The sequence below is a fragment of the Musca autumnalis genome, unplaced genomic scaffold (genome assembly GCF_047663935.1).
Source record: "Musca autumnalis isolate F117 unplaced genomic scaffold, ASM4766393v1 scaffold_1, whole genome shotgun sequence".
Classification (NCBI taxonomy): Eukaryota; Metazoa; Arthropoda; class Insecta; order Diptera; family Muscidae; genus Musca; species Musca autumnalis.
In genome coordinates this window covers 304,781,237-304,925,415 of record NW_027411644.1, presented here as the reverse complement: position 1 = coordinate 304,925,415, position 144,179 = coordinate 304,781,237, and the positions used below count along the sequence as shown (strand labels likewise).

At 36.9% G+C, this 144,179-nt stretch overlaps 3 protein-coding genes across 9 annotated transcripts; 2 read left to right on the top strand and 1 right to left on the bottom strand.

Annotated features, from left to right (window-relative positions):
- The first annotated feature begins 1,037 nt into the window (after positions 1–1,037).
- On the top strand, positions 1,038–7,133 carry LOC141391403 (uncharacterized). 3 transcript variants are annotated; one of them, XR_012409636.1, is made up of 3 exons: positions 1,038–1,064; positions 6,679–6,859; positions 6,962–7,133. XR_012409636.1 is itself a non-coding variant. In XM_073964305.1 (3 exons), exons 1-2 carry the CDS (start codon positions 1,267–1,269, stop codon positions 6,822–6,824), a joined length of 471 nt encoding a protein of 156 aa, XP_073820406.1. In that variant the 5' UTR covers positions 1,043–1,266; the 3' UTR covers positions 6,825–6,859; positions 6,962–7,133. The 3 variants fall into 3 exon arrangements, 1 of the variants encoding a protein (XP_073820406.1); XR_012409635.1 differs by having other exon boundaries at positions 1,043–1,179; XM_073964305.1 differs by having other exon boundaries at positions 1,043–1,591.
- An 8,427-nt stretch (positions 7,134–15,560) lies between these two features.
- Positions 15,561–17,910, top strand: Srlp (Spliceosome-ribosome linker protein). Of its 2 annotated transcripts, none has more exons than XM_073962036.1 (3): positions 15,561–16,127; positions 16,192–16,956; positions 17,652–17,910. In XM_073962036.1, exons 1-3 carry the CDS (start codon positions 16,025–16,027, stop codon positions 17,873–17,875), a joined length of 1,092 nt encoding a protein of 363 aa, XP_073818137.1. In that variant the 5' UTR covers positions 15,561–16,024; the 3' UTR covers positions 17,876–17,910. The 2 variants fall into 2 exon arrangements, 1 of the variants encoding a protein (XP_073818137.1); XR_012409189.1 differs by having other exon boundaries at positions 15,922–16,127; positions 16,192–17,449; positions 17,522–17,910.
- An 8,513-nt stretch (positions 17,911–26,423) lies between these two features.
- Positions 26,424–130,939, bottom strand: LOC141389860 (acyl-CoA Delta-9 desaturase-like). Of its 4 annotated transcripts, XM_073962038.1 has the most exons (6): positions 130,512–130,939; positions 130,352–130,452; positions 36,597–36,901; positions 31,002–31,338; positions 26,904–27,089; positions 26,424–26,840 (listed from the first exon to the last, which is right to left on the bottom strand). In XM_073962038.1, exons 3-6 carry the CDS (start codon positions 36,895–36,897, stop codon positions 26,522–26,524), a joined length of 1,143 nt encoding a protein of 380 aa, XP_073818139.1. In that variant the 5' UTR covers positions 36,898–36,901; positions 130,352–130,452; positions 130,512–130,939; the 3' UTR covers positions 26,424–26,521. The 4 variants fall into 4 exon arrangements, with proteins under 4 accessions (XP_073818139.1, XP_073818138.1, XP_073818141.1 ...); XM_073962037.1 differs by lacking the exons at positions 130,352–130,452; positions 130,512–130,939 and adding an exon at positions 66,802–67,217; XM_073962040.1 differs by lacking the exons at positions 130,352–130,452; positions 130,512–130,939 and adding an exon at positions 37,249–37,398.
- Between the last annotated feature and the right edge of the window lie 13,240 nt (positions 130,940–144,179).

Below are 144,179 nucleotides of genomic sequence, written 5' to 3'. Positions count from 1 at the left end.
TTCTTGTGCAAAATATTGCTTTTTGGACGTCGATAAATGCCCGCTTTTCATCAGATTTCTCAGGAAGTTAATAGATTCCGCGGAATTCTTGGTGCAAATTACATATAGAAGGCCTTGAATTGCCTTGTAATATGGTCTGATACAATCCTCTGACATCAATTGAATCAGAAATGTGAAATATTCTGTTACAAACCTGTTCCCGAAGCTTCCAAAGCATCAAAATGTAAGCACTACCAAAAAAGCATGAAATTTGTACTGTGATCAACGTCGTTTTCGTATTATGATCATTACCGTCACTATAGGGACGAAAAGTTTCGTATAATTGTACATTTCTGAGTTAATTGATGCCAGAGGATTGTATCAGACCATATTACAAGGCAATTCAAGGCCTTCTATATGTAATTTGCACCAAGAATTCCGAGGAATCTATTAACTTCCTGAGAAATCTGATGAAAAGCGGGCATTTATCGACGTCCAAGAATTTATATTTTGCACAAGAACAACTCCAAAGCTTTCTAGGGTCTCACATTTTGTAATCTGACACTAATTTTGTGGTTTTTTTAAAGTGCATTACCTAAAAACGCAAAGAATAAAGCAAGGTCAGCTTTAACAAGCTATACAAGAAGTTTGACCTTAAATAACGGCATTTGACCTCCAAAAATTATTTTCTTTTCTCTAAAATATATCTCAGACACCCAGAAGCATTCGCCAAAACAATAAAATGTATAAATTTTGCTGTTAATTCCATAAATTGCACGGCAATACGCACATTTCCTTGGGGTGTATGTAAACTTTTGTCCCCATAATTTTTAGGTTTTTGTAAAATTTACCGTTATTTGTATTATGGAATATATTTTTGTTCTATTAAATATTGTTTATTAGTCAGACGAAATAAAACTGCATACTTGGAATTTCATTAAAAATCACTACTAACCCTAATACCCGGGATTTAGGGGGTGTATGTAAACTTTTGTCCCTGACTGTATGTATGTATATAATTTTTTTATTTCATATATCATATACACATTCCTGGTTGAGCATTTGAAGAGAGCGGTCATAAGAGTGTAAGTGAAGCGACAAAGAATAAGTGAAGCGAAAAAGAAGAAGTGAAGCAGCTATAAAATTGGTGTCTGCCTTTGTCTTTTGTGGCAATTGGTTGTGAAGCAAAATTATTTAGTGGTAATTTTATTTTACCATTGTAAGAATTCATCATAAAGTTTTGGAAAAGTGGTGTGGCTGTTCATTAGTTGATTGATTGTGGAATCGATGAAAGAAGGAGTTGAGGTTATGGACGCAATGGCGTCTGTACCTCACACAGACGGCCAAAATGGTGATGTAGAAATGCGTGATGGTGTGAGAAAGAAATTAATACGAAGAAAGGATGGTTTGCGCGACAAATTTTGTGCAGCAACAAGTGTGAATGTTGGTGGCAGCACAACTACAGACAATGGAGATGGTGCAGGTGTGAAAAGGGTAATCGAAGAAAATGGTGGACATGACAATGCTACAAATGGTGGCGGAGAAGTTACTGCTGATCTAAAGAAGAGGCGTTTCAATGACGAGGTTGTGTTGTACACAACGGAGTATAAGGGTAAGTTCATGGTTTTAGTAGATACGAGTGAGGTGGAAAATATTAAGAACAAGCGCGTTAGAAACGGCTTGTATTTCGTTGAAAAAATCAAAGATATTAAATCCAAAGATTTGGATAAGATGGTCCGGGTCGAGGCCATTGGTGTCACCCTGTATAAAATAACGTTTGAGGACATGGAGTCAGCAAATGACTTTGTTAAAAATGAGGAAATTAAAAAGAAGAAGATGCGTGCTTTCATCCCGAGGAATTTCGTGGAGACTTATGGGGTAATTAGAAATGTACCGGTTTCGTTCTCTGAGGAGGACCTTCTAGAGGGCATTGTCTCGGACAGAAAGGTTGCCTCTGTGAGGAGGTTTGTAAGAAAATCAGAAGATGGGGCTGAGCCCAGACCTACGGAGACCATCAAAGTCGGTTTTTATGGAGATGATCATCCCTCATGGGTGGTGTTCAATCACACAGTTCTGGTAGTCAACACATACTATCCTGCTATTCGTCAGTGCTACAATTGTGGAAGGCTGGGACATACCAAAATGGGTTGCCGATCGGATCCCAGGTGCCTCAAATGCGGTGACAATAACTGTAAAGGGGATTGCAATGTTAAAATATGCATTTTATGCACTTGCGAAGACAGTAAAAAGTGTCCGAAGTGGGAAAAAGAGGTATCAACAAACAAAATTATGACGCACAAAAAGCTCTCCAAAAAGGAGGTCCTTGACATGTACCACAACCAAAATCGTTTTGACATCCTTTGGGATGATTCTAATTTCCCTTCTCTTCCTGCAAGTAGGAAAGAAAATCGTGGCGCATCGAAACAACACACTGAAAAGAGCATTGATGAGGAGATCAATGAGATGATGACACCTTTCACATATAGTTCGGTGTCGAAAAAACCAAAAAAGCCCTATATTCATAAACCTGGGGTGCAGATGCAGAACAGAATGTTTGGAGAATCAGTTCCATCAGCTCCGGTCTTCGTGAGGGAAGATCAAAAAACAACAGAATTGGAAAAAATCACCAGGGAACTCTTGAAATTCATGACGGATTTCTTCATAAAATCCGAAAATCAGGTAGCTGTGGAGGCTATGGGCCATTTTCACAAACGTATTCAAAAATGTGGCATCACACTAGATGAAGGGGAGAGAGGAGTATTGGATAACAATCATGATTGAGTTGCTAAAAGTATTTCAGTTTAATATCCAATCCTTTAAAAGGAATAAAAATTTTGTCGAATTCTTTATAAACAAACATAATTACGATGTGGTCATTCTGTCTGAAATTTTTTCAGAGGACAGAAGACACAACAATAAACTAATTAACTTCAACTTAGTACAAAAGTTTAGGTCTGATGGCTATGGGGGAGTAGCCATTGGTCTAAGAAAACACATAAAGTTCACCAGAATTGTATATGATACGGAATATGACGTTATAATTATAAAAACAACAAACCTGCAACGAAATTTCACGTTTGTATCAGCATATTTCCCACCTTCTATAGCGTTTCAAGTGTTCAAGGAAGAAGTTTCTCGGCTTTTCAATGTGCTGGAAAACTTGGAAAATGTTATTGTATGCGGAGATTTCAACGCCAGAAACCAGAACTGGGGAGACCACATGACCTCAAGAAAAGGAAAAGAGATCGAAATGATTGCCATGGAAACTGGATTATTATGTATTAACAATGGAAGAGAAACCTTCAGGAGGAGTTTGGATTCCCAAGGCTCTGTTCCTGATCTATCCTTTGTTGGCAGCGGGATTGCTGCGAAATGGAATGTCATTGAGGGCAACTTTGGAGGAAGTCATCATCTTCCAGTGTCCATTGAAATAGAAACCGATTCGAGAAGAAGGGGTAAATTCCTTCACAAGAAAAAACTGATGAAGGCTCTAGGGGACTTGAGTTTGGAGCCGGATCTTAACATGATTGAGGAGGCAATGAAAGAGGAAGTTGAAGCGGCGACCAGTGTTCCAAGGGCTGACAGGGTGCCGAAATATTGGTGGAAGGACGAGTTGACGACGGCGCACAGGAGACAGCTAGCTGCGGTGAAAAAAGCCAGAAAGTATCCCAGCTATATAAACCTGGAAAATGCAAGATTAGAAGTTGAGGCATGGAAGAAGATGGTGGAAGCAGCGAAAGCTGAGAGCTTCCAAAAGAAAATTGAAGAGATAAACAGAAATGCGAACACAAGGGAGGCATGGAGATTTTTAAACAACATTCGGAACAGAGAATCGGGTGTTGTAAGCAATTGGAACAATGACAACAACATGGCTTACCTGCAGTTTTTAAAAGATCAGGTGCCTACTGGTGGGGCCCAGAATTGTGTGGAATTTGAAGTTGTGCATTGTGAAGAAAGAATCTCATTTGATTTTGAGCACTTTGAGAAAGTACTGGAAGGTAAAAAGAAAGGCTCTGCAGCAGGAGAGGACAGGATTACGTACGAAATGCTCAGAGCGCTGCCAGGGTTGTCTAAACGGGCAGTTCTGACGGCAATGTATGATGCTTTTATAGACAACAACATCAAAGATCTCCAGCTATCATCAAAATTGTTCCTATACCAAAGCCGAACAAAGATCTGAATGAAATCTCAAACTACAGGCCGATATCTCTAATCTCCGTGTTTATTAAATGTATTAACCTCATGCTAAAGGACAAAATTAATGATTTTTTGGATGAAAATAATATCATTCCTGTAAGAAGTTTCGCATATCGCAAACATTTGTCGACAGCTACATGCTTAAACGAGTTTCTACACAGGGTTGCCTTACTAAAGGCTAATAATTATAAAGTGTTGGTTTTATCTCTTGACATAAGCAATGCATACAACTGTGTGGAAGTTGATATTCTAGCAAAGATTCTAAATGAATATAGATTCAATCCACAAATTTCAAGGTGGATTATAAACTTTTTGTCCAAAAGATTCCTACGAATTGGTTCTGATGAAGTTGAGGTAACAAATGGCATCCCGCAGGGTAGCTGCCTGTCCCCTATACTATTCAATTTGTACACTGCTAAACTTCATACGTTGGAAGATAGTAAGACGATGTTATTCCAATATGCAGATGATTTTCTAATAATGGTCTTTGACCTAGCCAAAGATCACTTGCAAGCGAAGGTTGGCGCTTTTAAAAGAATGTGTGGGCATTTAAACCTATCATTTAATCCATCAAAATCAAACTCGGTCTATTTCGCTAAAAACAGCATCAAGCAAATCTCGTTATGTATAGATGGACATCAGGTAGAACAAGTTAAGAAGCTGAAATTCTTGGGAAGAATTGTAACTAACTCCCTGGTAGTTAGAGACCATTATGAGTACATTAGCGAGGAAGTGAAGAACAGAATCAATCTTTTAAAATGTCTCTCATCTATAAAAGGGGGTTTGCATCCTAAAATATCTCTCAACACTTTCAAAAGTTTTGTAAGATCAAAGGTGGAATATGCCAGAACTACAACGGCTAATGCACCAGAGTATGTGAACAAGAAGATTGAAAGAATACAAAATGAGATGTTGAGAAAGAGTCTTGGAGTCCCAAAATCCACTCCCATCCATTCAAGGTATGTCCTTGCAGGAGAATTGCCCCCCAAATATAGGGCCAAAATGCTGACGGCCAAGGAAATTATGAAAATTGCTGTGAACAATGAAAGACTTTATGATATAATTTCAGATAATCCGAGAGTAAAATCTAGCTACAGTGTGATCTTTCACGAATTTGCAGACATCTTTGAGAAGGTTAAAGTGCTCCCCCGTGCCAGAACTGATAATCTGAAGATCAGAACTAATATCTTGCCATGCACTAAGAAAAATGTGTCCACTGATATGGTTTTGGCTACTGTCAATTATGAACTTAATCACTACAGGCGGCACAATTTCGTTGTGTTTGCGACAGATGCGTCAGTTGGGCAAATGGCCACAGGATGTGGTGTATTCAACATTACTAAAGATCAACGATTTCTCCACAAACTAAATGTTAAATCTTCGTCTACATTCGGCGAACTTTATGCGATTAAAAAGGCGCTAGATATTGCGGCCGAAGATGGTTATGACAAATGTGTCATTTTCACAGACAGCCTTGCGGCCTGTAAGGCTTTGGGCTCTGTGGAGAGTGACAACTTTCTCGTTGCTGAATGTCATGATATTGTAAGGAAATCGTGTTTGGAGATATGTCATGTGGTCTGGACCCCAGGTCACAGTGGCGTCAAATTCAATGAATATGTTGACTACCTGGCAAAGCAAGCAGTAGAGGTGGGAGCCCCGGTGGACTTTAGCCTCTCCCCTACTGTAGCCCTTAACCAGATTGAAATAAGAATCAAGAGCTGTTGGAATGCTGAATTTGCACAACTGTCCCAGGATAAGGGGCGTTTTTTCTATGAAATCGTTAATAACGTGTATGAGAAGCCCTGGTTTAAGAAGATTATCCTAAGTCCCAGTGATACCAAACTTTTCAACAGGCTGTTAGTTGGTCACACCTACAACAAAGCATATCTGCATCGCATTGGTGCCTGCGGAAGCAATGCATGTGAGGTATGCAACGTACCTGAAAGTGCTGAACACTTGATCTTTAATTGCAGCAGATTCGCAACGCTGAGAAACAAATATCCCCAACTTTTCACGAAACATTGTAGCTTGAATACCCTTTTAAAAACTAAGGATGCTGGCCTAATAAAAGCCATCATTGATTTCATCAGGGAAGCTAACCTGAACCTATGAACCACCACATCTTTTCCTATACTGTGATACCCACTCTGTGATATTTACTCTTTATTATCTAAACCTTAACCCTACACCCTAATATACATATACTCTAATACCCTCACCCCTACGTTCATACATCTTAACACCCTCACCTCATAACCTACACCTTAAAATCAAACACTAAACCTATACCTCAAAACCTACATCCCAACATTATACACCACAACCTAAACCTACACACCTTTAACCTACATCCTAAAAAGCATCACCTGAATACTACATAAAATCACTTTACACTGTGATATTAGTTGCTAAGTTTTCTACCTAAACTGACGTGGAACTATACTTATGATAATTTCCGATCCCACACCTTCTTTTGGCCATTTTTTTATATCTTTTCAACAGCCTTTTTGAAGAATCATACAAATACATGGACTGCTGTCCTTTCGATTTTGGATACGTTGTTTGGAATGCTGATGTCAATATCAACAATTTGCTCACTAATTTGTCTGCTATTCACGCCTCAAGCTGGAGTTCAAGTTTTGAACTAGTTACACTTGGTTATCTCTGTCTCAACCAGGTTTTCGTGAGTTGTCTTAATATCTTTAAACGATTAAATTATTCTCAAATTAAATGTTCACTTATTGTGATATCGCAACTAAAGTACCCTTTGCACTTTTCTTCTTAGTTTGGTTCCTGTTACCTGGAGTAGCAGTCGATTTTTTGGAGTTAATTATCGGATCACTATATACTACTTGTGGAATACAACCTAAATTTGGAATATAACCTGGCTATTGCATCCAAGGATCGCCAATCTTTATTTGCTGCCTTGCAAGGAGGCGCTCGAAACCACACACACACACACATATATCATATAAATTAAAAATGGTTTTACGGGACCTTTTTCATTCATTTGTGCAACAGGAAATATTTTTTTTAAAAGTAGTTTGCTTGCGTCCGTTTTTAAAACTTAAATAGAATAAACTTTATTTTAGTCGTTAATAGGCAAAAGTTCATTAATTCTTGCTACATTAAAAAATTTTTAGAGAAAAAAGGTAAAAAGTCATAACCTTAATATGCACCATGGTGGCACCCAAGCATTATATATCCTTATCCATACTTATATTAACGTACATGCAATATTTTTTACTGAATACCAACCTTTATATATTTATTTCGAACAACAGAAGCTACACAATAGAAAATCAAGTATTCGATGACATTTTCGTCGACGATTCGTTAACGAAAATTCTGAAATTGTCTTGTACGACAATATGCATGACCTTGTCTTAAAAATGTTCAAAAAAGCGTGCTATGAAATGATTGTTGACATATTGATTCAATTTTCATTTTGAAATAAATGTAAGATGATATAAGGTGTGTTCGTTTACTCAATAATTTGTACAAATTCGTACAAGTCCAGTAACTTCTTGCAATCGACTAAGCTCTTTTGCATCATACTGTAGAGTAAACGAACAACATCCAGTAACAATTTGTACAAATTTTGAGTAAACGAACACACATATAATCATGCTTTGACCAAACAGCGGTAAGTCAAAATAATAATGTAGGTAGTGAAGTTATGGGGGATTCCGAAACTTCCAGGGGTTTTTAAAGATGCGGCTGTGGCATATGGTAAGATTATAGATTATATTAGCAGTTATTGTACAACATCCATACATAATATTTTCTTTTTACATAATCCATAAATAAAGGAGGTCGCCCCCTCTATACGTTGTGATGAGAAAATGAGGAGCGGATAAGTTCAAAGGAGTATATTCAGGAACGAATTATTATTAATGTAAGATAAAATTTATAAAATTATATGTATATTTTTATAATATAATAAATATAAAAATTTGACACACGACAAGAAAATGAAATTGTCTTTAGTAGGGTCGTTAATTACAAATAGCAAGACAGTGTCTGTAAAGCTGTCGTCAACAAAATAACGGGTTTTTTGTTTTCGAAGTCGTCGTCGACGACTGCTTCGCTTACCTTGTCGCCCATATTGTCGTGCATGAATACTGGGACACTTGTGTGAAAAAGTCGTCAACGATACAAAAGGGCTGTCTGCAAAGAGTCGTGGACGAATTGGAAATGTCGTGTACGACTTATCAATGTTGTCTTAAAGACATTTTCTATTGGGTACATACATACATGTTTAATAAACATTCACATGCCAGAGAAGGGTATTCCAATCCTTCGTTCGTTTTTTTGTTTAATACGGTTTATATTTGCTCTGTTCCAGAACCTGCAAGAAGCTACTATTTTTTACAACGATAACATTTTTTCTTTATGTTATCGGGAAAAGTAGTAAAAATTAGTAGATTCTTGCAGTTCTGGAACAGACCAATATATTCAAAGACATAAAATGTGTTCCTTTACGTTAAAGTTTCATAAAGTTTTACCACTTTTACCATTTTTAACTCGGAAAGCTATAAATACAGGGTTTAAAATGCTAACGCCATATTGGCAAAAGCACCTATTTCTCCGAAATATGTTTAGCAACAATGAACAACGGCAACACGTACATAGCAACAAATTTCACAAAAATATTGCTAGCTATGCTGATGCTATTTGATATTAGGTGTGTCTTTTTACTTACTAAATGTTGCTGAAACATTTTTTTCAGCAACTTTTCCTTTATACAACTGTCAAAATCTGAAACATTAGTAATAATTTTACAAATTATCACGTAAAAAGACACACCCATTGTTGCAATAATAAAAAAGCATCGCACACGCATACTTATATTTTGCAGCACACATGATCAACACATATCAGAATCGAGAATAATACCCCGGTTACACTATTGAAGGTTAACCCACTGGGTTTAATAGATCCAGTGGGTTAATCTTTGCTGGTTACACTTAGCTTTTCGAGGATATAAACTGTCAGCTGATGTTTGTTTACGTATACATACAAAATAACTAATAAAGTCGTGTTTAACACTTTTCAATTTCTCGCATGAGATATCGCCCCTCTTTGCTCATATTGGTATATTTTACACACAGGGATACATTTTTGTATCAAGGTATCAAGCGTACTTTTTGTTAAAAAAGTGTCTAATAGAAAAAAAAAATAAATAATTTTATGATTTTCAAATAACTTTATACGGCGTTTATATTATAGTTTTTTGCAGGGTTAACCTTCTTTATGAGGATTTGTTTGAAGTATATACAATGGAAATGACATTTGAAACCCAGACCCACTGGGTTAACCTTGTTATATATAAACGGCCTATAAGATTTGTTAACTCCATAAAATCTCATGCGACTAATCGTAAACGTGTAAAACACGACAAACTCTGTTGCAAAAACAGTTGCAACTTTTGGTACTTTTTGAGTAGAGTTGGATTTTTTTGCACAAATACCGAATACAACACTGTATTTTTGGTGGATTTATGCCGGATTTAAAATAAACCCAGTCGTGAGAGGATTTAATTTTTGTATGGCAAATCTGGTCAGATTTGACCAGATTAAGCAATAAATCCTCATAAAGTGGGTTAACCCGGCAAAAAACTGTAGTGTAACCGCACTATAAACAACAAAGTTTCAACGGCTTAGCCATGTTTTCAGCAAACAATTGTTTCTGAGATCATGGTTACCAGTGTAATGCATTAAACTCACGATATAATTAATTCCACTTTTTCATTCAAAGAACATGTGAATTTTTGGTGAAGCCGTTCAAAATATATTTTTTATTTTTAAACAATAATAATTAGTATTCTTTAGGTTCTACCATATGATGGGGGCATTTTGACATTAAATAACACCTTTTTTATTACTGCGTTGGCAACCCTAATCACTAAAAACACCCTCTGTGGCTAATAGCCCATTTAGATATGACTTCATTAGACGGATTTAGCACATTATCAGGTTTTATTTGCTAAATCCAGCCAAAATCTACCAGATTTCCCATAAAAAAATAAATCCTCGTAATGAGTGGATTTGTTTTAAATATGGCATAAATCCTCATATACAACTCTGTTTTTTGCAACATGTCGCTAGAAAATACAAAAAGTTGCAAGCTGACACAAGAAACAAGGTAGATGCATCGGTGAATTGCTACACTAAAAATAATTTAAAAAGTAAAAATTTGTAAACAAGACGGAAAAATTAAATTTGTTTTGATGTACAAAGTTGATTTTAATCAACCAAGACTAATATTAACGATGTCTAAACGATAAAATAATTCGATTATTTATTTTAGATGGGCAAACTGCGATAAAATAATTCTTTATTTGCTCTTTAGTTAGAATAATGTACTAATATTTTCAGTATTAAACAATAAATTTGTAATTTGACGTATGTTTTTAGAGACGAATTCAATTTACAAAAAATTCTTTTGACGTTTCAAATTCGATCAGATGGGCTGATGCATCTACCTTGGTAATTGTGCTATGAAGAAAAATCAGCTGACTGTCATTTAAATCCTCCAAAATGTATATCTAAATGCAATGAGATTTGTACTGGATTTATTAAATCCAGTCGAGGATTTATGGCTAGTCTAAATGAGCTATAATTCGCTGCGACGAATGGTCAGCCGACTGCTAAATATGTAGCGTGGTTGTCGATTATGCCTAACGAAAAAACGATTAGGCGTAAAAAACGAAATAAGCAAAAATGTACAAAAATAAATATGCGTTCGGTTGCTTATTTAGCCGTGTGTGTGAATATTGTGTAGCAGTTGAAGTGTACAGCTAATGCTAATGTTTTTAGATGCTGGCTTTTAAACCCTGTATAAATAGCTTTGCTCCTTTACGTTAAAGTTTCATAAAGTTTTACCACTATTACCATTTTTAACTCGAAAAGCGTTCCTTAACCCCAAAAAGTAGTAAAACTTGAAGCAACATTTAAGAGAGAGCATCCCAAAATGGCTTTCTCCTTTACTAATTTCTGCTCGACTGTCAAACTGCTGATTTGACATTTATTTGACAATTCAGGCAAAAGAAAAACAGAAAACAACTCGCAAAGCAAAATAAAATGAAATAAATATAAATTACACTGTGCCACAAATTGGAACTCAAGGTCTGTGCGGTGGAAAATTCCTTTTGGAGATGAAAGCCCTTAGTGAGTATATTAAGAACCCAAAAGGAAATTTTCCCCATAGGTCAAGTTTCTGAGATATCGCGTGATGAATTTTTTGAATTTTAGCCTATGATGCTTGAGAAAATAGCTTTATATCTCAGTTTGCCGTTATTGTAGCTTCGTTTTGAGATTACATGTCTTCAGTCAAATCGAATGGCGAATCTTTTTGTAGAACATTTCATTCTTCTAACTCAATTCCTTTCATGTCGTTTTCGTCCTTTCTTTCTTGAACCGTAGTAATAGTACCACAAGATGAGATTTTACAGCATCCAAATATTCCACAAAAATGTTGCTCAGAGAATTTTAGGTACGGTTCTCATTGACAACTAATCGATATTGTCACGTTTTCATTGTCTTTCTTGACATTTACCCGGTCTTTGTTCAGAAAAAACCTATGTTTTGTTTTTCTGTATATTCGTTATTTGTTATGTATTGGTAGGTGGACATACCCATTGGTTATCGCTTATATTAACATCTGGGATGCATCTGAAATATTTACCATATATAGCTCCCGACATGCTGAACACGTTATTGACAAATTTTCTTGGAAAATAGATCCGGTTATCTAATATTTTGAACCGGATATAGCGATATAAAACCCGGATTTTGTACCGAATTTAAGTAACCGATTAAGCTTATATGTATACCATTAGAAAGCTAATAAAATTGCCAATCAGGGAAAATAAATTTTTTGACAGCATCTTACCTGAGTTCGGTGCTAAAACAAAAAACCCGTATTTTTGAACCGTTTTTAAGGAAAAATATCACTGCGCGTAAATATGAAGATAAATGCTTGGTGGGTGAAATATTCTATTTGCCGATGAAAGTCGATGAAGTTAATATTATGAACCCGGAAGGACAGTTATGCTATAGGTCAAACTTCTGAGTTATGGCGTGATGCATACATTCTTGATGAACTTTAAGAGCATGACAATAAACCCGTAACATAAATTCCATTTCGCTATAACTCAGAAGATTGACCTATGGCATAACTGTCCTTCCGGGTTCATAATATTAACTTCATCGACTTTCAAATATTTCAGACACATCCCAGACGTCAATATAAACGGTAACCAATGGGTATGTCTACCTACCAATACATAACAAATAAAGAATATACAGAAAAACAACACATAGGTTTTTTCTGAACATTAACCGGGTAAATGTCAAAAAGGACAATGAAAACGTGACAATATCGATTAGTTGTCAATGAGAACCGTACCTAAAATTCTCTGAGCAACATTTTTGTGGAATATTTGGATGCTGTAAAATGTCATCTTGTGGTACTTTTACTACGGTTCAAGAAAGAAAGGACGAAAACGACATAAAAGGAATTGAGTTAGAAGAATGAAATGTTCTACAAAAAGATTCGCCATTCGATTTGACTGAAGACATGTAATCTCAAAACGAAGCTACAATAACGGCAAACTGAGATATAAAGCTATTTTCTCAAGCATCATAGGCTAAAATTCAAAAAATTCATCACGCGATATCTCAGAAGCTGGACCTATGGGGAAAATTACCTTTTGGGTTCTTAATATACTCACTAAGGGCTTTCATATCTAAAAGGAATTTTCCACCGCACAGAAACCTTGTTGCACAGTGTTATTAAATAATAACAAAATATGGACCTATGTTGACAGTTTTTCGTGGAGAACTTTTGTGGCGTCTAAAAATCTCAAATGTGAAATTACAGCTAGTGCGGTTGACGAATGTTGATGGAGAACTTTTGTCGCCACCGAGAACCTCAGATGTAAAATTACAAGTAGTTCGGTAAAAAATTTTAGCTTAAACCCTCAAAATACCGAAAATCGTTAGGTACCGTTATATTTGGGCTATACCTAATTTTTTTTTTGGCGAAGAAGTGTTGTGGCCTCTAAGAACCTCAAATGTCAAATTACAGCTGTTATAGTACGTTTATACATAACCGGATTTAACAAACCCACTGGGTTTCAAACGTCAATTCCATTCCTTATATTTCAAATAAATCCTCATAAAGAAGGTTAACCGTACAAAGGGCTATAATATAAACATAGCCTTATGGTTATTGGAGCTAAATTCCTCAAAATACCGAAAATCGGGAGGTACCGTTACAAACAAACGTATTTCCTCATTAAGGGTTGTTTACACCATCTATCAATGTCGTATGAGATGTCAAATTTTCTACCTGCGAATGTTGTACACATAGTGTGACCACTATGAAAATTTTCATCTATCAAAATGATTTGGCAACTCATATGTAAATTTTTCATTTAGGGAGCGCTCTATTTGATACGGCATTCTCGTATGTAAACATAAATTTATCAGCTGTTTTCTGGCATTCTCAAAAAAAAAAAAAATTGAAAAACAATATCTTTTAAAAAAGAAAATGGAAAGTTATGTATATTTAAGTATTTAGAAAAGTAAATAAAGGGTGTTTATAATGTTATTTTTAGATCGATTGGTCGAAAGGAGCAGTGTTGGAAATTATTGCTTTGTGGCAAAACATGAATGCCTCTATAACCCCAAAAACCTATTCTACCACAACAAACATGTTAGATATTAATTTTCCTTCAACCAAAATTAAAAATTTGCGCAAATTTGTAACTCAACAATAAATGTAAACAATGACAAAAACAGCTGTTTTTATATTTATAGGTTATGTCATACGAAAATAACACTTGTAGGTATGAACGCACAAATTGAAAGTTGTATGGATGACGTCAATTTTGAGAAACATAGAGAATGTCGAATGGGTGAAAGAAATGACAGCTCATATGACATTGATAGATGGTGTAAACAGCCCTTTAATAGATATTATACATTTGATATTTTGTACCCTAATCTCTCTTCCACTACTACAATTATGTGCTGTTTATATTAGAACTTTTTGCAGGGTTAACCTTCTTTGAGAGGATTTATTTGAAATATAAGCAAAAGAATTGACATTTAAAACCCAGTCGGTTTGTTAAATCCGGTTATATATAAACGGGGTATTAGGATTAGGTCAAATAAATATACATTCACCCTTATTACGGTTGGCGTTGTCGTATCCAAAATTGCAAGCTGACGTGTCGTAACGTCTAATTGGTATTATGTATGTTTTTGAACAAAAAAGCAAAAATTTCAATTTTTAAAGAATTCTTTTGGTAACAAACATAATTAGAATTATTAGTAGATCATTTTTAAACTTTTAATTCAGAAGAAAAACTAACCCTATAGTTTTTACAATCAAAATAAGTGTTTGGCGTAGACGTTTTTGTGGTCGTTGGCGTAGTCGTTGTCGTAGGGATATTTTTTGGTACCACGTAACATTTACGACAACGACAATTTTTTTCTCATACAAAATTTAAAAAATATATATTTTTTAATTGTAAAACAATTCGTTTGAAATCATCTTTTGAGCAAGAACTAAGAAATTTACATTGCATCAATCGTTATATGAGTACTCTAACAAATTTTCAATAGAAAGTTTGTCATCTGATAAAGACACGAAATTTATCTTACGCAAATGAATCAAAGTAGAAAAATTTGTATTTATTATAGTTATTTTCCAATATATTTTAACAATCATTGCCAAAAAATTCTTTTAAAATTAATTTGTTTTTATTTTTATATGCTGTCGTTTACAAAATCGGTCACGACTCTTTCCTCGTATTTCAACGCCATACGTAATACCAATTTGTCGTGTTACGCCATACGTAATACCGATTTGTCGTATCAAAAAAAATAAATGTTGTATTTAAACCAAGAAATGCGTTCTGGAAATTACAAATGTATTTCTTTCGATTTTTTAAGGACATAAAATGCTATAAAAGACAAAAAATGTCGTTGTATATAATTTTTCATCATATAAAAATGTATCTTACGACTACGCCAACGTCTACGTCTACGTCACTTGAACGTCTACGACTACGCCAACCGTAATAAGGGTGATTAACTTAAATTTAAATACGAATTAACGGCATCCATTTCTGTAAATCACTATAGAATGATATCCTGTACCCTTATTGCGTTTACCAACACTAACAATTGAGAGCAAAAAATTGTACTAATTTTAATTCACTATAAAAAAATAAAAATATAATTTTTTTTCAAAATTTCACAAAAAAATTACTATAAAGAAGGAAAAAAAAAAGCAATGGGAAAAAGAAAACATATATTTTTACGAATGAGAGAAGTGGAGGATAGTGAAACTTGTTTAGAATAAGAATAGGACAGTGAATCATTTTTCTGATAATAGCAAATATTTCTTCTCTGACGTTTAATTTTATTTTGTTTTATTTGTTTTTGAGAGAGGTCTTTTGGTTTGTTTTTGCCGTCAAGTTGACGGCGGCAAATTTTTGCCGATACGGCGACGAGACTCGTAATATCCATCGTTGCCAGTTCTTTTCAGCCTCATTGTGTCCACAATTTTTCAAAAAGTCCAAAAAATCAAAAAAATTTCGCCATTGCGAATAGTAAACATCTATGGAAGTGCAAGTAGGAAATATACCAATTCGCTTTGAACCAATTTCATTATTACTTAAAAAATAATTTCCCACAAACCCCCTATTTTTTCCGATTTCCCCCAAGTTGGGGAAAAATCCCAAAAACCGGCAACGCTGGCTCATCGGCAGAGTTCTTATTGCAAAAAAAGACGGAAAGTATTTCCAAATAATTACACATTAAAATAACAAATGTTGCGGCAATTGACCAAACAATTATGCCGGTCAGGCGATTTCCAAAAAGCTATTGTACAGCGGACCATTTCCACAACCAATTGTCTACGCGATGGTGACGGTAAGTTTGTGTGGTCTCACTTTCAATTTGGCATGACATAATTTCACTGAATTAATTTCCAAAGGCCAAACAGAGGAGAAAACTGTGATTGTGGACAAGGAGAAAAACATAACCATGATTGGTATAAATCGGCCACAACAACGGAATGCAATTAATGCATCCACAGCGGCGAAATTGTGTGAAGCTTTCAGTGCCTTTGAAGCAGATGATACCTCACCAATTGCTGTGTTGTATGGCGTGGGTGGAAGTTTTTGTTCTGGTTTTGATATTCTAGAAATGGCTGCAAATGACGAGGGCAAGGTATCAATGGAAATGCTTATGATGCCTGAAGGATCTGTTGGTCCAACACGTCGCCATTTACACAAACCTGTAGTGTGTGGCATTAATGGTTATTGTGTAGCTAATGGTTTGGAATTGGCTCTAATGTGTGACCTGCGTGTTATGGAAGAAACAGCTGTATTGGGATTCTTTAATCGTCGTTTTGGTGTTCCCGTTATTGATGGTGGCACTGCCCGTCTGCCGGCCATGATTGGTTTTGCAAGAGCTCTTGATTTGATATTAACCGGACGACAAGTAAATGCTGAAGAGGCACATGCTATCGGGCTAGTCAATCGTATTGTACCAACTGGAAATGCCCTCATCAAGGCCTTAGAGTTGGCTCATGCTTTGGCTAAATTTCCACAAAGTGCTTTGAATCATGACCGAAATTCTTTGTATTCGTCTGTCTTCGAAGCAGCCAATTTCCATCAAGCTATACAGAATGAAATAATGTATACTTCAAAGGAAATTATTGAAGAAATGAAGGATGGTATCAAGTGGTTCAATCAAAGTGAGTACCCATAGCCATTAAAAGTTATATACAGGGAAATCATGAATATTTTCCTGGGAATTTTTCGCCGGAAAATAATTTTAAAAAGTGAAATTCATTTAAAATCAATAGAATCACTTAACTATGGTATATTCTCGCTTAATCGACAAAAATATTTCCATTTTGGTTATAAATATGGAAATAAGAAAATGTGAAATTGGGGAAAGAGAAGAAATTCCGTACGGAATTTTTATTCACGATTGCCCAGATAGAGAGATGTATAAATCCTATAAACGAATACTTATACATAGTAGAAATCTTATCTTTTATCTATAGAAGATTTGGGAAAGGTATTTTATATATAGAAGACCTGGGGATGGTATTCTATGTATAGAAAACTTGTGGAAGGTCTTCCATCTATACAGGTATTGATGAAAGTGTTCTACCTTAAAAGATGGTGTTATTCTATAGAAGACCTGGGAATGGATTATACCTATAAAAGAGCGAGGGAGGTGTTATATTTACATTCCAGGGGAAGGTCCTCTTTAGGCAGAATACCTGTTATATTTTTAATATATTTAACAAGTCTCTTATCTATAAAAGTCCTTCGGCAGGTCTTCTATAGATGGAATACCTTTCTGAGAAAGTACATCTTCATTGAAATTTTTTGTATGTCCCAAAAAGTTTGTTCAACAAAATCTAATTTTTCTTTACAGCCTTTAAGGAGGACAATCGTGATTCATGGCTGAAACGTGACAAATCCATGGCCGATTGGGATGATCAATTAGTGGCCGAAGCTGCTGCCCAAAAGGAAGCCGAAAAACAAGCCCAAGAAAGGGCACGAATTGAAGAAGAAAAACGTTTAAAAGAAGAAAAAGAAAAGAAAAAAGCTGACAAAAAGAAAAAATCTGATGAAACTGAAAATACGCCAAAAGAATAAAGAACAATTTAATAGTTGTTGTAATATAAATGTTATTAATGTCGCATAGTTTATTCATAATTTATTTTTTATAAGAAGAAGAGATTAAATAGCGTCTAACCAAAAATAAAAATAAGTCATATTCAAAGTACAAACGTTCCACAAGTGTTCTGACAGAACAAGGAAGCCAAACAAGGATGTTGTCAGCTGGAATAAACGTTTGTGTCCAGTCGGGTGCGAGCGGGCCAAGTATATGTATGTCGGTTCTAAAACTAGTTTTTCGTTGATGTACATTTTACACCCTCAGTCTTATGCCTGGATATGAGCTAAGATAGATCACATCAAAATAATTCAGTCTTATCCGTCATTCTGCATGGCTGGAACGCACATAACTCTCGAACGGAGTAACCGATTTGGTCCAAACTTTCCACAGCCTAATATTTCCTCCAAACCTTATAAAAATATATCGCTGTAATCAGAATCACAAGAACGTTTGTTAAGAGGAGTTGTCCGATATAGTACATCTTGATGTGACAAGGTTGGAACAATGTCAGCCACTTCTTTCGGAGCCAGCCGCCACTTTAGTTAGACACCGTAGAATTTTTATCGCTGTAAACAGGAGCAGAGCTCCGAAGACTCGCTCTAATTCCACTCGCGAGTGAAACTCTTCTTGAATTCGATCAATGGGGGCATATTGCCCCCTTCCCCACCCAAACAAAAACTTACCCAATATCAAAAAATGTGCCCCACCTCCACCAAAAAAATTGCACCCATAAAAACTTACAACCTCCCCCCAAATTTTCACTCGCGAGTAAACCGGAGTTCTGAACAGGAGTACTTACTGTAAAAAATGCAAAACAATCCTCGAACAGCACTTATGCCTAATTTTTGAACTTTTGTGATTGATGTGGTCTCCCTGCGCAACCGTATCAATGTGAATGCTATCCAAAAGCATGTGTGATAGGGTCGTTGAGCTAGAGTTTTGTACCTCTGGAATTCTCTTTAGATCATGATATCTCCTGGTGTGTGTCGGTGGGTGAAGCTTGTTTTGCATGTTTCTGAATTCTACAAACGACCCGGCATCCACACCTATAGTTGATTATTCAACGTTTCAAACACAGTTGAAGAGAAGACTTGTCTATATCCTCGAATAGCTTGGCATGGCTGACAGTAGCGAACACATTCGATATGTCAAAAGCCACCATAACTATTCGGTCACATGGCCTGTTTTGGGTCCGACCTCGACTTGTGTTCCGGAATCCATGTTAATGTTGGGTAGTTGGGAAACTACTTCTCGTCGTGGGGAGGACAGAATGAAAATAGGCCTGCAAGACCCACCTCTGCTGGCTTCTGTAGCAGGACCTCCCTGCCAATTTTCCAGGCTTCTGGTAGAACCTTGTCAAATACTCAACACCGAGGTCATCCAGTTGCTGTAGCATTTCCATTGAGATTTCATGTGGTCCCAACGCTTTGGATCATTCCGAGTTTCGGATGATGATTTCGAGTTTCGCTTTCTAGATGGCTCATCGAAAATTGTGATGCTACCGCCTCGGTTGGGAGGGCTCTTATACGGCGTAAAACACTCCTCATCACTCTCGGCGTCTATAATTGTCCGGTTGAAGTAACACGCGCACCTTTTCGGATCTATTACTGTCACGCCTTTGAAACTAACAGCAGTTCTTTCGGCCTTCTTTCCCGAATTCGAGAGTGATTTAAACGTTGCCCACAATTTTTCGTACGACGAAGCTCATCACGATCATTTGCTAATCCCGTCGCCTGTGCATGGAAATTCTGTATGTAAGTGAGTTTTGTCTCACTTAAAAACTCCCCGTGAGTTTTCTCACTCTCTCCTATATGTTGAAACGGCAGAGAGAAAAACTCACGGGGAGTTTTCATTCAGAATAAACCCCAAAGTGATGTGTGAGAAAACTCACGCGGAGTTTAAGTTCAAAATAACGCCCATAATATCGGATATTCAGGTATGTAGCGAGCGAATTGCCGCTGTGTTGCTGCCCCGGGAAATTCTCGCACCTACCCGAGGATCTGAGGGAATAGTCAGCTTTCTGAATTGGTGATTGGTAAATTCTCTGGGCCCTTGGTAATCATCTTTTCCATGGTGCTGAGGTCAGAGGTTATGAAGTCGGGTAGTGTATTAAAGTGGTGTTTACACTAGCCACCAATGTCATATGACACGAAATAAAAACATTTCAAATCTACCCACAACGACAGGGTGGAGACGTAATTTCATTGCATTTTTGCTGGTGTGGACTCAAAAAGTAAATGGCGTAAGGAAAATCCCCAATATTGCACACAATAGCGATGGAACATTTCATGTCATTATGTGTGTTCGTTTTCTCAAAATTTGTACAAATTGTTACTGGAGGTTGTTCGTTTACTCTACAGTACAATGCAAAAGACCTTAGCCGATTACAAGAAGTTACTGGACTGGTACAAATTGTTGAGTAAACGAACATACCTAATGATAGATAGTGTAAACTACCTCTAGCGGAGACAATAGCAGGGAGGTGGTCGGAGCTAATTGAAATTACGTTATCAGGGCACGGCATTTTTCTGAACGGTTGCCACAATGGTGATATTTCCTCTTATCCTCATAGGAGCGTCTTCGTTAGTCCCCTAGCACGTTTGTTGCCTTCCAAAAGAGGATTATGTGGGTTATTACGAATGATAATTCCCGTGAGTTTTTTCACTTTCTCCCTCAAGTTGAAACGGCGGAAAGAAAAAAACTCAGGGGGGGGGGTTTGTTCAAAATAACCCCCTAAATGTTTTTTAAATGAAAACTCCCCGTGGGATTTGTCTCTCTGTCGTTTCAACTTAACGGAGAGAGTGAGAAAACTCACGGGAGGCTTTCATTCAGAATAACTCTCTATGTGTTTGTGTGTTCACACCAGGGACCTCACACCATTTCACTATAAAAAGTACCGAAGTACCCCCGTGGCCAATTCAGTACCACTTCACATACTCTAGTCTAGAAAAAATGTATGTATGTGGAACTAAAAATGCAAAATTCAAGATAAAAATTGCTAGAAATTTAAAAAATCTGGGTGTATGTATGTATAAACCGATATTGATCATTTTCTTCGTGGATCTCTTCCACCCTTTGAGAATCCGAAATATCAAGTTACAATCACTACGGTAGACTAATTATTTAAAAGACTTCACATCGAGCGGTATCGAAGTACATTCCAATATGAGAACCTGCAATACCTCTTTTATGGGGGCTTTATTAGTCCTGGCAAACTATCGATAGTCTGACTATTGTTTTGATTACTGACGAAAAATAAAGTTTACATCGGCCACCAAAACACTTTTTGGACTATCTGTCACGAATTATTTAAAAAATAATTTGTTCAGAGTTCAATATAAACAAGCCTTTACGACAGCTATCAAAACGATAGTCGGACTATCGACAGTTTGTCAGTTCTAGGCTATTTAAAATGTACATTTACCCCCAGTTTTTGTAAAAATTCAGGTATGTGATGAATTCCGAATCGATTTGGGATAAAAACGATTTGCCCAAAACGAGTGAATCGTATTTAGATGTGACGGAAACCGCATCGAATTTCAATTCCACGTTGTTTCAATTTCATTAAATTCCCCCAAACAAAAAACAGACTAGTGACCCCAAATCCTCAGATGAAAGCGGCATACAATTTAATTTTTTTGTTGTGGCGAAAGCAAAAACCGAAATAAATTGACTGAAAAATAAGATAAATGTGTGTTCTTATTTAAATGGGCATATATGGAAGCTTAGTGAAGGAATTCTTGTGCTATTACATGATGAATCTACTAACAGTGCATAACAACATATTAAGCGGGTGCATTCACCAATTTGGAGAAAACACAGATGTTAAAAGTACATTTTTTGTTCTATGCTTTTTTTATCAAAATATCAAAAATGTTCTCAACAAAATATGCCAAAAGTAGGGAAAATAAATCGAAATTTATCTATTCTCTAAGCGAGCTTACATTTCAATCCTTTTCTCCTAAAAATCTCTCAAAATTCATTACATCGTTTATAAATCGACCAGAAAAATATGACCGTTTTCAAAACGAGAAAAACAAACGATTATCGGATTGCATCACACCCTTTTTTGATCAAATTTCCATAGAACACAATGGAATATGAAACCGATATCGAAAACAATTCGAGATCGAAAAATGTACATGCATCACACCTACAATCGTTTTCGACTCGTTTTGAAATCGAAATCGATTTTCATCACATACCTGATTGTTATTCTTCTCACACGAATTGTCAAATTTTTAGATCGATTTACTCGCTTTAGCGCAAATGTAGTGCGCTGATTTTTAAATGAGGAATCCTTAACGATATATGGAACGGGTATACGAAAAATTAGATGTGTATGTCATCTGGGGTCTGAGCTATGAATGCCTAAATTATTACGAATGTAGACGAACGAACAAAAATAAGTTACAAAAACAGGGGGTTATACCCACATTCTCCATAGGAATGTTTTATACACATATCGGATACAAAGCATGTAATTTCAGTAATTTCGATGGGAAAATGAGGCTAAACTTTTAAAATACCGTTCTATGGGGGCTATATCAGAACGTGGACCCGCACTGACAAATTCCGGGGGGACAGTTTGTAGCCCCAACGAAGACTAAATACCAAATTTCAACAATTTTGATATGATAATGCGGCTCAAACCTTCAAAATACCGAAAATCGGGAGGTACCGTTGTATTGGAGCTATATCAAAACGTGAACCGATAGAGCCCATTTTCAATACCAAACTTCCTAGGAGTAACAGAAGCTTCTGTACCATATAAAACAGCTCCATATTAAATATTGAGAGCTGTATCATGAATTCAACAGACGGACGGACTGGTACTAGGTCTCCGACGAATATTTCGATGTGTTACAAACGGTATGAAAAAGTTAATTATACCCTCCAGTAAGGTATAAGGGGTCGATTATGGATAGCAACCCAACTCCAGTTGCGTTGCCGACAACAAATATAATAATAAAAATTTCCATTTCCTCATTAAAATTCATACTTTTTACAATTAAATTAAAGGGGTCGATTATGAATAGCAACCCAACTCCAGTTGCGTTGCCGGAAGCAAATTTTATAATAGAAATTTTCATTTCCGCATTGAAATTCATCGGGCATGTTCTGTCATTCACCTCTTCACCTCACGTGTATCGAATACACCTAAAGCTGTTCTGCAACACACTTTACACCTAATTGGGGTGTATTCCTCACACTGTAATTTTGATGGCGAGAGCTGAGTGAATCCTTATTTTTTAAAGAAACTAATTGCAAATTCCTACAAAAAACTGCCTAGGACTAAAATTTAATGTGTTTTCTATGAGTATTTAAAAAAAATATTTAATTTTCTTAACACAATATGATTTAAAAATGTATTTTTCTTAAAGTACCAAATTCAACATGTACGCGCTCTTGTAGAATTTCGTTTCTTTGTTTACCCTGTTTCGTAAACAATCAAACGAACAAAGCGTACATACCCACACACGCATGTGTATTCGTTGATGCGCCAACGCAGACTGATATGTTTTTCATTGTAAATTATAAAGTTTGAAAGCTGTAATAAAGCTTTCCAAAGTTCTTTCGTGAAATATGAAAGCTCTTTTCACGTGAAACACAGAACATCAATTGCTTTCACAGGTGAAGTGCATGTGTGATGTGAAATGGATACACCGTGAATTCCGGAACATGCCCGCATACTTTTTTACAATTAAATTAATAGCTGAAGGTTCAAAACACTGATATGGAATAGATTTAACAAAAATTTCTGTCGTTTCCGTTATTTTAATTGTATGATTTTCTCATCTGGCAACGCAACTACAGTTGAGTTGCTATCCATAATCGACCCCAAAATCTAAAGGTTCAAAACCCTAATATTGAATGAATTTGACAAAAATATCTGTCGTTTCACTTGTTTTGATTGTATGATTTTCTCTTCTGGCAACGCAATTACAGTTGAGTTGCTATCTATAATCGACCGAGACATGTCCACTCAAGAGAAAGCTATTGACATTTTTGGAGGTACCAGAAGAAGTGGACTGATATAGTCCATATTCAAACTTGAAGTGCGATTCTCAAACTAATTTTTCGAGTTAAGGACAAAAATTAACGTAATTAACGATATTTTTCGGTAAGTTAGCGGAAAATGAAAAGTAATCGTAAAGTTCTACCGATAGCAACAGTGTTGTCAACTTTTACTTGAATTTTTCATTTTAATGGTGCCTATTTTTGTCGGTAACACAAAAATGAGTTAGAGTATAGTAGTACTTATCCTATTATATTTGGAATATATGTGGCTGTTTTCTGAAACTTCAGTTGCTCTGTAAATGTCTTAAGCACCATATTCCATATCGCAGTGATACAGAATTAATGCGAAGTATTGCACTCCAAAAGGCAAAAACGTAGTCAGAAAGTTCTGCCGGTGGCAAAGCGCTGTCAACTTTTATTTGAACTTTTCACCCATAATTTTGCGTTTCACTGATCAACAAATGGTGAACAGTGAGACACCTGAGTAAGTTTATGTTATAGCTAACCACAAAGATCTGAGTTTTTTTTAGAATTATGCCTATACCCAGCAAACAAACTCATTACAAGGGCAACTCATTCAGGCCAATCATGAATATGTGTGTTGTTTCACTTTCTCTTTTAATATGCAACGACAGAAAGAAAAAACTCACGGGGAGTTTACATTCATTATCGGGCTGATTTTTTTTTGGGCCACTAAAATTCGACGAATACTCGTAAGTAGTAAAATAAGTAGTCACGGCTTGTAGTAACCAGAGAATAACTACTTATTTGTCGACTTTTAAGTGGCCAAAAAATAACTACTGGATTTTTGTGACATGCCTTTGTTAAAATAATGAGTTAGTAGGTAGATGTGTAATGAGCTTTTTGCTGGGTATCCTGTTTGTAATAAAAACACATTATTTTCTTTTTGTTGTTGTTTTTTACTTTTCTTTTCTTTCAAGAGTTCTAACAAATTTGTTATCCAATAGGTTGGTTATTTTAATTTCGGTTTTATTTGTTGTTGCCGTTGTTTTTAATTTTTATTTAATTTTGATAGAATGTTTGTATGTACGACAGCAGGTATACAATTGTTGTGTATTAATTATATAGAATGAATGTTAGTTTATTTTTTGTTTGTTTAATGCAGGTCTCGTCATCATCTCTTGACACTTCTTTTCATGTTGTTGAATCGCTTACAAAAATTCATAAAAGATCTCATGTGACATTCATACATACAAAAACTACACATATTAAACATTTATGTATTATTATTTTGTTTTTATTTATTTTTCATCTTCTTTTTATATATATAGAGATAATAACAACAAATTTTGCGTTAATTAAAAAGATGTTCATTTTTTTGGTTGCATCACAAATCTCATCTCAGACGCGATGGAGATTTTTGAATAGGGAAAGGGCTGGAAGGAAAGGAATGATGATAGATAGGAAAGGAAATGGTACATTATGATAACAAGTTATTTATATATATATAATAATATTAATTATAATTATAATAATACGAAAATATTTGTAATAGTTTTTTATGTTTTGCTTTTCACTTAAAGTTTTTGTTTTTTCTCCAACATTTATAAAAAATTAAAAAAAAAAAAAATTGTATGAAGGAAAAAAGAGAATTCAAATTCAAAAAGGTTTACAGGTTGTTGTGGTTGTTTGTTTTAAAGCTCGGCCTATTGGTTGTGCAAATTTTGAAAACTTGGGAGTTTTGGTGCACATTATCTTAGCTAGTTGTTGTTGTTTGGTTGCCTAAGTTTGTTTTTGGTTTATCTATGCTGCTGCTAAGATGCCTTTGGCTGTTGTGATTCAAGTTTTCTTTTGACCACATATCCGGATATTGTAAGGGCGTAGTTGGGGTTCCTTAATTCTAAACACGTTTAGGTTGATCTTTTGCTAAGCGTGCCCTTGTGTTGTGTGTTTGTTAGTACTTCCTTTTTATCTTGTTTGTTGGTTTTCATGTATATTTTAGGTTTTACAATTACACAATAATAAAAAGTTGTTGTTGTTGTTAGTAATAATAATGTTTTTGGTTTATACAAGAAGTTCATTCAATTTTCATTCACTTATGAACTTGGAGTTAGGGGAATGGATGTGTTGTTGTTGATGAATGAATGATGGGGTAGCTAGTAATTGGGTTATTAGTTATTCATGTGCCAGACATAATTGTTGCTGTTACTTTTTTTCTTTGACTAAAACAAAAGGATAAATGTGCATGCTTTTGATTTGCCATAAAATATAGACGATTGCTTTGTTATTTCTGCGCTGTTTTTAGCTTGGTGGTGTTATTGTTGTTGTTAAATTAGGTGGTGAGAAATATCAGTGCATGCAAGCATTTGTTTTTCTTGATATTCACTGCTTAGAGAGATATTTTTCTTTTATTATTTTCTTATATTCTCTTTAAGGACATTGTGTTGTTGTTGTGTTTTTTTGATTTTGTAATTTTAAGAAATTATTTTAAAAATTAGTTTTTGGTTTTGTTCATTCATTCTTCTAGTTCTCATAGCTTTTCAGTTTTTCTTCGTTTTGTTCAGTTTAGGAGTTGCACATTTTTTCCTTTCGTTTTTCCCTGATTTCTGTGTGTATGTGAATGTGGACGTCTAACAATTTATTCATTCATCTTTCTTATTGATAATAATAGCATTATCAATTTCATCCTTGGGCTGATCTTTGTCACCCCAACCCCATGTGGCATGGGAACCATCGCCGGTACGCTTGACACGCTTCTTAATGATATCAGCCGAGACGGTTTTCAAATCATAGGCCCAACCAATTTTGGCAAAGAAATCAATGAATCCAGTGGTCATGTTCATGGAATAATTGCCAAATTCAGCGGTCTTGTAATCCCAGGGGAAGACATGATGGTAGTTATGCCAACCTTCACCGAAAGCCAAAATGGCAACTGAGGGATTTTCTGCGGGGTTGATGTATCTGAAGGGAGAACCAAAATGTTTTAGTGGTTTATATTTTCCAATTTGCTATTCAAACTCTTACTTATCATAGGGTTTGCCACCGAATTTGTGAGCAGCACTGTTCACCAACCAGGTAATGTTGAGAATGAAACACCAACGGAACATGGTGGCAACAAACCATGAGTTCACGAAACTCTCATTCCAGCCGTACATGGGTATCATTGTGGGCAAAATGAAGCAAAGCAAAGGCATCAAGATCATGTAGTATCTGAAAGAAGGAGAAGAACGGGAATTAAATGAGAAAAGGATAAATAATAATAAAAAAGGTATATAGTTCGGCTGGGTGGAACTCAAGACTGTAGAAACAATGAAGAAAGGTCGACTTCCGTATTGTCAGTTGCTTTGTATTCGTGCATGAAACTAGGGGTTTTTAAATCGATTTCCCAACTACTGCAATTTCATAAAATTACTCTAGTATGGAACTCGATTTAAGAACCCCTAGTTTCATGCACGAATACAAAGCAACTGACAATACGGAAGTCAGCCGAATTTGCATACTATCCAAAATTACTAGAGCATGTTGATTTTGGATTTTATTGCATCGCAAAACGCCTATTGGTGCCCGATCGAACAACGTCCTTGATGTTTTCTCCATAGCTTCTTAAGTCATTGCCGATTCTAAGTCTAAGTGTCGGATCTTCCATTGCAATGTTGTGTGAGAATTTTATTAAATGTTGCACCTCTCTTTCCAGATTATGAAGATCCCTCCAGACATGCCTGGGTGGGGAAGTGTTTCCTAGCCACCATTTGGTGATTAGGATGGTTCTCATGGCTGTACTGGAGAAATCTTTGTCTCCTCATTTAAATGGTCCACTGAAGACATGAGGAGACACCCACTAGCAGATATCAGGGCGGCATTCTGACAAGTTTGAATATTTTCCCATCGCGTTGCACTTATATACGAGGACCACACTAGCGCGGTTTAGCTTACCACAGACCGATCTATCGTGTTATATTGGGCCAACAAGATTACTTTATCTGCACCCCGAGTGCTGCGGCTAAGGACTTGAGGACCTCGTTTCTACTTTTCAGTTTGTCTCAGGTAGCTGTGGCATGCGGGGACGAAATGAACATGCTCTGTAGAATGTGATCCCTAGAATTTTGGTGTAGTTTGTGGTCGAAATTTTGCTACCATCAACCATGAAATTCAACACGGTTCTCACCCGTGCCGTCCATGTGGTGAACAGAGTGGCGGATATTTGAATATTCCTCTCTCGGAAAAAGGTGGTAAGATCGGTCAAATAGGAGTTCAGCCTTTCACAAATAACATCAGGAAAGGTACCCACACCATCCTTGCCTAGCTTCAAACGCTGTCTGAAGGCGTGGACTATAGGCGATGTAGAGGTTAAAAAGTATCGGAGATATCACTCCACCTAGGGGAACTTCTGTTTCACTATACGGGCTTGGACTTCTTTTTCCTGAATTCCACGTACGACTGGCGTCCACACATATGATTGATTATCGATCGTTTCAAACTTGGCCTAAGGGTTGTCTGCTCGATGTCCTCAAACAGCGTGGAGTGCTTGACAGTATCAACGGCTTTTGATAACTCAAACACCACCATCACTGTTCTATCGCACGGCTTCCTCTGGATGAGTGCTCGACTAATATGTGTGGAGATGGCGTGTAGCGCTGTTGTCGTGATGTGCTGCTTACGGAATCCATGCTAACGATCGGCAACTGGACACCTATTTCTAACCATGGGGAGGAATAAAGCCCAAATGGTCTGTGCTTCGGGAGACAAAACCGAAATCGGTCTATACGATTCACCTTTGCTTAAGATCCTTGCCTAGCTTCAGTAGCACGACCACCCTGCCCATATTCCAGACTTCAGGAACGATGTGTGTGGCTAGCGACAGGTTGAGAACTTTAGTGGAATACCCGACCGACTCCCGGCATATCCAGCTGTTTCAGCATTACCATGGAGATTCCACTAGGGTTCAACGCTATGGATGATTAAGCGTTTCTGGTGAAATTCGCAACATCATCCATTGTAAATTGTGGTGGTTCATCCGCGGCAGGAAGAAATCTAATGCGAAGTATTACTCCTCTCTTCGGCCTGTTACTCCCGAGGTGCTCGACAAATTGTCGATTGAAATAAACTGCGCATCACTTCGGATCAGTCAGCGTAACACGTCGCCATACGTGACTGAGGTCCTGTCTTCCTTCTTTCTAGTCCTGTATTCCTTCGCAACATCATCCATTGTAAATTGTGGTAGTTCATCCTCGGCAGGAAGAGATCTAATGCGACGTAGTATTCTTTTCTTCGGCCTTTCACTCCTGAGGTGCTGGACAAATTGTCGATTGAAATAACCTGCGCACCTCTTCGGATCAGTCAGCGTAACACGTCGCCATACATGACTGAGGTCCTGTCTTCCTTCTTTCTAGGATTCGAGAGTGACTTAACTGTTGCCAACAGTTAACTTATTCCGGCTCCAATGTTGCAAATCTTCAGATGATTTAACCATTTGTTCCGATTTTGCTCAGCGACCAACCTATTAACTTTCAGTGTCAGTAGTGCTATTCTCCAACTCATTTTTTGAGTTATCGACAACAAATCGGGAACATTAAAGGTCAGAATTATAAATGGAAAGTTCAAATAAAAGTTGACAACATTGTTGCTGTCGGTAGAACTTTGCGACTAATTTTAATTGGTCGCTAACTCAAAAAATGAGTTAGAGAATCACACTCCTGGTCTCTTACTCTGGGGTCACTGGGGTTGGCACGGCGAAGCTCATCACGATCATTTACTAATCCCGTCGCCTGTGCCTGGAAGTTAGGTCTCACTTCGGTTATTCGACCAGCAGGTATATGGCGAGCGGCTGCAGCAGTGATGATGATTCGGAACGTCCGCTCTACTACCCTAACATCAGAAGCGTTGGACAGATATCTGAAGCGGTGATTAGTGAACTTTCTGAACCACGGCTTTTAGCTTTCCCATGAAAGACAAAAGTTCGGCATTCAGAGGTGATGAAATCGGGCGGTCTGCTGATGGAGACAATTAATCCAACAGAAACGACAAGTTGCCAGGTTACGTCATTTGTCAGACCACACGATGGTTATGTCTGGCGAACTTTGACACTCTTCGCTAATTCTGGTAGGGGCGTCCTCATTAACGGTGCAAAACGAAGAGCAGTCAACCTCCTCAGCCAGCACTGTACCCCTCTGGTCGTTTCCAAGGACCGAATGCCACAACTCATGATGAACATTAAAGTCCCCCAAGACCAGACGATTATGACCTTCCAAAAGCCGGCTAATGTTGGTTCTATAGTCTGGAGTACAGCTATTTCTCGGCCGGATGTATACTTACAGCAATTCTATCTCGACAGTTCTACACTTGACTGATAGGGGTCATTACAACAAGGATCAAGCGAGATAGTGCTCCAAACTCCTTCAGTACGTTGTAACCGTTACAACGCTGTAAGCTGCAGTTGTTGCTGAGCGTGGTTTCATGAACAACAGCGACCATTATATTCTTCCGACCTCAAAGTCTACCGATTTTCCCTCACATGGAGGAGTCCAGAGGAGTAAGATTAGCTTCTTCTGGCATCTTCGGCTAGCGATAGATTGATGACACCTGTTAGATACTCGACTTGGGGTTTCCCAGTTGCTAAATTATTATCATTGTGACTTCGGGTAGGATCAACGCTTTGGAATATTTCACGTTTCTGTTGACATCTGAAAAAAAATCGTCTATCGTAAATTCTGTTGGTATCACCTCGGGAGAACTCTTGTATATCACACTCATCTTTGCCGAGTCACTGTCTATGCTGCAGCAGTATTGATCTACTACAAAGTTTTCTCAGATACCCGATGATTTGAGAGACAGGGCAGACCTCTGAAGTTGTAAATGATATCTTTTCAATCAGTTTTCCCGTGGTTCAGAGGATATCAAGCGCGATAGGTAGAGAGTCTGTCATAATTATAGCGAGGACATTCTGGTTCACCGTTCAGCCATGCAAAACAACTGATGTTGCACTATGAACAACACGTCCACTGGGGGCTGTTCGATTAGAAGAATGTCTCCTAACATTAAAAAATCGTGATGTACACTTTGATATTTTCCCAGATTTGTCCAAAATGAAATATGAAATCTATTGTTTTCTTTGCTTATACTTACTTCTTTTGGAACATAACAATGGGATCAGCTCTCAAATCGGATAGATCAACACCCTTGCCCTTGGCCTTAACTTCAGGATGTTTCTTGCACAACAGCCAGCCAATGTGCGAGAAGAAGAAACCTCGTGTGGCATTGTGGGGATCAGCATCAGTTTCCGAATACTTGTGATGGACACGATGATCACGAGCCCAATGATATGCAGCATCTTGGAATGCAATCGTATTGAAAATCATCAAAATCAAACGTAATGGCCATTTAGCTTTGTACGATCGATGAGCCCATAAACGATGAGCACCGGCCGTAATACCCAGACCGGATACAACATATAAAGCAAAAGCTAAAATGAGAAGAACAAAAAAATAAATTAATATTAATACCTTTTGTAAAAATTAGCATTGTAAATAAAGAATTAATGCATATTCACTCAAGTCAACATAATTGACTTATAGCTGTTTTCGCTGAATAATTCAATAAACAAGTAAGAAAGTATAAGTTAGCTGTAACGATAGACATATACCCTCAGCCTTGGATCATGATACAATAAGAAGGTAGCAGCAACTGCCGTTTTTGGTAACATAAGATGTCAAAATTTGACATAAATTCAATGCAATTGACACATTATGTTACCATCAGTTGGGCTGATAAAGCTACCTTCTTATTGTATCATGCCTTGGATCTAAAGAAAAGTAATAAACACAATAGGTATCGGAAGAAGTTGAGCGATATGACCTATCATATATGTGTGTGGTTGTAAAGCATGTGTTCAATTATATTATACACAAATGTATATTAAATTGTCAAAAAATGTAAACAACAATTTTAAAATCATTGTGTGCGCGAGGATTTGTTATCGATTCACCTTATATGTACGATTTTAACTACTCTTAAATAATATCTTATCAAATGTGAGGTTGTAAAAAAGTCATCAGCTTAGTAGCCACGCTGCGAAATCAACACGTGTAGTGATTGGGAGTTGTATAGATTGACATTTGTCTGGTGAGTGGTTATTTTGTTTTTGAAACGCTTCCAAAGCCTAATCTCCAATATTGGTCATAGCTATCCACATGTTTTTGCTAACAAATGAAGTGAGAAATAGTTTGCTATTGCGTTTATGTGTTGTCGGAAAGGGTTTAACTTTCGCTTCATTTTAAAAAATGTTCAACAACCACGTATTTATTGTTCTTCATAATAAATATTTTAATTGTCACAATTATCATATAAATGAGAATATTTATTGGGTGTCTTCAATATTCAATAAGAATACATATAACGCACGCCAGCAATAAATAACCTAAAAAAAAAAAAACAAAAATTAATTATTCAATTTGTTTGTTTTTTTTTAATAGTTTCGAATGCAATAAACGACCAAGGGTAATTATTACAGGCTATTTTTTGTTAGTGGTAACCTTCTTGTGGCACATTAAGATCGGCCGATGTCTTTAACATTATGAGAAGATCTGAAATCAAGACCTGTATGATCTTGTTTTTGACAAATTTGGAGGTAGTAAAAAGATAAGATATATGTAAGATGATCCTCCTTTTAAATTAAAGATCAATATTAATGGAAATAGATTGAGACACCTTCAAACTAAAGCGAATGTAATTTTATATTTAGGGTTCTCAGGGTGTGTATGATTGATTAATTGGATGACAATGTACCGGTATCCGCAATACGAGTTTCAACGGCTAGAGTTTGTAAATGCCTAATTTAAATCCAGTCCTCTCTATAAAGAATTTTCTCTATAACGTCGGTTTCGAAGTGCTACGTTATAGAGAAGTTCGACTGTAATTGCTGTTATAGGTTCATTTGGGTGACAATGTAACGGTATCCACAATACAAGTTTCAACGACTAGAGTTTGTAAATGCCAAATTTAAATCCAGTCCGCTCTATAAAGAATTTTCTCTATAACGTCGGCCCAAAATGCTACGTTATAGAGAAGTTCGTCTGTAATTGCCGTAATAGGTTCATTTGCGTCACACAGCGCAATAGATAATAGAAATTGTTGAAATGCTATTACAATAATAATTTTACTTTTGCCTACATAAAGTATTTTTTTTAATTAAAAGTCAATAAACTATCGAATAGTGTAAATGCTTATCTAAACAGAATTATTGTTCAGTCGGTATTTGCACGATAAGGTTAACGCCTTCAAACAGCAGCAATATCTGTATCATTTTTTTTTTAAATAGAACGCAATCGTTAGTACAAACAATAGATTTTGAATTTGTTTGTGGTCATAAAATTAAAAGGAAGGTCACATTTTGGAAAAGTCAAGTTTAAGGTCTGATCGCGGTTCAACTTGTGATTATGTTGCCGTTGTTGTTGCAGCAGCATAAAAGTCTACGTAGAAGCGTAGGTTTGATGCTGGGTTGGCAGGTAGATATGTCAAAGAGATCAAACACCAACATCTGCATAATTTTTTGTTTAATAAAACGTAATCGAACAATAGATTTTGAAGGAACAAGACGGGAATACACGCGCACAACCGATTTTTTTGAAATTTTTACCACAGGTAGGTCTCGTTGTCCTGAACACAAAAATATATATACAATCACTGGGAAGTCCATAATTCCCGAGAAATAGGCCATATGACATTGGTTTTGTGTCATCAGGACCGAATCGGCTGTCCCGTTCGGAAGTTATCTTGCGTTCCAGCCACTACACATGGTGCCGTAGGGATTTTTTTACTGCTTTCCGGACATTTTCGCCTTCGAGAGTTATCGTGCGCACAATTTTAGCAAAAAGTTTAGAAAGTTTGTGGGGGAGGTACCTGAATGAGTGGACCGATATGGTCCATCTTCGAACTTAAACTAAGTTTGGTCAAAGCAACAATTTGACCCAATCGGTTGATCTGTTTGAGAGTTATGGTGAGCGCAAGCAAGGCAGAAATACGGGCAGAAACGATGAGCTGAATAACCCACCAGCGAAACGATCGTAGCATAATGGTGGGGTGTGTGGGACTTCGCTAAAATTCACTTTTTCAACACAAACTGATAAGGTTATGTTAGCTCGATTAATTCACTGAATTAAAAACTTCGTCCTAATAAGAAAACAATAAATAAAAATGCACAGCAGAACCCGGCCGAGGTTTGAACCTGTGTCCTCTACAACAAACAGACAATGTTGCCGAGGTCTTAGCGTTGTAAGCCACTGCCAATATATAAAACTTCCGAACTGGAAGGTATTACAATACAAATCATGATAATATATGTATTGAGAAATGATTCCTAGACAAGACACTAGGTGGTGGACTTGATAGAAAAGGCTTAAAAAAAGCTTCATATCTGCAAATTTGCAATAAAGTGTGTATAAATGGAAGTTTTCAAACTCCGCCTTTGTCTTCTAGTCATCCACATCCGATATGTCTGATTAGCTGAATTAACAACCAGCGAAACGATCGTAGCATATTGGTGGGGGTGTGTGGGACTTCGCTGGAATTCACTCTTTCAATACAAACTCATGACCTAAGGACATGTTTAATTTAATTAAACGCTTTCATAAATAATGAATGGCCTTCGTCCTAATAAGAAACGAATTTCGTCCAAACCCTAAGTATGTCTTAAACCACTATTTCAATCAGGCACATTGTTGTACCCTCAGCATTTATGCTAACGAGGGTATATACTCTTTCATACGGGCAAAATGTGCCTCATCGAAATAATGGTTTTAGACCCCAAGTATGTTTGGACGACATGTGTTTCAGACAATTTGGAGTTGATTTAGCCATGTCCTTACGTCTGTATGTCTGGAGCGCACGATTACTCTCGAATGGATCAACTTATTCGGTCCGAAATTTGTCTTTCGTAATATTTTGACCAAACTTAGTTTAAGTTCGAAGATGGGTTATATCGATCTACTCCTTCCGTTACCTCCCCCACAAAAGTTCGGAAAATTTGTGCGCACGAATACTCTTGAAGGAGTTAACCGATTTAGTCCATACTTTGCACATCGTGAAATTTATACCAGACTTAGATGATGTTCCAATATGGACTCAATCGGCCCACTCCTTCGGGTACCTCCCACACAAAAGTTCGGAAAAATTCAGTTTAGCACCTGCTCTCGAATCGCTTTGATTTTAACTGTAGCAACCTATATTTACTGCCTCCCATACGCCGGTAAAAGTTTCATCAGGTGCAAGTCCATACTTCCTTAGAAAATAGCCTGAAAGGTACAAAATTGTGCGCAAGATAACTCGCAGTGACCGATGTAATTCATACTTTACACATCCTAATATATCTACCAGATATAGATCACGTTCGAATATGGACTATATTTGTCCACTCCTGCGGGATAGATTCACTTTAAGACCTTCTCTCGGATCACTTTAGTTTTTGTTGAAGCAATTTGCATTCGCTGCCTCAATTACGACAGTAAAAGTTTTTTCAGGGGCAAGTCCATACTTCTTGAGAAAACAACCCGAAAGTTGCAAAAAAAACCCTAAGGCACCATATGTAGTGGCTGGAGAGCTCGAACCGAATATAGCTATATTATGATTTTCCATAAGGTTGTTTATAGGTACCTTTCTAAAAATTTTACCATACGTAGCCCATGGGACCCTGAACATAACGATATATAATTTTCCGGAGGAAGTCTATACGTCCTGAGATATGGTTTTTGACGTTTACAATTCTAACGTGGGGAATATGGATATCGTTTTAAAGCTTGTGGAGAGTATTTTTGTACACGCGACCTATTTTTAAAACTGTTTATAGGAGAATGTATTAAATACCTGATCGAAGACGGCTACTTAGGAAACTTTCTTTTAAATTGTGAGTGTTTTTAAGTAGACAGCCTTTAGCCGGGATTTAGGACTTTGTCCTATGGACAGGATCAAGAGGGGGATACGCGATCAAAACAAATTTTTTTGTTAGCCCAGATATGGCCAATGTTATATATATAGAACACGCACAATTCTTGTTTTCATGACATGCCAGCTTTATTAAAGTACCGTTTTTATTGCTGACCTCAACGATATAGATAGAAATACATCTCGACGCCATTTCGGAGGGGTCCAGTACACAACATTTTAATTTTTCTGAGAAAAATATAGAAAAAAATTAAAAAAAAAATGATCATGATCATTATCAAGCCTTGGGTGCAAAAGTTGGCTACGCCATCAAAACTTTCTTTTAAATTGAAAGTTTCCTAAATAGCCGACTTCGACCAGGTATTTAATACATTCTCCTATAAACATGTGTAAAAATGGGTCGCGAGTACAAAAGTACTCGCTATAAGCTTTAAAACGATACCCATATTGTCCACGTTAGAAATGTAAAATGTCAAGACCCATATCTCGGGAAATCTACATGCCCGGAAAGCTACATATCGTTGTATTCAGGGTGCCAAGGGCTATAAACTGTAAAAATATCAGCCCGACCCGAGAGGTGCCCACAAACAACCTAATGGTATTAAAGTACGAAATTTCCGAAATGTCAAGACCCATATCTCGGGAAGTATTGACTTTCCCCATGGAAAATTATGTATCGTTGTATTCAGGGTGCCAAGGGCTGTCTACTGTAAAAATTTCAGCCCGATCCGAGATATGCCCCTAAACGACAATTAAGCCTTTAATTTAGTTGCTTTCCACACTTACCTAAAATAATGGTCTGCCATTTGGCTGATGTAAACATTAGATAGGCCCCATATAATGCAGCCAAATGTAGATAACCAAAGGCAATAATATTACGCCACACCAATTTAAGTTTACGTTTTTCGGCCTTTTTCAATTTTTCAATATCCTTAACTAATCCACCATCAATGGTTTCGGCATCCTGTTCAAAGAGAACACCAGTTGTGGCCTCATGTAAAACTTTTGGATTAGCTCCATCAATATTGGCATTGGCCAAAAGTGATTCTGTTAATGCTGGAGTGGGGGGAGCGGCGTTTGGCGGCATATTGCTAAAAATAAAAAAATAAACAGAATTAAAACGAGTTGAAAACGTGACAATTATTAGCAATTAAACAAAAAACGTTTCTTCTTATTTGATATTCAATAAAAATATTCAATTTAGGTGCGAAGAAATACATTAATTAACCAAAACGTTCTGTTGCTAATGTACGGTTAAGTAATACAGTTGCCGCATTTTTGCATACAGCAAGAATCTGTTCAATTTTTTTCACACAGGTAAATTTTTTTTACTTTGCTGTGATTACTTAGGTGATTCACCACCGAAAGGATACTAAACTTTAAATCGAAACAATCGTTTTATTATTAGATATTGGGCGTTGAAATATAAAATGAATACCTTTCGCTTTTTTAGTTCTTCAAATTATGAATAAAACACAAAAAACCAACAAAATTTTCCACTAATTTTTCATGCACACACAACCACGACACATCAGCAGTAACAGTAGCTGTATATTATTGACAACCAGCGTGACCGCTGGAAATTTTCAAAAAGTGTCACAAAAAGTATCATTTCTAGAAAAAAGTGGCACATGTGTTTCGAAAAAGTAGCACAAAAAGTGGCACACATTTTTCTTGTTATTAAAAACGGAAAACAATTGTTCTATTCCAGAACTTGCAAGAAGCTACAATTTTTTACTAAGATAAAATTATTTTCTTTATGTTTTTGGAAAAAAATAGTAAAACAAAGTAGATTCTTGCAGTTCTGGAACAGACCTTAACAGCAACAATTAGTATATAAATATAAATAGTAAGTCCCAATCCACATTAAGCAAGTTTACTTGCGGCAAGTCTCTGTTTGTAGGAGGAGGGGATATGAAAAGGAAAAAATGACCGTACTGGCAATTATCAGGATATTTTTTTATATTTTTCGTTATTTACATTGTTTGCCGGAACATAATTGCTTGTATAAGAAGCAAGTTTAAAAGGAAACGAGTAAAATGCCGCAAGAAAAATTGCCTAATGTAAATCGAGACTAATTAATATACAATATATTAAATACATTCTTAAAAACATTCTTTGAACTGCTAAGGACTCCTAACCCAAAAATAATATTGAATCACAGTTATTTTATAATTACTTGCAAAATATTGGTTATTTTCCCTCTAATAAGGAATCCACACAACTTTTTTTCTTATTGTACTGAATGAATTATCCGTAGAAATTCCCACAAAATTATTCCACGGAAGGTAATGACACTATAATGTAGATAGGATAACATTGCAAATATCTTCACTTGATAAGAAGTGTCTTGAGTGCGGATCAAACTGCCTGACTACCATTACCAAACATTTTTGTTTGCCGCATGTTGCTTCAACTCCCTAATTTCAAATCGTTTAGTTCGACGCTTTTTCTACACTCCCTTGTGATTAAACTTGAGATTACATTACAATATATCTAATTTAAAAAAGAGTGGCGCAAGGTATGAAAAAGTGTCACAAATTTTCAAAAAGTGGCACATTTGGTATCAACGTAAAAAAGTGGCACAGAAGTATCAATGCCGAAAAAAAGTGTCAAAATTGATACTTTAGTGGCACAACGGTCACACTGTTGACAACAACAGGAATACAGGAGAGGTACAGGTACAGGTCAACTTTGTGTAGCAATCCTGCAAAGTTTTTAGTTTGTTGTATTTGTTTTACGCTGCTGCTTTTGCTATATTTGTATATGTATGTATACTCATATGAGTTTTCTTTTATCCACGTCCAGCTTGGATGGCTGGTTGGTTGACTGCCTGGCAATCTATGCGAGTGGCGTGCTGCTCAAAAACTAAAAGCAAAAAATCCGTTGTCTATATGAAATCATACGATGCAACTATAAACAATTCTTTCTTGTTCAAATGACGTTAGCCCCCAAGAAGAAGAGTAGTACGTCAGCAGTGTTGCCGTTTTGGGCATTTCGGCCCAAATTTGGGCCGAATAAAATAAAATTTTTAATTTTGGGCCGATGGGCGGCCCAAATCCATTTTGGGCCGTTTTCATGCTAATAATTTTAAACAATATTTTAAAAAATATCAAATATTAGTCTTTGGGCTATTATTACATGTTTACTTTTACTATCATTTTTAACTTCTAGTTACCCGGGTTTTAAAAAATAAATAAAAAAGAGCATAAATATATTGACATTGACTACAAAAATAAATCGTACCAGCTCGAAACTTCATAAATATTTGTAGGCACCAAAGCAGACAATTACATTTATGCACTCTTACTTAACAGAAAATGAAAAGTTTGAAATAAAATTTGCTGTTTTGGAGTTCTATATTAAATCACTAGATCAAAATAATAAGAGAATAGACTATAAAAGCGACCCAAATACTTAAAGTTGAAAGTAATGATTAAAATTGAAGGATGACCTTCTTTGTATTAACGTTTATGGGCCAAATACATAGGTCCGTTGTGCAACGCGTTGCGCGTTGAAAACAACAACCACATAAAAAATGTGTAACTGATACCAAGTTTGTTCTTGAAGTTTTCATGTGGTTGTTGTAACGCAACGCTCAACGCGCCGTATGTGCCGCGGCCTTTAGTGTGAAAATTACACTTTTAATGCATTCAAATTGTTTTTTTTTTTTGCCTTTTCAAATCCATCCAATAGTAAAAGAAAGGATGTAATAATGGCCCTTAAACTACTAAATACAATAACTCCATATAAGGTAACCTCAAACGAAGTTTTGCCTATTATGAACCAGGTACAGTTGAACCTCGATTAACCGTGAATCAATTATCCGGGAACCTCCATTATCTGTGATAGAAAAGCAATGTTGGACTTTTTTGCATTTATTCTATTTTTCGTTATAAACTTCATTACCAGCTGGAAATTCTCCCGTATTTACGGTATCACAAAAACCATGGGACAAACTCAATTCAGATGAATCTGATGATGATGATATTATGTATCCTTCTAAAATATGGTGGATTACCGTAACAAATTTATTAAAATTTGCAGATTTTCATATTGTTGTGCAACATTATGCCATTTTTATCTAAAAATATGTTCAAAAACTACAAAAAAGCATTGCCTCCATTATCCGGGAAAATCGATTATCCGTAGTGCCTCCGGTCCCGACCATCACGGATAATCGAGGTCCGACTGTATTACATTTTCCCAGACTTGTAGAATTTGACACCGATTTAATAGTAACAAATTGGAATTTGCTAAGACTCGGTGAAACTATACTTTCTTTCATCTCAAAGAACACATCTTATAATACCTTTGGAATTTTTGTTGTTGAAAAATAGTGCATATTCTTGAGGTAAATGGCTATCTGCGAAACCATATTTTTGTAAAAGCGTTTTGCGGTGCCAACGATAGCTCGAAAACGGATGGGCCGATCATAGTATATTTTTGTAAGCATTTTAGGAACCTAATAAAACAGAATTTAAAAAAATATTTTTAAAAAAAATTTGAGCTGTCAAAGTTAAAATTTCGATTTTAACGAAAAAAATTAAATTAACTGTTTTTGTCAAAAAATTGGGCAAAATCATTTTTTTAATCTGTCTCACATGAATAATAAAATAAGGTCATAGGAAGATCGGTCAATTCGTTTTAGAGCTATCGTTGGCACCGACTTCAAAAACGCCGTTTCGAGAAACACGCCCTTAAAGTTTATATGGTAAATTTCAAATTTCCTTTACAATTCCATCGAAGAAAAATTAAAAAAATTTTGTACAAGCACATTCACGATTTTTGGTACATGGGTTAAGAAAAAAATCGTGGTTTCAAATCTGTTCGCGTTCACAAAATCGGATGCTGCGCCCAAAAGTTAGGGGGGATTTTATTCCCTTATAAAGAAAACATTTTTAAAAATTCCCTTTGTGTTGTAATAAGAAAATTTATATATAAAGCGTTAACAGCATTTAATATCTATCCGTAGATGCCTAAATATATACTAAATGTATTTCTATTTTCGCGGAAAATCAAGAAATATTGAAAAAATCTTGGAGTAAATTTAATTTATTCTAATTTAGAGTCCAAATAAAACTCGAAAAAATAAATTAAAAATACGTACAGATTCTGGACAACGCGTAGAAAAATATGAGACCAACATTTTAAAGATAGGATTTATAACTGCCATATTACAGCAACAACAAAAGACGAAAACTTATTGTTAGAATATTATTTCAAAAATATATTTTTTGTTCAATACGAAAAATAGAAAAAAACATTTTTGGGAGTTATTCTACTACTTCGCTAAATTTCGATGCAAGGGCTGACGGACCTTGCTGAAACTTCTTCAGGGAAAATGCGATGATAAACCCGAAAGTGTATTTGCTTACTTTGATAAACAATAGGATTATGAAATAGAAAGTAATATTGAAATTACGTCCAAAGAAAAAACATAAAAGTTAAAAAACGTATAATTCGCTAATTCGTTAAAATCAGTTAAGGCGCATGCGCTTTTCAGATACTGCTAGTGCATCTCTATCAATATGTAGAGATTTTTCCACTTTTCAACCAGCGGCCAAAGTGTGCTGTCAGCTGCATCTTACTGTTCAAAAAACCATAATGTGGGTAAAAATTGCGCGATCTACATAAGATTATAAGGCGCATCCGATTTCAGTGACCGCCTATAAAAAATACGTCATTATAACAAATTTTAAACAAATTCTTCAAGAACCGCGGATGTGCTACCAAATCCTATTTTATATGAAATACGAATATTACTCCAGAATCTCGGTAATTTATGCCACACGGTTTTGAAAAATAATATCATCGCGGATAAAAGGTTCCATTTATGTAAAAATAACCAAAGAAAATCGCGGTTCAATGCGCGGAATCATCAATATATAATTTTGCAGAATTTCCTACTTTCAAGGTATCTATAACCGCCGTTTTAGTGGATGGATTTGAAAGCGGAAGGGTTCATTAGATCCGGCGCGTAAAAAAACTAAAATCACGCGGGGTTCAAGGGTACCTAAGTCACAGTTGTAAATTTTGAAACCAAAAAATAGGTTTTTAATGAAAATTTACGCACCAAAATCTCGACTTTGGACTTCTATTACTAGGAAGCTGTATGAAGCACATTCATGAGATATACATTAAACGACGTGGAATCACGAGTTCTACAATCCAGTAAATAGTTTGGGTAATTATCTGGTTGCGCCCTCCAATTATAAGAAAAATTCAAAAAACCCAGATTTCAAAACTTCAAAATGTCAGCATCGATTTTAGGGGGATGCAGTGTATATATCGAAAAGTCATACATTAGAACCGTGTTGCCCAAGGGGTATTCTTCAATTCTTTCTTTAAGCTCAGGTCTAAATTTTCCGTGGTTTGACCAGAAATCAAGAAAGAACACAAAAAAACTTGTAAACTTCAACACATTTTTACCCATTTTTTAATATTACCACCAACACAGCTTCCACATAAATTATTTTTTATGTTTCATTTTATGCGACCCCGGCTAAAACACTTTAATTAATATAAATATATTCATATTGTATAAATTATATTGACAGTTCGCGACTTATTAAATGGTGAACCTCAACTTCAACGATTGTAAAACATTTTTGAATATTACCATATGCTACATTCAAATCACAATAAATTGTTGCCTCCCAATCATTATATCTCAGACAATTTTTTTGCGACATACTACCTTTACGTAAAAATAGACAATATTTTTTTCGATTTTTCTAAAAGTAATAAAAGGTATATATGAGAAATATATATTTTTGTTTTAATTTTTAATGTTGGGCCGTTTTAGGTCGTTTTGGGCCGTTTTTAGGAAAATTTTGGGCCGAAAAAAATTTTTCGAACGGCAACACTGTACGTCAGTAAAATATTGTGTGGAGACAAAAACAAAACACGGAGAAATTCTATAGAGAGAACAAGACTTCTCTAGTGGCGTGTTGTTTCCATTTCTCATATGTTTTACATTAGTGCGTATGTATGTGCATAATATATACAGAGAATTGGCATTAATTTTGTTCAAAACAAATTCTCACTGGAAAACAATACAAAAAAGAGAGCTTTACTCCAGTTAGATTTGCTGACAGTTGTGTGAGAGCTCAAAACATAAAGAAATTGACGATGTTGCTTGAAAAGGAGGAATCTTGTTGGTGGCAGCAAAACAAAGGTGGCCTGATATACTACCTATGATGCCAGCTGATGACTTTTTGCAAAGAAGAAATACCGGTAAGTACCTATGTGGGCATATGTTCGTATGTACGTCATATTTACTTTTGTACAGTATGTATAATGTATACAGTGGTGTGAAAAATAATAAGGACAGTGACATTTACAACTTTTGGTCGCTCCTAAAATGTGTAAAATGGAAGAATTTGCGATGGAAATTTGTTTTTGAAAATGTACATGTATTGCAATAAGAAATCCCGTTACGATTTTGTTTTCTTTCTGTTTAGTTTTTATACAAAACAAATATTTTTCGTAAAATCCGTGATTTCTGCTGTGAAAAATAATAAGGACAGTTTTTCGTTTTAGTAAAAATAAATTGATATTATTTTTTTGTGATTCTTTCCTGTAAGTAAAAGTTTAAAATGAATTAATTTCTATTCATTAAATGTTAAATTCACCGGTATTTGTTAGTTTTTCTTTGCAAATATGGGTAAAAATACGCATTGTTACCACGCTACTCGAGAAATCATTAAATGTTTACATAAAGAAGGAAATTCATACAAAAAAATTACAGAAAAAGCTTAGAATCTTTAAAAACAAAGGTGGAGGATGCAGCTAAGTGAACTTCAAAGGTAAAAGTCGTAGCAGAAATCCAAAAAGTGCACCTGTAATAATAAATGCGTTATTCGATGATTAAAAAAGATCCTTTTACCACATCTTTACAAAGAAAAAACTATTTAAATATTAATTTTGACGCATCAACAAGTCCTAAAACACTCTGTGGTGGCCATATTAGAGCTCACAGTGTCAGAAAAGTATCATTTTAATCGAAAAATTATACACTTCCCACGTAGTGGTGTAGGGTATAAAAATATTCAGCAAATAATACAGGTTGCTAGAAATCACATCGCTTGGTCTAAGAAAAATTGCGTACCATTCTTTGGTCTGATGAAACTAAATATATTTTTTTGTTCTGATAGAGGAGTTTATCATGGTTGAAGACCTAAAAATCAATAATATAACCCAAAATATACTCTGAAGGCGGCTAAATATGGCAGAGGTAACAGCAAGGTGTGGGGCTCATTTTCTTACAATGCTGTGGGGTCTCTATACCTTATTCAAAGTGTTTTTGAAATCACCAGATTAGATTGAAATTTTGAAAAATATAATTCTTCCGTATGCTGTAGGGGGTGTGCCTCTCAAATGAGTCTTCAGCAAGGTTAATGACCCAAAAATGACGGCAAAATGAAAAAAGGTGTTCCAGGATAATTAAGTTAAGTTGTTAGAATGGCCCATACAATCCCTTGATTTGAACCCGATTGAAAAATGTTGTGGAATGAAGTTAAAAAATCAAGCAGGGAAAGTGTCCATCAAATTATGGCGACCTTTGGCAACTTATACAGGTTGCGTAGGAAGTGATACCAGTAGAGAAGTGCCAAAATTTGGTCGACTCGATGCCCAGACGATGCGCTTCCGTTTTAGAAAACAAAGGATCGCCTACAAAGTATTAATGACACTGAAACACTTTATCTACCATTATTTAGTAAAAACCTGCATTAATTTCTTTCAAGTTTGGTCCTTATTAAAAGATTTCATGAAGTGTCCTTATTATTTTTCACACACCAAACTACGACAATTCGCATAAAATATAAAAGATAAACAAAATATGGTTGCAAGCAATCAAAATGTTTTTATAATACTTTTCTTAACATTTTAAGAAAACAATAAATTTTATAAACTAATGTAATTTTCACTTTTTTAGTCAGTTTTCAATGTAATCTTGGTTATGGATTGAAGTGTCCTTATTATTTTTCACACCACTGTATGTACCTAATAGTGGTGCGTATGTTTTGCTTCCAAACATCTGGCTTAAATCCAATGTTATAGAAATGTAAATATTACCAATGCAAGTGGATGATAAGTATAATATTCACAATAAAAAATTATTAATAACTCTGTGCCACAATGTGTAGGCCATCTAATGCCCCAAAAGGACAAAATGGACTTATTAAGCAAGAAAGGAGTGTGGCCTATCGAATTGTTTGCCTTAATTCATGGATTGTATATACACAGATGATTAGTGAGGGAAATTGGGTAATCTATACCTCTACACAATTCCGCTCACCCGGAAGGAAGACTGTCTTGATTTACACAAGGCAACGTGCTAATCGGACGCAATTCTATAATTGGTCCCAATTTACATTAGGCGAGTTTACTTGCGGCAAGTCTCTGTTTGTAGGAGGCAAGTTTAAAAGGGAACGAGAAAAATTGCCGCAAGTAAACTCGCCTAATGTAAATTGGGACTTACAGCGGGAAAGACTAAGATAGCTAGTTTCACATCCTCACCATTCTCATACACAAAATAAGGATTGAAATAATTTTATGCATCTAATTTCAAAAAGGATTTTTTCCTACAGTGAACAATTAACAAGAAACACTGACATTTACATGGAGGTAAGAAAAATAGATTAGTATGGTATATATTAGAATTGTATAAAATTTACTACTCGGATAATTACAGGTCATTTGGAACCAACTGAATAAAAGGAATTCGATGTTTCATGCTAAGAACTGAATTTCACGCTCTCACCATAAGCACAACGTAGTGACGCTACTGGTAACAATATGGTAGGTATTATGGAATATCCAGAAGATTGAAAATCTGGCATCAACTCAAATCTAAAGTTCCAACAATTGACTTACCAAAAAATCGTATAATGCATTGCATTCAAACGGGTCAGAATACATAAGTTCCCTTACACATCCCCGAGGGGATGCGGGAGATTTCTCACATATCAGTGAGCTCAATGATACGGAACCTACTTTTTATCCCTGAGTCCGAACGGTATGTCTTACGACACCACTTATAGAGAAGTTTTACATGGCTGGGATAATAAGGAAATGTCGCCTACATTTGCCACCGTTGGAAAGTATGATGTTTTTGTCCGGTCTGGGAATCGAACCCGGGCATACAGAATGCAAGGCGGACGTGTTTATCATTATATTAAAACTGTTTTCGGAAATTGGGTGCCAATCACACCCGCCTTTCACGTCGAATGCCCGTGTTCGTTTCCCTGGCCAGGCAACATCACATTTTTCAACGCGACAGTAGATCCCATCGAGCTAAAATGAAACGGGATGCACTCATTGATATGAGAGAAGACTCCCTTGTCTCGTCTGGTAAGTTTGTGGAATAATTACATTATTATAAAATTATTTCCCGCGAATATGTGACAAATGATATGTTTGGGTACTAACAAGTAAGAAAGTATCAGTCAGCTGTGCCGAGAGAGATATACCCTCTGCCTTGGACCTAAAAAAAAGAAGAGGTTTTTGATTTTTTGGTCCAATTTTGCAGGAAGTAAGGGTTTGCCCCCCGAAAAAAATTGTACCGTTTTAACTAGAGCCGCATACAAAACATGGTGCCAAAAATTTAAAAACGATCCCCGACGATTCCTTAAACTGCAATCTTTCTAAACTTTGTGTGGACGTCCGATGTAGTCGATATTCGGACATAATTAGAGCCTGTATGAAGTAATACGATGTACAAAGTTTGGACCAAATCGGTTTCTCCCTTCGATGTTTTTCTTACGTACAACAAATTTAGTTGGTACCGGCAAGTTTTTTTTTTGCGATTTTGGGTCATTATTTCAGCAAAATTTCCGAAAAAATTGCACAAGAAGAACTTTTTGGGAAAAATTTCAAAACCATCCGAGATGAGCTGTTAGACTGCACTTTTCTTAAATTTTGGGAGGTACCCGAAGGGAGGTAACCTGATGCATGACTAGATTTAATAATACGATGTGCAAAGTTTGGACAATTAACAAATTCCATGCAAGAGTTATCTTGCGGATTTGCCATTTTAGTTGGAGCCGTCAGGAAGTATTGAGTTGCCCCCGAACAAGTATAAAAAAGTATCAGTCGGCTTTGCCGACAGAGATATACCTTCAGCCTGTGTATATTTAAACAATTTTTTCCCAAATTACGTATGTATTTAGGGGGTTTTCAAAATGTTGGGCGTTTGAACCGACAAAAATGTTGATTAGGATTAAAGATCAAAAGTTTTGCGGAGGAGATACTAAAAGGAATGGATCGACATTGACCGTTATGGAAGTGGATCTCCAGCCACAACATATGGTGCCATAGGGGTTTTTACAGTCTTCGGGCTGTTTGTTCAAGAAGTATGGACTTGCCCCTAAAAAAACTTTTACCATCGTTAATTGAGGCAGTGAATGCAAGTTGCTTCAACAAAAATTAAAGTGATTCGAGAGCATGTCTTAAAGTGAACTTATCCGAAATTTTGTGTGGGAGGTACCGGATGGTTTGGACAAATGTAGTCCATATTTGAACCTGATCTATATCTGGTAGATATATTAGGATGTGTAAAGTATAGACCAATTCGGCCACTCCCTTCCAGAGTTACCGTACGAACAATTTTTCCGAACATTTTTGATTTTTTGTGGGGGAGGTACCTGAAGGAGTGGACCGATAAGCCATCTTCAAACTTAAACTATATTTGGACAAAATATTACTAAGGCCATATTTTGGACCGAATCGGCAGATCCGTTCGAGAGTTATCTTGCGCTCCAACCGCCTCACACGGTGTCATAGGGGATTTTTGCAACTTTTATGCTATTTTCTCAGGAAGTATGGACTTGCCCCTGATGAAACTTGTACCGTCGTATGGAGGGCAGTGAATACAAGTTGCTAAAACAAAAATCAAATCGATTCGAGAGATGGTCCTAAACTGAACTTTTCCGAAATTTAGTGTGGGAGGTACCCGAAAGAGTGGACTTATTGAGACCATATTGGAACGTCATATTACTTTGGTAGAAAGTTTACGCTATACAAAGTATGGACCAAATCGGTCACTCCCTTCAAGAGTTATCGTGCTCACAAACTTTCCGAACATTTTCGAACTTTTGTGGGGGAGGTACCGGAAGGAGTGGACCGATGTAGCTCATCTTCGAACTAAAACTAAGTTTGGGCAAAATATTACGAAAGCCAAAATTTGAACCGAATCGGTTCATCCGTTCGAGAGTTATCGTGCGCTCAAGCCAGCAGGACAGACAGACAGACGGACGGACATGGCTAGATCGACTCCAAATTGTCTGAAACACATTTCGTCCAAACATACTTGGGGCCTAAAACCATTATTTCGATGAGGCACATTTTCATCGTATCAAAGGCTAAAGGCTGAGGGTATAAAAAAAATGTAACGTCGTAAAGGGTGCCGCAAGGACAATTCCAAATTTTGCGTGGCAGGTACCTGAAGGAGTGGACCGATATAGTCCCTATTCGAACCCGATCTATACCTGAAAATAATATTACCATATTCAAAGTTATGAACAATTCGGTCAAGCGAAAATGTTTGAACTTTTGTGTGGGAGTGCACCGTTATGGCCAATCTTCGCCCTTAAACTACGTTTGGACAAAATATTACGAATGTTAAATTTTGGACCCCATCGGTTGCTTCGTTAGAGTTATCGTCCGCACCAGGCAGCCAGCAGACGGATGGACATTGCTCAATCGACTCCAAATTGTCCGATACAGAATTCGTCCAAACATACTTGGAGTCTAAACCCATTACATCGAAGAGGTACATTTTTGATCGTAACAAAGTGTATATACCTTCTTTTGCCTGAGGCTGAGTTGCTTCTGTTACAACTGTAGGCTACTTACTCGTACAACAACAGCAACTTAAAAATCAGGATTGTCGTATAGAAAGTTTTGAAGAGAAGAACACCCTGTATTCAGTAGCGACGCATTTTCAGCTCCTTGTATAAAAACTGTAAGTTACAACAACAACTTAAAAATCAGGAGTGTCGTTAGGAACGTTTTGAAGAGAAGAACACCCTGTATTCAGTAGCGACGAATTTTCCTTCAGTGAACTATCCAAAAAAAGGAGAGAGGAGAAACGTATGTTCAGAACAATAATTTTTAATTGTCAGCAGCTCAAGCTGCCCGCTAGCAATGAGGGAACTGTTTCTGTACTTCAGGTTTTATCACCAATAGCAATGACTTGTTCCGACGACTAAAATAAGATTAAGCAACCCTCAGATGAAGGAACTGCAATAAATAAGTCATGTAGGAAATTTTGCAGGTCAATTTTAGTTGGTCGCCGTGGGGTTTCTACAGAAAGAAAATGTATATTGCTGTAAGTCAGTAATTAGAGGTAGTTTACACTAGCCATCAATGTCATATGACCTGAAATTTTCCATCGTTATACAGTAGCTAATGTGTGCAATATTGGGGATTTTCCTTACGCCATTTACTTTTTGCGTCGACACTAGCAAAAATAAGGTGAAATTAGGTCTCCACATTGTCTGTGTGAGTAGCTATGGAATGTTTTTATTTCGGGTCATATGACATTGATGGATAGTGTAAACACCACTTTACATTAGGCAATTTTGTCTGCGGCAATTGTCAGTTTGTTGGTGAGAGAGGGTGTTGAGAGGAAAAAAAGGATGCCCATATGCCTCACCCCTTCCTATGAAATTGGCGATTGCCGCAAGGAAAATTGCCTAATGTAAATAAGGAATTACTACCCAATGTACAAAACTAACAGAGTTCAGCATTTAAACTGTTCTTAAGCTCAAAAGACTTTAAACTTTTATGCATTCGTCTAGAATGAATTGTTGGCCATTAAAGCATCAATGAAGAAGCACACTTTTAACATATTGTGCTTGTTCGAAATGCAGTGGTTTTTAAGGGAGGAGCTTGAGAAAGTTGGCCGCCAACCATTAATACTATGTTTACATATACGAAATCCACTCGATTTCAATTGTCAATTCCTTTGTGTATACGTCAAATGATAACTCATCTGAAATTGATTCGATTTCATTTGACGTTTGAGCAATGGAATTGGCAGTTGAAATCGAGTGGATTTCGTAAATGTAAACATACCTAGTATAAGTTGTATTAATTTCCGATTCCGAGTTTTCGATTCTTTATAACATCTTTATAACATAACATCTTTAGAATATTTTTGAAAACATTTAACCTCTTTTGCTTTCACCAAAAAATCTAAAAGTTGACCCTAATCATGACCCAATAGAAGAAGATGAAAATTGGCATGAATATTAAATACAAATAATTATACACATTCGTTCAAATTCCCATTATAGGTTCATTTAGCGTTTTGATGTCTTTTTCACTATGTTTTGTATACTTATCTTATCACACCACTTCTATTCCATCTCTTGGGCCATTATTATTATTATATTTCCGCACAATATTCACTTTGCCTTAGGCAGATGACGACGATAGATATTTGTAGAGGTGGTGGTGGTGGTACCATACCCACAACCAATCGAATCTCAAATCATATGTTCCATCATTTGTGGGAACCCTCTCCAAAGAGTGGAGGAAGAGGAAGGAGGGAATGACTGACAACCACATGTGTCATATGTAGAACGGGGGTGAAATGTAGAGGGGGAATACAAAAACACGCCATGTGCGAATGAAAAATAATAGCGGGCACAGAGATAATCTTGAACTTGATTTTGTGCGAAATTATATGCTATGGGGACGCGGCGAGAAGGTTTTTTTCTGTCCGTTTTGTTTGTTTTATTTTTGTGTTACATATGCAGCAGCAGCAGTAGCAGTTTAGAAGTGGACGCAAAACAAAAACAGCACTCAGACTGAATGACAGTCAGGCAGTCAGTCAATGAATTTGAGTGTTTTTTATTTTTTTTTTTTGTTTTCTTGGCAAAGTATATTGAACTACCGGCAAAACAATAACAAATAATAAAAAGGTTTTTGTGCTGTATAATTAATTTTATATAAAAGAAGAATATTTTTATTGTTTTATAAATAATTGTTGTTCAATGTTATTATGTTTGGATACAGAGTTCGTGGCCAATAGAACTTGTGTTTGCAAATTATTTTTCAATGCCAAGTCCTCTATTGTTAAAGTTTGGATTTTACGAACATATTTATTGTGTTCCGAATAACTTTGCGTTTTGAAATCCATCCAATAGTAAACAAAATATAATAATGGCCCATAGACTAATAATTGCTCTGTTCCAGAACCTGCAAGAAGCTGCTATTTTTTACTACGATAACATTTTTTCCTTTATGTTATCGGAAAAAATAGTAAAAATTAGGAGATTCTTGCAGTTCTGGAACAGACCAAATATTTATATTATACCTATATTTATAAATATATTTATATTTTTTTATTTATGGACTAATTATATTCCTAGAGAAATGAAACTAATTATTCAATTATAGCTTAGTACTCTTCATGGTGGAGGGTATAATAAGTTTGACCCGACCGAACTTTTCTCGATCTAATTACAATACTACTAATGGTTTAATTTGTTGTGTGCTAAAATCATCCCACAAAGTTGCGCGTTCCTTTTTTGCAAATTAATTAAAAAAATGCAATTCAAATTAAGTGGATTTTCCTCAGTTGTTTTTTTATTGTGAAATACAAACAAATGAATTGAATTATTTATGACAATTTATATATAAAAAAGAAAAGTAATAATTTTGTTGTTGCCTAGGCCATCATTTTACCTTGACTGCTAAGGTTCTCACAATACGTATTTCGGCGTATATTTTTTTCTATTGATGTCTCTGAATTGCATATGGAATTGAAAATGAATTGTATTGCAAATGGTTGTATGAGTCGTCTAGCTCATCAAAATAGTAACTGCTTACTGTAGCCAAAAGCTTATTTTTTAATGAAATGAAATTAAAATGATTGGAAAACAGAAGATTCCAAATTTGTATTTAAATTATGCTGAAAATACGTTGCATTGAAAAACTGAAAAATTTTTCGCAGTTTAAAGTGTACTGCGCTTGGATCGTACGAGAAGTTGAGGCGGTGAACTTGCAATCCTATTGAACCACGCCATCCAATACAAATCTATCTCGCTTCAGCATAAATCTAGTGACCGATTTTTGGAGAGTATATGGGTAGCGTCAAGTGTGAAATCGCCAAAACAGATCTGCTGAATGTGTATATCTCGATGATTAACACTTGTGTCCCGACTTGTAACCGACTGATGCTAGGAGATTTTATTGCACATCATGAGCAATGGCATTCAATCCTAGGAATTGACCAGAGAGGAATAGTGTTGGCTGAACAGATGGATAGATGTTGCACCGTGAATGAGTACGCTCCCTACCAGGATTAGAGGAGACTGTCATAGTTCACCTCACATATCCATTGTGTCAACTGGTCTGACCCTTGGATCGGACCATCCCCTATCCCCCATCTCCATCAGTAAACTTTCACAACGTCTAAACGCCGTACATTCCTTAACAATGGGGAAATCAAGATGAGCGTGTAAAGCTTACCGTACGAACCTTAGAGTCCCAGAGTCAGAAAGCAAACATTGCAAGTCAATAGGTTAGCCGGTGAACTTGAACGGAAAAAGTGGCTAAAGCATCTAAAATGCTACAATATTGGAACCTGTAGTAGTAAATTTTAGACAATTATTAAGGCCATACCGAACCCTGGTAAAAGTATGATCCAATTTCTGGCATGTTTAAAGACATGGTTGTGACAGGCAATTCGAACAATTTATTGAGTACCCCGTTTGCGACTGGATGAAGAGAAGTCTTTTGCATTGTTTACGATCTGACCTGACGGCATTTCTAGGGTCAGGCTAAAAGCTGGACGAACCAAGAGTCGAGTATCTGAGCAAAGCCCTCAACTTAGCTATCCTGACAGTTTGGAAGCCTGGAAATAGACAGGGGTGTCCAGTTACAGAAGCCAGGCAATAATGCCAGCATCGTACAGGCCGATCTTACTTTGGTCAGCAGTACCGTACACTCTTAAGGCGTTACTCCTCCCCAATATCAGAGCTTGCTATCCAGTTGTGGATCATCTAAACGGGGTTAGAAAGCAGCACAGTACCAGACCAGCAGGCACTGCTCGCCATTTCCACACATATTAACCGAGGTCTCAATCAGAGCAGGCCGTGACACAGAATAGCATTGGTAGCATTGGACCTGAGTAAAGCCTTGGATACGGGCAGTCCAGACGGAATTTCAATGTTTATGCTAAAGCAGCTGGATAAACGTGGTGTGGAGTATCTGAGCAAAGCCCGCAAACATAACGTTAGCTAAACTGACAGTTCCCGAAGCCTGGAAAATAGGCAGGGTTATTCAGCTACAAAAGCCTGCTAAGAATGACAGCAAAGGTGAATCGCACAGACAGTACTGTAGATTCCTGAGGCGTTATTCCAGTATCAAAGCGTGCTATCCATTTTCAGATCATCTAAACGGTGTTCTGAAACAGCACAGTAGCACAACAGCACTGTCCGTAATTTCCCCACATATTAGCCGAGGTCTCAATCAGAGCAGGACGTGACACTGAATAGCAATGGTAGCATTACTCCTGACTAAAACCATAGATACGGTCATTTTTTCCGGTGGGGGTCCTTTTTTTTGGTGGGAGTTCAAGCATATAAGGATTCAGAGTTACAGAGAGTTATTCAAAATCTTTAGCGTAGAACAATAGACTGCTGAGCTAATTACCGGCCCATAAGTAAAGAATAAATGAGCAGAGGTTACTAAAGTTTTTATTGGTTTCAGAATAAACACAAGAAGATCTAGGCACTAGAATTTCACCGGCATATGTTTGGGATCTGGTTAAACTTCATAAAAGTGATCCCTATTTTCATCCGTAAAAAGACTCTTGAGGCTTTTTTCCTCTGCACAGCTTCAGAAATAGCTATGCATGCAGTTGCCGATCATCAGCCTGAGGCTGTCCTTGAGTGTAGAACGACTTTGGAAACACTAACAAATAGTTTCACCTATGCTGTGTACCAGGACACTGAGATTTTTGGCTTCTGATTCAATTGCAATCGAAACATATGACATATGCAAAATGCATAAATTTTTGCATATGCAAAATTTATGTGTTTTACATATTTTCTTATGCCACAAATATTTCAGTAATAGGTACAAAAATGTATGTAAAATTTTTCTGTTTAAAATTCTTTTCAGACAAGTCAATAAAATAGAGAAATGTATAACCACAGCCTCAACCTTATACCCTCAAAACTTATACCAAATTTTTAGCCATTTTGGAGGGATATTGAGGCCACAAACTTCAAAATACCAGAAATCCGGAGGTACCGTTCTATGGGGGCTATATGAAGAAGTGCACCCATATCGAGAAATTTCAGGTGGAATGTTTTATACCCCCAAGGAAGACTTAATACCAAATTTCAGCCATTTCGGAGGGATATTGAGGCCGCAACCTTCAAAATACCAGAAATCCGGAAGTACCGTTTTATGGGGGCTATATGAAGACGTGCACCCATATCGAGAAATTTCAGGTGGAATGTTTTATACCCCCAAGGAAGACCTAATACCAAATTTCAGCCATTTTGCAGGGATATTGAGGCCACAAACTTCAAAATACCAGAAATCCGGAGGTACCGTTCTATGGGGGCTATATGAAGGCGTGCACCCATATCGAGAAATTTCAGGTGGAATGTTTTATACCCCCAAGGAAGACTTAATACCAAATTTCAGCCATTTCGCAGGGATATTGAGGCCACAACCTTCAAAATACCAGAAATCCGGAGGTACCGTTTTATGGGAGCTAATGGTATGCACGCCCGCCTTGCACGCAGAAGGTCGGGGGTTCTATTCCCCGGCCAGGCAACATCAAACATTTTTCAACGGTGGCAAAATACCCCTCAGTAATGTTGGCGACATTTCCTGAGTATTTCAGCCTTGAAAAACTTCTCCATAAGTGGTGTCTTAAGACACGCCGTTCGGACTCGGCGATAAACAGTAGGTCCCATATCATTGAGCTAAATATGAATCGGGGTGCACTCATTGATATGAGAGAAGTCTCCCTTGTCCCGTATGGGATGTTGTGGAACAATGTTTTGTTATATGAAGACGTGAACCTATACCGAGAAATTTCAGGTGGAAAGTTTTATACCCTCAACGAAGACTAAATACCAAACTTCAGTCATTTCGGTGGGATATTGAGGCTACAACTTTCAAAATACCGAAAATCGGGAGGTATCGTTCTATGGGGGCTATATGAAGACGTGGACCTAAACCGACAAATTTCAGGTGGAAAGTTTTATACTCCCAACGAAGACTTTATACAAAATGTAAGCCATTTAAGTGTGATGTTGAGGCCACAACCTTCAAAATATCGGAAGTCGGGAGGTACCGTTCTATGGGGGCTATATGAAGACGTGGACCCATGCGGCCAAATTTCAGGTGTAAAGTTTCATACCCCTAAAGAAGACTTTATATCACATTTCAGCCATTTCGTTGGGATTTTTAGACCACAAATCCTTTTATATATTTTTGCATATGCTCATTTTATGCAAATATGTTAAAATATGCAAACATTTCCGGGTCTAATTCGTTTTATTTTGTGATAAAACGAGTTTCTGTCCTTGTTAGCCTAAAAGCTGAGGGTATACAACAATAATGAGGGTATCATCTAACTACCCACGGTGCTCTTGGATCAAATTTAAATGGAAGGTGCTTACACCTGGGAAGTTTTTGCGGATTCTGAAACTACAATGTTCATAGATGAGAAAAATCAAAAAACAAAAAAAAATCGCCGGAGCGCTTTTTAAATAAATCACGATTCAAGTTGACATTTTTAGGGGTTGTTTAGGTTTTTACGATTTTGCTTAGAAACCGCAAGTCCTATCAAAATGAGACTGAAGAAAATGTTGTAGTTATGAAAATTCTCTACAAGATTGACCTTTACGGTATTTTCGTAGGTTTTACTATTTTTGAGATATTGAAGTTCAAATTGGGACAATGCACTGACTGTATCGCCCCCTTATAAAACAATGTCATGAAGGGTGCGACTGAACTAACTTTTAATGAAAACCGCTTTCATAGGGGAAGTTTTTGTGAATTCTGAAACAGCAATGTTCATAGATGAGAAAAATCCAAAAACAAGAAAAAATCGCTGTAGGGATTTTTTAAATAAATCGCGGTCAAAATTTACATTTTAGGTGTTTTTTAGGTTTTAACGATTTTGCTTGGAAACCGCAAGTCCAATAGAAATGGAGCTAAAGAAAATGTTGTAGCTGTGAAAATTCTCTACAGGATTGACGTTTATGATTTGTTCTCAGGCTGTATCATTTTTGAGATAAAGAAGCCCAGTTTACATTTTTAGGTTTTTTTGTTAGGGTTTCGCGATTTTGCTTGAATGCGGTAAGTCTTATCGATATGGGACCTGAGAAAATCTTAAAGCTGTGAAAATTCTCTACAAGACTGGCTTATGTAATTTTTCCTAGGTTGTACCCTTTGTTTAGATATATAAGTTTAAGTTGGAAAATTGCAGTCATGACATTGTTTTATAAGGAGACGATACAGAATTGAATTGAATTTGAATTGTCCCAATTTCAACTTCTATATCTCACAAGTTGTAAAACCTACGAAAATATCATTAAGGTCAATGTTGTAGAGAATGTTGATAGCTACAACATTTTCTTTATTCCCATTTTGATATGACTTGCGGTTTCCAAGCAAAATCACAAAAACCTAAACAACCCCTAAAAATGTGAACTTGAATCGCGATTTATTTATAAAGCGCTCCGGCGATTTTTTGTTTGTTTTTTGATTTTTCTCATCTATGAACATTGTAGTTTCAGAATCCGCAAAAACTTCTCAGGTGCAAGCACCTTCCATGATTCAAGAGCACCGTGTACCTTGTTTAAAGTGCAAATAGTGATATATTATCAATTAATGTGAAATTTATTAATAAAATTTTCTAGTCTTTTATACAACTAATAACTGCTTTAATACATTAGACCTTTACACCTATGTATGTTAATAGCTCTCTCAAATTAAGTACATAGATAGATATAATTATAAAGAGAAATCTACTAAATCATGAGACAATGTAGCAATTCAAATGTGCTTCTAGCATCTAGCATCTAAGCGTAATTAGATATAATTACAACAATATTGTGCGGTGGCTTTGGGGGGTATTGAAACAGAGTGATGTGTCATTTAATAACATTTTATAATTTTAGTTGCGATGATGATGACGACTCAACAATAAGTGTGGGTTTTTGACAATTTTACAACCTATTAAAAACCTATTAAAATAAGATACCTATGGAATATGAACTCTTTGCTTTTGCTGCTTTAAACATATTTCAAAGTTCAAAGTTGATTTTTGATTTATGCCCTAATGTCCATAAACAAACAGCAAAAGTCAATATCAACACAAACAGCAGTACAGAACTTCAGATAACACAACGACGTTATAAAATCAAAAGCAATATACAGCTTGCTTGCTGCCACCGATTCTAGCCAGTCTTTCCCACGTTAATCAGGCAGGTATTATCTACAAAAGCAGGCGCGTACCATCAATTTTTAATCGAACTCTTTTGGAAATTTCTTAATTAGTAAAATATAAACACATTTTTTGTTTTTGTTTTTCTTCAATATTAATTAAAAAAATTGTAATTTTCCACATAATTTATTTCAACAAGTTTCTTATCAGAGAAGGGTTTTTACTATTATTACAAACAAATGCTGAAACCTTGAACTTGGCCGATAGGACGTTTCACGTGATACGAGGCAAACAATAAAAACAAATGCAAACTAGAATAAAATACAATTTTTTTTGGCATATAAGGATACACCTGTATTGCCCTCCAAAATTGTTGGCACTTTTAAAAGAAGGCCCGATTGCAGGAAAACTATACGATTTAGAGAAAAAAGTTATTTATTAAAAAACTGCTTAAAAAGTCTCAAAAATATAATTTTCAATTTTAAGATTTCTCGCAAAAAAAAAATTCTCGGCGCTAAGTGGGTTAATAAAGATGTTTGGTTACTAAAAATATTTGGTATATGTCAATGATTTGGTATATCCCCACATTACGGTACCTACAGATTTTAAAGCAAAAAAAAAAAAAAAAATAAATAAATAAATAAAAAAGACAGAAACAGAACATAAAACATTTGCATGCTTAATTCGCCTCTATGTCTTCACTACCGTGGCGCGGCAATTCGATGTTGTTGTTAATTCGACATTGTAAAAAATTTCCATATATAATTATCATTTGTTTAGAATTAAAAACATTTTGAACTTAGCTGACATACATAGATTTTTATTTTTGCAGATTCTTCTTTTTTTCAATTTTTGGTTAGCACCGGTGACTGGATCCGGTGACTGGATGGACGGACGCGAACACTCAAGGTTAGATAGACACATTCGAAATTTGAACAGGTTTTTTTTCTGTAAATTCTTTTTTTGGGTTTGTTGAAGTCAAAGAGCCAATCATTTGACCAATTAAAACTGTTTTGTGTGTTTACACTTTTGAGTACTAGGGTGTAACGAAGAAAAATTAACGAATATAAATGTTTTAAAGGCCCAAATATTGCCTTTAACCAAAGTCCAGTACATAGAAAAAACGAAGAAGAAGAAAAGCAAATAAAATGGGCCGGGTCGAACATTTTATACCCTCCACCTTGAAAATAATTGAAATCAGATTTCAGCAATTTCAGTTGAATGGTGTGCGGCTGAAACTTAAAAATTCTCAAAGTTGGGAATTTCCATTTTGTCGGGGCTATATGAAGGTAGACCCATGATGACAAATTTCAGGTGGAAAGTTTTTACCCCACCAACTAAGACTAAATACCAAATTTCAGCCATTTCAGTGGCTTCCAAATACAGAACATCGGGGTTACAGTTCTAAAGGGGTTATATGAAGACGTGAAGCTATACTGAGAAGTACCAAATTTCAACAATTTCGGTGATATATTGAGGCCACTACCTTCAAATACCGAAATTCGGGAGTTAAAGTTCTATAGGGGTTATATGAAAACGTGGACCTATACTGAGAAATTTCAGGTGGATAATTTTATACACTCAACCAAGTCTTAGTACCAAATTTCAACAATTTCGGGAAGTAGCGTTCTATAGGTGCTATATGAAGAAAACGTGGACTTATACTGATTATTAGGTGGAGCCACCGATATAGCTGAAGTGACAAATTTCAGCCATTTCGGTGTGATAATTAGGCTAAAACCTTCAAAATACCGAAAAGCGGGAGGTACCGCTCTTTGGGGCTATATCAAAACGTGGGCCGATATACCCCATTTTCAATACCAAACATCCTAGCAGTAAAAGAAAGTTATATGTCAAATTATAAAACTGTATCTTAAAAATTGCGAGCTGCATCTTGATTTCAACAGACAGACGGACATGGTTATATCGACTTAGAATTGTGTGCTGATCAAGAATATATAAGAACTCGTATTGTTGATCAAGTGATAATCGGTACTGCGACATTTACTTCGAAACTATCCACCCACATCCACGGAGTTACCTTCGACAGCTTATTGAGGAAAATAGGTCCTCAGGCACGTTTGGCGTTATAGTATGGTTACATTAGAGTTTTTGCCGGGTTAACCCACTTCATGAGGATTTATTTGACGTTTGCACTATGGAATTGACATTTGAAACCCAAACCCACTGGGATAATCCGGCTAAGTGTTACCGGGATGTTACGCTGACTGATATAGGTTTGATAGGTTCGCAAGCTATTTTGATCGATAGTTTGTCGAACACCACGGGAGTAGCGGGCAAAAAGTACTACGTCGCCTTAGATCTCTTCCTGCCGAGGAGGAACCACCACAATTTACAATGGAGGATGTTGCGATAAATTTTCTAGAGTCTTGGGCTCTGAAGGAATCTCCATGGTAATACTGAAACGGCTGGATGAGCCGGGAGCCACCCACATCACGGGAGTTGCAGGGCAAAAAGTGCTACGTCGCATTAGACCTCTTCCTGCCGAGGAGGAACCACCACAATTTACAATGGATAATGTTGCGATAAATCATCTAGAATCTTGGGCTCTGAAGGAATCTTCATGGTAATACTGAAACAGCTGGATGAGCCGGGAGCCACCCACATCACGGGAGTAGCAGGGCAAAAAGTGCTACGTTGCATTAGATCTCTTCCTGCCGAGGAGGAACCACCACAATTTACAATGGATCATGTTGCGATAAATCATCTAGAATCTTGGGCTCTGAAGGAATCCTCATGGTAATACTGAAACAGCCGGATGAGCCGGGAGTCGAGTATAATCATTCATGAAGTCTGGAAAATGGACAGGGTGAAACCCCTACTGATGCATGGCAAGGATGTCAGCAACGGTACACACCAATGACAGCGGGTTCCCACGGCAGCGAGTTCTTACTTACAGGATTGACCCGAAACCATAGTGTTTCGGCCAGAGGCTGCCAAACCAGCATCAAACCTATTCTTCTACGCAGGTTTCATGCTGCTACAACAACAACAACAGTTGCCGATCATCAACATGGACTCCGCACGACAACAGCATACAAAGAAAACCTCTACACCTTTTTCAGATGTAATTCGAATCATTTTAGTTGTAATTCGAGAATTCCATTTGTAATTCGTAACATTTTATTTGTAATTCGAGAATTCCATTTGTTATTCGTAACATTTCAATTGTATTTTGAATTATTCTATTTGTTATTCGAATTATTCCATTTGTAATTCGAATTATTTCATTTGTAATTCGAATTATTCCATTTGAAATTCGAATTATTCCAATTGTAATTCGAATTATTCCATTTGAAATTCGAATTATTCCATTTGTAATTCGAATTATTCTATTTGCAATTTCAATTGGAATAATTCGAATTACAAATGGAATAATTCGAATTACAAATAAAACAATTCGAATTACAAATAAAATAATTCAAATTACAAATAGAATAATTCGAATTACAAATAGAATAATTCGAATTTCAAATGGAATAATTCGAATTACAAATGGAATAATTCGAATTACAAATAGAATAATTCGAATTACAAATGGAATAATTCAAATTACAAATGGAATTCTCGAATTACAAATAAAATGGTACGAATTACAAATAGAATAATCGAATTACAAATGAAATGTTACGAATTACAACTGGAATGTTTCGAATTACATGTGAAAAAGGTGTAGATCAACAAGCTTATCAGGCAGGTTTGGCAGATATTCATATTGATAAAGTCGCCGAGGCTATAAGAGCCTACCGTATGAATATTGTCCTTAGAGATCACCCACCAGAATAACAGCTGCCTAGACAAGCGAGTGTTGTTTTGGCGCAACTGAGATCTGGTTGCTGTAGCCGCCTGGGTCAGGATTGATGGCACAATACAGAACATCTGCCCAGCGTGCAACATCAGTCCGCATGATACGCTGCACATTTTCAACTGCCCAGCCAAACCAACTGCGTCCTTTCTGAACTTGGAGGTAGAATAAAGACATACCCATACATATAGAATCTGCTACAACAATAACAACATTGCTGCGCGTTATCTCCACACATACACATTAGTCGAGGACTCAACCAGAGCAAGCCGTGTGATAGGACAGTGATGGTGGCGGCACGTCTTATCAAAAGCCTTTGATACTGTCGAGCACTCCACGCGTAGACATTGAGCTGACTACTCTCAGGCCATGGTGGATAATCAATTATGGGGGTTATCATGAATGAAATTTCCCCGTGAGTTTTGTTTTTCCGCCGTTGCAACTTAAGGGAGAAAGTGAAAAAATTCACGGGGAATTGCCGTTCATGATAACCCCCTATATGTGCGGAATTCAGGAACAAGTAGTCTTAGCCCCATAGAATGAAACAGGGAATTTAGACGGAATTGAGATCGTAACATATGCGTACCTTGGTGTGACCTTCCCTGATTTCATTTGTGACGGATCTTACCATCTTTTTTCAAGCTAGTAATATGCAAATATCCCACACTGAATCTAAGGTCACTCTGAGTTGACTGCCATGATCCATGGTAGCAGAATTTCGACCATTAACTACCTCAAGATTTAGGGAGTCACATTCGATTGCATATTCACATCGTCCTCGCATGCCACTGATATCTGCGACAGCTGAGATGTTGGAACAAGGCCCTAGCTGGCAGCATTTGGGGTGCAGATAAAGAAGCCATGTTGACCACATATAACGCGATAGGTCGGGTCTGTGGTAAGCTATGCGGCGCGAGTTTGGTCCGCAAATATAAGTGCAACGCAATGGAAAATATTCAAATCTGTCATAATGCCGTCCTGAGAAATGCACAACAGGTGCCTCCTCATGTCTTCAATGGACCATCTGCATAAGGAGACGATATGCTCTCATTGTAGTACTTGCTGTGGTGTTAACGTGAGAGATATCCTAATCACCATACAGTGGATAGGATCCCTCCACCCAGACATGCTAGGAAGGATCTGCATGATATAGAAAGAGAGGTCCAACGTTACCAGAGAGAACCCCTAGATCAGCAACCCTATCAAACTGGATTGAATAGAAAAAAAAACTATCGTGTAAATTCGGTCCTCGGAGAACATCCCTCATCTATCGCAGCTGAGGAGCGTCAGCTGCCACGACAAAGCTGCCAACTCAGCATCAAACTTATGCAGTTACAACAACAACCAGATAATGTAAGGCATTGTAGTTCGAAAGCAGGAAATGTTCGAAGATGAAGTTCAGGCCGCGTTGTCTAACGTGTAAATCCCCCAGCTGAGGAGCGTCAGCTGCCACGACAAACCAGAGTAGTTTTGGCTCAATTACGGTCGGGATAATGCAGCCGTCTAAATTCCTATAGGGAAATGATTGATAACACCATGTAAAATATCTGCCCACAACACACACTGCACCTTTGCAATTTCCCCACCAAGCCTTTTTAATTAACTCCAGTATATTTGTGGTTATATCCCAACGAAACAGCCACATTCCTAGATTTGCAGGTAGGCCCAGAGCAAGTTCAACCTGTGGGGAACGATTGTAATGATTGTTGTCGATACAAAAAGTGTGAATATCAGCTAATGCCGATAATCCCACGATAGAGGGTTCTTTGTATCGGATTGACCCGAAACCGAAAGCGTTACGGCAACTACAACAACAACCAGCTAATGTAAGAGCTGTAGTTTACAAGCAGCAAATGTCCGAAGATAAAGTTCAGGCTGCGTTGTTGTGGAAGATTCATGGAAGAAGAGCTCCATGGATCGACTAAATCACCAAACATGGAGTACCTCTTTGTGCAGGATTTGATAAGCAATTATGCTCAACTGAAAGCAAATCTCAGTTTCGTTTCCGTCATTTCTCTGCGAGGGGTGAGATTCCTTATGAAAAGTTTAAGCAGATCTGAAACATCTGCAATGCCCGATGGAGCTCTCGCGCCATCCTAGCTCCTCTTGCGTTTATTTTGATGCCTGAAACCTGGAAATTTTATTCAATTATGCACAATATTTGATTCAGTAGTAAATTGTTCCGCGCTGAAGATTTTGATACCACCACATGGAAACTCTCGAAGGGAGAAACCGATGTGGTCGATACTTTGCACAGCGTAATATTTCTACCAGACATAGATCAGGTTCGAATATAGACTATATCAGTCCACTGTACGGTACCTCCCACACAAAATTTTAAAATGTTTTCAAACAAGTACAGTTTAATACCAACTCTCGAATTCGTTTCGTTTGTCCTCCTCAGATGCAAGTCCATATTTCCTGCCCCGAAAGCTGTAAAAAAAGTCCTACGGGCACCATGTGTAGTGGCAGGAGCACATGATAGCTCTCGAATGGTTCAACCTTTATGGTCCAAAATTTTGCCTTCGTAATATTTTGTCCAAATATAGTTTAAGTTAGAAGATGGATCATATCGGTCCACTCTTTCGGGAATCTGCCCCACAAAAGGTCGAAACTGTTCGCTAAAATGTTGCGCATAATAACTCTCAAAGACAGTAATCGAGTTGATCCATACTTTGCACATCCTTAAATTTCTACCAATCATAGATGAGGTTCCAATATGGACTCTATCGGTCCACTCCTTCGTGTACCTGCTACACCAGAATGACGGGAAAAGTTCAGTGTAAGAATTGCTTTGATTTTTATACCCTCAGCATTTATGCTAACGAGGGTATGTACACTTTCATACGGGCAAAATGTACCTCATCGAAATAATGGTTTTAGACCCCAAGTATTTTTGGACGAAGTCCGTTTCAGACAATTTGCCATATCCGTCTGTATGTCAGGCTGGAGCGTACGATAACTCTCGAACGGATTAACTGATTCGGTCCAAACTTGGGTTTCGTAATATTTTGTCCAAACTTAGTTTAAGTTCGAAGATGGGTTATATCGGTCCACTCCTTCCGGTACCTCCCCCACAAAAGTTCGAAAATGTTCGGAAAATTTGTGCGCACGATAACTCTTGAAGGGAGAATTCGATTTGGTCCACATCGTGAAATTTCTACCAAACTTAGATGAGGTTCCAATATGGACTCAATCGCTCCACGCCTTCGGATACCTCCCACACAAAATTTCGGAAAAGTTCAGATTAGGACCTGCTCTCGAATCGCTTTAATTTTTGTTGTAACAACTTGTAAACACTGCCCTTCATACGACGGTACAAGTTTCATTACGGGCAAGTCCATATTTCCTGAGAAAAAAAAACCTGAAAGTTGCAAGAAACCTCTATAGCACCGTGTGTAGTGGTTGGAAGGCAGTACAACTCTCGAACGGATCTGCCGATTCTGTCCAAAATTTGGCTTTTGTAATATTTTGTCCAAACTTAGTTTAGGTTCGAAGATAAGCCATATTAGTCCACTCCTTCAGGTACCTCCCCCACAAAACTTCAAAAATGTTTTGAAACATTGTGCGCACGATACCTCTTGAAGGGAGTGACCGATTTGGTTCATACTTTACACGTCCTAATATATCTAGCAGGTATAGATCACGTTCGAATATGGACTATATTTGTGCACTCCTTCGGGTACCTCCCACACAAAACATCGGATAAGTTCACTTTAAGACCTGCTCTCGAATCACTTGGATTTTTGTTGAAGCAACTTGCATTTGCTGCCTCAATTGCGACAGTAAAAGATTTTGCAGGGGCAAGTCTATACTTCTTAAGAAAACAGTCCGAAAGTTGTAAAAAAGCTCTATGGCACAATAGGTAGTGGCTGGAGAGCTCGAATACTGCGTTCGTCTACACTTTGGATATCTTAATTTTTCTTCGAATATTAGATGGAATTCGAAGGTGGTGCCTATAGGTCCACTACTTCCGGTACCTCCCTATTTACCGGTATTCCCGTCAAATTTTTAAGCTTTAATCCTATCCATATTTGTGTCGGTTCATAAGCCCAAAATTTTGAAAAGCCCCCTAAATACATAAGTTTTTTTGCTTCTTGTTTTTTTTTGCAAAAAAAAACCTATTTCAATCCACACAGGCTGATGGTATATCTCTCGAAAGGATCAGCCGATTCAGTCCAAAATTTGAACTTTGTAATATTTTTCCAAACTTTTTTAAGTTCGAAGAAGGGCCATATCGGTCCACACCTTCGGCATCTCCTCTTCAAAAGTGCAAAAAATTTCACTAATATGGAGCAACCGATTCTGTCCAAACTTTGGATCTTCTAATATTTTGTCCAAAATTAGTTTAAATTCGAAAATGGTCCATATCCGTCTTCTCCTTAGAGCACCTTCCCTACAAAAGTTTAGCATTTTTGTTAAAGTTCAGTTTAGGGTCCGAAGATCCTTTGGAAATGTATACCGATGTGATTCTGTTTACAGCCACATTATGTTTTTCGTCGGCAATTCCACGATTCCTGACATAGAACACTAAGCTATGCCTTGCCAAGTGAAATGATCGGTGTGCGCGATATCTGTCGAAAAGTAATGACTCCCAAAATAAGACCATGTCGATCCATTGCTTCAGGTTCCAGCTCCGCATCACTTGTAGACTTTAACACGTTCGCGGACGTGAATGCTATAGCATTCATTTGCAAAGTCAATTTTTTGTCATTTACTTCTATACAATCGTACGTTTTTGCGATTAAAGTATATAGTACTATTAATTTTATCAATATTCATAATAAAATAAATAAAAAATTGTAATAGGACTAATAATTATTTAATAAATACAAAAAAACTAACTTCTGAAAAAATTGGGTGTCCGCGAACGTGTTAATCAAAATATATATTTTTGTCGAAAATTTCATACGCCCACAATAATTATTGGTGAAAAGGATTTTGGTTGCGTATCCGGTAATCCATTCGATATGGTCAAAAGATGAAAGGTCAATTCACACATGCTGAGGGTATATCCCTGTCGGCAAAGCCGACTTGTACTTTTTTTAATTTGCAATTTTTCAACCTAATATTTTTTTTTTAATTTTCTCAAATTGTCTTGACAGTTTCAAAATGTTGCCCTTGATTGTATTAAACGAATTTCTTTAGATTAGCAACAAAATAAATCACATCATTATTTCCAGCTTAATCTAATGTTGCGATCAGCAGCATTTGTAGTTATGGCGCAATTTAAGTTTTCCACAATCAGACAGACAACTAACCCACAACCAAACAGCAGCCAATAAAGTCAGATAGGTAGATACGGCGACGAAAGAATCTTGTGAATGGAATATTTCTAATTGTCATTCAATCATTGCCAGCCAACCCCAGCCCGCGAGCCAGCTAATAGCGGTTGCAGCCAGTTGGGCAATGGAAAATGTAAAAATAGCAACAACAGCAAATTCAATTACATATGTATGTACGTTAGAAATAATGGAAAACCTCTTTAGGAAATACCATACAACAATAACAACAATGAAACTGGATATTTTATTACACCACTGCCACGCCACTCTGCACATATGTATACTACGTCGTATAGTGTCCTTCAGCAACCTTGGTTAGTGGCACTTTTTAGTTCAAGGATTTCACACAATACAACAGTTCACACAGTTCTTAATTAAAAATTACTTCAGAAGTCCATAAACTTGTTTTTTTTTGTTTTCAATCCTCTTTCAAAATTTACTAACCTTTATTTGGCACTCGACTTTTTTCCAGTTTTCGTTACTTAAAATAAGATTTTCATAAACACTTTATGTTCGATTTCAGTTTTCTTCGTTTGACGTTTGATTTTGTAAAATTTTATATCCAAAGAATTTTTCTTCGTTTGAAGAGAGTGGCAAATCCTTTTTATTTCTTTTTTTACCGTCCTTCGTATTTTATTTGACTTCACTTTCCGGTTGTTGAATTTAAACTGGTGTTAGCAAAATTTTGTTTGCTGCTTAATAGTAGAAGCAGAACAAACGCTTTGTTTTTCTTTGCGTTTGTTGTGCTTTTGCATTTATGACAAGCAGAGAACGCAGCAACGAACCACACAACGACGCTGCTGATAGTTGGCGATGATGATAATCGCAGTTGGTGAAAATATCGATGAGCAAGTTGTAGCAGTCAACAAAATGAGCAAACGTTATCGTTTGTTCTATCAAACACTGTCGATCACTTAAAAAATAGCACTAAATAGAAGATGGCAAATAAGGGGTTTATTAAGTATGGGGATTACTCAAAGTTCTGGAATTTTATAGGAGTTGCTGTACACTCTATAAAAAATTATTATCCACATTTGTATTTAAATAAATTATCCACGTTCGTTTGTGGATAAAAAAATATCCACGTTCGTTTGTGGATAAAAAAATATCCACGTTTGTGGATAAAAAAATATCCACGTTTGTGGATAAAAAAATATCCACGTTTGTGGATAAAAAAATATCCACGTTTGTGGATAAAAAAATATCCACGTTTGTGGATAAAAAAATATCCACGTTTGTGGATAAATAAATTATCCACGTTTGTGGATAAATAAATTATCCACGTTTGTGGATAAATAAATTATCCACGTTTGTGGATAAATAAATTATCCACGTTTGTGGATAAATAAATTATCCACGTTTGTGGATAAATAAATTATCCACGTTTGTGGATAAATAAATTATCCACGTTTGTGGATAAATAAATTATCCACGTTTGTGGATAAATAAATTATCCACGTTTGTGGATAAATAAATTATCCACGTTTGTGGATAAATAAATTATCCACGTTTGTGGATAAATAAATTATCCACGTTTGTGGATGAATAAATTATCCACGTTTGTGGATAAATAAATTATCCACGTTTGTGGATAAATAAATTATCCACGTTTGTGGAGGAATAAATTATCCACGTTTGTGGATGAATAAATTATCCACGTTTGTGGATGAATAAATTATCCACGTTTGTGGATAAATAAATTATCCACGTTTGTGGATAAATAAATTATCCACGTTTGTGGAGGAATAAATTATCCACGTTTGTGGATGAATAAATTATCCACGTTAGTGGATTAATAAATTATCCACGTTTGTGGATTAATAAATTATCCACGTTTGTGGATACATAAATTAATTAAATAAATTATCCACGTTTGTGGATAAACTGTCCACGTTTGTGGATAAATAAATTATCCACGCTTGTGGATAAATAAATAAATTATTCACGTTTGTTGATAAATAAATTATCCACGCTTGTGGATAAATAAGTTATCCACGTTGGTGGATAAATAAATTATCCACGTTTGTGGATAAATAAATTATCCACGTTTGTGGATGAATAAATTATCCACGTTTGTGGATGAATAAATTATCCACGTTTGTGGATGAATAAATTATCCACGTTTGTGGATGAATAAATTATCCACGTTTGTGGATAAATAAATTATCCACGTTTGTGGATAAATAAATTATCCACGTTTGTGGATAAATAAATTACCCACGTTTGTGGATACATAAATTAATTAAATAAATTATCCACGTTTGTGGATAAATAAACTGTCCACGTTTGTGGATAAATAAATTATCCACGCTTGTGGATAAATAAATAAATTATTCACGTTTGTTGATAAATAAATTATCCACGCTTGTGGATAAATAAATAAATTATTCACGTTTGTTGATAAATAAATTATCCACGTTTGCGGATAAATTATGCCCGTTTGTGGATAAATAAATTATCCACGTTTGTGGATAAATAAATTATCCACGTTTGCGGATAAATTATGCCCGTTTGTGGATAAATAAATTATACACGTTTGTGGATAAGTAAATTATACACGTTTGTGGATAAATAAATTATCCACGTTTGTGGATAAATAAATTATCCACGTTTGTGGATAAATAAATTATCCACGTTTGTGGATAAATAAATTATCCACGTTTGTGGATAAATAAATTATACACGTTTGTGGATAAATAAATTATACACGTTTGTGGATAAATAAATTATCCACGTTTGTGGATAAATAAATTACCCACGTTTGTGGATAAATAAATTATCAACGTTTGTGGATAAATAAATTATCCACGTTTGTGGATAAATAAATTATCCACGTTTGTGGATAAATAAATTATCCACGTTTGTGGATAAATAAATTATCCCCGTTTGTGGATAAATAAATTATCCACGTTTGTGGATAAATAAATTATCCACGTTTGTGGATAAATTATCCCCGTTTGTGGATAAATAAATTATCCACGTTTGTGGATAAATAAATTATCCACGTTTGCGGATAAATTATCCCCGTTTGTGGATAAATAAATTATCCACGTTTGTGGATAAATAAATTAATTACATAAATTATCCACGTTTGTGGATAAACAAATTAATTAAATAAATTATTCACGTTTGTGGATAAATAAACTGTCCACGTTTGTGGATAAATAAATTATCCACGTTTGCGGATAAATTATCCCCGTTTGTGGATAAATAAATTATCCACGTTTGTGGATAAATACATTAATTAAATAAATTATTCACGTTTTTTGATAAATTATCCACATTTGTGTATAAATAAATTGTCCACGTTTGTGGATAAATAAACTGCCCACGTTTGTGGATAAATAAATTAATTAAATGAATTTTTTATTTGTATATAAATAAATTATCCACGTTTGTGGACAAATAAATGATTAAATAAAGTATCCACTTTTGTGGAAAATAGATTATTCACGTTTGTGGATAACCAAATAAATTAAATAAATAATTCACGTTTGTGAATAAATAAATTATCCACGGTTGTGGATAAATAAATAATTTAAATAAATTATCCACGGTGGATAATTTATATAATTAATGAATAAATTATCCACGTTTGTTGTTAAATAAATTATCCACGATATATAAATTAATTAAATAGATTATCCAAGTTTGAGGATAAATAAATAAATTAAATAAATTATTCACGTTTGTTGATAAATAAATTATCCACGCTTGTGGATAAATAAGCTATCCACGTTGGTGGATAAATAAATTATCCACGCTTGTGGATAAATAAATTATCCACGTTTGTGGATAAATAAATTATCCACGTTTGTGGATAAATAAATAATCAACGTTTGTGGATAATTAAATTATCCACGTTTGTGAATTAATAAATTATCCACGTTTGTGAATTAATAAATTATCCACGTTTGTGGATAAATAAATTATCCACGTTTGTGGATTAATAAATTATCCACGTTTGTGGATAAATAAATTATCCACGTTTGTGGATAAATAAATTATCCACGTTTGTGGATAAATAAATTATCCACGTTTGTGGATAAATAAATTATCCACGTTTGTGGATAAATAAATTATCTACGTTTGTGGATAAATAAATTATCCACGTTTTTGGATAAATAAATTATCCACGTTTGTGGATAAATAAATTATCCACGTTTGTGGATAATGAAATTAAATAAATAAATTATCCACGTTTGTGGGTTAATAAATTATCCACGTTTGTGGATAAATAAATTATCCACGTTTGTGGATAAATAAATTATCCACGTTTGTGGATAAATAAATTATCTACGTTTGTGGATAAATAAATTATCCACGTTTGTGGATAAATAAATTATCCACGTTTGTGGATAAATAAATTATCCACGTTTGTGGATAAATAAATTATCCACGTTTGTGGATAAATAAATTATCCACGTTTGTGGATAAATAAATAAATTATCCACGTTTGTGGATAAATAAATAAATTATCCACGTTTGTGGATAAATAAAATATCCACGTTTATGGATAACTAAATTATCCACGCTTGTGGATAAATAAATTATCCACGCTTGTGGATAAATAAATTATCCACGCTTGTGGATAAATAAATTATCCACGCTTGTGGATAAATAAATTATCCACGCTTGCGGATAAATAAATTATCCACGCTTGCGAATAAATAAATTATCCACATTTGTGGATAAATACATTATCCACGTTTGTGGATAAATAAATTATCCACGTTTGTGGATAAATAAATAAATTTTCCACGTTTGTGGATAAATAAATAAATTATCCACGTTTGTGGATAAATAAATAAATTATCCACGTTTATGGATAAATAAATAAATTATCCACGTTTGTGGATAAATAAATTATCCACGTTTGTGGATAAATAAATTATCCACGTTTGTGGATAAATAAATTAATTACATTAATTATTCCCGTTTGTGGATAAACAAATTAATTAAATAGATTATCCACGTTGGTGGATAAATAAATAAATTATTCACGTTTGCTGTTAAATAAATTATCCATGATATATGTATAAATTAATAAAATAGATTATTCACGTTTTGGATAAATAAATAAATTAAATAAATTATCCACGTTTGTTGATAAAGAAATTATCCACGTTTGTGGATAAATAAATTAATTACCCACGGTTGTGTATAAATAAAATTAATTAAATTAATTATCCGCGCTTGGGGATATATACATTATCGACATTTGTGGATAAATAAATTATTCAAAAATTTTTTTGATAAATAAATTAGCCACATTTTTCGATAAATAAATTATCCACGTTTGTGTATAAATAAATTATCCACATTTGTGGATAAATATCTTCGTTTGTGGATTATTATGTCGAAAGTGGAAAACTTTTGTGATTAATGATGACAGCTATTCTAATCAGCTATACAGTTCTGGTTATCTAACGAATCACCGTTTTTCTGAAAACTTTTTATTTACCCTTGGAAATCGAAAATTCGAGATTTCAAAAAAAAAAATAGGAGCAAAATTGCATGACCAATGCAATGACAAGTATTGCGTAATATTTAATATTTCACAAAACAAATGTCAATAACATTTATTATCATTGGACTTCGTATGGATTAGTCACACAATCTCTAGGATTTTTAACATTTGGACTTATTCTAATGGCCAGCAGTGTTATTTGCACACATTGTGAAATAATCTCAAATAATAACAAAAGCGGCACTTGTTATTTTCTTTCTCTAGACAAACCAAACTGAATTGGAACTAAAATTTAAAGCCGTCATCATCATCCTAATCACGACATAATACAATTTGACCGCTACAGAGGCTAGAATATTTTTTTTTTTTTTTTTGCAATGAACTAAGAATATCGAATGTTTTGAAGAAGGCAATGTTGGGTGGAGGTGTTATCTCCAGTCCTCATCATCATCGGCAGAATACATCAATATTTTTGTAAACAATTTGACATGTGCGCGAGTGTGAGTGAATTATTACGTGTCGGAATATTTTTGTTTTTATTTACCAATAAGTAGTCGTAGCGGTTGTTGTTGACAATGGCGACTATCAATGCGTGCGCCACGGTTTAATTTTTGCCGGCAGTAGCAAGCAGTCTGCCCTGGCCCTGTAATAATTCAATAAATATCAAGAGGGGACTTTGCTGCTGTAAATAGTTTAATGAGCATTAAATTACCTTAAATTTACTTAAAGATTACATATTAAACGTGAAAGTAATTTGTTTAAGTGGTTATTTATGGGCATTTGATTAAACAAATTGCTTATTTAGGATTGATTACTGAAGTGCCCATAATTATTACAAAACAATGAATTTATTAAAAATTCATTTTTAAACGTAAAGTCCAGATTATTAGCGGATATGTATAACTTCCTCATTATATTCGTAATTGTTATAATTATTAGAGATCCCCTAATGCCAGCGTGTTAGGCGAACTCGTGCCTATCGGTGTTCCAAGGTTTGCAGTTAGGCGAACGCGTTCCTATCGGTGTTCCAAGGTTTGCAGTTGGGGTACCAAATGTATTAGAACGTAGCCTCTTTGATATGTGGGCGTCTCAACGAAGAATATCCTATACCATGGTGGACCTCCATTTCCCCCAGAAACTGAATGACGGAAGGATCTGACTGATAAAAGCTTTTAGTCAACGAAAATCCCAAAACCCAATGATGACAACATTTCTGCAATGGCCAAAAATAATGGTCTCGGAAAAACCTGGATTAAAGAAACGCAGCCTACGATTGACGGGACAATAGTACCGGAAGCGAACGGACAAGGGGCACCCAATTTATTTGTCAAAAATAGTCTAGTCTAGCTGAACAAAGCAGTCGGCCTCTATCTCCTCTGGAGCAAACGGTGGCCCGGTATGCGATGGCGACCTCGATTCTACAGTCGTTCCAGCGACTGTAGTCGACGATAAATTGACCTCGGCCTTAATGGAAACAGCTAATTCCTTGACCGTCGAACACACAAAAGGACCAGGGATGGCAACTGTTCCGAGGTAAAAATCGCTACAGCCACATACGCACCATACCGATTTTTACCTTAAAGCAGTTGACATTCCTGCATAAACAGTGGTTTTTGTACGTCAAAAATCACCACAAGTAGCGGGAAAACACCACCAACTTGGCACCCCTGAAAAGGACAGTCCAGAAGTCGAAGCCCATAGAACTAGCCATCCGATGCAGGGCGCCACTGAGACCAACATTTTGGCCAAAAAATTTCCCATCACCTCAACTAACTTTGTGAACCGGTTTGCTACTCGTAAGAAAAAGAGGGAGTACCGTCTTCGAAAAACAGGACTAGAAGAATTATTGCCAATTTGGGGTTTAAAGAAGTATTTCCAACTTGGGTTTTAAAGAAGTATTGCCAATTTGGGTTTTAAAAAAGTATTACCAACTTGAGTCTTAAAGAAGTATTACCAATTTGGGTTTTAAAGAAGTATTGCCAATTTGGGTTTTAAAGAAGTATTGCCAATTTGGGTTTTAAAGAAGTATTGCCAGATTGGGTTTTAAAGAAGTATTGCCAATTTGGGTTTTAAAGAAGTATTTCCAATTTGGGTTTTAAAGAAGTATTGCCAATTTGGGTTTTAAAGAAGTATTGCCAATTTGGGTTTTAAAGAAGTATTGCCAAGTTGGGTTTTAAAGAAGTATTGCCAATTTTGGGTTTAAAGAAGTATTGCCAATTTGTGTTTCAAAAAAGTATTGCCAATTTGGGTTTATTAATTCAAACTCAATTATTGATAGCCTATTATATTAGACTTCCGGGAGGGGACGGTCAAGGACAAAGAACACCAAATTTAAAAGTTGTCAAAGATAGTCTAGCTAAATGAAAGATTCAGCTTCTAGCTCCTTTGGAGCAGAGGGTGGCCCTGAGTCTCAGCCAGGGTATTGCTTATGCTGGGGCCGTGGACAGTTTATGCGATAACGACCTCGATGCCACAGTCATTCCAGTGGCTTTTGTCGTCTATAAACTGACCTTGTTCTCAATTGAAACAGCAAATTCCTTGAGACCAGGACTTTCGAACACACAGAAGGACCGTCCATAGGTCAAAGCCTATAGAACTAACCTTTCGAGGTCCTGTCTCTACTGAGGCCAACATTTTGGCTGAAAATGTTCCCATCGCCTCAACTAACTCTGCAAATTGGTTGGCTACGGAAAAGAGGGGGTACCGTAGGTCGATGCTCAAGAGAAATTCTGACTTTAAAAGGTCCCTCTCAGATCGATGATCGAAGAGGCCAAGTCGAAGTTCAATGCCAAAACCGACACCCATAGCCTCTCCTAAAGACCAAACCAGGAGCGATGTTGACTTGACTCAACGCTCCATGAAAGGTTCAATTCTTTCGATCACAACGCCTTTTTCACTTCATCAAAAAACACGGTGAAGGGTCAACAGAGGACGAGTTCTGGCTGAGTAGGTTGACAGCTCTTCGTTTTGCACGGTCAATGAGGACGCCCCTGCCACAATTAGAGGAGAGTGTTAATCTGTGCCAGACATAACCATCGTGTCACCTGGTCTGATAAATAACGTCACGTGGCAACCCGTAATTTCTCTTGGATCAGTCCATCTCCCCATAATTGTCTCCATTAGCAGACCGCCCGATTTCATCACCTCTTAACGCCGCACTTTTATCAATTATGGGAAAACCGATTGGTCGTCTTTCAGAGAGTTCACTAGTCACCGCTTCGAGAAGCGGAAAGGACGTTCCGAGACATCACTGCTGCAGCCGCACGCCATATGCCCGCTGGTCGAATAGCCGATAAGCTTCGTCGAGCCAACCCCAGTGACCCCAGAGTCTGGGAGCTGACACTGGAAGTTAAGAGGTCCGTTGATGAGCATAAGCGGAACAAGCGGCTAAATCATCTGTAAAGCTGCAACATTGGAGCCGGAATATAGTGAATTGTTGGCAACGGTTAAGTCACTCGCGAACCCTAGAAAGATGGAAGACAGGACCTCAGTCAAGTTTGGCTACGTTACGCTGACGGATGCGAAGAGGTGCGTAAGTTATTTTTATCGACAGTTTGTCGAGCATCCCGGGAGTGACAGGGCGAAATGAAAAGTACTACGTTGCATTAGATCTCTTCCTGCTGAGGATGATGTTGCGAATGTCATCAGGAACGCTAAATCATCCAAAGCGTTGGGCTCGGATGAAATCTCCATGCTAATGCAAAGTTCTCAACTTGTCGCTAGCCACCCACATCGTTCCCGAAGTCTGGAAAATGGGCAAGTTAGTTCCGTTACTGAAGCCAGAAAAGGTCGTCATCAAAGTTAAATCGTGCGCCCGTAGCACAAACCCTTGAGGGTTTAGTCCTCCCCAGCGTCAGAAATAGATATCCAGTGGCTGATCATCAACATGGGTTCCATAAGCCGCACAGCACGACATCATCGCTGCCCACCAACTCCACACATATCATTCCAGGACTCAACCAGAGTAAGCCGTGTGATAGAACAGTGATTGTGGCGTTCGACTTATGAAAAAAAGACTAACCTCCGTCCAAGGACGCCAGTTATGTGGAATTCAGGAACAAGAAAGCCAAGCACCATAGATAAAACAGGGAGTACCCCATTGTGGGGTGATATATCAGGAACTGTTGAATCTCTACCTCTCCCGTATTCCATCCCCTCTCCAGACGGCATTGAGATCGTAACGTATGCAGATGATTGTACGATCTTGACATCAGGTTACTTAACTGATATCATTTGTGAATGGCTGAACGCCTGTTTGACTGATCTTACAACCTTTTTCCACACAAAGAATATGCAGATATTCGCCACTAAATCTGCGGTCACTCTGATCACCACACTAATTTGAATGTCATAATCGACGGTAGCAAAATTCCGACCACCAGCTACCCCAAGGTTCTAGGGATCATATTGGACAGCTTGTTCACGTCGCTCACCACATCGCTTTGACTAGGTGGTAAGCACTAAATGCCGTCATTTGGGATTGGTTCTGGGGTATCTTCATCGGCGCCCATATTCGATACCAAAAACTTGATGAAATGCTCCTTCCAGATCTTCAATACGCTGTCTGTATCAGTGACAAGGTTGCCTTCATTATCTTTGCAGGAGATGTGTCTGCACCGTGGTGTTTAACACTCTGGTAAAAATTTCTTCTTACGCTCACCATTGCTTAATCTTTCTTTTTTCTGCTCAAAATACGCTTCTCATCTATTTTCTTCTCCCGATATTATTCCTTGGCGCTTCGTGTTGATACTGAATGCAGGGTTGTTCTGCATGCTGCGTAGTCTTACGATGCTTCTGATCGTACCATAGAGATTTAGGTGTTGGGTTTTTGGTACACAAATATATATTTTGCGGCAGTTTGAAGAGAGTGGGCTATTCTTCGCCTTCTACATTATCGGGACAAGAAGTGCCATCTTCCAGCATGTGAGGAGTTAGTTGAGCGGAGTAGGCTTTTGCTATCTGTTGTGTTTACGGCTTCTCGTCATCGAGCTTCCGTCCTGTGGTTGATCGCACTTTAGCCGCAACATTAAGGCCTGTGCATAATTTGGCTCCGAAAAAATCGGACCATTTCCTTGTAGGAGCCAAGGTATTCGCTCCTCGAATCGATCGGCTATCTATCACACTGGAAAAGTGCCTTCCGTCTATCACTACATGACCGATGTGGTTTCTTGTTTTCCCACCTGGGGATGGGATATCCCCTGGGCTTGTGTATGTCGAGGTATTGGAACCTACCATGTTTTTGCTTCTGCAAAATCGATCAGTCTCATTCCGTTGTTGAAGGCTGAACTTACCGACCGTAGCACCAAAAATATGTTCTTTCCCAATTTGAGCTTAAAATCTAGGCGCTCATAGAATATATCCTTGGTCTGTTCATCTACCTCTTCGGCCGAGACATGGTTGCAGATGAGACTGATGTTAAAGAACTTTGCTTTTATGTGGGGATCTGCATACCAGGTTTTTAAGCCTCCGATTTACCATAAATCCTTCACATAGCTCATGTTTATTTTCATTGAAGCGATAATGCAGTGCGTAATCGTTTGTGATCTTTACATCTGCCCGATTCCATTGCACTTCCCGTAAGTTAATAATATCAGCTTTGTACTTACCAAGTACATCGGCCAGGGCGCAAACTCTCTGTAGAGAGTCCGGACATTCCATGTGCATTCTAGGTGGTCCTTACAGTGTCAATTTTAAAGGGGTTGGTTATTTTCATGGTATTGCTTTTTGGAGGTTTGGGCTACTAGCCCTACCCAAGTTTTTAACGTTCTTATGGGCGAATGCGCCACACATGTTAGCTTACTACCTTTAACAGGCGTTAACTGGGAAGTCAGTGTCCACTTGAGATGAAAGAAGAACCAAGATAAGTCCTGGTCTTTGCCATGTTAAAACCAGTCAATACCGTTGGTATATTCCACCCCTTACGTCGTCTGAACTCACCTGATAGAATTATCTACTTATTCCCTCATTTGGATACAATGAAGTGAACATCTGGAAACACATAGATAGCTCCATCAACTTTTAACGGGTGTTAAAAACACCTCCCAAATTGACATCACAGGGAGGTCAGTGTCCAATTGAGATGAAAACAAGTAAGAAAAGCGTTAAGTTCGGTCGGGCCGAACTTTTTATACCCTCCACCACAAATTTCAGCCATTTCGGTGGATTAATGTGGCCACAACCTTCAAAAATTCCGAAATTCGGAAGGTACCGTTCTATGGGGGCTATATGATGGCGTGGACCTATACCTACAAATTTCTGGGGGAAAGTTTTATACGCCTAAAGAAGACTAAATACCAAATTTCAGCCATATCGGTGTGATAATGAGGCTAAAACGTTCAAAATATCGAAAATCGGGAGATATTGTATTATGGGGGGATATATCAACACGTGGACCTATATAAACATTTTATGGTAGAAATGTTTCTTAGCCTCTGGAAACACAAAATACAAAGTTACAACCGATACTTTGGTCAAATGGGTCTAATACATTCAAAATATATTAAAATGACGCGTACTTTATAAGGGGTCTTATGTGGGGACTATACCAAAACGTGGACCTATATAACCCAACTTTGGTAGGAATGTTTTCTGGCCTCTGAAGACACAAAATACCACATTACAACCAATTCTGTGGTCAAATGGGTCTACTACATTCAAAATATATAAAAATGACGCGTACTTTATATGGGGCCTTATATGGGTGCTATACCGAAACGTGGACCTATATAACCCAACTTTGGTAGGAATATTTTTTGGCCTCTGGAGACACAAAGTACCAAATTACAACCAATTCGGTGGTAAAATGGGCCAAATATCTTAAAAATTCCTTAAAACGACGACGCGTCACGCGTCATTTTGTATGGGGGCTATACGAAAGCGTGGACCTACATAGCCCGCTTTCAATACCAAAAGTCCTACGTAAATATAACATATTTTCCCAAAATTTCATCAACCTACGACAATCCGTTCGAACGCTAGAGTGATTTCCACAGACGGACAGACAGACAGACGGACGGACATGGCTATATCGATGTTGAATTGCACGCTGATCAAGAATATATATAGTTTATGGGGTCTACAATGATTATTTCGAGTAGTTACAAACGGAATGACAAACATAATATACCCCCATCTTATGGTGGAGGGTATAAAAAGGACCCATATAAATCCTGGACTTTGCGATGTTGAAACCAGTCAGTACCGTTGCTTGGTATCTTCCAAGGGGATGGAACTTAACTAAGAGACTTCTCCATTTATATCATCATTTGGACTCGATGAAGTGAAAATCTGGATGCACATAATTCACCAGTAACAAATTTTATTTTTATACCCTCCACCATAGTATGGAGGGTATATTAAGTTTGTTCTTCCGTTTGTAACGCATTGAAATAATCCTTTGCTACCCTATAAAGTATTTATATTCTTGATCAGGGTAAAATTCTGAGTCGATCTATGCATGTCCGTCCTTCCGTCCGTCTGTGGTAATCACTAGCATCCACAAAAATGGAGTTAGTGCGCTGAAATTTTGAAAATATGCGTCTTTTGTTCGATCGATGGTCCCGAAACTTCTCCACCAAAAATCGTCAACATAGGTCCATGTTTTGGTGTAGCCCCCATATAAAACTCCCGATTTTCGGTTTTTTTTAAGATTTTAGGTACAATTTTTAACCGAACAATTTGTAATTTGACATTTGAGGTTCTCAGTGGTACCGAAACTTCTCCACCAAAAATCGTCAATATATGAATGTATTTTAGTATAGCCCCCACAGTATTTATATGAAAGTATTTTATATGAAAGTATTTTAGTATAGCCCCCGATTTTCGGTATTTTGAGGATTTTAGCTAAAAATCGTCAACATGGGTCCATGTTTTGGTAAAGCCCCCATATAACGATACCTCCCGATTTTCGGTATTTTGAGGGTCTTAGCTACATTGTTTGACGGACAAACCCGTTATTTGGCTTTTGAGGTTCCCTGCGGTTATAAAACGTTTCCACCAAAAATTTTAAAAATATGTCGACACTCACTGTGCTCTTGAAACAATTTTAATTGGAAGGTGCTCACACCTCGGAAGGTTTTGCGGATTCTGAATCTACAATGTTTATAGATGAGAAAAATCAAAAAACAAAAAAAATCGCCGGCGCACTTTTTAAATAAATCGCGATTTAAGTTGACATTTTTAGGGGTTGTTTAGGTTTTCACGATTTTGCTAAGAAACCTCAAGTCCCATCAAAATGAGACTGAAGAAAAAAAGTTGTAGCTATGAAAATTCTCTACAAGATTGACATTTACGGTATTTCCGTAGGTTTTACCATTTTTAAGATATAGAAGTTCAAATTGGGGCAATGCACTGACTGTATCGCCCCCTTATAAAACAATGCCATGAAGGGTGCGACTTAACTAACTTTTGATGAAAACCGCTTACACAGGGGAAGATTTTGTGAATTCTGAAACAGCAATGTTTATAGATGAGAAAAATCCAAAAGCAAGAAAAAATCGCTGTGGGGATTTGTAAATAAATCGCGGTCAAAATTCACATTTTTAGGTGTTTTTTAGGTTTTCACGATTTTGCTTGGAAACCACAAGTCCAATCGAAATGGAGCTAAAGAAAATTTTGTAGCTGTGAAAATTCTCTAGAGGATTGACGTTTATCATTTGTTCCCAGCCTGTACTATTTTTGAGATAAAGAAGCTCAGTTTACATTTATAGGTTTTTTTGTTAGGGTTTCGCGATTTTGCTTGAATACGGTAAGTCTTATCGATATGGGACCTGAGAAAATCGTATAGCTGTGAAAATTCTCTACAAGACTGACTTAAGTAACTTATCCTAAGTTGTAACATTTTTTTAGATATATAAGTTTAAATTGGGAATTTGCAGTCATGACATTGTTTTATAAGGGGGCAATACAGAATTGAATTGAATTTGAATTGTCCCAATTTGAACTTCTATATCTCAAAAACGGTAAAACCGACGAGTATACCATAAAGATCAATTTTGTAGAGAATTTTCATAGCTACAACATTTTCTATTTACTATTTTGATAGGACTTGCGGTGCACTTTGATATAGGTTTTACCTCTCTTCTGGTTGAACACATTTTTATACCCTACACCACACTGTGGTAAGGGGTGTTATGTGTTAGTGCATTTGTATGTAAGATGCATAAGGAAAAGAGATAGACCCATAGTTCCTTCTAGGGATATGCATAGAATCACTTTCTGAGTCGATTTATGCATGTCCGTCCGTTCGCAACGTACATGTTGCATTTATTTTCCGATTTGGCTGAATATTGGGGAAGATCATTTTTTTATCCGTCGGAAGAACGCTATTGCTTTTGGTTAAAATCGGTTCTGATTTGGATATAGCTCCCATGTATATTTTCGGCCGGTTTGAGGAATGTGATGCACCAAACACGTTGTATCTGTCTAATTCAGATGAAATTTGGAATGTGTGACGGAACTAGGTCAATAAATAAATTTGACAAATTATATCAAAATCTGTTCAGATTTGGATATAGCTGCCATATATATTTTCGGCCTATTTGATGCACCAAACACCCTCTATCTGTCCAATTTATATGAAATTTGGAACGTGTGACGGAATTTGATATATAAATAAATTTGCCAAATTATATCGAAATCAGTTCAGATTTAGATATAGCTCCCATATATATTTTCGGCCGATTTGAGTTACTTGATGCACCAAACACCCTATATCTGTCCAATTTAGATGAAATTTGGAATGTGTGACGGAATTAGGTCTATAGATAAATATGCCAAATTATATCGAAATCGGTGTAGGGTATTATGTAGTCGGCCCCGCCCGACTTTGCTCTTTTCTTTACTAGTTTAAATTAAATTAGATAATTTTGACATTTTGGGTATCCATGATCGAAAAATTGTTCCATCTAAAATTGTGAAAGGAAACTCTAATTATTCCATTTTAATAAAGACTATTTTATGATGAAGGGTATAAAAAGTTCGGCCCGTCCGAACTTAACTAAGTTTTGTCTTTCCACCGTTTCAACTTAAGGGAGGAAATGAAAAACTCACGGGGAATTTTCGTTCAGAATAACCCCATATATAAAAAAAACTTTGAGGGGATCAATCAATATCTTCTCACGTTACGTCAGCTTAATGTTCAATGCCGCATTAATTTGCCTTACAAAAATATTTAATTTTTTAAAAAAAAAAGTAAGCAATACTGTACGAAAACTAAAGGGGAAAATAAAATGTAAATAATGCAACAACAATAATAGTGACTAAAAAATAGCGGCCAAATTATATGGCATTTCATTATCATTGTCGCTGCTATCAACGAAGTGAATAAGTCTCCTTATTTATCCAGTTTATTTATGCGACGATAGCATGCCTGATATGATTTCTGTTGGACTTTTGTGCTAATGGGTCTTACAACAGAGGCGCAATTACAACGGAATATAAATAGACAACAATAACAATATAGCTCGGCAACTAATACATTCAAATGCGATAATATTGCAACAATGAATCGTCGTCAGAGGTCTTTTTTGCCTATACAAAGTCTGTCTTTTGTGGAAAGTGTAAACTTTGTATACGTTTACTATTACTACTTCCGCCCCAATGTACTGCGCGATGATGTGGAGGAACATTTCATGTACGTCATGACCATTTAATGGAAATCCCATTTCAGATTTTGTTTTTTTACAGTGTTTTATTTTTCAGTTGGACCCAACGATAGGTTACGTTCAGATATACAAGTGGTAACCTTATTTGAATTTAAATGATACAAAACAATTAAACATTTGCTCAATTTTGCACAATGATTAGAATAACACACAAGTCAGGAAAAATAATGCCAATACCAAAACCTGACAAACCTGCCCACATGGGTAGCTTCTACCGCCCTATTAGCCTGCTATCACCAGTCGTGAATGCCCCGAGTCCATTCTTCTGGCGTACTTCACTGAGAATTTCCGCCTGCCCTATCACCTACATGGCTTCACAGCTGGTAGGTACACGAGCACAGGATCACAGAAGGACTAAACAGCAAAATACCACTCAAAAGAACCATATTAGAGGCTCTGGACTTGCCGAAAGCTTTCGACACAGTAGAAAGTAGATCGATACCTAAATAGTTTCTCTTCCTCCTTAATCTTGTAATATAAAACAAAATGTGGGCAATCACATCACACGACACCTCATCGACACCTCACATGTCACCGGAGTCACAATGGACACTAGGGCGGCCCAAGAAACGACAAAGTTTTTTTTTATGAAACGCCTACCCCCCTGCATTTTTTCCATTTGATATAAAAATCATAGCGATCGGCTAGTGTTAACCTTGGCCACCAGAAAGGGGATCTTTGTCTCCATAGCAAAAATTCTATAAAATCCTCATTTATGGTCCAATCGATGAACATTTTTTACCAGTTCACTGTTGTGGCTGAAAAACATCCAACACGTGGTCCACCCCCATCTACGTCGATAGTCGATATTGGACTATTAGTTCCAAAAACTCTTTTATTCGATCTGTTAGTGAAATAATTAGACGCACTTCGAAAAACCTCAAAAATTGGGCTCATGGTGGTTTTTAAATTGTCTCTAACACGCAATCCGACTTAAATTTGTAATAAACTATTTTTAAATTTATTTTGCTATATACATACGTCAAACTTTCTGTTAAACAAAAATTTAATTAAATGTATTAAAAGAAAAAAAAAAAAACAAGTGAGCCAAGGCTATAGTCGGGTCGGGGCCGACTATGTAATACCCTACACCACTACCCCCGTTCATAAGCTTTTGACTAATAAAATTCAACATATTAAAATTGGGATAGCTTAGCGCCTTTGCTCTGAATGTCTTCATTAACACAGGTCAATTTTTTTGAAACGCATTTAAGTGCATCGACAGTACAACCCAAATAAAAAATGGAAAAGTGGGATGTATGCCAACCATCAATAGGCTTCTTTCTCTGTTAGACCCCCATCAATCCCCAAAATTTCGTGAGGATCCGATCAAAATTTCGTAGTGTGATTGCACAAAAATGGAAAAAGGGATGCATTACCGACTATTGCGATATCTCTGTTGTTTGACCACCTATGACAACCTACTTCACATCGTTGTAAAGGTGATATTTTCTATTATATCCAATTAAAATTGCGTCCTGTAGCGTGATTTCCAAAAAAGTGGAAAAATGGATGTATCACCGACTATTGCGATATCTCCGTTATTTGGATACCTACGCCAACCTGCTTTACATCATTGTAATCATGGGATTTTTTACTTTCATTGTCAGACTTTGCTTTTGGAAGGTCCCGAACCAAAGCTGTGATATTCGTCATTATTATTAAAATCGCAAAAATAAAAAGTTGTGTTCTGTTGTGCGGCTATTGCGATATCTTCGTTGTTTGACCACCTACGACAACCTACGTTGCAAAGGTGATATTTTCTACTTTCATTAGCAGGTTTTGCTTTTGATATACCCCTTTTAGAAGCGGAGATATTCGCTTTAAAATAAAACGTTGACTTTTTCTCCAAATAAGTTTTTTCCCATTCCGACTCCTGAATATTATCCGACCATCACCAAAATCAATAGGCTTTTTTCTCTGTAGGATCCCCATTAACACCCAAAATTTTGTGACGATCCCATCAAAATTGCGACCTGTAGCGTGATTACAAAAAAAAAATGAAAAAATGGGATGTATTGCCGACTATTGTGATATCTCCGTTATGTGGCCACCTACGCCAACCTACTTTGCATCACTGTAAAGATGGGATTTTCTACTTTCATAGTCGGACTTTGTTTTTGGAAGATCCCCAACCGAAGCTGTGATATTCGTCATTATTATTAAAATCGCAAAAATAAAAAGTTAGGTTCTATTAGCGGCTATTGCGATATATTCGTTGTTTGATCACCTACGAGAACCTACTTTAAATCATTAGAAAGGCGGTATTTTCTACTTTCATGGCCAGGTTCTGCTTTGGGTATACCCCATATTGGAGCTGAGATATTCGCTTAGGAAAAAAACGTTGTCATTTTCTCCAAATAAGTTTTTTGCCCATTACCACCCCTAAATATTATCCGACCATCACCAAAATCAATAGGCTTCTTCATCTGTGTGACCCCCATTAACCCTCAAAATTTCGTGACGATCCGATCAAAATTGCGACCTGTAGCGTGATTTCCAAAAAAGTGGAAAAATGGGATGTATTACCGACTATTGCGAAATCTCCGTTATCTGGTCACCTACGCCGACCTAGTTTACATCGTTGTAAAGATGGGATCTTCTACTTTCATAGCCAGGCTTTGCTTTTGGAAAGTCCCCAACCAAAGCTGTGATAATCGTCATTATAATTAAAATCGCAAAAATGAAAAGTTGGGTTTTATTTACGACTATTGTGATATCTTCGTTGTTTGATCACCTACGAGAACCTGCTTTACATCATTAGAAAGGTGATATTTTCTACTTTTATTGTCATAGAAGCTGATATATTCGCTTTGGAAAAAAACGTTGTCTTTTTATCCACATAAGTTTTTTGCCCATTCCGACCCCTAAATATTATCCGACCATCACCAAAATCAATAGGCTTCTTCCCCTCCGGGACCCCCATCAACATCCAAAATTTCGTGACAATCCGATCAAAATTGCGACCTGTAGCGTGATTACAAGGTTTAGATGGACAGACGGCCAGACGGACGGACGGACACACATAGCCAGATCGACTCAGCTCGTCGAGACATTCATTTTGGTATATAAGTATGGGTCTACGACCATTTTTTCGATGCGTTACAAACTTTTTGGCCAAAACCAACTTATAATACCCTCCCCACTTAGTGGTGTAGGGTATAAAAACACACAATATATAATTAGTTTATTTATATACAAGGTAGCGCAAAAGTAATCTTCCTATCAGAAAATGCTATAATTTTTGCGATTGGCCCCTAATGTCAGTTCTGTTTTGACGTTTGTGTAGTAAACACATGTAAAATACACGTTAATAAACAATGTTACGCTACACTGCTCCAGAACGCGGAATATTGGTGACTATTTGGCCAATAATCGGTCGCTGACTTTGGCACAACGTGAATTTCGTCGCAGACGTTTAGCCGCTCGCCTCGAAGAGACTGGCACAACACGAGATGCTGCCAGGCATGGCAGACCCCGGAGTATCTGTTCTGCAGAGAATATTGCTGCTGTAGCCGAGGATGTCATGGAAGCGCCGTCGACATAGGCCAGACGACGTGCCACGCAAATGGGTATCAGTTAACGGTCTTTACAGCGAATTTTGGTACAAGATTTGAAGATGTTTCCGTATAAAGTCCAGACGGTGCATCAGCCATCCTTAATCACCACCAACTGGAAGATGATTTTTCATCAAAAATAATCCTGAGTGATGAGGCGCTCCAGACTTCTTTTTGTGGGGCTTTTTGAAGTCGCCGGTTTATGTCAACAAGCCTCAGACTCTTTAAGCTCTTAAAGACAATATCCGATAAGAATGTGAGGACCTATCGCCGGAAGTTTTGGCCAAAGTGATGGAAAATGGCATAAAAAGGGTTCAAAAGACAATAAACTGTGGCGGCGGCCATTTACCTGATATCATATTCTCGACTTGATGTAAAAAAAAAATTAAAAGACCAAATAAAAATAATCCACAAGAAAAATTAAAGTTTTTCATTTTTTTTAAATTACAGCCAAAAAACTTCGGAAGATTACTTTTGCGCCACCTTGTACAATAGCTCAGGTGTTGTGACTAAATTACAAGTTTTTAAATAACTTCGATTAAAGTTCATCGCCAATTTCCGTGTCTGCTTTATTTGGTGCATTTTAATCTGACAAAGGTTGTCCTCCTCAAGGCTGTTAATGGGAAATAGCAGAATGTTATTAAAACGATAATATCGGTAAGCATGTTCTTTTTTTTTCAAATGACAAAATTAATGTAGGCTAAAAGACTTATGTACGTTGATAAAATAATAATTATAATCATTGATGGCGTTATGGGATTAAGCCAGACCATTTTGCACAAATAAAATAATTATAATAAAAAATTAGTAAATGAAAAAGAATAAATTTAAAATAAAACATTATTTTTACAGTGTTTTATTTAACTTGCTCAGTTACATTTTTAACACAGTTGCAGTTGACCAATCGAAATGAAACATTGCACACTTTTCAGATTTAGATGACAATACAAGAATATGGAATCAAAACCAATATTGGTCCATTTTTATCGTGTTTTATTTAAATTGCACTTGAAATCTGATAACTCATTTCTGACACAGTTGTAGTTGACAAATCGAACTGAAACTTTGCACACTTTTCAGATTTAGATGGCAATACATGAGTATGGAATCAAAACCAATATTGGCCCATTTTTTTCCTAATGCCCCCATATAGCGGTACCACACGATTTAGTTCAAATCTAGTAACTCATTTTTAACACAGTTGCATTTGACCAATCGAACTGAAACTTTGTACACTTTTCACATTTGGATGACAATACATGAATACGGGCCCATTTTTTCCTACAGCCTTCATATAGCGGTACCACCCGAATTCAAGTATTATGAGGATTTTATCTTAATTTTTAGGCCGGATTGGCTGTAACTTGGTAATGGAACTCCCCATAGGTACAGAAACTTCCTCAATACAAATGATAGACATAGGTACAGGTTTTGGTATAGCCCCCGTATCTTCATTTTTAACCCGAATAGGCTGTAACTTGGCATTTGGAGTTCCCAATAGTACAGAAACTTCCCCACAAAGAATTATGCACATAAGTCCAACTTTTGGTATAGCCTTTATATAACGGCACTACACGATTTCAGGCATTTTAAAGTTTTTATCTAAATGTTCGGCATAAATTGACTATCATTTTGTTCTCAGTGGTCAAAAAAATGTATTTACTAAAAAGTTAAAAATAAAAAATAATTTAAAAAAATTAAGTTTCAGTGTTTTCTTTAGAAATGTAAAGGGTGTTTTTTAAGCTAGATAGAACTTTAAATTGTAAAAAGTAACACAAAAAATTAAATTTTGATGAAACTTTTTTTTTTATTTGTTTCAGTATACTCTGACAAATCATCATGAATACACTCACGCTTGAACAACGCTACGAAATTATCCAAATTTACTTTGAAAATCAGTCGTCGATTCGCGCAGAGCAGTTGGCAAATGACCCGTTGTTTTATCGCAAAATTGTGTTCAGCGATGAGGCGCATTTTTGGCTTAACGGGTTTGTTAATAAGCAAAATTGCCGCATATGGAGTGAGACCAATCCACAAGAGACCCTACAGACTCCATTACATCCAGAAAAATGCACCGTATGGTGCGGTTTTCACGCTGGTGGCATCATCGGACCTTATTTCTTCAAAAATGAGGCCGGAGCTCGCGTTACGGTCAATGGAGATCGTTACCGCACCATGATCAATTATTTTTGGTTTGAAAATATGGATAACATTGAGCCGGAGGAGATGTGGTTTCAACAGGATGGCGCTACGTGCCATACGGCGAACGCAACCATCGACTTATTGAAATCAAAATTTGGCGATAAGTTGATTTCGAGAAGTGGACCTGTCAATTGGCCTCCAAGGTCGTGCGATTTGACACCTCTCGATTATTTCCTGTGGGGCTACGTGAAGTCACCGGTTTATGCTGATAAACCAGCAACAATTGATGCCTTGGAGGCCAGCATTGTTCGTGTTATTCGTGACATACGGCCAGCAGTGCTCGAAAAAGTGGCCAAAAATTGGACGTCCAGAATGCACTTCGTCAAGATCAGCCGCGGTGCCCATATGCCCGAAATCATTTTCAAATGTTAATGTCACGCATTGATCTTTCGAATAAAAACAATTTTGATTACAATTTAATTTTTTGTGTTATTTTTTACAATTTCAAGTTCTATCGAGCTTAAAAAAACACCCTTTACTTAAAACTAGAAAAATAATTGGTCGCTTAGCCTCAATAAATATATTCTTTCTCATGGTCTAGGTCGTGAAAAGAAGAAAAGGCAAGATTATATATCAGCTCAGTCATGGTCATTAATTAACAATAGAGCTTTAATAAAAACCAGTAAGGAAAGGATCAAAGTCGGACGGGGCCGACTATATGATACCCTACACCACAGTGAATATGTAAAATATATATATATGAGACCTATATCCAAATCTTAACCGATTTCGATATAATTTCGCACATTTATTTCCAGACCTAATTCAGTCACACATATCAAATATCATTGAAATCGGACTTATATAGCGTGTTTGGTGCAGCAAATACGCGAAATCGGCCGAAAATATATGTGGGAGCTGCATCCAAATCTGAACCGATTTCGATATAATTTAGCACATTTATTTCTAGACCGAATTCGGTTACACATTCCAAATTTCATTGAAATCGGACATATATAGCGTGTTTGGTACAGAAAATACGTGAAATCGGCCGAAAATATATATGGGAGCTATATACAAAACTTAACCGATTTCGATATAATTTGGTACACTTATTTCTAGACCGAATTGAGTCAAACATTCCAAATTTCATCAAAACCGGACGTATATAGCGTGTTTGGTGCAGCAAATAAGTGAAATCGGGGCGAAAATATATATGGGAGCTATATCCAAATCTGAACCGATTTCCATATAATTTAGCACATTTATTTCTAGACCGAATTCAGTTACACATTCCAAATTTCATCGAAATCGAACATATATAGCGTGTTTGGTACAGAAAATACGTGAAATCGGCCGAAAATATACAGGGAGCTATATCCAAATCTGAACCAATTTCGATGTAATTTGGTATACTTATTTGGAGACCGAATTCAGTCAAACATTCCAAATTTCATTAAAATCCGACGTATATAGCGTGTTTGGTGCAGCAAATGCGTGAAATCGGTTGAAAATATATAGGGAGCTATATCCAAATCTGAATCGATTTTCACCAAAAGCAATAGCGTTATTCCTATGGCTAAAAAAATTGTAGTACCCAATTTTTAGCTGAATCGGACAAAAAATGCGACCTGTGCGTTGCGAACAAAAATACATGGACAGACGGACGGACATGCATAAATCGACTCAGAAAGTGATTATATGTATATCCCCAAAAGGAACTATGGGTCTATTTCGTTTCCTTTTGTGTGTTACATACAAATGCACAAAGACATAATACCCCTTACCACAGTGTGGTGTATGGTATAAAAACGAAATCAACTCCCTGAGAAGTCCAGAAGAAAGAGGAATAACGTCAACTTGATAAACAAATAAAACTTTAAATAAGGGACAATAAAAAGGAAAATATCTCCAAGATGATTGCCGAAGCAGAAAGCGCTGCGTCAGTGGGAAACATGAATGACATTTTTAAAATCACAAAGAAAATCGCAGGCTCTCACATAAAGCAAACGCCATACCGGTGAAAAACATAGAAGGCAGGCATTTTACACTAAAGAGGCAGGCAACTAAAGAGGTGAAGGGAGCACTTTATGGGTGCACTAAATGTGTACAGAGAGGATACAGTAGTTACCAACAACGACAATACACCCGACCTTCCCAACCGCAGTCGAAAGAAGAAATTATCAATGCCATTAAATCCATTTTTAATGGAAAATCTGCGAGAATTGACAACATTACTGATTAAATTCTAAAATGCGACCCCGTACTCTTCGGAAACATTTTGCATCCACTTTTTCAACTACGGATCATAATCTAACAATCCCCATCATACATTCTTTTCGTCGATTGTAAAAAGGCTTTTGACTCCATACATCGAGAATGTATTTAGGCAACACTCAAAAATATGGGGATGCCACAAAAAATAATTTCCATTATTCGCAGCAGTTACGACAATTTTGAATGTACGCTGATTCACGAGGGAAAAAATTCCGAACCCTTTACTACAATCTCTGGTGTTAGACAAGGATGCCTTCTGTCTCCTTTGCTCTTCTTGGTGGTGATCGTTGCCGTAGCAAGACGTGCTTAACACGATAAAGCTAAAGGTATTTTGTGGGATCCACTTAAACCTAACGAAAGGTTGCAATCGTTGGATTACGCTGACGACAAATGCGAACTCTTACATTGGCTTTGCGACATGGCGATCTGGCGAGAGAATCAAGGAAACTGCGTGCGTTCGTTAACAGATGCTTACGTAGTATTTTACGTATATTTTGGCCACGCAGAATATCAAATGAACAAGTGGTGTCGAAAGCAAATATGGTTGACATAAATATTGAAATCCGAAGAAGAACATTTGGCTGGATTGGCCATAGCCTTCGCAAAACAGCAAAAGAAGTATGCAACCACGCATTAGTCTACAACCCTGAAGAAAGCCGAAAAGGGGTAGACCTAAAAACACATGGAGAAGGTCAACAATAGCTGAAGTTAATTTTATGTCCCACAGTCTTGGATGACCCTACAACAACATTGCAGGATTGAGTGAAGTAGCTACCAACCGGCAGCCGTATTAATTTAAAATTCAGATAGTTTACTTTCATTACCAAGTTCTCCCCTTGGAATATGTCCAACAGAAGCAGAAATATCTGACATGGAAATATAATTCCATAAATTTAAAATTGGGATATCCCAGCGACTTTTTCAACATCACAAGCATTTCACGAATTTTGGTAACGCAGTTGGGAACATTTTAAAGCTCAGAATGTCTTCATTGTTGAAGCACATCCTACCAAAGCTGAGATACTTGCCAGTACAATTCAAATAACAAATGGGAAAGTGGTATGTGCGCCAACCTATTTTGCATCATAATAAAGGTGATATTTTCCTCATCCATTGACGGGCTTTCCTTTTGGCATAGGACTACTAACAGCGGAGATATTCGCATAAGAATAAAACTTTGAATTTTTGTCCACATAAGTTGTTTGCCGATTCTGACTATTGAATATTATTCGACCATCACCAAACTCAATATGCCTCTTCCGTTCTGGGAGCCCTATTAACCACCAAAATTTCGTGACGATCATATCAAAATTGGGACCTGCAGCGAGATTACAAACAATGGAAAAATGGTATGGATTACCGACTTTTGCGATATCTTCGTTGTTTGACCACCTACGCCAACCTACTTTTCAGCAATGTAAAGGAAATCTTATCTTCTTCCATGTAAAGGAAATCTTATCTTCTTCTTACTCCTACTAGAAGCGTAGATATTCGCATAAAAATAAAACATTGAAAAAAAACATTCCGATCCCTGAATATTATCCGACCATCACCAAGCGCAATAGGCTTCTTTCTCAGTGAGACCCCCATCAACCCTCAAAATTTTGTGATGATCCGATCACAATTCAGACATGTAGCGTGATTAAAAAAAAAAAACAATGAGAAATGGGATGTATTACCGGCTATTGCGATATCTCCAATATTTGGCCACCTACGCCAACCTACTTAGCATCATTGCAAAGATGGGATTCTCTACTTGCATAGTCAGGCTTTGCTTTTGGAAAGTCCCAAAGCTATGATATTCGTCATTATAACTAAAATCGCAAAAATGAAAAGTTTAATTTGCGACTATTGGGATATCTTCGTTATTTTACCACCTACTTTACATCGTTAGAAAGTTGATACCTTCTACTTTCATTGTCAGGTTTTCCTTTTGGTATACCCTTTATAGAGGCTGAGATATTTGCTTTTGAATAAAACGTTGACCTTTTTCTTCAAATAATTTTTTGCCCATTCCGATCCCTATATATTATCCGACCATCACCAAAATCCCCCTTCCCCATTAACAACCAAAATTTGGTGACGATCCGATCAAAATTGTGACCTGTAGCGTGATTCCAAGGTTTAGATGGACAGACGAATGGACAAACATACCCAGATCGACTCAGCTCGTGGATACATTAATTTTAGTAATTATACAGTGATTCACGGTCAAAAGTATCCAATTCAGTTTCTTTTATTAAAAATGCGATTGCTAAAAGCAAATTAATGAAAATGTTTTTGTTATACCCTCAGCATTTATGCTAACGAGGGTATATACACTTTCATACGGGCAAAATGTGCCTCATCGAAATAATGGTTTTAGACCCCAAGTATGTTTGGACGAAATGTGTTTCAGACAATTTGGAGTCGATTGAGCAATGTCCGTCCATCTGTCTGTCTGTCTGGCTGGCTGGTGCGCACGATAACTCTCGAACGGATCAACCGATTCGATCCAAACTTTGGCTTTCGTAATATTTTGTCCAAACTTAGTTTAAGTTCGAAGATGGGCTATATTGGTCCACTCCTTCCGGTACCTCCCCCACAAAAGTTCGAAAATGTTCGGAAAATTTGTGCGCGCGATAACTCTTGAAGGAAGTAACTGATTTAGCCCATACTTTCCACATCCTGAAATTTCTACTAAACTTAGATGAGTTTCCAAAATGAACTCAATCGGTCCACTCCTTCGGGTACCTCCCACACAAAATTTCGGATAAGTTCAGATTAGGGCCTGCTCTCGAATCGCTTTGCTTTTTGTTGCAACAACTTGTATTCATTGCCCCCCATACGACGGTACAAGTTTCATCAGGGGCAAGTCCATACTTACTGAGAAAATATCCTGAAAGATGCAAAAAGCCCCTATAACACCGTGTGTAGTGGATAGAGCGCAAGATAACTCTCGAACGGATCTGCCGATTCGGTCCAAAATTTGGCCTTCATAATATTTTGTCCAAACATAGTTTAAATTCTAAGATAAGCCATATCGTTCCACTCCTTCAGGTACCTCCCCCACAAAAGTTCAAAAATGTTCGGACAAATTGTGCGCACGATAACTCTTGAAGGAAGTGACCGATGTAATCCATAATTTGCACATCCTTATATATCTACCAGATATAGATCAGGTTCGAATATGGACTATATTTGTCTACTCTTTCTGGTTACTCTCACACACAATTTCGGATAAGTTCATTTTAAGACCTGCTCTCGAATCACTTTGATTTTTGTTTAAACGATTTGCATTCGCTACCTCCATTAGGACGGTAAAGGGTTTTTCAGGGGCAAGTCCATATTTCTTAGGAAAACAGCCCGAAAGGTGTTAAGGGTACCTCCCCCACAAAGGTTCAACAAATGTGCCTTAGTGCAGTTAATTCCTAATCCACATGTTTGTCACAAGTTCAAATGACCAAAAAGGGCCACAAAATTCTGAAGAGACTTTAAATACATTCGATCTGTCCGTAGGTGAAAGTTTCACTTCACATTGGCTTAGGGTATATATCTGTCGGCAAAGCCGACTGACACATTATTACTTGTTGTTTTTTAATTTTTATTTTAGTGTCTTAACTTAAAATTAAAAAAATAAAATGGGCGAAATTCTAGTAAATTTAGATTAAAAAAAAAACAAAAATTGTTAAACACCACAGATTTCTACCTCACTAAAATTATTTTTTATACAAAACTGATTTCTTATGTGTTTACCAGATTTCTTGCACTGAAAATTTAGTTAAGTCCGTGCCAAAAAGGCTAAAAGCTGTAAAGGCTTATAGCCTTTTTTGCAAAGATTTTACTAAATTGTCGGTGCAAGAAATCTGAATTTTTCCCCATTCTTCTTGCAAGGCATTTTTCAGGGTTCCTATACTTTAGATGTTATGACTTTTTATATTTGTCTCCAAAATACTCCATAAATTTTCTATAGAATTCAAATCCGGGGATTTGGAAGGTGTTTGAATCACTTTTTAGCATTTATATAGCATCGATACTCGAACAATGCGTGATTTATGCTTGGGGTCATTATTTTGATCAAATTGGAATGTTGTCCCTAATCCCATTTTTCAGTGCTACCATTTCGAATTATCCTTCAGAATATTTAAATAACACATCTTTTCCATAATTCCTTCGATAAAGACAAGATTTCCTACAATGGAACCCCACACCATAACAGATCCTCCTCCGTGCTTTACGGTTGTGTGTTTAGGGTCCAATGCCGTATTTGCTATATACCATGCCTTAATTCATCCATCCGACCCAAACAGACTTTTATTTTTTCCAATGAAAGCTAATTTAATAATTTGTCCACTATCAATCAAGTGAGCGGCAGGGCAGTGTATGTAATTAATTGTAATATTAAGATCAAGGTTAAAGTGGACAATTACGCACAACTGTAAAGTGCCTAAATGAATTGAATAATGCAAATGGGTTTTAGTGAAACTGAAATTGAATTCGTGGACTTTATAACGTTTCCATAAAGCAAAGACGGCGTATTCATCAGACATGGTCCGTATGTTGATATTTTAGGTTTTCGACGGTAAAAAATATTGCAAACGTCCCAAACGTTAGTAAATCTTATAAACACTTAAATGTTTCTTATGATGGATTAATTTGTTCTTTTTGTATTCCCATGCATTAGTTGTAGGGCGTTTAATAACACGTGCTCGCTTAACAGTTGTACAAATCCATGCCACCATTCACATTCCTCCTTAAACTATTGCAACTCTGCTAATTCAAATGTGAAACGACCTCTCTAAAATGATAGAATATGACATAAAGAAATCACCACGACAGACATCACACCCACCGTAGAACAGGGAAATATTGAAGCCACACAAAGAAGCTGGGACGTGTCGCTATCTCCGGTCGAAGGGGTGTACTATGTGCAAGAACGGGGGTTACAAACAGTGGTTAAAATGGCTTATTCATTGGCCAAACCCTATCGCTTTTTTTCCTGGGACAACATGCCGCAATCTCCGGTCGAAAGTTAGTACTAAGCGCAATAACGTGGGGTTACAAGCAGTTGTCAGTATTAGGTTGTTCGTCGATCAACCCAAACCGCTATTTTTTCTTCAACATTAATTCGCACTGTCACCGAAGATGCATGAGACCTCAACATTTTTTCGATTAACAAAAAACATTTTACTAGGTACACGACGTTGTAAACGTATTATAAATCGGATATGTATACCCTATGCGTCAAAGTTTCCGACAGGCCTTCTCTGGTATTCATGATGTATTGTGAAATTTTCAATTAAAAGTGCTATAGTCGAGGAGGAAGGCCCATGAAATGATATGGCAATTTTTTGTATTTTATTTTGTATTGCCGGCTTTACTTTTAAATGACGCACACATTGAATTTCATTTAAAGTTCAGTACACCACTGAATAGTGCCAACAATTTTTGTATATTTTAATAGCCACCGTTGGTTGTGTATAATTATTCTAAAGGGCCAGATGATATAGTTTAACAGCAAAAACCGATTAATTTAATATTATTAATTAATTAAAATGTACAATAAATGTTTATTTAGTGTTTTACAAAGAAATACGAGCGTGTGCAGCTTTAGGAAATATAAGAAAGATATTCATCTACATTCGAGTATATACATACATGTATTGGTTCAAAATGCCTATCACAGTCCCTAAATATTTTACAAATGTAAAACATTAATAGTTAGCTAGGAGGACATTGTATGTGCTACAAAAATAAAAAGTCGAATATGTTGTTGGAAAGAAAAATCTGCTGGATACAACACAATATTATTATCCCAACACAGATTTGAGAGCCACATGCGGCGAATAACCCACTGTTAAGTATTAAGTAACAATTACGTAACGGACGAAGAGAGGTATGATTGCACTTTATTCATGTAAGAATACGATTGGGAAAAGCTGGGGATTAAATCCAGCTATTATACACTGGCTGTATAATACTGTTGTGAGACCCATCTTATCCTACGGATGTCTTGTCTGGTGGCATGCGCTTCGACATAAATCGAACTCCGGCAACATAGGCAAGGTGAAAGGGCAGCCTCGATCCTGATAACTGGAGCTTTTAGAAGTACACCACAAGCAGTTCTAAATGCGATGTTGAACCTCTTGCCCATGAGACTCAGCATCAATGGTCAAGCAGCACGTAGTGCCCCCAGGCTACATGAATTGAATCGTTGGCGTGACAGCACCTATGGACATGCATGCATACTTCGGGAGCTAGGACCAAACCTTAGCTTAAATCTGCAGGGGAAATTTAGCGACTACTTATCACTAGACATCGGATTTTTGCATGTTTTTTATTTCTCATCCGATTGGACTCAAATTTTGGATCTAGGCGTTTTGAGGGTCAATTTTTCGATATTTGGGGTCATATCAAAAACATGCAAAAAATATGCAAAAAATATGCAAAATATATGCAAAAAATATGCAAAAAATATGCCAAAAAATATGCAAAATATGCAAAAAATATGCAAAATATGCAAAAAATATGCAAAATATGCAAAAAATATGCAAAATATGCAAAAAATATGCAGAATATGCAAAAAATATGCAAAATATGCAAACAGTTTTTGGTCGAAAATCGTCAAAAAAGTCGTAAAATTTACAATTAAAGTTGGAAAAAATCATAAAAAAAACTTTAAAGTGTCCTAAATTAAGACTGTTGGCCATTTAACGTCGATTTTTTAGCAAATTATTGTATTATTGATACCTCTTACGACGGTGTGGTGTAGGGTATATGGTATTGTAATACTATTTTTATTGTTAAACTATGCAAAAATATAATATTTGATAAAATATCAATCATTTTATGTAAATTTAATATTTTCTTTGTCTTAATTTGTAGCTTTAGGCTGGTTTTAACGCAAAGGGAAGAAATCGATGTCGGATTTTTTTAGGCGGGGGTGCCGCCTAAACTGTTTACTTAGATTAGATTTTAGATAGATTTAAGATTAAGATTGCCAATTGAGCACCATTGGAATAAGTTAACACGTGCTACTGGAGCCTCGAAGTTATGAAAATCTCATCTCTCTCGGCGACCTATATCTGTGGAACGGTTAAAGCTATTTGCCAGTATTATGCATTAAAGGCCATTCTGTTTATTTTATATTCAAAAACAAAATGGTTAAGTATTACTGAATTCGAGATAGAAAACCAGTGTCCCGATTAACGTGACTATCTGGGTATAGCCGACTACTTGGAGAACGCATTGTTTTAGTTATTCGTCCTTTTTAATTAATTGGTTGTAATCTGGGGTGAGCTCGACTCGGAGTTAATGTGACTTTTTTATGAATTTCGAACAGTTGTTCTTTTGTAAGTTTGGGTCGAATATTTCCGGAGAAGTTTCCATCTTCGTTTTGTTAAGATTTTTTTCGCCATTTGACTCCTTACGGTGTTTTGCACTGTCGGATCAAACAATGCCCAGCCAACAAGTTCAGGACTAAGATACCACAGGTGATTTATCATTTTTTATTTCCTTTTACTCTCTATGTTTTTGTATTTCAATAGATTTTCAATGAGGTCTAGGTCTTCTTTTGATGCTAAACGCTTCGTAGAATCTGAAGAACAATCTGTCCCGAAAATAATCAAGCGCAGCTTCAACAAAAACTCCTAACCATGAAATTGTCATTGCTGCTGGATCCCTGTAAAGTGTCCTATAGGAACGTTAGTCGTATCATTTTTTCTACAGCAGAAGCTCTCGGAGAGGACCCCCAAAAAATATGTGATCTTTAGAAGCTTTATCCGTTTATTCCGGAGAATAAACAGCGAAAATACTAGCAACAACTTCAAGGAAGATACCCCAAACCAAGGTCATTTGCGTGCACTGGCATGGAAAACTATTACCAGGTATTCCCAAAACAGTGCAGAAAGAACGGGTTGCTGTTCTGGTATCATCTGGTATGGGGTAATAAACAACTCCTGGGCGTTCCTGAAACTGACAGTAGCTCAGGGGAGAAACAAGACTTAGCAGTGTACGAATGCCTAGAATAATGGGGTCTTACCAGCTTGAGCAAATGTTAAGTCGAGAGTTTCTGTACCTGCGTACAGATTTATAAGAAGTATTGTTGAGAGGGATTTTTGACTGGAAGTTTGGCAGCACGTCCGGACATCAAACAAACATATTCACGCGATTTCTATAAGAATAGTCTGCGATTGACAAATCCAAGTTCGATGTAGGCGAGAATGTTTTAAAACTACATCCCAGCTGACTTCCCAAGAACAAGAGGTCGTAGAAGCACTTTGTGTTTTCATCTTTCGAGCCCGGTTTAACGCGCCCAGAATGTTTCTTATTGTGTTTATTTATTTTGTATCAAAGGACAACAACTGAGTGTTATAAATGAGAGTGTGGGTTATTGATTTTACAAAACCTATAATGAACAAGATAATGTTTATGTAGATATAATATTGGATGGATTGGGTAAACATAGGTTGAAAAGGATTAGAGACAATAGATTGAGTTTAATACAACAAATAGTGAAAGCGAAATTCAGAAATATTTTTTAGGTCGAAAAAAGACCTAAACCGCATTGAAGATTTATTGAAATATGAAACAAATATCAGATAAAGGAAACAACAAAATGATATATCATCTGTGGTATCTTAGTCCTGAACTTGTTGGCCTGATCTGATAGTTCAAACCACCGTAAAGAGCCAAATGCGACAAAAATCTTAACAAAGCAAGCAGAAGAAGATGAAAAAAACCAAACTAATAGTACGGTTACACTAGAGTTTTTTTGCCGGGTTAACCCACTTCGAGAGGATTTGACGTTTGCGCTATGGAATTGACATTTGAAATCCAAACCCACGCGGTTAATCCGGCTAAGTGTAACCGGGGTATAACAAAAGAACAACTGCCGAAATTTCCAGAAAAAGTCTACCAGGCGTAATTACAGGGTATACTTACTTGTTGTTCAAGAGATTAAGCATTAACTCCGAATTTCTTGAAAAAGATCCTGTAACTTGACCGCAGAAAATCAATTACCAGGAAGGGTAAAGGATGTTAAACAACTTGAAAGTTGTGAACGACATAGCAGAGCAAGGAGTCGAGTTCATCACAAAATCACATTATGTCAGCCCCTTAAATAAATTTAAATATGAACAAAATGTAAAAGACATTTGTTTTCATTCCCAAAAATTGATAATATGGGAAGAAATAAAAAATAATTTAAAAATTAAGTTACAATGTTTTATTTACAAAAGCACTTAAAACTAGAACATAATTTTTAATGATGGATTCTCTCAAATAAAACGCTGGTGGCCGTTTAATATTGCCACAATTTTTAATTCAAATGCAAGCGCTTTATTTGAGAGATTTAATCATTAAAAAATATTTTCTAGTTTTAAGTGCATTTGTAAATAAAACACTGTAACTTATTGTTTAACTATTTTTTATTTTTAACTTTTCAGCATTCAATTTTTTGACCACTGGGAACCTCATAACAAAATTATAGCCAATTTAGGCCGAAAATGTAGATAAATACTTTAAAATACCTGAAATCGTGTTGTACCGTTATATAGGGGCTATCCCAAAACCTTGACCTGAGTCCAACATTTTTAGTGAGGAAGTTTCTGTACCATTGGGAACCCCATATGCCAAGTTATAGCCAATTCGGCCTAAATATTTTACCAGAATCCTTAAAATACTTTAAATCGGGTGGTACCGCTATATGGGGGCTCTAAGAAAAAAATGGACCGATATTGGTTTTGGTTTCATATTCATGTATTGTCATCCAAGTCTGAGAAGTGTGCAAAGTTTTAGTTCGATTGGTCAACTACAACTGTGTGGAAAATAAGTTACTAGATTTGACCTAAACAGACACAAAAGCAAGTTAAATTAAACATTGTAAAAATGGTTTTTTCACAATAGACTCAATTTTCACCCTAAGGCGTTTTCGGGACATTGGCTTTATTATCTTGAATTCAGTATTACTTACGTATTTTGTTGTTCGGCAATAAATATAAAGAATAGTATGGCATTTAATTTAATGCATAACACGGGTAAATAGTTTTAACCGTTCCATAGATATGGGTAGCTGAAGTCGTCAAATAGCCAAAAAGTCGAGATTTTGATAACTACGAGGACCCAGTGGCATGTGTTAACATATTCCAATTGTGCTCAAACTTTAACAATTTTAAAATCTAACCAAACTAAACACTTTAGGGGAGTGCCGCATAAAAAAATCCGACATCGATGTTTTCCCTTTGAGTTAAAACCAGACTAATGCAACAAATTAAGACAAAGAAAATATTGAATTTTAAATAAAATATTTGACAATTTAACAAATTTTATATTTTTTAATAGGTTAATAATAAAAAATGGTATTACAATATACATATAACATATATATTTTTATATCCGCACTGTGGTAAGCGGTCTCAATAGCATAATAATCTGCTAAAAAAGCGACATTAAACGGCCAACAATCTTAATTTAGGACACTTTGATGATTTTTTCCAACTTTAATTGTCAATTTTACGACTTTTATGACAATTTTCGGCCAAAAACTGTTTGCATATTTTGCATATTTTTTGCATATTCTGCATATTTTTTGCATATTTTGCATATTTTTTGCATATTTTGCATATTTTTTGCATATTTTGCATATTTTTTGCATATTTTGCATATTTTTTGCATATTTTGCATATTTTTTGCATATTTTGTGCATATGCAAAATATGCAAATATGCAAAATAAATACGAAATATGACCCTGCCATTGAATTTAGATTTCTTTGAAACGAATTTTGGTCCAATCAGAATCTTCGTATCTCTATTATTAAAAAATATGCAAATATGCAAAATCCGATGTCTACTTATCACCAATCCAAAGATTTGAAGATTTTTAGGTCGTTATCCCTAGTAGAGATGACTGGATCCGTAGTAACCCTCCTCTGGACGGTCTGGCTTTCTACACAGACGGTTCCAAAATGGAAGAAGGTACCGGAGCTGGCGTCTACTGCGAAAAGCTTTGTCTCGAATACTCATATAGGTTGAACAGCGACTGTAGTGTTTTCCAAGCAGAAATCTTTGCGATCAAAATGGCTGCAGAGTTGATAAAAACTATCTTCGTTGATAGTCAGCCGGCTCTTAAAGCCATAAAATCCTCCAACATCAAGTCTGAGGCCGTTCTTGAGTGTAGAACTGCTTTGGCGAACCTCACAAACGCTGTCCGACTCTGCTGGGTACCGGGACACTGTGACATTGTCGGAAACGAGAAGGCAGATGAACTGGCAAGACATGGATCCCAATCAACAAGTCTAGCAATCACTGATTCAATCAAACCACCCATATGTCACCTTTTTCGGAGAGTGGAGACGTTCTTTGAAGAACGAGCCAAGGAACTATGGCATAATGAACCAAGGTGCAACGTGTCAAGGGCCATTTGGCCGACTCTATCAACAAACAGAACAACTTCACTCTTAAATTTGAGCAAATCAGAAATCAGGGTATTGACGGGAGTCATTACCGGTCATTGCAACATCCGAGCTGTTATCGGCAAATGGCAGGATGATGGCGTGGACTATTGCAGGCTCTATTGAGGAGGAAACGGAGACTATTGAGCATATTTTATGTCATTGCCCGATGTTAACTCGAAAGCGATATAGATTAAGAGGAGTATGCTTTCCTCCAAGCTTAAACTTCTACTCAAACATGGAACCAACAATCATAAACAACATCATCAAAATTTTGAATTGGCTGGGACGGCGCGACCCATAAGCGTAACTACTTCTCTGACAGTTTTCTACCATCACCAAATAAACCATCCTCCTTTCTTTATTACATCTTCATCTTTAATAATCCATTTATTATTACTTTCCCAACCCCACCATCTTTTCTTTACTTTTCTCTCTTTTCTCTTCTTTTGTCTTTTCAGGAAATTCTGAACCTCTTTTTTCTGATTTATGGATGATCACGATGGACCGAAAGGTCTCCGAGTGGCGTAGTCAATATAATTTGACTTCTTCTTCTTCTTTATTTGCCTATTCGTTTTACGAATTTATGGCGATCAGTGCAATTACATAAAATATATTACATTATATTAAGTGATTATATGTATTTATAAGTTGTTTATTATTTCAGCCAAAGATTGTCGATTTCTGCACCTGCTGAGTAGAGTTGAGGCATCATTTATGCCGGTCCATTCCTGAATATTGTTAATCCAAGACTTCTCTTTTCTTCCCCTGGACTGTCTGCCTTCTATTCTGCATCGGATGATGTTTTGGAGTAGTTTGTATTTGCTGTTTCGCATGATGTGTCCAAGATATGCTGTTTTTCGTTTCTTTATTGTACGTATAAGCTCTTTTTCTTGGTGTATTCTTCGCAGTACTTCATTGTTCGTTACAAACTTGGTCCATGGTATTTTTAGAATTCGCCTGTAAGTCCACATCTCGAAAGCTTCAAGTTTTTTCATGTCAACTGCCTTCAGGGTCCACATTTCGACTCCATATAGCAAAACAGACCATACATATGTTTTCAGATATCTTAGTTTTGACTTTATAGTAATATCATGACTTAAAAAAATTTTCTTGTATTTTACAAAAGCTTCTCTCGCCATTTCGATTCTGCTTCTTATTTCATTTGAAATGTTCCACTTGTCATTTATTGTGACGCCGAGGTATTTAAAGCTATGTACTCTTTCCACGTCCATATCTTTAATTTTTAATTGTGTTTGATTACTCATATTTTCTTTGGAAATAACCATGTACTTAGTCTTTTTAATATTTATCTTTAGACCATATCTTTCACTGTGCGTTGTTAGTCTAGTAAGTAGGTATTGCAGCCCTGCAATGCTATCGGCTAGTATGGTTGTGTCGTCGGCATATCTAATATTGTTGAGAAAAGTACCATTTACCAGTATTCCTTTTTTGACATCATTGATAGATTCTTGGAATATTCTTTCGGAGTATACATTGAACAATAAGGGGGATAATATACATCCTTGTCTGACACCTTTTGATATTACTATGTCTTCCGTGCATTCTCCGTTTACGTCGACATGTGCAGTCTGATGCCAATACAAGCTTTTTATACATCGAATTTCATTCTGCCCGATACCAATGGACGTAAGAATCTCTATTAACTTGTCGTGCTGTACTGTATCGAAAGCCTTTTCGTAATCAATAAAGCATATATATACATCTTTTTGAACAGCTTTGCATTTTTCAACTAGGATTTGTAGGGAAGAAAGAGCTTCGCGGGTTCCCATGCCTTCCTTAAAACCAAATTGGGAAGCACCCATAACTTTTTCACACTTCTCATATATTCGCCCATGAATTATTTTTAGGAAAATCTTCAATGCATGGCTCATTAGACTGATAAGTCTGTAGTCACTGCAGTGTTTCGGCTGTGTTTTCTTTGGTATAGTTATAAACTTTGATCTCAGCCAGTCATTTGGGTATTCCCCGGTCTCATATATGTAATTAAATAGCTTGTTCAGGATATTAATGTTATCTCCGTCTATTAACTTCAATATTTCCGATGGAATCTCATCAGGACCACATGCTTTTTTAAGTTTTAAGGATTTTACTGCTGACTCAATTTCTTGTTTGGTTATAGATGTTCCTTCTGGCGGTTCATTCGTCATCATCACATATGTTGATCGGTTCTGGTCGGCAAAAAGGAGCTTTATGTACTCCTTCCATATTATCATCTTTTCTGATATATCAGAAATAGGTTCATTTTCCTTATTGTATAGAATTTTAGGTATTGATTTGCGGTATACACCTGCCATTTCTTTGATCTTTTTGTGAAGATTGAAATCGTCATTTAATTGTTGCAATCTTTCAATCTCCTGGCATTGCCTGTTTATGAGATTATTTTTCGCAATTCTGATTGCGGATTGTATTTCTCTATTTAATTCGTAATATAATTCGTAGTTTCGATTTTTATGTCTTCGGCGTTCCTCCATCAGATCTAGTATCTCCTTTGTCATCCATTCATTCTTTTGTGGTTTTGTTGTGATTCCTAGATTATTGTCCGCTATGGATTTTAGCGTATTTTTAACAGAATTCCACATCTGTTCACTATCTGCAGCTTCAATTTTTCTAAATTCTTGATCAATGATCTCCCTCATTCTTGTCCTTACCCTTGGTTCCTCCAGTTTTCCAGTATTGAGTTTTCCACGTGTTTTTCTCTTTGCGTTTCTCTTCAATTTTGCTCTTATTTTTGTCATTAACAGGATATGATCCGATGGAACATCTGCCCCTGGATATGTGGATGTCTTCATTACACATGAAGAATAGCGTTTATTGATCAAAATATAATCTATCTGGTTCCGTATTATATTTGTTGGTTTGTCCTGAGGGGATTTCCAGGTATACAATCTTCTTTTTGGTAAGCAGAACATTGTATTTGTAATTTTCAGTCCATATTCTTGACAGAATTGAATAAGTCTGTCACCTCTATCATTTCTCTCGCCTAGTCCAAATTTACCTGTTATGCCTGGTACAATATCTTGTCCAACTTTGGCATTAAAGTCTCCTTGGATGATAGTTATATCATGGGGTTTTGTCATATTTATTAGGTATTTTACATCTTCGTAAAAATCTTCCACTTCTTCTTTGCTCTTGTCTGCAGTGGGCGCATATACTTGTATAATATTTAGTTTTAAGGGTTTTGTTTCTAACTTTATAAGCATTGCTCTGTCAGATTTTGGTACAAATCCTGTTACGCATTGTGCTATGTGGTTTTTTAAAATGACACCTACTCCGTTTCTATGAGTTCTATTCAGGTTTCCTGAGTAAAATATTTTGACATTTTGAGATGCAAATTCTCCATTATCAGGCCACCATGTTTCGCAAACTCCAAGTATATCAATATTCAGTTTATTCATCTCATTAATGGTGTTAGCTAATTTTCCAGATTCATATAGGCTTCGTACGTTCCAGGTACCAATATTCAGGTTATTTTTTGTTTTACCTCCGGGGATTCTTAGCACCCTCGTTTGGCCGGAGACTGAGGGCTACAGTAGTCAATATAATTTGACCAAATCTAACCTAACCCTGCATTATCAGTACTAGAAAAAATAATAGCTGAATATCTTAAATTAAACAAATCATTTGAAGTGAATCCGGATAATGTAAATTATGGTCAAGTCACTCCCGACTCCTGGAAAAGAGGAGGAACCGAAAAAATGTGCAGCAATCCCATGACTTCGTGTTCTTCGATCCGGATTGATGCGGAATCACACAGCACCGTGTTCTCAATCCCACGGGGACTTTAATTCGTTCTCGGACATTCGGTCTTCGGAAACGATCAGAAGGGTATAGCACAGGCTGAGCAGATTAATAGCTCTACGTTTTGCACAGTCGATGAGAACGCCCCTACCAGAATTAGAGTAGTGTCACAGTTCGCCAGACATAACCATCGTGTCACCTGGTCTGATAAATAACATCACCTGGCAACCCGTCATTTCTTTTGGATCAGACAATCTCGACATAATTGTCTCCAGTAGCAGACCGCCCGCTTTCATCATCTTTAAACGCAGTACTTTTGTCAATCATTGGAAAGTCGATTGGCCGAGTTTCTGTCCAACCCCTCTGATGTTCGGGTAGCGACGAGCGAACGTTCCGAGATATCATCACTGCTGCAGCAGCTCGTCATATATCTGATGGTCGAATACCCGAAGTGAGACCAAACTTCCCAGCAGAGGCGTCGGAACTATAAAACAAGTAAAAAAGTGACAGTCGGCTTTGCCGACAGATATATACCCTCAGCCAATATAAAGTGAAACTTTCGCCTACGGACAGATCGAATGTATTTAAGGTCTCTTCAGAATTTTGTGGCCCTTTTGGCACATTTGAACTTGCCGACAAAAATGTGGATCAGGAATTAACTGCACTAAAACACAAATGTTGAACTTTTGTGGGGGAGGTACCCTTAGGGAGGACCGATATGGGCCATTTTAGAAGTTAAACTTAATTTTGACAAAATATTAGCAGATCCAAAGTTTGGACCAAATTGGTTGCCCCATTCAAGTGATATCGTCCTAGCATTTTATTGAAATTTTTTAAGTATTGGGGAGAAGTACTGGAAGATGTGGACCGGTATTGCCCCATGAAACTATGTTTAGATATAATATGACGAAGACTAAATGTTGGACCGCCACATATGGTGACATAGGGATTTTTTAAACCCTTCGGGCTGTTTTGCTAAGAAATATGGACTTGCCCCTGAAAAAATTTTTTACCGTCGTAATGGAGGTAGCGAATGCAAATCGCTTCAACAAAAATCAAAGTGATTCGAGAGCAGGTCTTAAAGTGAACTTATCCGAATTTTTGTGTGAGAGGTACCAGAAGGAGTAGACAAATATAGTCCATATTCGAATCTAAGCTATATCTGGTAGATATATTAGGATGTGTAAAGTATGGGTTACATCGGTCACTCCCTTCAAGAGTTATCGTGCGTACAATTTTTCCGAAAATGTTTGAATTTTGGTCGGGAGGTACCCGAAGGAGTGGACCGATATGGCTGATCTTCAAATTTAAACTATGTTCGGACAACATATTACGAAGGCCAAATTTTGGACCGAATCGGCAGATCCGTTCGAGAGTTCGAGAGTTCCACTGCACACGGTGTCACAGGGGCTTTTCATCTTTCAGGCTAATTTCTCGGGAAGTATGGACTTGCCCCTGTTGAAACTTGTACCGTCGTAGGGGGGCAATCAATACAAGTTGTTGCAACAAAAACCAAAGCGATTTGGTAGCAGGCCCTAATCTGAACTTATCCGAAATTTTGTGTGGGAGGTACCCGAAGGAGTGGACCGATTGAGTCCATATTGGAACCTCATATTACTCTAGTAGATATTTCACGATGTCCAAAGTATGGATCAAATCGGATACTTCCTTCCACAATTTTTCCGAACATTTTTAAACTTTTGTGGGGGAGGTACCGAAGGAGTGGACCGATATAGCCCATCTTCGAACTTAAACTAAGTTTGGACAAAATATTGCGAAAGCCAAATTTTGGATCCAATCGGTTCATCCGTTCGAGAGTTATCGTGCGCACCAGCCAGCCAGGCAGACAGACGGACAGACAGACAGACGGACGGACATTGCTAAATCGACTCCAAATTGTCTGAAACACATTTCGTCCAAACATACTTGGGGTCTAAAAACATTATTTCGTAAGAAAGTGTATACACCCTCGTTAGCATAAATGCTGAGGGCATAATGAGGGTGATGAGCTTCATCGTGCCAATCCCAATGACCCCAGAGTCAAGTAGCTGATACTGGAAGTAAACAGCCTGACAGGTGAGCATCTGAAAAGTTGCATCATTGGACCCGGAAAAAGTGAATTGCGGGCAAAGGTTAAGTCACTATCGAATTGAGACCAAACTTCCCAGTAAAGGCGTCGGGATTAACAAACGAGCGTGATGAGCTGCATCGTGCCAACCCCACTTACCTCAGAGTCAGGGAGCTGACACTGGAAGTTAACAGGTTGATAGGTGAGCATAAACGGAACAGGTAGCTAAATTATCTAAAGAGTTGAATCATTGGAGCCGGAATAAATGAATTGCGGGCAACGGTTAAGTCACAATCGAACCCTGAAAAGAAGGAAGGTAGGATCTCATTCACGTTTGGCACGGTTTGTCTGGTACCCGAAAGTGCCAGGGCGAAGAGAATAGGATTAGATCTCTTCTTGCCGACGAGTAACCATCACAATTCACACTGGGTGAGATTGCGTATGTCATCAGGAAAGCAGAATCATCCAAAGTTTAGGCCCTGATGGAATGGTGGATAAGCCGGGAGTCGAGTATATCACTAAACTAGCCACCCACATATTTCCTGAAGTCTGGAAAATGGGCAGGGTAGTACCGCTAATAATGTCGGGCAAGGATGCCAACATAGGTGAATCGGTACAGGCCGATTTCGCTCGCTTTTGTCACCCGTAGCAAAGACTCGTGAGGCGTTAGGCGTCAGAAATATCTATCCAGTTGTCGATCACCAGTATGGGTTTCATAAGCGGCACATCACGGAACCAGCGCTACACGCCATATCTGCAAATATTAGTCAAGGACTCAACCAGAGCATGCCGTGCCATAGGACAGTGTTGGTGTAGCCAAAATCAAAAGCCTTTGATACTATCAAGTACTCCACGCTGTTTGAGGACATTGAGCAGTCTACCCTCCGGCTAAGTTTGAAACGTTGAATAACGCTAGTTGACGCTAGTCGTACATGGACTTCTGGAGAGAAACAGTGAGTTCTCCAGGCTGGGTGATATCTCCGGAACTGTTTAACCTATATCTCTCCTGTATTCCGCCCCACTAAATCTACGGTAACTCTGTTCAAATATACCTGGTCTGACGAATGACGTGACATGGCAACCCGCCATTTCCCTTGGGTCGGACCATCTCCCAATCCTCATCTCCATAAACAGACCACCAGACTTCATAACCTCTGAACGCCGCACTTTCATTAATCATGGAAAAGCGGATTGGCAAGGTTTCAGAGAGTTCACTAATCAACGCTTCAGAGAACTGCCCAATCCCTCTGTTTTTCGGGTAGCAGAGAGGAAGTTCCGAGACATCATCACTGCTGCAGCCGCTCGCTTTATGCCTGCTGGTCGAATACCTGAAATAAGACCCAATTTCCCAGCAGAGGCGACGCCGTACGAACCCTAACGACCCCAGAGTCAGGGAACTGACAATGGAAGTCAATAGATTAGTCAGTGAACACAAGCGGAAAAAGTGGCTAGAACATCTGAAGTGCTGCAAAATTGGAGCCGGTTGTAATAAATTGTGGACAACGGTTAAGGCGCTATCGAACCCTGGTAGGAGAGACGATCGGACATCTGTCACGTTTAACGGCGTGACTGTGACAGATCCGAAGAGGTGCGCTGGCTATTTCTGCCGACAATTTATCGAGCACCCCGATAGCGACCGGGCGAAGAGAAGTGTTTTGCGTCGTTTGCGATCTCTTCCAGCCGAAGAAGAACCGCCACAATTTACGATGGATGATGTTGCAGATGTTATCCGAGGCGCAAAGTCATTCAAAGCGCTTGGACCTGACGGAATTTCTATGGTGATGCTAAAACAGCTGGATGACCCAGGAGTCGAGTATTTAAGTAAGGTCCTCAACTTATCGCTAGCCACCCTAATAGTTCCCGATGCCTGGAAGATGGGCAGGGTGATCCCGCTGCTGAAACCTGTCAAAGATGCCAGTAAAGGTGAGTCGTACAGGCCGATTTCACTTCTATCACCAGTAGCAAAGATACTCGAAGCATTACTCCTCCCCAGCATCAGAACGTGTTATCCTGTTGCAGATCATCAACACGGGTTCCGGAAGCAGCACTGTACCACAACAGCACCGCACGCCATTTCCACATATATTGGACGAGGACTCAACCAGGACAAACCTTGTCACAGAACAGTGATGGTAGCATTGGATCTGACCAAAGCGTTTGATACGGTCAGCCATGCTAGGCTGTTCGAGGATATCGAGAATACTACCCTCCGGCCTTGTCTGAAACGCTGGGTCATCAACTATTTGTGTGGTCGCCAGTCATACGTGGAATTCAGAGACAGGAAGTCCAAACCCCGTAGAATGAAGCAGGGAGTTCCCCAAGGAGGAGTGATATCTCCGGAAGTGTTTAACCTCTACCTCTATGCAATTCCACGCCCTCCCGACGGCATTGAGTTAATTACGTACGCGGATGATTGTACACTCATGGCGTCAGGTCCCAATATCGGTAACGTTTGTGAAAGGCTAAATGCCTTTCTCATTGATCTTGTAGAGTTTTTCCACGAGAGGAATATGAAAATATCCACCACTAAGTCAACAGCCACACTGTTCACCACATGGACGGCGCAAATGAAGCTCCCACTGAATGTGCAGGTCGACGGTGCAACTATTCCGACCACAAAGTCGTCCCAGCATACTACATTTATCTGCAATAAGCTGAGAAACAGGAACAAGGTCCTCAAGTCCCTAGCCGGTGCGGATAAAGAAACCTTGTTAACCACATACAACGCGATAGGCCGATCTGTGGTAAGCTATGCGGCGCCAGCGTGGTTTGCAAGTGATACGCAATGGGATAAACTACAAATCTGTCAAATCAGAACAGCTACAGGGTGTCACCTCATGTCTGCAGTGGACCATTTACATGAGGAGACAAAGATCCTTCCTGTGAGTCGTCACAACAGGATGTTGACGATGCAGTAATTGCTTGGATGCTATAGGCAAGACCACCCAAATCACCATCTGGTGGATATGCCTAAACCCCCCAGGCGAGTTAGGGAGGATTATAGAGATCTAGAGAGAGAGGTCCAAAGATATAAAAGAGAACCTCTAGATCAACGTGCATATCAGGCAGGTTTAAGAGACATTCATACTGATGCGGTCGCAGAGGCTCTGGCAGCCTACTACAGTATGAATATAGTCCTCGAAGATCATCCACCACCCGTGGCAGCGGAAGAACAGCAGCTGCCAAGACAAACGAGAGTCCTGTTGGCGCAACTTAGATCTGGTTGGTGATGGCACGCGGAATATCTGCCCAGTATGTGGCACCGGTCCGCATACTACGCAACACCTGTTTAACTGCCCAGCCAACCCGACTGGCTTAACTCCTCTCTCTCTCTTTGAACTAATCCAATTCAGGTGGCGTCCTTTCTGAGCTTGGAGCTGGAGGCAGAGCCGAATCAATAAAATAAAGATTTACATGTACTTGTAGAAGCTGCTACAACAACAACATATACTGCAGAGGTTAGTACTAATTTGAATGTCATCAGTCTATGGTAGCGGTATATATAACTACCCCAAAATTCTAGGTGTCACATTCGACAGCAAGTTTACTTCGTCCCCGCATGCCCCAGATGCAGATAAACAAACCTTGTTGACCACATATAACGCATTGGTCGGTTGAGGTAAGTTATGCGGTGCCAGTGTGGTACGCGAATGTTGCACTTATATTCGAGATGGAAAATCCTCAAGCCCTACAGAGAGAGAGATGTCCAACGATATAGAAAGCACCCCTAGATAAGCAAGCCTACCAAGCTGGTTTGGATAGCATTCACATATACATATGTAGTAGTAGAATCCATAAGCAACTATCGGCGAATGTAGCCCTTGGAGTACATCCCCAATCACGACAAACCAAAGTAGTTTTGATGGTATCATATAATATACCTTTATCTACATAAGCTGTGTCTCCGCACTAAGATTTACTCTGTAACTTCTTTTCAGAGAGTAAGAAAGATTTTACTCTTGCATGCGGAAATAGAAAAACAAGTAAAAGGCCACATTCTGTAAACTGTAGCAGGATAACAATAAAACTATAAAACTACTTGTAAACTACTTGTTCAATCATTTGAGGTAAAGGATTCCCGCAAAAAGAGCTATGGTTAAATTGCATTTGCCAATTTTATACATTAGTATAATATAATCTTATCATTTATTTGAAATGATTAGTAATGAAAGAAAAACAAATACAAAAACTTGCAAAATGTTTTGTTTTCTTTTTTCAATTGCTGCAAACAAATTCCAACAGATTATGTGACTTTTTTTGTATAACCCCTCTTATGGTAATCTTATCAAATTTCGATGGTGGTAAAGGTCCACAAGTGTCCAGTCCATCAAAATTGCTCGCCAGGTGTTTATAGTATTTGTGTATTATTTAGTTTGGTGTACTATTAAATCAGTTTTATTGCAATTTTCTTCATTTCATTTATTTTACTTTGTAAAACATCTTAAGGTGGTCCAATTTACACAAAAATCTATAAGAATACACAGGTGTAAATCAGTGGCGCCCAAAACAATAACATCCAAACAAAATCATATGCGTGTATGTATGTATGGGTGTAGGAAAACAACAATCAGATTATCTCTATCGTTTGTTTGTGTTCACGTACACTGCGAGTGAAAGAAAGAAGCAAATGCATGAACAATGCTACGTGCGCCCGCATAATAATGTCTTTGCAAAAAGTTCAAATTTTTATTTTGGACAAAACCCATAAATTAATTGAAATCCCTTCTTTATCAGTCCAATTATGCCAATTATATCATAAAAGAATTGGCATTAATCATTTCGTTAAAGAAAGATTCTTGAACAATCCATGTTTATAGCTCCGATAAAGAAAAAAATTTCACCACCGAACATCCCAGAAGCAACAGGGGGATTAACCACGGATACATAGATATAAAGGAGTTTGGTCTGAGATTTAATTTAAAGTTTATGGTATAGGTCTTCGTTTTAACGACGGGCGCAAAGCGACGAGTTAGTCATTATATGCTGCATGTTACTTTCTGTGCAGAATTTGTTAGCTTTGTCGTCTTTGCACTGTATAAGTACAGTAAGATTTCTTCCCGGGGATTTATTGGTTATGTAATCCGTACATGATAAAATCCGCATTTTTGCGTTTAAATAAGACCCTAACAGTATGGGTTGTTTCCCCCCATACGTTACTGTTGTAATGAGAGCACTATCCGAAAAAAATTTATAATTTGTTCGCGAACAGCGTCCTATTCCACGGAACAAATTATCAACTTTTTATTTTGCACTTAGCAATTTTTTTGACAATTCGCAAATTTATCCGTTCCACAGAACCCTTATTATTGATAAGTGATAAGTTGTTAATGATAAGTTGAGTTTGCTAAGTTTTCAAAAAATGTTTGCTCTCTTTTTGATTTCTGTTCCACTAGTGTACTTTGCTAAGATTTTGCAAAAAATTGTGCACTTCCGTTCCACAGGAAAGTTTGCATTTTGTTTTTGCAGACCAAATTTTGATAAGTTTGAGAGCTCTTTGCCAATGTACATTGTTAAAATAAGTAAAGTTTTTAAAACGTTACGACGGGAGATTTTTTCGGAAATATTGAAAGCACGGTAATGACAAAAAAGTTAAGGATCGATTTAATTTTTCCGAACTTCCACCCTCCGAACCATCCCTTCTGAACTTCCTTCTCCCAACTTCCACCCTCAGAACCATCGCCCTCAGAACTTCCACCCTGCGAACAACACCATTCCGAACTTCCAACCTCCGAACCACCCCGCTCCGAACCACCCCATTCCGAACTTCCACCCTCCTCGACCCGACGAACCATACCATTTGTCCCATTTGACCATCGAATCAGTTGTAATTTGGTATTATGTGTTTTCAGAGGCTAAACAATATTTCTACCCAAGTTTGTTTATATAGGTCCACGTTTTGGTATAGCCCTCATATAACACCCCGTATAAAGTACGCGTCACTTTACGATATTTTGAATGTATTAGTCCCATTTGACCACAGAATCGGTTGTAACTTTGTATTTTGTGTTTCTAGAGGCTAAGAAACATTTCTACCATAAAAGGTTTACATAGGTCCGATTTTCGGTATTTTGAAGGTTTTAGCCTAATTATCACACCGAACTGAAATTTGGTGTTTAGTCTTCGTTGGGGGGTATAAAAGTTCCCCCCAGAAAAATTTTTGTGATTTTGTGATTTTTTGTCTTTTTGATTTTTCTCATCTATGAACATTGTAGTTTCCGAATACACAAAAACTTCCTAGGTGTAATCGGTTTTCACTTAAAGTTAGTTAAGATGCACCATGTATGACAATGTTTTATAAGGTAGCGATACGGTGCATTGTCCCAATTTGAACTTCTATATCTCAATAACGATAAAACCTACGTAATTATCATTAAGGCCAATCTTGTAGAGAATTTTCATAGCTACAGTATTTTCCTTAGTTCCATTTCGATAGGACTGTCGGTTTCAAACCAAAATCGTGAAAACCTAAAAATGTCAACTTGAATCGCGATTTATTTAAAAGGCGCTTCGGCGATTTTTTTGTTTTTATTTTTCTTATCTATGAATATTGTAGTTTCAGAATCTGCAAAAACTTCCCAGGTGTAAGCACCATCCATTTAGAGTTGCTTCAAGTGCACCGTGCGTACTGTGTGGAATGCAAAAGTAAATGTTGTCTTATTAATTGTGTTAAAATATTTGCGCGTGCTTTTGTTGTTGTTCCTGCTAATTTTTGTCTGTACTCAAGCGAGTACAATGGACGGTAATGGGTTAATAGGACTCCAGATGTGACTGACATTCAAACGCCATCGAATGAGCATGAGTCGGCGGAAAACAAAGGCGTTACTTCTGTCCTCATTGATCCAGTAGCGACCTTTCGTCCGCCAAAGTCGTTGGTTTAATACGCCCTACGCAAGACGCGGTCGAGGCGGGAAGGCCAGGTCAATACATCCAACAGCCCTCACACGGTCGCCAAACCCCACCTCGACGTTGAAACAAAAAGAAAAAGTGGATATAGAAGGTCGCTGAATATCCTATAGAAGTTTGTAGCCATGGGAACCCAGCAAAAGAAGACCGTTAATTGATCAGATTCAAATGTGCTCTCTACCGACAAGAAGGTGGAACCGAAAGTTAACCCACACCCTCCACCACCTACCTCCGCAATGAGGGCTAGATCAACTGAGGGAACGCATTCTTCTTTGAAGATACCATCTTGGAGTCTTGAAGTCGAACCCTCTACTTCCTCCGTCAATTACTCCAAGCAAGAGATGGGCGATTGTCGTGTTCGTAGCACTAGAAAATACAATACAATAACAACTACGCACATAAACAACTAAGCACTTCAGCGACGAATAAGTACTAAACCCTTTAGTTGTTGTTGTTTAGAGATTTGTTGTGCCACCTCTACTCGAAACACCATCGTCAGGACAGTCAAAAAAGCAGGTCCCAACCACAAGATGCTCTATAAAGCTTCACAATCCGATGGAAAGACGTTAATTCGAACTCAGCCTCAAAACGAATATGTTTTCCAATACGGTTACTTATATCTTTTGGGGGAATTTTCTCAGAAAGTATGAACTTACCCCCGAAACAATTGGAATGTCGTGAAAGGGGCAACGAGCACAAACTTGCACTTGTACCAAAATTTTTGAAAATTTTTATGATCGATGTTGGGGGGAAATATTATGACGTGTAACTTTTGAACACAATCGGTTACTACCTTCAAGAGTTAACGTGCGCAGCATTTTGAACTTTTGTATGGAAGGTTGCCTATTGTCAGCTCGACTTCAATTTGTTGAACCAGAAGTTTTTTTTCCACAGGTGATGAAGTTATGTTGGCAACTTTGCTTGTTAATCTCCTAATCCCTGCCGGCATTGTACAAAACCCGGTCCCAATATTTGGTTTTCAATTTAGGGTAGGGGATTCACGGTAAAACCTTAATTGATAGTTCCATGATCCTGGACACTATTTAGAGGTTGTTATACCCTTAGCATTTATGTTAACGAGGGTATATACACTTTCATACGAGCAAAATGTACCTCATCGAAATAATGGTTTTAGACCCCAAGTATGTTTGGACGAAATGTGTTTCAGACAATTTGGAGTTGATGTAGCCATGTTCGTCCGTCTGTCTGTCTGGCTGGAGCGCACGATAACTCTCGAACGGATCAACCGAGTCGGTCCAAAAACTTTGGCTTTCGTAATATTTTGTCCAAACTTAGTTCGAAGATTGGTTATATCGGTCCACTCCTTTCGGTACCTCTCCCACGAAAGTTCGGAATATTTGTGCGCACGATAACTCTTGAAGGAAGTAACCGATTTAGTCCATACTTTGCACATCGTAAAATTTCTAGCAGAATTAGATGCGGTTACAATATAGACTCAATCGGTCCACTCCTTCGGGTAACTCCCACTCAAAACTTCGGAAAAGTTGTTGTAGCAACTTGTATTTACTGCCCCTCATACGACGATATAAGTTTCATAAGGTGCAAGTCCATACTTCCTGAGAAAATAGCCTGAAAGGTACAAAAAAACCCCTTATGGCACCGTGTGTAGTGGTTGGAGCGCAAGATAACTCTTTGAACGGATCTACCGTTTCGGTCCAAAATGTGGCCTTCGTAGTATTTTGTGCAAACTTAGTTTAAGTTCAAAGATAAGCCACTCCTTCCACTCGGTCCACTCCTTCAGGTACCTCCCCCACAAAAGTTAAAAAATGTTCGGAAAAATTGGGCGCACGATAACTCTTGATGGGAGTGACCGATTTGGTCCATACTTTACACATCCTAATATATCTACCAGGTATAGGTCAGATTCGAATATGGACTGTATTTGTCCACTCATTCCACTCCAACACAAAGTTTTGGAAAAATTCACTTTAAGACCTGCTCTCAAATCACTTTGATTTTTGTTGAAGCAACTTGCATTTGCTGCCTCAATTACGGCAGTAAAAGTTTTTCTGGGGCAAGTCCATACTTCTTGAGAAAACAGCCCGAAGTTGTAAAAACCCTTATGGCACCATATGTAGTGGCTAGAGAGCTCGAACCGAATTATGTATGTGTTGTACTCTTACGTTTGAGTAAAAGATTTAGTTGTGCTTTTATGTTGTAAATAAAAGAGTTATTGATAAATTAACAAACTTAAGCAAGATTTATTCTGTTTAATTCTGGAAACTGAAATACGTTACAATAGTTGATGTGCGTGTTAATACTTGTGGTGTAATACAATGACTGTGTTGTCTGAATGACTGAAAGAGACTGACTCAGTGAGAAAGAGTATAGCATGAGGGTAGCAAGTGTGTGTGTGTGTATGTATAATAACAATGATGCCTAGTTTCTGATTGTTTACAGTAGAACCCTAACATCTCCCTTTTTGAGACTTCTCGGGGGTCCGGGATACTGGCTGTACAGGGTTTCTTCGAGAAGTGATGCGTTGTGGGTGCATAACCGGTGATGATGGTGGAGTTGTGAAATCTTCTTCCATTGGTGGACTAATGTTGAAGTCTTCTAGTAGGATTTGAAGAGGAAGATTATCATTTTGCTCTGCAGGTACATTTTCATCGGTTTCTCTTGGTCTGAGTTGATCTGCGTGAGATCTCACAAGAATTTGTCTCTTATCCACTTGAATGAGAGTGTTATAGGTAACATTTCTCACTTTGTTGATAATTTCACCTGGAACCCAGTAGCTTTTATTACCTTTGAAGTGTTTAGCGTAGACAAGATCTCCAGTGATGAAATTTCGTTGTTTTGTACCATGTTTCCGGTTGTAATGTTTCTCCATTTGAATGTTTCTCTCTCTGCTCGCTGGTGGAGGCTTTGTTATTAAATCGAAAACTGTTCTCATTTTTCGACCTAGGAATGATTCCGCTGGAGAGAGTTCATTAGGTGAGTTTTTGTTCGGTGTTGAACGATACACTTCTAAGAATGTTTGTAGTGCATTAGATGCCGTCTCCTTTCCCTCTGATTTTTTTAAAGATCGTTTGAGAGTATCGACGAATCTTTCTGCTTGACCATTGGAACTTGGGTGATATCGAACTGTTCGTGTGTGTTTGGTTCCTCGTTGAGAACACCAATTTTCAAAATCCGCTGAGGAAAATTGTGTTCCATTGTCGGATACGATTTGTTCAGGATTTCCAAACTGTGAACAATAAGTTGTTAGTAACCTTAATGTTGCTGCGGTCGTGGTTGATGAAGTTTCATATATGACGGGATATTTGGAATATGAATCCACTATTACGAGGTAGTAAATGCTTTTTACAGGACCTGCGTAATCTATGTGAACACGTTCGAGAACGCGTGTTGTTGTGGGCCAAGGACAAAGGTTGGTTTTGATGGGACTTTTTGCTGCGAGTTGGCAATTGTTGCATTTCTTGACGTAAGTCTCTATGTCCTTGTCTATGTTTGGCCAATATACGTAGCTGCGTGCGATAGATTTGCTTCTTTCTGTTCCTATGTGTCCGCGATGCAGTTGTTTGAGAATTTGTTTTCTGTAGCATTCGGGTACTATTATGCGCGTATTGAACATAAGACAATCATCTGTTATTGATATTGAATCTTGCCTGTTGAAATATGGAAGAATTGAAGAATCTATGCTGTTTTTGTTTTCTGGCCAGCCGTTGTATACGTAGTTTGAAACTGTTTGTAAGGTTGAATCCTTTTTGGTTGCATCCTGTATCATTTTGAAGCTAACTGGCAGTGTTGATACGGCGTCTGTGATGTCATATCTTATGTCGTTTTCTAGGTTGATTGAAGCTATGATGTACTCGTCTGATGGTTTTTCATGTGCGCTTATCAATCTTGACAGAACGTCTGCATGTCCAAAATCCTTTGTATTGGTATACTTTATATCGAAATCGTAGGTGAGAAGGATGAGAGCCCAACGTTGTAACCTGTTCGCGGTGTAGACCGGAATACCTTTTTTGGAACCAAATATGGTGAGCAATGGCTTATGGTCGGTATGTAGGGTGAATTTTCTTCCGAAAATCATTTTGTGGAAACGTTGTACGGCGAAAACTAGTGCTAGTCCTTCTTTTTCGATTTGACTGTAATTTCGCTCCGTTGGAGTAAGTGATCTTGAGACGTGATGAATGGCTTTGACACTGTTGTCTGGGTAAGTATGGTATATTACCGCTCCGATGCCATGTGATGATGCGTCCTCTGCAATGTGAATTGGCAATGCTGGATTGTAATGAGTTAGTAGTAAATCCGATGTTAGAATGCGTTTGAATTCGTTGAGAGATTGTTGACATTCTTTGGTCCAAATGAATTTGTGATCTTTTTTTAAGAGATCATCTAGTGGTTTTCGGATGGTTTTCATAGTGGTTTATGGAGCCAAGTAAAGATCGTACTTCTGAAATGTTTTCAGGGGCCTTCAGGTTCTGTATTGCAAGAATTTTATCTGGATCAGGTCGTATGCCATTTTTATCTATGATTTGACCTAGATACTTGATTGATGGTTTGAAAAATTGACATTTTTCGAATTTGAGTTTGAACCCGTAATCTTGAATTTTCTGTAATAACAAATTAAGATTAGTTTCGTGATCGTGAAGAGATCTACTTGCCAAGACTATGTCGTCTATGTACGCTCGTGCTCCTTGGATGCCTGTGCATAGCTCATCCATGATTCGCTGGAAGGATCCTGGTGCTGATTTTATACCTGGAGTGAGGCGATTAAATCTGTATAACCCTTTGTGAGTATTAATAGTTAGCAAGTCTTTGCTTTGATCGTCGACTTCTACTTGTAGATATGCCTCAGAGAGATCCAAATGACTAAATATCATACAATCGTGACAATTTGAGAGAATTTCTTCAGGAGTGGGCAGAGGATACTGATTTGGTTCAATTGAATTGTTGAGACCCGTGGAATAGTCTGCACAAATTCTAATTTTTCCGTTCCTTCTACTTACGACTATTGGCGCTGCAAATTTTGAAGAATTGACTGGTGTGATGATATTTGCTTTTTCAAGTCTATCTAGCTCTGTTTCTATTTCTGTTCTCACGGCATATGGTACTGGGCGTTTTGCAATGAATGTTTCTTTTGCGTCTGGAAGAAGTTTAATATGCACTTTGGTTTTTGTACAAAGGCCAAGACTGCTGTTGTCGAAAACAGGTTTGAACTTGCTTCTCAGGTTTGATATGTATTCATCGTTTGATATTTGGCGACACCAAGCTGAAATTGGTTTGTCCCAAAGGTTAAAACTTTGTATCCAGTCGATACCCATTATGTTTAAGTTATCGATTTCCGTGACGTAACATTGTAGAGTTAGCGTTTTGTCTGATACCGTTATGTTGCATTGACACTTTCCGATTAGGCTGATGCTGTTGGAATTCACGTCTGTTGCAGTATCATTTGTTTTGTGTACGTGTGGCTTACCTATATATTCCCATGTTGATCGTGATATGATTGAAATATCAGATGCTGTGTCGATTTGTAATTTGACTTGTTTCTTGTTTATCTCCACGGTGGTATATTTTCGCAATTGTTGAAATTGGAGTTGCTTCGATGAGAATACAGCGTTGGCGTTGTATTTTGTTTTGTCCGACTTGACTGCAGTTTTGTCTGTAGTGGACTTGCCTCGTTTTGCGCTTTTGCAAAAGTTATCCTTGTGACCTGTCTGCTGACACTTTGAACATTTATGATTTTTAAATGGACAGTATTTTGAGTAATGCATGTCTCCGCATAACCAGCAGGGCGTTTTAGGAATTTTATGGGAATGCTTGTTGTTGTTCTTGGCGAATTTCTTGACTGCGCATATTGATTGCGATTGATGCTCGATCAATGTATTGTCTGTTTTCAAATCCATGAGTCGTTGAGTTTCATCTACAAGAGTGTCTAGAGTTGTGGAGTCCTTTGCTTCGTCTAGCAATTGAGTAAACGTAAGCGAATGTCGTTGTCTTTGCTTGATTGTAAACCCAAGACATAGATTAGACACTTGAATTGATCCACTTGCATTTCATTTAGCTTGAAGAGTTCGCACTGTAAGTTAACTCTACCGGCGTATTCCTTATAGTCTTCTCCGTCAAGTTTTTTCATTTGCAAACACTTGTAGCGTTGAGACACTTGAGTTTCTACCTTACCAAATAGTTTGTTAAGTTTCTCCAGGGTGTCTTTGAGACTCATTTCTGTTGGATTCTTTGGAAGAACGTAGTTCCTGAATCTTTCGTGAACACTGTTTGACATCTTTCTCCAGAGTAACGCAACTTTGTCATGATCGTCCAGAGATTGGGCTTCTTTTTCGAAGACATGTTGGTAGCGATTGTACCACGCTTGAAAAATTAATCCGCTTTCCGGTTCATAAACGAAGTCTGTCATGGAATGTGAAAGAGATTCCATCAATGCTGCTTTTGAAGTGCTGGGACTCGTAGCATCTTTGGTGTTTCCAGTACTCTGTGCTTGAAGTAGATTTGTTAATTGTTGCAGTAACTGCGTTTGAAGATTCATAGCCGCTTGCTGTTCAGCTAGTAATTTCACAATGTTCTCGCTTGACATTTTATGTGCAGTTGATTTTTGCGTAGATGAATTGAAATTAAAGAATTTATTTCCTTATTCACCGTCCTCGTCGCCAGTTGTTGTACTCTTACGTTTGAGTAAAAGATTTAGTTGTGCTTTTATGTTGTAAATAAAAGACTTATTGATAAATTAACAAACTTAAGCAAGATTTATTCTGTTTAATTCTGGAAACTGAAATACGTTACAATAGTTGATGTGCGTGTTAATACTTGTGGTGTAATACAATGACTGTGTTGTCTGAATGACTGAAAGAGACTGACTCAGTGAGAAAGAGTATAGCATGAGGGTAGCAAGTGTGTGTGTGTGTATGTATAATAACAATGATGCCTAGTTTCTGATTGTTTACAGTAGAACCCTAACAGTATGTAGGACCATTCCTTTCGGTACCTCCGCCACAAAAGTTCGAAAATATTCGCTAAAATGGTACGCGCGATTTCTCATAGACGTAGCAACCGATTTGGTCCAAACTTTGGATCTCTAAATATTGTCGAAACTTAGTTTCGGCCCTATCTGTCCAATCCTTGTGGTTCTACTCACACAAATGTTCAACATTTTTATGGTGTTCGAGGATCCTTTGGACATTTTTACTGAAGGTTTTCGTAGTGGGCCTGTTTACAGCGTTATTATGTTTTTCGTAGGCTAGTGTGATAAAAAAGCCCTGTCTATCGATATCACCGCAAATTTTTGAGCTTTAATCCTATCCATACTTTTGTAGGTTCATACGCCCAAAATGAAAACCCCCTAAATACATGTTTTTTTTTCGGAAAAAAAAAGTATTTTAATCCACACAGGGTGAGGGTATAACTCTGTCGGCAAAGCCTACTGATACTTTTTTACTTGTTTTGAACAGTTTTCGAGACATATATCGTCTGCTCCGTCGGAAAAGGTCGTAAGTCCCTCTCAATAAATTTTTCAGGAGGAAGAAAAAACATTACAGCGCTTTCTGTATTAAAGATTTTATTATGGTGGTAAAGGCAGTATTTTTCGTTTATTTATTCCGCTTCAATACCTGTACTTTGTTTGATAAAATTCCGTCGCGTTTGGGAGATAATTGGATGTCTTTGGACTTACGACCTTTTTCTTGTACAGTTTTGTATTTTTGTAGGGACTTACGACCTTTTCCTACAATTTACGGACGTTTTTAAAATAAAATATTTATACTTTACAAAACAATGTATTATTATAAGTTTGTTTTGTCCAATATTCGTGTTACATCGCGAAGTATTCGTCGTAGACCCCCTCCCTCCCCTTGCCATTTTTCATATCTGGACGAGATAAAGCGATCTAACTATGTGTGTCCGTCCATTCATTAACAATTGTAATAAAACTCCAAGCCTCAATTTTGGACCGATCGTCACGAAATTTTGTGGAGAGGTCGGGTTCCGACCAGAAGTGACCCCATTAGATGTTGGTTATGATCGAAAGGTGTGAAATGGACCAAACCCACTATTTTTACAAGACTTTGTACCTGTCCTGTAGATCGCAGTAATATTCCGATCGGCGCTAAATTTTAAGAATGAATTGAATTTAAGACAAATAATAAGCTTTCAATTTAACATGGTGATGAGATAATTATTAGCGGGTTTAATGGGCCAAAACTTTTGGGTGAAATCTTATATATAAAAGACAATGTGTGTATGTTTGTATGTTCCCCATAGACTCAAAAACGGCTGACCTTTTTTTTTGAAGATTTCAGAGAATATACAAGGAACAACCGAGGTGAAAAAAGGCTTTATATTTTTTGAAATTTGGAGGGGCGGGGGCAATCCCTATTTTTAAAAAAAAAAAAAAACCTTTTTTGTCATTCAGTTTGTAACATATCGATATATTCAGCGGATACCCTATAAATTATATATATTCTTGATCAGAGTAAAATTCTATATCGGCATAACCATGACCGCCTGTCCGTCTTTTGAAATTGAGATACAGCTCTCAATTTTTAAGATAGATCTTCGTGATTTGGTATAGAAGTTTCTATTACTTCTAGGATGTTTGGTATTGAAAAGGGTGTATATCGGTCCACGTTTTGATATAGCCCCCATAGAACGGTGCCTCCTGATGTTCGGTATTTTCAAGGTTTTAGCTTCATTTTCCCATAAAAATGGCTGAAATTTGGTATTTAGTCTTCGTTGGGGGTATACAACTTTCCCCTAGAATGTTGTCTGTATAGGTCCACGCCTTCATATAGCCCCCATAGAACGGTACCTCCCGATTTCCGGTATTTTGAATTGTAGCCTCAATATTCCTCCGAAATGGCTGAAATTTGGTATTTATTCTTCGTTTGGGGTATAAAACTTTCTCCGATAAAATTGTCTATATAGGTCCACGCCTTCATATAGCCCCCATAGAACGGTACCTCCCGATTTCCGGTATTTTGAATTGTAGCCTCAATATTCCTCCGAAATGGCTGAAATTTGGTATTTATTCTTCGTTTGGGGTATAAAACTTTCTCCGATAAAATTGTCTATATAGGTCCACGCCTTCGTATAGCCCCATAGAATGGTGCCTCCCGAATTTCGGTATTTTGAAGGTTAGCCACATTGTTTTAACGAAATTGCTGAAATTTGGTATTTAGTCTACTTCATAAATGAAAGGAAACTAATTAAAGTAAAATTCAATACAACTCATGGTGGAGGGTATAACAAATTCGGCCTGGTCGAATTTAACGACGTTCTTACTTGTTATTGATAGTCACTTGCATATCCCAACTAATTTGCTATGCAAAAAATATAATTGACATAAGAAAAGGTAACATAAACTGTTTCAAGGGCCAGCAACGTGGACCGGTTTAATAACATTTCAATCAATTATTATTTTAGAACCATTTAAAAACATTGCACTTACCCGTCCGTTAGTAGGTATTACTTTATTGAATTCAGAATACAAACTAATCTCGTTATGTAAATAAATGTCCCTAGAGAAGCCACAAATTACCAGTTGATAAAGTTAAGTAAGATATACGACAGTAAAAATTTTGATTTTTTTTTAATTTTTCAATATATGAGGTATTTGAACACATACAGCATCCCAATTTGTATCAATGAAAAGGCCAGAAGTCTATCTTTCACAATCAGTTCGCTTATAGGGGAAAATAGATTTCAAATGTAAATTTTCGTTGCAATATAAAAATTATAAAATTTTTGTTCAAAAGTTTGGTCCAAAGGCTCCGCCAAATATCATCCGATTATTTTATTTATTTTTATTTATTTTATTTATTTGCTTTGCAATTGAAGCCAATTTTGAGGCCAATTTATATAATTACAAAGAATCCACCTAAATATCATAGCTACTCTAAAAACAATTTCATATATATAATTCATCTTAAATCTAGAAATTGGAGATCTAATTATTTTGGTTACAATTATATTCTTTAATTTTTTTTTAAATTCTTCATCACGTCATAGCTACTCCAATTTTAAAGCAACAGATTAATAATAAGTATATAGTATAAGTTATTAGTTAAATTATGAAATGATCATTAAGAGATGTATGATGTGGTATGCAAATGATAATAAGTTTTCGCGCAGTGATAAAAACTGGTTAAAGCTAGAAAAAATTCTTCATTACATCATAGCTACTCCAATGTTAAAGCAACTTGTAAATTGAATACAAATTAATAATACAATATAAAAAAAATTAATGTTGATCTTATTATCATCCAAAGGTGTAGGCTAGTTCTTTACGTTGTACCCCAACCATGGATGACATGAAATATTATATCTGAACTACATTAATTGTAGTATTCTTTTAAAGTATACATTTTCCTGTGGACATACGACCTTTTCGTACTCAAATTTGTACGTTTTGTGGACTTACGACCTTTTCCGACGGAGCAGACGATATTTAATTTTGGGTACCACTTTGGTTTAATGGTAAGCACGCTTAGCTTTTACACTTAATACCCGGGTTCGATTCTTATACTCATATTTTTCAGCGTTGGAAAAACAAACCCTCAGCCCAATGTTGGCGTTTCTTCTTCTGCCATGTTAAACTTCAAGAAGTGGTCTCGTTAGACACGTAATAAGGTAGACCCCATTTCATTGAGGTAATATGAATCGAACTTGTGAAAGTAAAGCAAGAAGCAGAATTGAGTTTAAACCTATTCTTAGGTGGTCGGCTAATGTTTTGTACTGAGCCACTTAAGTAAGAAGATTTTGAATTTTCGCCATTTTGGAGTGCTTATTCGGTTAAGACAGATATAATAAATGTTTGACTTTCTTGCTATTTTCGTTTGGCTTTCAGGTCAGAAATTTAAAAACAATAGATTTTTATTTTATTTATTTTTCCAATATTTCGATCAGGGATTTTATTTAATATTTTTATTTAATATTGTTTGACTATAAGTCACCTTTAAATGCAAAGGTATTTTCCGTTCAAAGGACATTTTCCATTCAGATAGAATGGCAAAAGATCGGAATTTATAATTTAAACTCAATAAACATATTTGCGGCTTTTACAATAAAATTAACTAATTTGTTACTAATAAAAATATGCAGACATAGATAAGTCGAAACGGATCAAAAGGGCAACTGTTTTCCTCTTTTCTTTTTTAGTGATAAAATTGATAACAACGTCTGGAAATCGTTTATTGGAGGTAGACTGAACATTTTATACACATACATATGTATGCATATACCAACTATTATGATGGTAATTATTGATTTTGAAGCAGAAACATTAATTGCTATTTGAAAAGATTGTCTGGCTAAGGTTCAGTAGTTTGTACTCACTGCCCCCACCTCACCATTTTAAGAGATTAAAACAATGAGTAATTTATGTTTATAAGGTATACATTGTGTTGATACGCAAAACATATTCAAACGGGTAAATGTCAACATGAAATCAGTTCGTTAACTATACGAGTACATACATATGCTAGAAAGCGTATTGAGATCTTATCTCATATTAATGAGAGTTACATATATCTCAATGATATGAAACCTAGTCTAAACATTATTTAGACTCCAATTATAAATTACTTATGGACAAACAAATTTCTGAAGAATGTACTCAATAATTGCTAAGGTTATGTAGAGGTTATCAACCTCTGAACGAAAAAAAGAAAACAACAGTTTAAGAAAATAAATCTTAATGTTAAAAAGCGTTACAAATAAAAGGTCCTCCCCGACATCGACATAGTTAAAAGTACATAGTTACAGCAATTACATTGGCTAGGTTATATCATGAGTATGAATTATGATGAGCTAGAGAGGAATACAAAGCGCTTTGCATTGGATCGGAAGACCAAAGCTCTACTAAAAAGACAAAGTGATGAATGATTAATGTCGTAGTGGAAGAATACATCTAAAATATTCTATTATTTAAAAACTTAAAATTAGAATAACCCCAAATGTTATTTTTAATGACCAATAATACAGAACATGCATACATTGAATGATATTCTAAAAGAAATTTCCCGACATCGCAAATTATTTCTAATAATTTCTTTAGCGGATTATATATGGATTATAAAAACCATCCGATATCGCAAGTTATTTCTAATAATTTTTCCAATGGATTATAAAAAACACCTTTGTTGTTGCAATACTGATTAGGAATTATGTTTTTAATCATGACCGCTATATGCGTCTTAAAAATATAACTTAATATAGGTAGGTACATATGTAAATATGAAGGGTCATATGTGGTAGAAGATTAAGATTCAGATTATAATTATTGATAAGTAAAACAACAAATACAAAACAGAATTATAAATTTGAATATTGATTAAATTCCTCTATCACCTCAATGATCACCTAAATGCAACTGCGTCGAAGCTAATATTTATCTGTCGAAAACAGAGGAAATTGAACAAAATCAACAGGTTTCGGCTTATTAGTTCAGATCAGCCCAACGTTGAAGTGGAATTCTCTGGTGGGACGTCTGATGTGCTTGATATTGATCGATGTGTCCCACAACGAAGACTAAACACCTTACTTAAATCGGGAGACACTGTTCTATGGGGGGCTGTATGGAGGCGTGGACATATAGCGAAAAATTTCTGGGGGAAAGTTTTATACCCCCAACGAAGGCTATGTACCAAATTTCAGCCATTCCGGTGTGACAATGAGGCTAAAACCTTCAAAATACCGAAAATCGGGAGGTACCATTCTATGGGGGCTATATCAAATCGTGGACCAATATAGCCCATTTTCAATACCGAAAATCCTAGGAGTGATAGCGAGTTGTATCTTGATTTCAACCGACGGGCGGACGGACGGACATCGGATTTTACTGGACCTCCAACGAATATTTCGATGTGTTAGAAACGGAATGACAAATTTAATTATTCCCTCTGGAGGTATAAAAATGCCGCAGGATCTGACGGTTTACTATCCGAGCTGTTCAAGACTGGACATCTGGCAAGAGAAACGCGTACCCGATGATTGCAACGTGAGCATTCTATGTCCCGTCCACAAGAAAGGAGATAAAACTGTGTGTTCAAACTATAGGGGCATACGTCTGCTCTCTATTGCATATAAGGTAGTGTCTGGGATATTGTGTGAACGACTAATGCCTAGGGTCAATGAAATAATTGGGCCATATCAGTGCGGCATTACCAGATATTTACCTTGCGGTAAATCATGGAAACGACCCACCACTACATTTTTGTTGATTTGCAAAGCAATCTTCGACAGCCTATCTATAAGTTCAAAGGTCTAAATATCGGCGTATAAGGCAGAACGAGAAGCTCAGGATTCCGATGGAGTAAACGGAACCACCCAGCAAACCAAACTACAAAAATGATAACAACAGTGAAAATCATTAGAGAAACGTCTAAAATTACAAATTAATAAAACAGAGGCGCCAGAGAATTTTTTCCTTCGATATTCATACAATATTCCAAAATCGTTCAGAAATCTTTACAAAGATTCGACATTATTCCGAAATCGTTCAGAAATCTGTACGAAAATTCGGAAGAAAAAATTCGCCTTCCGAATTTCCCAAGGATTTTCTTCCGCTTTCGTTACGAATTCTGACCGCTTTCTATCCGATTTCGCTTCGACATTTCGTTCCGAAATTATGTCAACCATTTCATACAAATTTCGTTAAGATGTCGTTACGATTTCGAATCCGACATCGGACGTATCGTCCGAATTTTGTTCCGATGTAGGTACGATTTGTTTGCTGGGATGTTATGTTTTATGGCCCGGATATTTTTTACATTTTTAACACAAATATTCCTTGGGGTCCTAGCACAACGATATACATTTTTCTTATGCAAGTCCACACTCTCCCAGATATGGGCCTTCAAAGTTCCGTAAGTACCCAAGGTAATATGCGTATTTACGTAATAATGGGTATTTACGGACCGTTGAAGGCCCGTATCTCGGGAAGCATGGGCTTCCACTAGACAATAATTATATCGTTATACGCGGGACCCCAAAGGCTATTTGTGGTAAAAACAGGAACTTGATCCCGTACAGGAGCCACAACTTGACTTATTCCGAAATCTATTGTTAGTTCGTGTTACGGCATAAGTTGAATATAAGGACTGGATTCGGATGGATGATAAAAAAAATTTCGATTTAAAGGAAAATTTTGTTCGCGTTAGCCGAGATTTGTTGCTGTCCATAGGAGAAAATCTTATATCCCCGGTCGAAGGCGGGCTATATTTGAAAAAATGTCGATTTAAACTAATCTTACCGTCAAAATCAAGGGATTTTTTGAACTTTCGGAGCATATATCTCGGAAAGTATGGACTTCATGCCCATGATATATATATTGGCGTGATCAGCACTGAAACCCCTATATGTGGTAACAATTTCAGATCGATCCGAATCCAGTCCAAACATTCAACCTGCTCCCGTGTTACCAGATCACCCATTCTCTGTAGAGTTCCAACTAAATAAGTAGCACTATATTTGAAAAAATCATCTTGATCTTTGGATTATGCTAACTCATTGCAATTTTCTTTTCAATAAGTAGTATTATCTTTGTTAGGGTTTACGTCCAGTTAAAGCCATTTCGGACTTTTGAATTATGTATACATTTTGCACCTGACCGTTAAGCAAGTCTTAAGTTGGAAACAGAAAGTCTTTATGAACGTGATAATCGTTCGAGTACTTGAATAATTGAGCATTCAAACTTCAATCTTTCAAATATAATATGTAAGTGTAACACATCTGTAAACCGGCTAGCTTTTAAAACTGTAAGAGGTAATTTACACGAGGAAACAATGTTTCCTTGTTTCCTCTAAAACGTTTGTTCCGTTTTGATTCTCATTCGCAAAATTGGTCAGTGTTGGGAACAAATGTAGAAATGATTGTACAAAAACGTACAAAAGGCACTTTTGGATGGATATGTGCAAGAAATAAATAATAATTTCATAATAATTTATTTATTTTGTGTTGTAAAAAATGTTTCTTGTAATTGTTATAGTAAGGTATTTCACTACTTCATGAATTGATACCCATTTTTTAACAATTTACGACAGGTAATACAGGTATTTTTTACCCTCATGTGTCATACTTTTTACGTAATTGTTCATGAATGGTTATTTATATTATTAACCCTTTCTTTTTACCTGTTTTTGTAGTTTTCCAAAGAATTGTTTTTTGAATATTCATGTACAATAGGTAGATAATCATTTTTGGTAACTTTATGTAAAAACGTACGTCTACCGTTCAAAAGGTACGCTTGTTAAACAGCGCAACCCTGAAAATGCAATTACGAATGAGAATCAAAACGGAACACACGTTTTAGAGGAAACATTGTTTCCTCGTGTAAATTACCTCTTAGAAAATAGGTCTGTTCGATAATCCAAAAGTTTGTAAAAATTTTTACAAACTTTTACAAAATGCTGTTCGATAACAAACTTGTTCATTAAAAGAGAAATGAGAAGTAGTTGCAAGTACTTGCAAATATTTTCTACTTTCGAAGTTATCGAACAGGCCTAATGTTAATTTAACTTTGCCAATAACCCTGTCCTTAGAAATGGCGCACTTGATTTTGATAGTGCAGGTGTGTGTTTGTCGTCCACAACGAGAATACTTTTCTGTGATGTTCTCACATCTGACTGCTGCACAGTTTGCAACCCTTGGCAACAGGATAGTGAGGAATTACGAAATACATTTGAGTAGGACATTATTGCGTTGTATTTTTTTGTTATTAAAATTTATAAAATATTTCACTACTTACCAAAATTCGTTTTATACAAAAAATTTGTACTAACGCCTTCGACAATTGTATATTGTTGTTCCTGCTTCAACAAAATGTCCCTTTCTTATGCTCTTCTTTACCTGTGATGAAATAACACTTTTTTATAGAGAAGTTAACCATCAATTTTTTTTTAACTTACCAAAAAGTGTATAAATTTTATCCAAATCTTATTTTATTGTAAATTTATATTCGTTCGTTCGTTTTTATCGTCGTTTATGGCGTATGTCTTCACTTGCTAAACTAACTTAAAATTATTTCCTCGAATACTTTGTTAAAAGAAATTTCACAAGAAAAAACGGTATATTTCTTTGACACACGGATATGGATGTAATATAAACCAACAACAACTACACACACTGAAATTCTCTTTTTTATACGACGCAGAACGAGAACCAAGGTCAGTGAAAATTGAAATGTAATGTTCTCCTCTTGACAAGAATTTGCAAAATTGTCATCCAAGGAAATTGTTTTTGTAATGCGAGAGAAAAGAAGGAAGTTCGAGAGCCGGTTACATTTGTTTACAATTGAGAGCCCCCCAATTTAGGGTTATATAGGTTGTTTGAATTTGGCATTTGTCGTAAGGGATTTATAGGTAAAAATCAAAAATGCCATCTACCAAAATATTACAGAAAATATACATATTTTAAAGGGCGTAATTATGAACAACTAACGTCATCTATTTGTCAACACAATACTAATTCTTATTGAATATTAGTGTTTCTCAATGATCAGAGGTGGCGTTCATAGTTTTTATGTTAGGTCATTACTTAATTAATTGCGTGTGCGTTAAAAAAACAAACTACACGTATTTTAAATTTACCATGAATAGGTTATAAGAGACATCGTTATCGTCTAGTTTGATAGTCTGTTTCATGATACAATAATAGCTTTGTTCCTTTAAAAGTGGCAAATCTTACAGAAAAGTAAAAGGACGCAAAAACTTGTCAAAAACAAAAACAGAACCTGCAAGAAACTACTATTTTTTACTCCGATAACAATTTTTCCTTTATGTTATCGAAAAAAAATTGTAAAAAGTTGTAGATTCGTGGAGTTCTGCAACGGACCATGATTTTTGTTTTGTTAGCGCGCCCTTTTTCTTTTGTTTTAGTGTTTTTTATGCTTCATTGTCAATTAATCGTCAAACATAGGCTTTGTTCCTTTACGTTAAAGTCTTTTTTACAGTGTTTTATTTTTAAGTTTTTTACCAGTTTTACCATTTTTAACTAGGAAAGCGTTCCCACATTACAAATACACAGGTAGCCGCATCGGCAATTGTTGGTAACATAAGATGTCAAAATTTGACATCAATTCAATGCAATTGACACATTATGTTACCATCAGCTGGCATGATAATGCTACCTGTATTATTGTACCATGCTTAACACCAAAAGGCATGGTAGAACAAGAAAAGGTAGCAGCAATACCCAGCTGACTGAACTGGGTTGTAGTGTTAGTGTCAAATTCCATTCGACATTTTATGTATTTATTTCTATGTTCGATGTATATTAGGGATATATATTTTTGAAGAACAAATTTATTCATCAGAAAAAAAACTATTTCCCATAAAGACGGCTTCATATCATTGACATGTAACCTCCTCCAGGTCCGAACGACATGCCGCACACTAAAACACCGCTTATAGAGGCGGTACAATATTTGTTAATATGTGTGGTATTTTCTTAAACTTGAAAAGAATAAAGCCCTAATAAACATGTGCTTTTTTGTTTTCAAAAGCAAATGATTGAAACATCTTCTCTTTTTTCAATGAATTACCAGCGACCCGAAACATTTTTGCAAGTATTCTACTTTCTGCGAGAAATAATGCATTTAGTGGAATGATATGGAAACATTCAAATTGAAAATCTAACGAGTTTTCATTCATGTTTTCCAAAATATTCAATCAAATGTGAAAAATTATTAGTTTTATAAATTCCAATAATTTATAGACATTTCCTTGTTTTGTTTACATTTACGTTGACACTAAGGTTTACAAACAAAAACAAATTCCTTTGTGGTTGTTGTTCGAGTTGTATTTGTTGTAGTATTAACTTTACCTTGTATTTGTTCTACCATGACCAAAAGGTATCAAAACTTGAAGTAAAATTTAAGAGCGAGAACTCCAAAATGGCTTTCTCTTTTACTACTCCCTGCTCGACAAATGTCGTGGTGTAAAAAGTGGAAACTGTTGATTTGATATTGATTTGATAATTAAGGCAAAAGAAAACAACGCGCACTGTCAAAGCAAAATAAAAAACAAACAGCGAAATAATGAATTTAAACCAGAGAAATTAAAGGCCTGCGTACATAAGCTGCCTTGCCTGATTGCCTTGCTTTCCTGGGGCTGGATTCTTGTTCTATGACAATTTGAAATGAAAAATATTTCCTTTATAATTTTTTTTTTCATTTGACAGTTTTCTCCTTTATAATTTTTTTCATTTCACATTTTCATAGAAACAGAATTGAGTCCCTGCTTCATTTCATAAAAGAATAAAGAATGCCGAGCAAATTTCGAACTGGGTTGCCCTTTTCTTTTTTTTATTCTTTTATCAGAAGCAAGCAAGGTAAGCAGGCAAGGTAGCTTATGTACTCACCCCTTTATTTTGTTTATTTGTTGTTATTTTTTTGCGGGTTAAAAATTGTAAGAAATGGTAAAAACGGTAACCTCAGGCAAGCAAAGGAACACAACTAGTAAAAATTTTTAAAATTTTACCCCATGATACAATGATACAAGGTAACCTCACGCTCACAACTCACAGAGTTGTATTCGCTTTGCCGTCCCTTCATTGACAAAATGATTTTGACAAACTTTGTATGTATATGTTAAAATATACATATGTATGTATGTCAGTTTTATTTACATTTTAAATTCCAACCAATTTAATTTATTTTTTTTAATTTAAAATTTTCGACAGATTGGATTCAATTTGGCCCTGTACATCTATCTGGCTGGAGAACAACTCTCGACCGGATCAGACGATGTGGTCCAAATGTTGGTCCTCGAAATATTTTTGCAAGCATTGATCATTTTCACATTAGCTGCAGTGACATAGAGCATGAATTTGCGGATTTATAATTTTACAGAGGTTAAATCATCTGGTCTCGGCTTCACATAAAAGCCAAATGTATATACTCAGCCTATTGTCTGAGGTCAAAATTGTGCTTCATCGAAATGATGTTTCAGACGATTCGGAGTTGATTTATCCATGACCGTCCGTCTATTTAGCTGGTGCGCACGATAACTCCCGAACGGATGAACCTATTTGTCTTCTTTTAGGTTCGAAGATGAACCATATCGGCCCACTTCAACCAATCGGTATCACCCCAACAAAATCTCAAACATTTTCGCTAAAATGGTGCGCACGATAAATCCCGAACGGATCAACTGACTTAGTCCAAAGATAGCATTTCTTTCGGACCTAGATCAGGTATGGACTATATTGTTTCATTTCTTCGAGTACCTTCACACAAAATTTTTCCTTAAATGCAGTTTATTTGATATTCCACATCGTATTATTTCTTTCAAACATGGGCATGTCCTTGCATCCTGACATAATGACCAAAAGATAAAAAAATAAAATATGGCGTCTCGAAAATTTAATAGCGCGTAATCACTGTAATTATGACTACAACATAATATTATTTTTTCCCCGGGGAAAACAACACTTCCCACTTTCTTTTCGATATATATATCGCACCCAGTACTTTCAATTGCTAAACGTATAAATTAGAGCTTTTGGACCACTAGGTCAGAAAGCATGGACTTACACACGAAAAACATAATATCGCTCCACAAGGAATAGCATCGGTATAAATATCCAAAGGATCTTCGAACAGACCCTACCTAAACTGCACTTCAACAAAAAACTTGAACTTTTGTGGTGGAGGTACAATAAGGAGAATCCCGATATGGACCATTTTAGAAGTTAAACTCAATTTGTACAAAATATTACCATAGCTTGGATCAAATTGTTTGCTTTTTCCGCTCATGAGATATATCGTGTACCGTTTTAGTGACATTTTTTTAACTTTTGGGTGAGGTACCGGAAAGGTGTGGACCAATATTTTCCAAACATACCCGAGGTGAAACGCAGAGTAGATTTTGCAACGGTGTGCATTTTAAAATACTTTTACAATGCACGATCAATAGCTGAAACAACGCAGTTTTAAGACTACAAATCTGAAATAAATAGCACAACCTTGATGTCGACGGTAGAGCATTCCCAGCGAAGTCAGCCCCAATCACAACGCCCCATATTACAAGGAGAAACCTTTACTGTCCGCAGGAACATTTAAAACACAAACAAGTTAAATATATATATCTTATAATTGTAGTTTTAATTTTCTATATAGTTGAAAAGTACAAAAATTAATAAAAAGTACGATCTAAGCAGTAATGAGAACCCATATTTTAATTACTGTATTCCATCGGAGCACAATTGTTCATTGGCTTCACTATCCAAAGAGGGTTCGTAACTAAACATTTCCTTTGGGGGACGGACATTAACTCTTAGCAGAAATCCATTTCCTAATGGTGACTTGACTCTCTGAGGTTTTTGTATTATATTGAGATTGATCTGCTTGGTGTTATGTGTCCGGATTGACTGTCGCCACTAATTTCTTCTTCTACATGTTCCGGGCGTTGACACACATATCTGCTGATTGGTCTGACTTGCATCTGTAAAAGAAATATTTGCATATTTACTACATCCTTTTGTCAAACTATAAGAACTATGAAGCGATAACATACCTTTTTATTTCCTTTGTTACTTCATCGTCGGAGAAATCTTTAATTTCTTCACTTTCCCATGAGGCGTTTTCTGGTTGTACAATTGTAACATGTGGTCTAAGAGAAATGTTCTGTCACCAGATACTTTTAGAAAAGATCTTTAGCAATTCAACGTTGTTTTTCTTGCGCTTAACTATAGACTCAGCATTGACACGTTTATCAACAGCCAAATCGGCGCGACTGCGGAGAATCTCAGCATACGATCTTTTGCAACTTTTGTACATCATAAGGAACTGGTAAAGGGTTTAGTGAACTGTCACAAGCAGAACACATTCAATATATTAATACAAACCCATTCCCATTCGCTACAAACCAAATAACTTATTGGCTTCTTCGCTGACGTTTGTTGTTGACGACATCAGGATGAATAAACGCTGCTGGCAAGCAAACACCCTTTTTCTTGACTTTTATACTTATCTAAAATCTGCAATAACAATACAAAGATATTCAAGTTTACTTCTGTTTCGTTCTGCTTAAATAAATAATACAGAGTTATTTTAGCGAGTTTTGACCGTGATGTCCGTTTCATTTCCGCACACAATTTTTTCCAAATTAAATACACAGTTATTTTAGCGAGTTTTGACCGCGATGTCCGTTTCATTTCCGCACACAATTTTTTCCAAAATTACGAAAATATTCTATATATTTTTATTATACACAAATGTAAACAAACAGTGTGTTGTTTTTGTTGTAATTGACATACAATAACAACAACAACTTTCATATTATTTCGATGCAGTGTTGTATTTGGCAGCTCAAGGACGGTTTTTTCAAATGAGATTACCTTCTTATTCTGCCATGATTTTACCCATGGTAGAACAAGAAAAGGTAACAGCAATACCCAGCTGACTGAACTGGGCTGTAATGTTAGTGTCAAATTCCATACGACATTTTTTATATTTGTTTCTATGTTCGATGTATATTAGGGATATATGTTTTTTGAAGAACAGTTTTTTTATCAGAAAAAAAAGCTATTTCCCATAAAGGCTTCTTCATATCATTGAGATGTAACCTCCTCCAAGTCCGAACGACATGCCTCACACTAAAACACCGCTTATAGAGGTACAATATTTGTTAATATGTGTGGTATTTTGTTAAACTTGAAAAGAATAAAGCCCTAATAAACATGTGCTTTTTTGTTTTCAAAAGCAAACGATTGAAACAGCTTCTCTTTTTTCAATGAATTACCAGCGACCCCAAACCTTTTTGCAAGAATTCTTCTTTCTGCGAGAAATTATGCATTTTGTGAAATGAAATTGGAAATCTAACGAGTTTTCATTCGCGTTTTTCAAAATATTCAATCAAATGTTAAAAATTATTAGTTTTTTAAATTCCAATAATTTATAGACATTTCCTTATTTTGTTTACATATACGATGACACGATGTTTTTGTTGTAATATTTACTTTACCTGGTTTGTTCTACCATGGGTGTAAGTAATACCCCGTTTATATATAACCGGATTTAACAAACCGACTGGGTTTTAAATGTCAATTCCATTGCTTATATTTCAAACAAATCCTCATAAACAAGGTTAACCTTGCAAAAGGCTATAATATAAACGCCGTGTAATGCTTGGTTTACATTTACGAAATCCACTCGATTTCAACTGTCAATTCCATCGCTTAAACGTCAAATGAAATCCAATGCATTTCGGATGAGTTTTTATTTGACGTATACGCAAAGGAATTGACAGTTAAAATCCACTAGATTTCGTAAAAGTAAACCAAGCATAACACGGCCGTTTTCGACCTGGTAACGTTACCAATGGGTTTAAATTATAAAATTCTGCTTACACGGAGATATCTATGAACTCATATGGCCTGTTCCCGTACTTTTTAAAGTGGTAAAAGTCGTAAACGATTTTCATATAAATTTTGTGTACAGGAACGCAAAATGTGTAAAAGTGGTAAAAATTTAAAAAAATTGAAGTGTTTTACGTGATTCCCAGTGTATGTGACATTTTGGTAAGCGACATCTAGTTTTCGTGAATATCCGTGTTGATATGTCTCTTCGATTGTAGATGTCTCTCAAATAAATTTGTTATCGATACTGAACAGCTATCGATAGCTGTACTGTCGCGCTTATTTTTGCAAACGTTTGGTCATTTCCTTCATTCTGGAAAACGTACATATTTATTTAAATCAATTGAAACAAAATTAATAGTTTAAATTTTTATAAAACTACATAAACCGAAACGCTGAAATTCAGCCGCCGCCGACAAAAATGACCGCGTCGCAAAAGAGTCTGAACTCGGGACGTTTCGGACCAAAGACCTCACTTTCGGGGATGCTAGATTCCCTATCTATAACCTAAAAAGCTAAGCATCGTACGTCAAAGAAGGGTTATCAAAACTCGGTCGGGAAGTTTGTCATTAAATACGTCGTTTTTGATGACTTTCGCGTAAACAAGATTCGGAACAAATTTCCTTTGCCGACAGTTCGATTTTTGGCTTAAGATGAGTTTAAGCATTAAGCTCGGATCGGGGCCAAATTTTTTCCACAGGTAGGTCTCATTACCCTGATCACGAATATATGTATACCTATAACATTTAAGTCCCGAGATATGGGCCTCCGAAGTTCCGAAAATTTCCTTGGGACCAGGATTAATGCCTGGACTGGATTCGGATCGATCTGAAATTTTTATCACAGGTAGGGCTTGCAGTGCTGATCACGCCAATGTATATATCATGGGCAGGAAGTCCATACTTCCCGAGATATAGGCTCCGAAAGTTCAAAAAATCCCTTGGTTTTGACGATAAGTTGGCCCATATCTCAGGAACTATGAACTTCCGCAATAAATGTTGTATATATTTGTGATCAGGGTAACGAGTCCTATATGTGGAAAAAATTTGGTCCCGATCCGAGCTTAATGCTTAAACTCATCTTAAGCCGTTTAGTTTAAATCGAAATTTTTTCATATATAACCGGCCTTCGGCCGGGGATTTAAGACTTTCTCCTATGGACAGGAACAAATCTCGGCTAACGCGAACAAAATTTTCCTTTAAATCGAAACTTTTTTATATCATCGATCCAAATCCAGTCCGTGTATTCAACTTATGCCTTTCCTTGTTAAACTACATAAAGAAAAAAACTTCAATTTAAAAGATATTTTGTTCCCGTGCCCTAGATTTGCACCTGTCCATAGCAGAAAGTTGTAAAACACTACGCGTAAGGTAATCGGTAATCGGTTGCGGAAAATAAGAGTAGTATTGTGCTACGTTCGAAAGTAAAAAAAATAATGCGTCAAAAGGAATGTGTGTACGAACAATTTATACTCTATGTATTGATCCAGTTTTTCAACGACGATCTGTATGGATAACAGGTAAGAGTTGTTTCTGTTTATATTTTTTTCTGGTTCTTTTCACCGCACGGGAAGTAATTAAAATGCGGTGCCAAAATTTCGGATAAATCCGTTTCCAATTTTCAGAAAACCTTCTTGCCAACAACATTTTAATACAGGTATGTAGTATATGTTTTGATAGAACTATAGATAGAACCACGCTAACATACAGGCAGTTTATGACTTGTGATTTGAATCTCCAACTTTTCCCGAGAACTCCATCTTGCATTGCAATATCGTTCGTTCCTCGATATTCCTTTTCCATGTGAGGCGATGGTCCAAGACTTTACCCTGGTGAATAGTACGAGTTTCGTCTCCTCCGGGTCCACTCTAACCCCCTGTTTTTGTAACTATTTTTTGTTCGTTCGTCTATATTCGTAATAATTCAGGCATCCATGGCTCACCCCCAGATGACATACGGACCTAATTTTTCGTAGACGCGTTCCATATATAGTTAATAATTCCTCTTTTAAAAATTAGAGCTCTACATTTGCGCTCAGGCGAGTAAATCGATCTACAAAATTTGACAATTCGTGTGAGAAGAATAAAAACTTTTACAAAAACAGGGGGTAAGACCATTGTCAGCACAGCTTGGTAGTTGTACTACACCATTTTCAAATGTAATTCGTATAATTTCAGTTATAATTCGAAACATTTCACTTGTAACTTGAGAATTCCAATTGAATTTCTAATTATTTCATTTGTAATTTGGAATTCGAATTATTTCATTTGAAATTTCAGAATTCCGTCTGATATTCCATTTATTTCATTTGTAGTTTCAATTTTTCCATTTGTAATTTGAACTCTTTTTATTTGAAATTCCAAATGAAAAACTTCGAATTACAAATAGAAAAGTTCAAATTACAAATGGAAAAATTCGAATTGCAACTGAAAAAAATCGAATTGCAACTGAAAAAAATTCGAATTACAAATGAAATAAGTCGAACATCAAATGTAATTCTCAAATTAAAAATGAATTAATTCGAACACCAAATGGAATTCTCAAATGACAAATGAAATAATTCGAAATGCAATTGGAATTCTCAAATTACAAGTGAAATGTTTCGAATTTGAAATTATGGCCAAACCTATAGCTCTGCGTGTGCGTTCAAAAATACAATAACAAAATACATGTATTTCAATTTGAAATAAATAATCAAATTACAGCTGAAATTGTTGAACTACATGTGAAAATGGTGTAGAGCTCCTTCCATTAAGGACCCCACTTATTAAGCATGGCATACACTATCAAATTGGCTTGTCCATCCGATGAACTCCTTCTGTACGTGTGTGCTTGATAAGTGTGTAGCTAAGCATTCAATCAGCCTTCAATCTGAAACCGAAATCTTCAAATTTTCCTCTAAAAAACGAATGAACTTAAACTTTTTTGATTTCTTCCCAAACGCAATGTTTTCTTTTTTCAAAATTTCTTTTTGACAATTTTGAAAATAACCCATATTCATCGGATTGATTGGGTTTCATTTTGAAAATCAAAACTATTTTGATTTTCCTCAATCCATAAAATACACACACACACATTCTCATATTTTGAAAAATGTACACATACTACTACAAATGTTGACATCTAATGCTCTGTTCCAGAACCTGCAAGAAGCTAATATCTTTTACTACGATAACATTTTTTCCTTTATGTTATCGGAAAAAATAGTAAAAATTAGTAGATTCTTGCAGTACTGGAACAGAGCAAAAATTTGATAGTGTATGGGGCGCTTTAGTCAGTCTGACTGCCAGCATTTATGGTAGTATGTGTAAATTTTTGAAATTTTGAGAATGTATGTGTGAGTTTTCCAAGACTGATGAAAATCAAAATAGTTTTGATTTCAAAATGAACCCCCATCAGTCTGGGTGAATTGTGTTTATTTTCAAATTGTCAATAAATAATTTTGAAAAACAGAAAATAATGTTGGTGTTGCAACACAAAAAACGTAGAATTCATTCATTTTTGGAGGAGAAATTCAAGATTTTTAGACTTGACTGATGGTTCGTGCTACACACTTGTCAGTCACACATACAGAAAGGGTTTATCGGACTGACGGCACAGACTGATAAATGAGTGGGGGCCTTTAGGTCAGTCATATTACCAGAAGTCAGAGTAGATTGGAGAAAAACCCCCGGCGATGTACCCCTGTTAACAGCGTTCTTCATGAAACTCCTTCCTATGCGTGAAATGGTGATCCTGCTTTACAGCATCTCATCGGGGTTTTCCACAAGCCGAACTAAAAAAATATCTCCATTTCTCTCTGTTTGTTGCTTCGCTTTTTGGAATAGCGCGCTTTTTCATTGCGTCTTCTACTTGTTTGCTCCATCGAAGCCTTGGCCTGCCCGTTCTGCGTGTACCGCCATGTGGCCCGTATTCATACGCCTTTTTTGCCGGTTCATCATCGCTCATTCTTATGATATGGCCTAGCCAACGCAATCGTATCTCGATAGGATTATCTATACAGATGTCGTTGTATAGCAAGTACAGCTCGAGGTTCATACGACGTCGATATTTACCGTCAGATTGGTCCATAGATTTTTCCAAGAATATTTCTCTGAAACACACCAAGCACTGCCTTGTCTGCTTGCGCAAGTACCCAGGCTTCGGAACCATACATCAGCACGGGTAGTATCAGTGTTTTGTAAAGCTTTATTTTTGTTTGACGAGAAGTGGCCTTGCTCTTAAATTGCATTCTTAAGCCAAAGTAGCATCCGTTGGCCAACACAATTCTTATCTTTATTTCACAAATGATGTTGTTTGTTGTGTTTATGGCGGTGCCGAGGTAAACGAAGTCTTTTACTACCTCAAAATTATAGGAACCAACCTCAACAGTTGGTCCGAGCTCTATTACGCGTCGACACAATCAACTTGGTCTTCTCGTCGTTTACCGCCCACATTAGCAGACTCTTCTTCGACCTTTATAAAGGTATCAGTTACTTTTTTACTGAACGTCCCATGACGTCTATGTCATCAGCATAAGCAAGTAACATGTGGCTATTAGTGTAGATTGTGCCACTTCTTTCGACGTTTGCCTCTCGTAGCAGGTTGTTGCAAAGATCACACGAAAGTCTGTCTCCTTGCCTGAAATCTATTTTGGTACAAAACTCTTCGGAGAGGTTCTTTCCTATTTTGACTAAGGACCGAGTGTCAGTTAATGTCATTTTACAAAGCCGAATGAGCTTTGCGGGGATACCAAATTCAGGTATTGCTTGGAATACCTTTGAACGTAGCGGGCTGTGACAAAGAGGTGGTAGGTGTCGATCTCCATTTTTTGGGTCTTTTGCAGGACTTGCCTCAAGGTAAGGTCAATGGTGCATTTTCCAGTTCTAAAGCCGCACTGTTAAGACCCAATTATTTCATTGACCATAGGCTTTAATCGTTCACACAATATCCCAGATACTATCTTATAAGGAATAGGGAGCAGGCGTATGTCCCTGTAATTGGAGCAGTCTTATTTCCTTGTTTGTGTACGGGACATAGGATGATCACGTTCCAATCATCGGTTACGTGTTCTTCCTGCTAGATGCTGGATACACCTTACACAGCGTGTTGTATCCAGTTTTAAACAGCTCGGCTGGTAAGCCATCGCATTCTGTGGACTTTTTATTATTCGTCCTGTTTACAGCTGTCTGTACTTCATATTGGCCGGGCCGTATACAATGAATACCAACATCTGGGATTGCATCTGCGGCATATTCGACGTCTTCGCTAGAATTTGGATACCAACATATTGGAAAAAATTTTATTTCCATAACGGGGACTCACTGTCTGTATCTGTTGCCAGATTTCCCTGCTCGTCTCTACAAAGGAATCTGCCTGTAGAAAAACCATCAGTTTGATGTTTTACTCTTTGGTAGAATTATCGGACTTCATTCTGGCTCCTGTACATCTCGATTTTTTTACACTCTCGATTTTCCATTTGGACAACGGCATAATAAGTGCTCAATCGTCTCTGTTTCTTCTTCATCTTCGCATAATCTGCAGTAGTTTGTGGAGTCATCTCTATCCCATTTGCAGGTCATTGATCTTATTCTGCAGTGTCCCGTGATTACTCCAACCATTAGTTTCAGATCGGGTTTTCTCATAGAGAGTAGAGAAGTGGTCTTCCGTTTGGAGAGGTTGGGCCAGATTGCCTTTGATACCTTACAGCCAGGTTCGTTGTTCCATATCTGACCAGCCTTCTCCCTGTATACTTGTTCTAGGAGCCGCATGAAGTGAAACAAGGGTGGCTTGATCGAATTATCGATTTCGATGTAGTTTGACTCAGATCCGCGACGTGCCAGTTCATCCGCTTTTTCATTTCCCTCGATGTCGCAGTGCCCCGGGTCCCAGCACAAGTTAACGATTGATCTTAGGGCCTCCAAAGCTTTCCTGCAGTGCAAGACCGCAGCAGACTTGATTGAGTGGGATCTAAGTGATTTTAGGGCCGCTTGACTATCCACATAGATAATCACCGGTCCAGCTGTGTCCCCTCCCATGTTTTATATCAACTCTGCTGCTTTCGTGACAGGAAAACGCTACAATTTTCGCTTAGCTTGTACGAGATCCGTAAGTGGAGGGTATCGCTGTAGACGCCTGTTCCCCTTTCCATCTTGAAGCCATCTGTATAAACATATTCATGATAACCCTGAATATTTCCCTTGGAATTTTCCGGACGGAAAATAATTTTGAAAGTGAAATTTTTTTAAAATCAATGTTTGTAAAACGTTGAAAACTACTAGATTCACTTAATTATGACGTATTCTAGTCGAATCTACAAAAGTATTCCCATTTTGTGCATAAACGTTGGAATAGAAAATTGTGAAATTGGGGAAAGGGAACAAATTCCGCACGGAATTTTTATTCATGATTGCACTGATATAGTCACTGATTACCTCCGATCCCACTGATAGTCCACATCGTCGTAAAATAACAACGTGGCCATAGTCGAAGTTGCGCCATGAGCTTATCTCCTTGAGTCGGAGAGCACTCTTTGCTGCCAACTCTTACACCACGAGATTCATCGGATGAAGATCCAGTAATACATAGGCGTGTTGGGCAGGACTTATAACACTGTTTTCAAGCTTGGATCTTATCCCTAGGTCAAGCAATCTTTCTAAGGTTTTCAATAGAAAGCGAGATAGGCTGATTGGTCTATAGTCTTTAGGAAGTGTGTGACTTCACTTCCCCGCTTTGGGGATGTATGTCACCGTGACCTCCCTCCACATAACGGGAGTGAATGTGGATCTTTTGGTCTTCCGGTTTATTTCGATTCCGGCGAGTGGAGCGTACGTTGTCAATTTGTACTTCATTTTGAGGTCTTTAATTTTCTACTTCAGCAGATTGTCCAATTTCACTGCTATTATCATCCCATGTCTCTTCAATTTCGTAGATCGCACCCGCGGGATTTGAAACCATATAAATTTGCAGTAAGTATGCTACCGCTTGCTCCATTGACGACAAAGATATTCCTTGTGATGGTCCACCTCCTGTAGCTGTAATGTTCTTCTTATTTTGAGACATTTTTTCCCAAAAAAGTCTGACTCCACGAGCTACGTTTGTGTGGGCTTCCATTTTTTCAACCAGTATTTCAATTTTTACCATTATAAGTACTGAAACAACAAAAAACTGATATAATATTAAATAAATTCACTTAAAATAAATGAAAATGTAACTTACGTTTGAATTTTTCTTTTTTAT

What these genes read in the sequence shown, in the direction of transcription:
- LOC141391403 (XM_073964305.1), top strand. Translation starts at nt 1,267, where the DNA reads ATGAAAGAAGGAGTTGAGGTTATGGACGCAATGGCGTCTGTACCTCAC. An exon ending in GTACACAACGGAGTATAAGG is followed by an intron (nt 1,592 to 6,678) that starts GTAAGTTCATGG and finishes TCTTTTCAACAG; the next exon opens with CCTTTTTGAAGAATCATACA.
- Srlp (XM_073962036.1), top strand. Translation starts at nt 16,025, where the DNA reads ATGTTGCGGCAATTGACCAAACAATTATGCCGGTCAGGCGATTTCCAA. An exon ending in TTGTCTACGCGATGGTGACG is followed by an intron (nt 16,128 to 16,191) that starts GTAAGTTTGTGT and finishes TAATTTCCAAAG; the next exon opens with GCCAAACAGAGGAGAAAACT. An exon ending in TATCAAGTGGTTCAATCAAA is followed by an intron (nt 16,957 to 17,651) that starts GTGAGTACCCAT and finishes TTTTCTTTACAG; the next exon opens with CCTTTAAGGAGGACAATCGT.
- LOC141389860 (XM_073962038.1), bottom strand. Translation starts at nt 36,897, where the DNA reads ATGCCGCCAAACGCCGCTCCCCCCACTCCAGCATTAACAGAATCACTT. An exon ending in ATGGCAGACCATTATTTTAG is followed by an intron (nt 31,339 to 36,596) that starts GTAAGTGTGGAA and finishes TTCTCATTTTAG; the next exon opens with CTTTTGCTTTATATGTTGTA. An exon ending in GGTGGCAAACCCTATGATAA is followed by an intron (nt 26,841 to 26,903) that starts GTAAGAGTTTGA and finishes TTCTCCCTTCAG; the next exon opens with ATACATCAACCCCGCAGAAA.